This window comes from Pinus tabuliformis, chromosome 7 (assembly GCF_031772625.1).
Source record: "Pinus tabuliformis cultivar Carrire ecotype Pingquan chromosome 7, CPIR1, whole genome shotgun sequence".
Classification (NCBI taxonomy): Eukaryota; Viridiplantae; Streptophyta; class Pinopsida; order Pinales; family Pinaceae; genus Pinus; species Pinus tabuliformis.
In genome coordinates, this window is record NC_142293.1 from 1344905885 (window position 1) to 1345050063 (window position 144179).

Here is a 144179-nt window from a genome sequence, read left to right on the forward strand (position 1 = left end):
AGAGGACCAATCATTCATTAAAAAGCCACTTGATCTTTCATCTGCTTTTTCTGGAAATGCAGAGGGTGAACATCCTTTATTTTCATCCACCCCTCTGTGTGATTCATCAAATCATGAGTATGTCGAAGAACGTCCTTGATTTTCTGATCTTGGCTGTCATGATCTCCTTACCTCACCATACAATCACGATGTTGATTCAGTATTTGTTAATCCATCTAAGCCACTGGTCTAAAATGAGCCATATGTCAACGAAGTCAAAACCTTGTAGACAATTGAGGCACTTCAGCTCAAGTTGAGGGTTATGTCAGGCCCTCACTATCATGACGTTGGTTTCACTTTTAATTATGAAAATTTTCAAACATGCAAGGCTCCTCATCACTCATCTATATGGACTCAAGAACAATCCAACACTCAGATTTCACTTCCTCCACTGGAACTACACAATCCCGTCGCTCATGCATTGGAGGAATCTTACATAGCAAGTACACTTGTGCAATGTAAATGGTCTAACTTTCTCATGTTTTCTTGCATGTCATGTCAAGCCAATGCATACACTCAACATCTGCACACAATGTAGCACAACACCATGGCAAGACCACAAAGTGCACGTCATACGCTTTCACTCATTTTTGTTTTGTCCACGCTTGTAAGTTCAAAGTGTGTCTATTTTCATTTTTGTATCTTTCACATCTATTCATTCCCTCACCTGTGTTTCTCATGAACCATGCCTTTACCAACATGGGTCAACTAATGTGTCGGTCGCTGCATTGGAAGTATCACTTCATGTGAGACAACCCACGCACTGTTCTCTTAGGATTAGGAGTAGTGTTTATTTTTTGAGTTCTTTTGTTGCATGCATGTTTACTTCTTTCCTTGTCTATTTGTTTGCTTACTCACTTTGATTTTTCATTTTATTCCACTCCTTGCTTTGCTTTTTGGTTTATTTTCTTGTTTATATTCGTAGGTTAGTTTCACATGGACTGTGTGCGACTCTTGAAACACGTTGGGTAAAGTACAAGAGGACTTGTACAACTATAAACATTTGGTTATATGTTGTTCTCTATCTTATGTAAGAAATTGTTGTCTTCAATCCATGATGCATCAATGTAAAATATGTATTGTTCAAAGTGAACCTTTGTGAAAACACAATGCTTGCACGCTAACTAGTGTCACCTACTCTAGTTGGTTGTTTTTGGGTTAACCCTTGGCAACTCAGTCAAATAGAGTAAGGTGAAGGGGAAAACCTAACAAGCACATCAAAGGTATATAATAAAATAGTTCTCTAAAGGAACATCCTCTTCTATTCTTAATAAGTCGGGATCCCTCTTCTACCTCAGAAATGAATAAGTGTTATGCATAGTTATGAAAAATGAAAAGAATAAAAAGTGAAAAATTTTTAAAAATGAAAAATGAATAAGGTGAAAGAAGAGAAAGGATTCCTATGTAGAGAGGTGATGGAAGTAGCTCTGCTGGGGTACTAACCAGGCTCGCTGGTAGCAGAGCGATGCTAGTGTTCCTACATGACTCTGTCAGGGTACTGTCTAGGCCTGCTAGTAGCAGAGCAACACCAGAGATGAAACTTAGACTCTAGCAAGTATACTGCTTGTGCACCAATACACCCCTCAACCCAAATCATAACAACTAAGTTGAATTGGCTTGGAATGTGTGTCAATGGACCAAGAGCTTGGCAAATGCTACATCTTACAATCAAGCTAGTGTGGAAACCAAGGCGAACCGAGAATTGAACAATAATTCCGGAGGTGTTAGACTTTATTTTCACGAACAAGGTCCATTCAGAGGGCTGCAAGTTTTCGTCAAGTGTTGTAGCAGATAAAACCAACCTCCAAATTTTTTCCTTAGCTTCGTTTTGGAGCCTCCTTACCAAACTTTCACAATAGCATGTTTTTCCTTGTCAAGTACACAAGCTTTAGTGATTTTTTTATAGAATGACAGTGTGCCCATCAAACTTGTTGCATCCTGCTCACAAGTTGTTTCACCAAAATTTGTCCAGCTGCAAGCTAAGAAGCTCCCTCAAGAAATTACACAATTGTGGAGGGGAACCAACCTTCCCTCTAGAAATTACACAATTTTGTCTAACAGCATGTTGGGCTCTAGAATTGCATAAATTTGCCTGTCACTGTTCACTACAAAAATTGCGCAATTCCTCCGAGCATGACTGCTTAGCCCAGAAATTGTGCAACTTTGGGCAGCAGTCACCTGCTCTACCCAAAAATTGTGCAATCCCTCTGGGAAACTAGACCAGATCCTTCCTAGAAGTGTGCATTTTTCCCTCAGTTGAGCATACTGATGCATGTGCAATCAGGTTGACTGGTTCCTCCGGGACCAAGAAAAAATGATTTTCATGCATGGACTGCTTCTCCCAAGGTGGTATGCAAAGGCATCCCTTGATTCAGGGGTCTGTTTTTAGCATCTAGAGGTTACATACAAGAATCTTTCAGAAACATCCTACCAAGTGTCGCTTTTCCTATTTTTGTGCATGTGCATCACAACTTGGATTTTATCGAAACTCCTCAACCATACGCTGCAGGGCTCATTCCTCACATCAACCTTATAGCTCTGACATCCCACATTGCATCTAGGAGTCTTCAACATATTCAACTCAGTTGTTTTGGGGTAAGCCCACTTTTCATGTCTTGTGTTTCATTTCTGTCGCTTTTTGTGTATCACTTCATGTGAGTATTGTTTGCTTGATTTCAGTGAGCTCTTGCTATCATTTTCATGTATGTTAGCTTGTATAAGCATCATTTTAGTTTTCATTTGCATCTCACTGTTGTTGCATGCATAAAACTATTTTGCACAGATGGTCACCGTTTCGATGACTCACTTCACACACATGCATGCTTTCCTATTTTCTGAATCTTGCACTCGTTGTTTGCATGAACGATCATTAACTCTTGTTTGTACTCATCTCACCATGCATTTAGACTTCTCATGTTTTCAGTCGCCCATCGGCCGGACTAGGTTTCCTTTGCCCAGACAGTGCCTTCCCCAAGTAGCATTGCGCATTTCCAAAAGAAAAGGCTCTCGCTTACCTCAGAAATTGTGTAAGCCTAACCAAGCGTTGACCTCTAGACTTGCTTGTGCAATTCTTGGAGGGAGTGTCATGCTGGCCCCAGAAACTATGTAATGCAATTTGCTAGTTGCATGTCACTGCTGACTGAAATCATGCATTACACCATTTCAGTCCTTAGCAGGCAAGGCTAGACTATGCATTGCACATTTACATCAATTAGTAAGTGTCTTGACAGCCTAGACTGTGCCTTGCGTAGTTTTCACAGTTAGTCTCCCGATCTCTCAGCAGAAATTGTGCAACTTTCACTTTCAATCACACATGTATGTTGCAAGTTAGTGCATAACTTTTTTTGGTTTTTGACTGACATATTGCTTGCCATGAGTGTTGATATGTCTCCAGTCATCATAGGTGTTCATTTGTCTCTCAGCAACACAAGTACAACAGCTTCTAGGAGAACAGAGTCAAAGAAACTGTTAAGAGCGCAACTAGGGATGTAGTTGATTAAGTGTCTATGAACTTGCCTATCCATGAAGACATCAACTTGTTCATGGAAAATGATATCGAGATCAATGGAAACGACATCACAACAAGTAGCACTATCAATAATAGTAGAAGGAAGCGTACTTGCACATGACAAATGTAAGAGGAAGAATGTTGACATCATAGAGGCAGAAGAAAGCTGCAAGTTCAAAGCAGATCCACTCATGACGAGCGTAGCTTTGGAGATTGAGGATATGAAGTGACAGCGTGACATGAAGGTTACGCGAAGGTAGAATGAAACAAAGAAGTAGTTGCATGTGCTGAAGCAACAACTTAAGGAAGAACATGAGCTTCATAGATATAGAATGAGTTGCATGAGGAACAGGTTTGGTAGGGGCGCAACATGCACAAATGGATGAAACTATGCCCGTACGAGTTATAGATCAATCAGAATAGCTGTCACGGAGCAGAAAATGTGAGAAGTGTTGTTGATTTCATGCAATGGAATTCAGAAGCATGCATGTCATTATGCGAACACATGCGACCCCACCCATTTGGCACACTCACTGAGGTGAAGACAAGAAGCAAGTCCAACTGGAGTTGAACATGTATTTTGACAAGTTGATGTGCACAAACATGGACACATACTTAGAGATCAACGCAGACACTACGCATCAACATGTTATTGGTCCAGTCGCACCTAGGACAGTGATGCACATGCTATCAGACGAGTTGGACTGAGGAGCCATATTGGTGTACCCGGATGCAATGAAGGCAAGAATTCGCTTCAGAAATATGTCACCATTGAGCACACGAACACCATCATAGACGACCAAGCTTGGCATCAGTTTTCCACCATCGACCATGACAAGGATGTCAAAGAGTTGGTATCACAACAACGGTCCGAGTGTTAGTGATGTCTTGCATGGATTTATCAAGCCATTTTGTCTCACATGGGTACATGTGCATTGTAATGTAATTTCTTCTTAAGTGTAAGTTCATGTGTCGATAGTTGGGTCTGATAGTCATAGAGTAGATGAAGAGTCATGAGGGTAGAGGAACTATCATAAATGGGAATGTCAAGGGCAACCCCAACCTTTGCTATAAATAGTCCCTCATAACTCATTGTATAGGCTTTTGGTCAGCCAAGCTTCTTATAAGACTATCTTAGAGATAGCTTGGACAATATTGTAACGTGCCTTGACTTCTCCACTACTCAAAGCTAGTGTATCTCTTTAGAGGAGCAAGCAGTTGTGGTTGTAACATTCTGCTATCAAAACTATTGGTTAGACATGGATGTATTGTATGACTAGAACTGACACTTCTTAATATAATAGAGCTAGTGCATTTCGTACATATGTCATATTTTATTCCAGCTACCTTGTTTACTCTAAATGGTGTATGTATTTGTTTGCTTACGTATGCATGTCTGGACTATTTTGTATAAGTATGTATGAATCTTACTGAAATGTGTTAATTAGTTTAACCATCACATTGGATTACTAGCTAACTTTCCTTCCATGTTGTGATGCATCTTTTCTCATGTCTTCCCTTCTTATCTCAGTGCTATCACAGGTTTCCAATGGGCGCACTCACCTCACCCTCCGTATGTTAGAACCACTCATGCACCTTACCTGGCTTACTACAGTTGTCAAACCCTTGCTACCAAAAAGGACATCTTACTTCCCTCTATGCGAAACCATGGTCAAGGCATTATCATACAATCCATTGATGGGATTGCTTCACCAAACAATCTAAGGTCTAAGTGGGACTTCTTACCACAAAGATCCTCTCACATGTTGGTGAGTCCAGAACCGTCAACATTTCTGGTGCTACAAGGAGGGCTAGATGATAAGGTGTGTCCTCTCATCCTGTTTTCAACCTTTGCATATACATCATGGAGTCTTGCACTCTACTCCCTCCATAATGCTTTTCATATGCCAAATCTATCACCATCACGAGGGAATTCTTTGATCTCTTGTCCACATACACATATGGTGAAGGCAAAGTGACTTGGCCTGAGTTCTTACATGACTTCCTTGCCTTACTTCACGAGGATGATGGATGTTGTGATGAATAGGCCAATCTGCTGCTTGCATACAGACTTCGTGAATCTCCACATTAGTGGTTGTGCAACCTACTAGCTCACAACATGCACTCACTTCAACACTTCTGTGATCTCATTGATGATACTTTCTATCATTTCTATCAATAATATCTTGACCAAAAACTATTACAACAATGAAAGGCTCCGCATGAATCACCTATGGATTTTTGGCAATGCTTCTGTGATTTGCAAATTCAAGCTCCAAAGAGCCGGATGAAATTTCCATATCTTTGTGATAGATTTGAGTATTGTCTTAATAGGTCAATCCATCCCAAGAAGAAGTTCAAGCTCAAACCCCATTCAACATACTTCATTGACAAAGCTACGCAATCATAGACAGATACAATCGTTGTCACAAGTGATTGTCAACTTGGTTGTGAGTCCCATACCTTGTCACATGTATTTTGTAACTCAACTTTCGTCTTCATATTCTGATCATCCTCCGGATGACACTACATTTTTTTCTTCTATTCGGGACTCTACACATGATTCAAATGAGGATCGATCTATCGACGAAGTTGGTGTTGCACAACCAACATGCAGCGACATTCATGAAAAGCATGACAGGGAGCTTGAACATCTACACGCAGCAAGGGACATCGCTATCTATTCGTAACTCCTATGTTTTTTCCTGACATCCTTGATGATCTTGCCATCCTTGATTTTTCATGTGCATCTCGATCCATGGATGTACCCATTGTTGATCATTCGCAAGACACACGGATATCAGTTTGTCCTTTGACAATGGAGAGGACCAATCATTCATTGAAAATCCACTTGATCTTTCATCTGTTTTTACAGAAATGCAAAGGGTGAACACCCTTTCTTCTCATCCACCCCTCTGTGTCATTCAACAAATCATGAGGATGTCGACCAACATCCTAAGTTTTTCTATCTTGGTTGTCGTGATCTTTTTATCTCACCGTCTGATCACGATGTTGATTCACTCGTTGTTAATCTGTCTAAGACACTGGTCTACGATGATCCATCTGTCAACAAAGTTGAAACCTCGTAGACTGTCTAGGCACTTCAGCTCGAGCTGATAGTTATGTTAGGCTCCCGCTATCCTGAGGATGGTTTCACTTCTGATTAAGAAATTGTTCAAACATGCAAGGCTCCTCATCACACATCTGTATGCACTCAAGAACAATTCAACACTCATATTTCACTTCCTCCACTCGAACTACACGATCCCATTGCTCATGCATTGGAGGAATCTTACATAGCAAGCACACTTGCGCAACGTAAGTGGTCTACCTTTCTCACGTTTGCTTGCATGTCACGGTCATGCAGTTTCAGTCATTTTTGTTTTGTGGACACTTGTAAGCTCGGAGTGTGTCTGTTTTCATTGTTGTATCTTTCACATTTGTTGGTTCGCACCACTGTGTTGTTCATGAACCAGGCCTTCACCGAGATTGGTCAACCAATGTGCCAATGGTTGCATTGGAAGTGTCACTTCACGTGAGACGACTCATGGACTATTAGCTTTGGAGTATGAGTAGTGTTTGTTTTTTGAGTTTTTTTCTTGCATGCATGTTTGCTTCCTTCTTTGTGTGTTTGTTTGCTTGCTTGCTTGCTTTGCTTACTCAATTTTCTTTTGCATTTGCTTCCGCTTCTTCCTTTTCTTTTTGTTCATTTGCTTGTTTATATCCGTAGGTTAGCTTCTCATGAACTGTGTGTGACTCTTGAAACAAGCTGGGTAAAGTACAAGAGGCCTTGTAAAGCTATCAACATTTGGTTATATGTTGTCCTTTCACTTATGTAAGAACTTGTTGTCTTCAGTCCATGTTACATCAATGGAAAATACCTAATGTTCGAAGTGAACCTTCGTGAAAACACAACGCTTGGCGCTAACTACTGTCACCTACCCTAATTGCTTGTTTTTGGGTTAACACTTGTCTCCTCAGTCATTTAGAGTAAGGTGAGGAGGAAAACCTTAACAAACACATCAAAGTTATATAATAAACTACTTTTCTTAGGAACAACCTCTTATGCTCTGAATAAATGGATCCATCTTCCACCTCTAAAATGAATAAGTGTTGTGCACTTATGAAAAATAAAAATTAAAAGAAAAAAAATTAAAAATTAAAAAAATAATATAACCATAATAAAAAATAAAAAAATATGCTATGGTGTAAACCATAGTTGTAAATAGTTACATGAAAACCATATCTACAAATAAACCGTTAAAATTTATGATTTCGAGAACTAATTAAGATAAGCAAGAATAATTGTATTCGCCCACGATGTTCAACAATGTAACTATCTGAACCTCGAAGCATATATTATCTATTCATGTGCCTTAACTAACAGAGAATTTTCTAAACGGAAATAATTGTTAACTGTAAATCAAAAAAAAAAATGAAACCAGCAAGAGGAAAACCGTCTGAGTTTATATGTATAAATGTGCACGGCAATCACAAAAACGTTACAATGGTTATATGGCATAAATATTTTTACTCAAAAAATTGGTGAATTAAAGCACTCAGGGTCGAGTAAATGAATTCAGAAATAGATACATTCAAACAAGTCTTATAAATATTGGTTCGTTATAAATAGGTAATATAACCGTTGGGAAATAATATAAGTTTTCTAATTATGCGAATCATGCTACATGTCGAGGTGCCACAAATAATGTTAAACTTAACACCTGAGATGTGTCAGATTTCTAGCACACAAAAAATAACTACGACAATTTCATTTTCTATTTGGTGCTTGGAGTTCATTCACACCACCCCTTACAGAAACCTCATACCTCTGGTCTAGGTAGCTATAATGTATCTCTGTTGTTTATCTATCAAAAAATTCAACCCACCTACAGTCTTAATTCCTACTTGTCTGTGCAGGCGATGAACCTGGGTTTGAAAAAGATATAGCGGAGAAATTATAGTGGGCGCACCCTCCCTCAACTCTCGACATCTGGTGGTAAATGTCCATTTTGTGGTTATTTACTATTAACGAGCTCAGCCTAACATGCTGCTCTCTTCTATTATTAAAAACCCCTAACTTGTGTCTACTGATGCTCAAGTGTATTCACAATCCACCCCTTTCAGTTATACGCCCAGGTAATGTTGCATTTTCCTTATCGTTGAGACTATCTTCTTTTTTCCTTCTTCATAATATCGCTGGGTAGCGAGTGGTGACATTGTGACACTGCGAATTACCTAATCTATTTTTCGAATGTGAAGGTACAGGTAGCTCTACATTCAAATTCATTTAACGCCATATCAAAATGGATGATTTCCCAGCTAATTAGTGTGCGCCGCCTCTACAAGTTGGTTGTGTCTCTCCAATTTCCCTCCACTTGGGGTGCCATACTATGTTTACAACCTCGACGGTCAGGTTCTAGTTTACTTGTTTTGTTCGTTGTATGTTAAAGGGTCTTGTTGGTGACGGCTTTGTACAAGGTCGTGTTAAGGTTCTTGGAGTTAGTATGGTATATTAATTCCATATATTGCAGACTACTTCTATACTTGAGACCCCTCTTGCATTCATGGCAGTTGGTTCTTTGAATTTGCTTATACTAGCATTACGAATTTGCCAAGTTCTGCTACTTCTTGGCCATGGCCATTGTTTTTTTTTTGCCCACTACTAAAGGGATGTTTTGTTAAAGAAATTCCATGTTTGTAGAGGTCGAAGGGTGGCTTCGCCTCTATCGCATGAGTTCTGGCTTACGTCTCAGAGAACCTTCCTTCTGATTTTCATGAGTGCCTACTTTCTTTTGCACACAATTTGTGTTACAAACATTTTCCTAACATTTTTCAGCCAATGTATACCCGCGTGATACCAACTGGGGTCCTTTCCCCTTCTTATTTGTGTTTTAGGTATGTATAACTATAATTTGACTGCATGACTAGTTTGTTATTCGACCTGAGTAGTTATATTGGTTTAATATGTGGAATTGTACAAGCTTGGGAGATATCTTTCTATAGATTTCCCCTAAATTACATAAGAGGGTAACATGTAGATTCTCGGTTGTAGTTGTCAGTGAAATTTTCCTTCTCCCTTGTTTTCTATATGTGTTACTCTTGAGTTCAATTTCGGTGCAATTTATCTATTGTTTGCATATGGGAAACTTATCTAGTGCGTTTTATAACTTGACCATTTCCTTCTTTCGGTATCTACTGCCATTGTATATGTTTTTATGATAACCATGTATATTTCTCTTTTCATTTTCCATTCTAGTTTGTCAGCTAGTGTATCCCAGTCATAATTTCTGACGTATAGAAGGAAAAGCAAGTAGCTATAATTATAAATAATATATATATGTATCTACCATATATGCAAAGCATGGAGGTGTACAACTATTGTCCATCCTGAAACATATTCTCTGTAAAGAAAACAATGAATTATAAACAACTATTGACCATCAACAAAAAAAAATATTCTTATCTAACATTACATCAGAATGTTACGATTACTATAATGTATAAATCAACCGTTCAAATTCACGAGAGCAATAGTAACGATTACTATAATGTATAAATCAACAGTTCAAATTCACGAGAGCAATAGTAACCTCCGACCAGTAGTTTAAATCTAGAAAATTTGTGACTTGCAACACCAATCCACCCAACCTTGAATCGCCTCTATTCCCCTGAGCTATGATGATCTTGTAAGGCCTCAGCAACCTCTAATAAGACCCTGATAATGTTTATTTAACATTATATTGTCGCAAATTTTCCCTTGCTAGTGTCCTGCCTTCTCGGAATCTATGACCCTTTAATATAGGCTTTTAGTTTCTTACTTTCTTTCCTTTTTTCCTAAACAACTTTGTTCATGCTTTTATTGGTCTTTATCTCCCACCACGTATCGAATATATATCCATATATTTTATTTTAGGAAATTTAATTTAAATTTGATTGGCAAGCATCATTTACTCTAGTGTCTCTGCTTCCACAATTTCCAGCAAACTAAAACCATTTCTTTATTTATTACTTTGTGTTTCCAAACAGAAACCATACATCCTAATACATAGTCAATAATACTAATAATAATGGACCAAAAACAAACACAACTGCTTTTATCCTAGCATGGGTATTACATGATCTTCCCCCTCTCAAAGTGCACACTGTCCTTCATGTTCATTAATCCTACTGAAATAGTGCTAGATATGCTTCCTCCATAACGTCTTCTCTCTCCTAGGTTGCCTCCTCAGGCGTAAACTGCCTCCACTGCACCTTAACCTAAGAGATGGCTCAATTCCGAAGCATGATTTCCTTACATGTCAGGATGCGGAGTGGCTCTAGTAGGAAATCTCCTTTGGGTTCCACCTATAACAGATTCCAATCAAATACATGAGAATTGTCATGTACGAAAAAATTTAATAATGACACATGAAATAAATTATGCACTTTAACATGAGAGGGTAGAACCAATTGATATGCCATTGGACCCACTGGATCCAAAATCTCAAATGGCCCATGAAACCGTGGTTCTAATTTAGCAAAACTTCTTGTTCTAAGTGTAACCTTCCGAGGCTTGACCCTCAAATAAACATTCTCCCCAATCTGGAACTTTTTGTTAGTCCTTTTCTTGTCCACATAACTCTTTTGACGGTCTTAGGCTGCTTTAATGTTCTATTGTATTTTCTACACTATCTGCTCCATTTCCTACAAAATATCTGGTCTAAGAACCAACTTATCATCAAGTTGACTCTAACTAAGTGGGGTATGGAATTTTATGCCATAGAGAGCTTCAGAGGGACTCATCTTAATAAATGTTTGATAGTTGTTGTTGTAGGCAAACTCAGCTAGATGTAGAAAATATTCCCATTTTGTGGGTCTATCCATTACATACATCTAGAGTAGGTCTTCCAAAATCTGATTAATCCTTTCAGTTTTCCCATTCGTCTATGGATGGTATGCAGTACTGAAATTAAATTTAGTTTCAAAGCTTCCGAACAGGGCCTTCCAAAATTTGTAAGTAGATTTCACATCTCTATATGAAACTATCATTTCTCATACATCATGCACTCTGAAAATGTCTTTCATGAAAATATTCACAATTTGCGCAGTCCAAAAGGTAGACTGTACTAGGATAAAGTGTGATGTTTTCTTCAGGGTGTCTACTACTACCATAATCGAATTATGCTAATATTTAATTCTTAGCAGGTTGGTTATGAAATCCATGGAAATATCCTCCCACTTCCATTCTGGAATTGATATCAAATTTAATAATCCTTTCGAGTGTTGATGTTCCATTTTTACCTGTTGACATTCCAAAAATTTTGATAAATAATCGGCTACCTTCTTTTCCATGCCTCGCCAAAAGAATTTCTTCCTCAAGGATGTTATCATTTTTTGGTACCCTGGGTGACCAACATATGGTCCCTTTTGTTGTTCATCCAACATAATTTGTTTTAGTGGCTCCACATTGGTAATAAATAATTTGTCGTGATAGGTAATCAATCCTTCCTGGTTAAAACCATACCTCGGGTTTCCTCCTTGTGGTATTTTCCTTTTCACTTATTGATATTGGAAGTTTTGTTGCCTCGCTAATCTCACCTACTCTTCGAAATCCATCTTTATGCTCCTCAATTTTCACCTTCTACTAGCAAATAAGCATGCCTTCTTAGTGCATCACCAATCTTATTCTCTTTCCCTTTTATGTGTTTAATTCCAGAGTCAAATTCACTAAGGAAGTATGGCCATATGGTCTGCCTTGCATTTAGATCAAGTTAGATAAAGAAATACTTTAGTCTGATGTGGTTAGTCACTAAAACAAAATTCTTCCCTAACAAATAATGCCTCCACATTCTAAAGGTGTGTATTAGAAGCACTAATTCCAGGTCATAAACAACATAGTTTTGCTCATGTTTTTTCAATTTCCTCAACTCGTATGCTATGATAGCATTGTATTACAGTAGCACACCACCCAATCCATCTAAAAAAGCATCTGTGCACACCATAAACTCTTTATTTGGGTCCGTTATCCTTAAAATAGGATTTGTTGTTAGCATTTGCTTCAACTATTAAAGCTCTCTTGGTATTTTTTCGTCCATTCAAACTTCAATCCTTTCTTTTGTAAGGAGGTAATGGGATAAGCCGACTTTGAAAATCCCTCAACAAATCTTAGTAGTACACAACAATCACCATAAAAGAATGAACTAGAGATACATCTTTTCGTATTGGCCAAGTCATGATAGCTTTAAATTTCTCAGGATCTACTGCTAATACCCTTTTGGAAAAGATATGGCCTAAGTATTGAATTATCATCTTGTAAAAATCACACTTAATACCCTTTGCATACAATTGGTTCTCCCTTAGTGTTTGGAACAACAACCTAAGGTGTTCTTGGTGCTCTTCTTCACATTGGAGTATACAAGAATGTCATCAACGGAAACTAGTACAAGGTGGTCTAGATATTTATGAAGCACATTGTTCATGAGACACATGAAATTTGCAGGTGAATTGGTGTGTCCAAAAGGTAGCACCACAATTTCTAATGACCATACCACGTTCTAAAAGTTCTTTTATGAGTATCTTCCTCCTTTATGCGTAACTGATGATAACCAATCCGCAAATCAATCTTATAGAAATCTGTTGTCCCTCTCACTTGATCAAAAATATCATCAAACTCGGGAAGAGGGTATGCATTTTTAACGCTTAACTTTTTGGCGATAGCCAATACATTTTCTGAATGTACCATCCCTAATTTTTTACAAAAAACATGGGTGCTCGCCACGATGAAACATTGGGTCTGATATAACCTTTATGAAGTTCTTGCAAGTGCATTTTCAATTCGAGTAGCTCCAACGTACTCATACAATATGGAGCTCTAGACACAGGGACAACTCCACATATAAAATCAATAGTAAAATCTATATCCCTTTGAGGGGATAATCCCAGAATATCTTCTGGAAACACATCAGGAAACTCTTTAATAATGGCTAAAGTCTCCAAACCTTCTTTCTCAATCAACTGCTCATTCGTTTCCACCTATACTAAATACAATTGGAAACCTCTTTTGGCACTTCTTTTCAATTGCAACACTAAAATCTTCTTAACTGACACTAGTTTTGGGTTCCCCTAAATTATTCTAGTGACTCCATCAACACTAACACATGTAACTGGTTATTTTAAACATTTTACAACAACATCTTACCCTTCTAACCAATCCATGCCTATTAGCAGATCGTATGATCCTAAACGGAGGATATTTAAATCTACCACCGTGGAATACCCATTCAATTTTAGCATACATTACTTCACTTGACTGGTTAATTTCCTTTTTGTTCCCATTTCTAACTGAACCAGTGATGCACTTCTGAACCTTTATTTTTTTAAATTATAGTTCTACACAATTTTGGGGTTCATATAACTTAGGCTATCCCATGGGTTAATTAAAATAAACACGGGTTGGTTTAGACTATTACCTTCAATTTCCAACATAGTTGACTCGTGCTCCGCTTGTCCATTTTCGAGAGCTGTGCTGATTCTAGGAACATTCCATGCAACATCATTTATGGTAGTTGCCTCATGAACCGCCTCTATATTCTGAACATACTTGGGATTGTGTGGGCAATCCCTTAGCAAATGTGGCTCTTCGTAACCCCAACATTTCAATGACTCTCTTTCTTTCATATTGTTGTTTTTTTTTTTTTTTTTTTTTAGTGATTCTTGAGCCTGTGTATGATTGTGCAGGTGGAGGCGCGTCTCCTTTATTCAATTTCTTTCTTTGATGATCCTTAACAAAGTTCTTGAGATAATATGGTTATTTTCTTTGCATGCCACCCCGGCCCCCACACCCCCCCCCCCCCCAACCACCTTAGTGTTGTATTTATTTTTCCATTATTTACGACCTTAACTTTTAATCCTAAATTGTTGATAACATAAGCTAGCCTTCCTCACCACTTCATCCATGGTATTTGGATTCTCAAACTCGATTCTCTCCTTATATGAAGTTGGTAAACAATTTAAGTATCACTGTAATTTGAAATTCTCCTCCTCAAGGTACAGTACATACCTCAGTAGTTTCATGAACTTAGTAACAAATTCATCCATAGTTAGTTGTCCCAACCTCATTTTATGAAATCCTTAATCCTGGTCATCATAATATCATTCACTAAGGTAGCATGCCTTGAATTTATTATGGAATTCTTCCCAAAAAACTGTCTTTTCTTCTAATAGCTGAATACTTGTCACCTCTTTCCCCCATAGAGTAGTTTTTCCCTACAGTTGATAGATAGCCAGGCATGCCTTTAAATTACTTTCATATTCATATACATGAAATTACTTAATCATGTTTAGAAATCATGCTTCTGCATCTTCCTCTTAACGTACGAGGTTTGATCTTCATAAATTCCCCTTGTAGCACGATTTTCTTCTTTCTCCTATGTACTTTTGGGGAACTACAATGAGAGTCTTCTCCACTCTCAAACTTTTCGGATTCTGTCTCCTCCTTTTTCTTTCTAATTCCCTCCATCTCCACAATTTTATGGATGTACTTTTCAATCCAGTCCTTGGTTAACTTTTCCTACTCCTCATTGGCCTTCAGCAGTTGCTCGTTACTATTGGAGAGTTGTGTTATTTCTTATTGCAATGTCTTTACCATATCCATAAGGTCGAAGCTAGAGTAGTACTACCATCCCACAGCTCCACGTAAAAATCTTGCCCTTCTGGAATTCTCCATCTTTTCTCAGGACCCAATGTCATACAAAAATAATCCAGCAAATATCAGGAACTTTTCAAATTTTACTAATCCTGTGCGCATAGTCACTAATGATAACACCTATTTCCAAGCCCAGAGTAGAACTTAGACCTCTGGTACAATTTGTAATGAACCTATTTACACTAAATTTATTTTCTTCCCTTTTCATGTATAGTTTTAGTAAGTGAAACCAATGGTAGGATACATGGTAGATAAGTTCATGCTTTAATATCTTTTACCATTATTCCAATATCATTGCACACGGGGATTTATTTTCCATATGCACATAATCTTATTCTATTTTTCTAGATATGGCTAAAATGTATCATATATTCCAATGTTCTAACACTGATTTGAGGGGTGAAAGTCACCATGAGTTTTATAACCGTCTCTTCTAACTATGAATTGTTATAAGTTTTATTTGTGAGAATAATTGGTGCTATGTTACACTAGATAGCTCAAAAATTTATTAACATTTAAGTGTTATTTCATGTTGTTAGTCGTATGTGATTACCTCTTTGAAATTTAGGTTTAGTACCCCCTCATGACACCCTCTGCATTGGCAACCACTCCAACTGCAAAGCTATAACTCCCCATCCTCACCTCAGACCTCCCTCACATGACATTTTTCTTGTCGCCTTAGCTCTCCAAATTCACCATACTCCACATTGTCCATGCTGTAACGTCCTGAGGAAGTGCGACGCGTTTGGGCGACGGGCGGACCGGGTGCGCGCGCGGGTAGGCGACGAGTTGGAGTGCACGACGGAGGTACGACAGTAGTGCGACCCGGTTATGCGACGATACTTGCGATGAAACATGTGACAAATGAAATGCGATAGAGTTATATGTACACCTTGGAGCGTGGAGCGAGGCACTTGGAGGCCGACTCATGATGGAGGGCGGGCCGACTTGAAGTGTGGGCGCTTGAACGATGGTTAAGGGGTGTGAACAAAGGTTGGGTGGTCGGCTGGGCAGCCCCACCCACACACATTGCGATGGATATATATGTAATGCGTTTGGAGAGCATTTGGACATCAAGCATTCGATCAACACTTCGCACAACAAGAAGTGCGCAGATTCTAGTGCGCAGAAACAAGAGAGGAAAGGCGCATAGCTCATGCGCTAGTCTTGGTTTAGCCGCACGGTTTGGAGTCGCACTCGGAGTTGGGTGAAGGCGTTGGGCAAGGTGTGCCCGTTGGTTGGTTGAGTCATGCATGGTGAACGTGTAGCACCCATTTGTGCCAAGTCTTGGGGTGGGTTTTTTGGTGGCTTGGGTGAGCGCCCGCCCATCGTGCAAGTGTGCACGAAGGTGAATGAAGGTAGGAAACCAAGTTTTCCTTGATTGTAAAATTGGCTAAGTATGAAACTTGGACTTCCAAGTATACTTGTATAAGCTTGTAATATTGAAGATTGATTAATACATATATTTCAGGCAGACTCATTGTTCAGGGAGTTGCCCCTCCCTTTATACTATGCAATTGTGTTCTCGTTTATAATTGTTGTTGATAATGAATGTGTATGGGTGTTCATTGGTATAAAGGATAACATAATAATACTTGGTTGTGAAACACAAACTAAGTAGGAGTAAGTGGTTAGGCTTAGTCCACGAACATAAGTATTGGTGAAAAGAAAGTGTTCGGTGGTGCCGCACCTTGCTAAGAGCGGTTGAAAGACTACCATCGGCTTAGGGCATGATAGGTGGTATCAGAGCTAGTCAGAAGACTTGGAGGAGTCTTGCAGGAAGCTGGGGGAAGCAAGTGTGCATACACTTGGAAGTTGATGACAGGTACTTGCAGGTGAAGGAAGTTGGTTTCACATACAAGTGGAACAAGAGCTGGTTCATGCTTTGCAGGGAACTTGGAGATGGCTGAAAGGCAAAGATGGTGGATGAACCTACGACAGGTGAATCTAGCCATGACGTAGTTGAAGTCTTCCCATACAAAGTGTTGGAACAAATGGGTCGATGGAGTTCTAACTGGGTTTCAATGAAGGCTGAGAACATGAAGATTCAGGAAAGCTATTCGGAACTAAGGAAGGAACTTGAAGAACTCAAGAGCCAATGTGGAAGTATGACAGATGTGGAACTCAAGGAACTTGATGAGGAGATCTGACGAAGTGGTCTTGATCTTCAAGAGTTCTTTGATGAAAGGGCCAGATTGAGGAAGAAAAGTGCCATGGTGGAAGCTGAAATCAAGCAAGTTGAGGAAGAGATAAAGAAGAAGCTTCTTGGTAAGAAGATTATTGTGATTGAGCAAGAAGAGCTCGACTACATTGATAGGATGGGAACTCACTACCGAGACAATCTAGAGGATATTCGGAAGCTTAGTTCTATGAATTTAGTCAGTGGACACTTGGTTGGTGCACTTGAGCAGGATGCGATGAAGGACAAGCTTGAAGGAAGTCAAGCTAGACCAGGATCGAATTGCTTAGAAGAGCCAAGCAAGGAGGTGAAGTACCTTAGGAGGAATGTCAAGTTGGGGCACGAGCCAATTGACCCTTCTAAGGCTGAATTTTTTAAGAAGGTTGCTGATGCGAGACACAAGATAAAGCCGACAGAAGGAGGTGATTCCTTGAAGTTGAGTTTTGTTCAGGTGACCGTGAAGGGCAAGAGATTTGCAGCTTTGGTGGATACAGGGGCTACTCATAGCTTCTTAAGTAGGAAAGCAGCAAAGTCTTTTGGGAATAAAGCAAAAATGGATAGGGAATGGAGTGCTTTCAAAGTAGTCAACTCTACCATGAAAGCTGTTGATGGTGTGATTGAGAACACTTAGGTGAGAGTGGGATCGTGGTTTGGAAAGTTGGACTTGAGGATTGTGGACATGGATGATCATTCTATGGTGTTGGGGAAAGGTTTCATGAGGCTTGCACAAGCCATACCAATGATGGACCAGGACATTCTCTTGATCACAGCTGAAGGAAGAAACATGATGGTACTGATGAATAGGAGGAGTTGCTTGGGGTATAGACCAAGGATGACTTCTATGACTTTGTATCCCAAAGATCCGAATGTGAAGCATGAGGATGTGGAGCAAAGAGGACTTGGGAGTGTGACTCAAACAATGAAGGAAAGGAAGTTGATTGACTTCGTTGCAAGAGCTGGAAAGAAGGATGAAGGAAGTGAGAAGGCAATCTCACGAACATGAAGGCACTTGATAGGGACATCTTCTACTGATGATCTTCACAATGGAGTTGCAAGTGAAGGAAGTCTGAGTAGTACTTCAGAGACAGTTGTTGATGAGGATTATGGAGGTAGGGTTCCTGTTGGCATAATGGACTTTTGCAGGTATGCTATGGGCATATATGACTTTCAATTGACAAAGGACAAGCTAGGTGAGCTTGGGTGTACATGTGAGGAGATTGAGGCTGTGCACAGATACTTGAGGACACAACATCAATCTGATACATGGGTGGATGAGAGTCAGGGAGGAAACTTCCTGGCCCTCCTTTCTCTATAGAAAACCTTGGAGATGGGTTGGTGTAGGGACCTTGTTTGGGAGGGGCTACACCAACTTAACAAGGGGATTTGGGAGGAGGCTTCTTTATGACAGATTGCAGACTTGGATGCAGATGGCCAGATGTTGGGATGGAGTCTACATGGGTTGGACATCATGGACAACTAGAGTCATGGACATCAGGTTGGAGATATGGAGCATGACAATTATGCAGGGACATTATGCAGGGGCATGTATAGAGGTGTCATTCATGGACATTCTATGGGGAGCACCGAAGCAAAGAATGCTGTGTGGATGTTGTTGTTACATGGAGATGTATGAGCTAGTGGAGAGGTTGTACATTCTTGTGCAACAAGACCATGGCTTGAACATGTTGCAGATGGGATGGAGTTTCCATGGACCTGAACATGGATATTGGACAGATTCTTGAGGAGTCCGAGATGTAGCAGAAGTCAGGGGAAGACTTGTGGTGGCATAAGGATGTGCATTCTTATGATTTGGGCGTATGGTTGGACCGATCACCCGACTAGTTCGAGTCATGAGGGGTACCAATGTGCAGAGAGATGTTGCTGTTGGGTCGACATGGTGACACATGATACAAATGTGTTGGCATGGTGGAGCATCTGATGAAATACTACATGGAGGGATGACACATGATGAGGTCAACACGAGATGTTTCAGTAGGCATGTAACTTGGATGGAGGGGCCAGCCTTCCATGATGGAGAGCAACATGTGGAGTTTGTGACAGAGTGGTCGATGATCATGGATTGAGATGATATCTGATGTATGACATACCGATGAGGTGTATACCTTGGTATGGTGAGCTTGGTGACAGATGGTTGCCGAGGCGAGACATGGTGGAGATGGAGTTCTACATATGTTGCAAGGATGTTTGGAGTATGTGGAGGAGTTGACATCATGGATATTGATGATCTTGGTGGATGGCTACCAGGATGATATGTTTTCGAGGACGCCAATGATTTCAGGTGGAGGAGGATGTAACGTCCTGAAGAAGTGTGACACGTTTGGGCGGCGGGCAGACCGAGCACGCACGCGGGTAGGCAACGAGTTGGAGCGTACGACGAGGTGCGACGGTAGTGCGACCTAGTTATGCAACAATACTTGCGACGAAACATGTGACAAATGAAATGCGATAGAGTTATATATACACCTTGGATCATGGAGCGAGGCACTTGGAGGCCGACTCATGATGGAGGGTGGGCCGACATGGAGTGTGGGTGCTTAAACGATGGTTAAGGGGTGTGAACAAAGATTGGGTGGTCGGCTGGGCAGCCCCACCCACACACATTGCAATGGATATATATGTAATGTGTTTGGAGAGAAATTGGACATCAAGCATTCGATCAACACTTCACACAAGAAGAAGTGCACAGATTCTAGTGTGTAGAAACAAGAGAGGAAAGGCGCATAGCTCATGCACTAGTCTTGGCTTATCCGCACGGTTTGGAGTCACACTTGGAGTTGGGTGAAGGCGTTGGGCAAGGTGTGCCCGTTGGTCGGTTGAGGCGTGCACGGTGAACGTGTAGCGCCCATTTGTGCCAAGTCTTGTCGTGAGTGTCTTGGTGGCTCGGGTGAGCACCCGCCCATCGTGCAAGTGTGCATGAAGGTGAACGAAGGTAGGCAACCAAGTTTGCCATGATTGTAAAATTGGCTAAGTATGAAACTTGGACTTATTGGCTAAGTATGAAACTTGGACTTCCAAGTATACTTGTATAAGGTTGTAATATTGAAGATTGATTAATACATATATCTCGGGCATACTCACTGTTCAGGGAGTTGCCCCTCCCTTTATATTGTGCAATTGTGTTCTCGTTTATAATTGTTGTTGATAATGAATTTGTATGGGTGTTCATTGGTATAAAAGATAACATAATAATACTTGGTTGCGAAACACAAACTAAGTAGGAGTAAGTGGTTAGGCATAGTCCACGAACATAATTATTGGTGAAAAGAAAGTGTTCGGTGGTGCCGCACCTTGCTAAGAGCGGTTGAAAGACTACCGCCGACTTAGGGGCGTGACACATGCCCATGTGAAGGCATACTATGGTGTCCTATTCTATGTGGTTATACCTCTGAGGAGACGCCAACGGTGGATATTTGTTGGAGTTACATCAACGGTGATATCCCAAGCACCAAAACCCTATCCTCCTATGAGACCCTTCTGTATCCTCATGGCTTTCTATTCCTTCATCACTCAGTTGTTGACAGTGCAGAGTTATGGCTACTTTTCACCTATTCCCTACTCTGCACCAGAACCATGTCCTCCATTAGCAATACTCCCTCCTTTCACCACTCAGCCTTCTAAGATGGGGATTTGATGAGCACAGCTTCTATGGCTTTCCTTGAATCCTAGACTTCGAATTCCTCGAGTGGGCTTGACTTCAAGTATACAACCGTCATGTTCTTGTTTCATCTAGGGCCACATAGGGTGCTAGCTCAGTGTGGTTGTGTTGAAGATGCTCTGTATCACTTCTATTTGGTGCTTCATGTTCATCTGTAGCTCGCCCGCTATAAGAACCTCATACCTCCAGTCCAGGTAGCTATAATTTCTCTGTGATGTTTTATCCATCAACAAATTTGAGCCACCTATAGTGTTAGTTCCTACTTGTCTATGCAAGAGATGAACCTGGGTTTGAAAAAGGTACAGTGGAGGAATTACAGTGCGTGCAACCTCCCTGCACTCTCGACATCTAGTGGTAACTACCCATTTTGTGTTTATGTAATATTAACGAGCTCAACCTCACATCTTGCTATCTTCTATTGTTGAAAAACCCTTATTTATGCCTCTTGATGCTCAGGTGTATTTGCAACCCGCCCCTTTAAGTTATACACCTAGGTAATGGTGCATTCTCATTATCATTGAGACTATGTTTTTTTTTCCTATTCCACAATATTGCTGAGTAGTTAGTGGTGACATTGTGAAACTAAGAATTAGCTACTCTACATTTGGAATGTGCAGGTATAGGTAGCCCTACTTTCAAATTCGTTTAAGGCCATATGAAAATGGAAAATTTCCTGGCTAATTAGTGTGCAATGCATCTACAAGTTGGATATGTCTCTCCAATTTCCCTCCACTTGGGGTTGCATACTACATTTTCAACCTCAAGGGCCAGGTTCTAGCTTACTTGTTTAGTTCTTTGTATGTTAAAGGGTCTTGCTAGTGACGTCTCTATACATGATTGTGTTATGGTTCTTAGATTCACTATGGTATATTTCTTCCATAAATTTCAGTCTACTTCCATCCACTAGACCCCTCTTACATTCATGACAGTTGGTTATTTGAAATTGGTGATACCAACATTATGAATTTTCTAGATCTGCTACTCTTTGGCCATGGCCATTGTTTTTTTCTTTTCGCCCACTACTAAGGGGATGTTTTGAAAAATAAATTCCATGTTTCTACAAGTGGGAAGGTGACTTCTGCTTTGTCGCATGAGTTCTGGCTTAGGCCTCAGAGAGCCGTCCTTCTTATTTGCATGAGTGCCTACTGTCTTCTGCACACAATTTATGTTACAAACATTTTATTAACAATTTTGAACGTGTGTATACCCACCTAAGACCGATTGGGGCCCTTTCCACTTCTTATTTGTGTTTTAGATATGTATAGTTGTAATTTGATTGCTTGACTGACCTGTTATGCAACCTCTATTTTTATGTTGGTTTAATATTGTGAATTATACAAGCTTGGGAGATATGTTTCTCTATATTTCCCCTAAATTACATATGAGGGACACATATAGATTCCCGCTTGCGGTTGTCAACAAAATTCTCCTCCTCCATTATTTTATATATGTGTTATCGTCCAACTCAGTTTCAATAAAATTTATCTATTGTTTCCATATGGGAAAGTCCTCTAGTGCATTTTATAACATTACCGTTTCGTGATTTTGATATCTACTGCCAATGTATATGTTTTTATGATAAACATGTATGTTTTTATTTTCATTTCCCATTCTAGTTTGTCAACTAGGGTATCCCAGTCACAAGTTCAAACATATAGAAGTAAGAACAAGTAGTTATAATTATAAACAATATATATGCATCTATCATATACACACATGATGCAGGTGTATAACTATTGTCTATCCTAAAACAGATTCTCCAATAAAGAAAACAATGAATTATAAATATATGAAACATGTTTACACCCATCCTACCCACACAGAATACATGTGTACAGCTGTTGTCCATTAACAAAAAAATAGATTCTTATCTAATGTTATAACACCATTAATACCAGAATGTTACGATTACTGTAACATACAAATCAACAGTTCAAATTCACGAGAGCAACATTAACCTCATATCAGTAGTTTAAATCTAGAAAATTTGTGGCTCGTAAAACCAATCAACCCAACCTTGAATCATATCTAATTCCCCCTAAGCTATGATGATCTTGCTAGGCCTCAGTAACCTCTACTAATCCCCTAATAATGTCTATTTAGAATTATCTTCTCACATATTTTTCCTTGTCAGTGTCCTGGCTTCTAGGGATCTGTGTCCCCTTTACCTAGGCTTCTAGTTTTTTAGTTTGTTTCCTTTTTTTTTTTCTTAAAAAAGAAAGCCTACTTTCCTCCTTACAATGCTTTTCTTAGTCTTTATCTCCCACCGAGTATGGAATATATATCCATATATTTTATTTTAATAAATTTAATTTAAATTGATTCAGCTGAGATTTAGGCAAGCATCATTTACTTTGGTGTCTCTGCTTCCACAATTTCCAGTAAAGTGAAAACATTTATTTATTTATTAGTTCTTTGTTTCCAAAAAAAAACCACACATCCCAATCCATAGTCAAGAACACTAATAATAGTGAAATGAAAATAAACACAAATGGCTTTATCCTAGAAGGGGTATTACAAGGAACAACACAAATTCAATTATTGCACCCTTTCCTTCAGTCACGTTATCACCTTCATCATCCTACCCTCATATCACCATCATAGGTCCCTTCCATAATTGTTTCCTCCCCTACTAAAGGTCTTCCAAATACATCTCCTTGGCCTAAATGAGACTCTAAAGATGAAATCCAGCCAACTATGTGTCATATCAGCTTCCCTTTCAGTGTGCCCTTCCTTTCTTCTTTCCATGAGTCATGTTGAGAACTTAGCCAAATCTTCATTCGTCTAAGGATGACTCACCCATCACATAAGCTTATCATGTTCCACCCTTTCCTCGGGAATTCACACTTTCTTCCACGAGGTTGAATACTACCCAAACAAGTCCCGCAAACATCAAAATCATCCATCACAAAACTAAACACAAACTCAACTCAGCCTTCCAAGTGGAAGTCATCCATCACACGTTCCTCTTGTTCAGTATAAGGGGAATCATCATACAACTTACATCAACAACATCTATGTAGGGTCCCTCCAAGGGAGATACTTCAACTTCCTTCCATGGCTGCAATATGCACAAGTTTGGTCCAACTTTAGCAAGCTCCATCTCACCAGGTTCTTTCTCCCTCGTTAGAAAACTAGCAACACTTGTTCCTTCATACTTGTACCTAGAGTCAAATTATTCCTTCAATGGTTGCAACATGCCCGAGTTTTATTTATCAACGGTAGGCATCATCAAAGCAAACCCTTCCTCTTTTGGCTGAATGTTCACAACACTTAAATCACACTTCACCATCAGGCCATATTCCTTTTGATATGTCATAGCTTCCTCCTCAAAATGTTTAATAGCTATGACTTCTTTAGCCAAACACTTTTATTTAAAAGTGTCTTACTGATTACGCACACCTCCTTCATAACGAAGAGTCCCCTTGGTGGTTTCCTTCTCAAGTGCTTCACCCTCAGCTCTCTTCCTATGAACCATGCCATGTTCCTTTTTTAAATAATTCATTTATTTGTCTAAACACTTCAATTTTTCCACAAGTTACAAGAGTTCACTCTTATCCATGTTGGACATCCCTTTTCTAGCCAATGCACGAAGGGCTTTCTCTATCGCACAAGTCTCTTGCTGCAAGTCTACCAACCTTTGCTCAAGTCCTTGAACAACCCGCAAAATTCCCTTTAGTTCTTTCGACAAGTTAATAGTGGCTACCACGCCACCGTTGACTTCAAATTTTGTAAAATTCCCATCTTCACATTGTAGGATTTAATACCATCTGTCAAAACCCCTTGTTGTGGTTGCCTTTAGGACTATTGTGGTCAGTGTGCAATAATGGCGATATTTTTTTGGAGGTTCAACTATTTTAACTCAGACTACACCTGCTTCTTATCACTTCAATACTATGTCAATTTTTTAGTTTCAATCTTCTTCCTTAAGTTCTTCATTAATAATTCAACAAAATTTGTGATATCGTAAAGAAGAAAAAATAAAAATTCAATAGATAGAAGAATGTAAGACTAGAGGAGGAAATTTCGAATAACAATTATTCCCCTTTACTTCTTTCTATTGAGCTTCAAATACGCTACAATAATTACAAATGGCTAGCCATGGCTAAACCTATGTACTTCCCATATTCTTTCAAATTTACAATAGGTGGAAATTGTTGGCCCAACCCAACTCAACTTCACAAAACACCAAGTTCCATAGTGAGGTCATGCCCCACTTGAAGGCTAATACCTTTCCCAATAGAAACCGAAAACCCAATGTCCAATGCACTCAAAAAATGATCCCTCCAAAGCACCCAAAAATTTGGTTCACTTGGGTGAACCTGCCTCTTATGCAACCTGGTTGTTTGCTATGTTTCCCCTTCTTGTGTCATGCTCCCTTCACTTCTATGGTTCTGAGTTACATTTGTGTGAACATTCATTTCTACAATATTTCTTTATCATGTGCCATAACTAGGGAAAATTTTAAGGATGTGAGTGTATCTTAGAGTTTAAAAACTTTGGCGAATCATACTAGCCCCTAATATGAAAAATGGAAAATGTTTGATGATATTTTTATAAAAATATTTATATTTTTAATTATTTTTTATATTTTTGCATAAAATTTTGGTGATTTTCAAGGTAAAATTATTTTATACTATAAAATTTGGGGAATCATTTTTAGAAAAAATAGAAATTGGCAAATATTTTTTGTTGAAAAAGTGTCGAAAATTAGCCGACCTGATAATATTAGCTACTAAAGTTTCCCATGGCCATAACACACTTCGTTCAAGTCGACTTGTCATTTGTTTGTGTGGGTGCCTAGCCGACCTGTCGTTTGGTCATGCAATCACCCCAGTCATTCACGTGTGCCACCATACTTAGCATGCAAGACCCACATGAGCGCCCCGACGCCCCGTGTCATGTGAGTATAGCCAGGGTGTGGACGATTGCTTGTCATGTATCACATGCCATGTCTTCTCCCATTGTTTCCTTTGCTTGCACACCATCATTCACCCAATAATTCTTAATTCAAATACTAATATTCCAAATCGATGTGTTTCCCCGTTCACCCGTCGCCCATATCGCTTGATCCACGAGATGTTCCCAACTCGTTTTCCCATCATCGTGTTGTGCAAGTCGCCTTTGGGCACCCCGATGCCCCACATTCGTGTGATCGCGCCCAGGGCGTATGACCTTGCCATGGACATGACACCGCTAGTCCACTTTTCTTATTTTCCTCACCAACTCACTCGTGTTGCTTGGTCCACATGTATCATTTGGCTTTCCCATCATTTCATTCGTTGTGTCACTCACATTTTCCCATGGGAAGTCGGGAACCCTACCTTCATGTGTGTGCGCCCAAGGCACTTGCCTCTGTGTTATGCACACAATGCCCCCTTCGTCCCACTTCCATTTTTCACCACTTAAAGTGGGGATGTGAAGTCATGGCCACCTACTTGGTCTTGGTGCCAACTTGGGGACTTGACACTTTCCATTACATGACCATTTATAAGCAACAAAAGATTTGAACATTATATTCTATATTAACATTATTTTATATTTTCACTTGCCAAATGAGCTCTCTAACAAAATTTATAACTAAAGTTACTGAATACGTATATAAATGAATTTAAAAGAAAACCAATAAAGATTCATCTTAACTAGTGTCTAGCAAAAGTCAAGATAGATCAAATCTCTTGAGGTTAAAACCCTTTTGATAATTTTTCATATTTTAAATTCAATTTTTGATTCCATTAATAGATTAAAACCCCTTTAAAATACCTTGAATACTTCTTCCCTTTATACACCTAAATATTTTATTACAGTTCATATATATGTATAAATATGTTTATTCTTTTCCTAGAGTATATATATATATATATATATATATATATATATATATATATATATATATATAGAGAGAGAGAGAGAGAGAGAGAGAGAGAGAGAGAGAGAGAGAGAGAGACATACAAATATGGTGTTTCACGGACATTGGGTGGTCTCTACATTGACGAGAAAATCTACGCAGATCAATTCTGAAGGGAATGAAATCCTGTGGGCCAAACTAGTAGGGCCTAACCCCGAGGGTGTCTAAGAGAATTGACCTTGTGACCTCCCAATTGACGAGGCACTTAGAAACAAGAATGAGACCCGTGAGAGTTCTTAAAATAAATCACTTAAGATGGATATTAAAATGACTTATCTATATACACAATTGAAATATGAAAATATAAATAATATAAACTTTATTTGTTTTCTTTAATTAATTTAAAATAATTTTAAAAGTTTATATAAAAATATCTTATTACATGTGGACATGGAAATATTTTATTTATAAGTGAGAGTGAAATATTTTTACCATTACTCCTTTTAGTTGGATTGTAATATCAATAACAAACAATTAGAGTGGACCCTTTTTTTATAAAATTTTAAAGTAAAACAATCATATATGTATATTTGTTTTTTATTTTGATTATAGCAAAAATTATTTTTAATTTAAAGAATATTTTATTTTTATTTTTATGTTAAAAGGGATAGTGTTATCTATAAGTGGAGTACTGATGGAATGACATATCATCTTAATATTGAGAATAAAGCTCTTTGATTAATAAGTTTGTGGGTGAAATAAAAATAAAAAAAATTATTTCTGTAAAATGAAATATAAAAACAGTTATAATAATTATTATTAATAACATTCTTCTTTATAAAACAACCATATATGTATATTTGTTTTTTATTTTTATTATCGCAAAAAATATTTTTAATTTAAGAATATTTTATTTTTATTTTAAAAGAAATAGTGTTATCTATAAGTAAAGTATTGATGGAATGACATATCATCTTAATATTGAGTTCTGAAATAAACCTCTTGGATTAATAAGTTTGTGAGTGAAATAAAAATAAATAAAAAATTTCTGTAAGATGAAATATAAAACCAATTATAATATTTATTATTAATAACATTTTTCTTTACAAAATATTTAGAATAAGCATATTCATATAAAACATTAAAAATAATTTGTAATAATATATAATTGATTTATATAATTTAATTTCAATAATTCGTTTTTATTATTATTATTTTATATATATATATATATATATATGAGAGATTGATTTTCATAAAAAATAAATTTGAAAAAAAATAATAATAAAAAAATTATAACAATTATAACAATTTAATTAGCAATATTTAGTTTTATATATTTAATATATTATTTTATTATATAAAATCATACCACATACATATATATTAATAGAAATTAAATGTAAACAAACGTTTGCATTAAAAATTACTCCTATGTCTATAACGAGAGAAATAGAATAACTGAATTATTCTACTATGCAATACCTTTCGTATAACTAATATATATAATTATAATTTTGCAATCATGTTTTATAAAAATATTATATTATAATTGTTTTCTAAGAATTTACGTTTATAATAAACCATGCCATTAATTTATATTTTTCAAATATCATAAAGTTTAAAATCCTTAAAAATTTAAATGCATGAGATATATTTATACTTATTAGTCTTCTCTTAGCCAAGTTATATGGTAGTATTTTGGAAAAGAAGTTAAGCATATGGCTTGAAAGTGAAGGTAAGCGGGCTAAAGGCCAAGCAGGTTTCAGAAGGCATCACTCAACAATAGACCACCTCGTTACGCTTAGGATCATTGCGGAGGAATTTCGTAATGATAAATCTAATTTATTTTGTTGCTTTGTGGATTTTAGAAAGGCTTTCGATACGGTTCCTAGATACAACCTTTGGAATAGATTAGAAGAGCTAAAGGTTCCTGTCGAGTTGTGAGTTGCCGCTATAAGGTTATACGAGAATGTAATTGCCAAGCTAAAGAGCAATGAGGGGTGGTCGAAAGATATTAAGTGTAGCATTGGTGTTAAACAAGGTTGCCCCCTCTCCCCTACCCTATTTGGCATTTACATCGATAAGCTCGAAGGCTATTTAGAGGAAGCAGGATGTGATGGCACGATCTTAGCTAGGATAGTCATCATCCTTCTTCTCTATGCTGACGATATTGTTCTTTCGGCAAGGTGCCCATCTGATCTTGATAAGCAACTCAAGCTTCTTAAGGATTTCTACTCTACCATGGGTATGAGTGTAAACACTGATAAAACAAAAGTTATGATTATCAAATCCAAGAAGTACACTTACGCTAATTTTATGTATGACAATAATAACTTGGAGGAAGTGTATTCTTACAAGTACCTAGGAATTGATATTCATCACAAGCTCAACTGGAACCATAACATTGAGAAAAAGATTAATGGGGGGTGGAAAGCTTATTTTGGTCTTGAAAATAATTGTAAAACAACAAACCTTGTAATGTGGGATAAAAAGAAGTTTCCCTTTAAAACTTTAGTCACTCCTGTTATCTTATATGGCTGTGAGGTTTGGGGTTGCAGCATCTCTAGAGAATCATGGAGAAAGATTGAGCAAATCCAAAAGCGTTTTATAACTTATAAGCTGAAAATTAAAAGTAATACACCCTATCCTATTCTCCTTATAGAAGCAGGTATTTCCCCTATTGAGAGCCTAGCTATTATTAGGTTTCTATTGTACAAGCACAAACTCATTAACATAGAGGATCATAGACTTCCTAAGCTAGCGTTAAATTCCAGCCAAAACCACCTAAGGCTCAATCGGGGGTGGCATAAAGACACAAGGGCTTGGTTAAACTATCGGGAGATCAATGAGAATGATGCATTGCAAAACATAAATAACATTAAAGATATTGTTACTTCTAAGTTCAAAGAAAAAATGCGGTGTGAGAAAGATTTAGCGGCTAAAAGAAAATTAAGTGATTATAAGAAGGTCATCAACCCCACACTAGCAGATCAAAAGTATCTCTCTATTTTAACTAGCTCAAAGAAGAAAACTAATATAGCAAAGATTAGAACAAATTCTCATGAGCTCCATAGTGAAACAGGTCGTTGGGCAGTTCCTAAAACGCCATGGATGGAAAGGATTTGCCATATATGTGAGAATAGGAACATCGAGGATGAACACCACTTCCTCTTAGAGTGCCCCACATACAACCACATTAGATCTCAGTTTCACAATCTTTGTTACAATACCGACCTTCCTAGCCTCTTACAATGTCAAAATTATAGTGAGCTCGGGAGGCTTCTCTCTAAGCTTTTCGAGCATAGGAATAAAATCTTAAATCAAAATAAATAATTTGTTTCGTTAGGTCCGATAGACCAATGCTTGTTCTTAGCCGACGTTAATCATCATCACCATCATCATCATTACTTAATATCAATTTATCAAAATCCAAAATCCAAATTTATATATTTATCATTAATAAATAACATTGTGATCATATATATAAATGTATATAATATTTTGATCATATATGTAAATATATATTTATTTTATAGTATCAAATTAAATTAAATTTAAAATAAAATAATTTGATATCTAATTTTATATAATATTAGTTGGTGACATATGTTTGAGATTGTTTGGTTATCTAAATACAAAATCTCACTAATATTCTTTTTACCAATTATACTATCTCCCAAAACAATATATAATTTATTATTGTCTTTTTGAAACAGTTACAAAAGATATTGTTTTTCCTACTGTTATATTATTTAGATTTTAATGTGTTAAAAACCAATCATTCCTTACATAAAGTCATCAGTGAAAAATAATATACTTTTTAGCAATTATACTATCCCTATCCCCTGACAAAAAATTAAATATTACTTTAATATATAGTTTATTACTATCATTTTAAAAACGACTGCAAAAGATATAGGTCTTTTTCTACGGTTGGATTATTCAGATTTTAGTGTGTTAAAAACCAATCATTCCTTACATAAAGTCATGAGTGAAGAACAATAAATATTGTTTTCGAGTTGGAAGTAATTTTTTAATCGGTAAAAACTAATTTTCCAGATATGAGATAATATCTAAATAACCCCAGAATTTATATTGTAGCCATAAGAATTCAGGTGCTTAAATTATATCCCAGTGATAAATATAAAATGATTGGACTTGGAATTTATTGATATATTGGTATAATTACTCAATAATAACTTCAAGTATTTCTATGACTCCTTTGGACGGTTCTGCCGACGAAGTCGGATTTGTGTTGGTTGAGATTTCAATTGGAGTTACTAGTACAGCGACGCCTAGGTAAACCATAGCCCCGATTCATGGTGTACGTTATTCATAGTGGACTGTCTCGGTCGATGTGGGGAAATAAATAGAAAGGCGGAAACCTTTACTTGGACACATTACTTTATCTGATTCTCGTTGCATTCTGGCTACTGGTGTCGGGTGGTTGTCGAATGCGATTTCTCCATGTGATGGCGGAATCTTTTTCTCGTTTATATCACATCTCATTAACTTAAGAATTAAGTATTGGAGAAGATATCGTATAATCGCAATCATGAACAGCAAACTAGCATAATATGTCAATGTGGTAGGTCAAACAAAGAATATCTGTTTGCGGCCGCCATCGTCCGGATTGGATAGAATTGGAAACCAAGCTGGAAGATAAACGTTATCATCACAGAAGCGACATAATTCATGATGAACCTGGTTGCTTAAACACTGGCATGTTTTTCTTTGACTGGGGGGGAGATAATCCCAGGGATGAAATAAAACGTGTGACCCTCAAGTTTTCGCTCGATTCCAACCGCAGAGCACAGGACACTCATTTACAGAGGACAGCACCAATGTCCAAAAAGGGTCGTTGGTCACCTGATGAAGATAACAAACTCACCAACTATATTATTAAAAACGGTCTCCTGGGTGGCTGGAATTATATTGCCGAGAAGGCTGGTAAGTACGCACCTCACTTTCAATGCTTTTTTCTTTCCAGTCTTGGGAATCTATTCAATTCACTATATTTCTATGCATTGCACAGTTATTCATACAGGTCTGCAGATCTGTGGAAAGAGGTTTTTTTTTGGGTACTCTATTGAATTTAATACAATTCTAAGCAATGGTCTTACAGGTATTCAGAGAAGTGGAAAGAGCAGCAGGCTGAGATGGGTTAATTACTTACGCCCTGGGCTTAAACGGGGTGCATTTACATATCAAGAAGAACGGTTGATCATACACTTACAATCCATTTTGGGAAACAGGTTTCTGTTTTTCTCCCATACTTCTGCTTCATTAGGTCAATATTTTTAAAAGCTCATCGCCGATTATGTATTTTGATTATAAGTTAAAATAACTATTTTAGCCGTAAGACATAAAATAATTGGCATTTTATTGGGCAGTAAATGCATCGGGTTAACATATATAACGCATTAACTCCCCAATAGCAAGCTAATTGTTGAATGCGATGTCTGATTGGGTAGTAATACGGGGTAGTCAATAATGAACGATATTGTATTTGGCAGATGGTCTTTCATTGCGACACAGTTGCCTGGACGAACCGACAATGAACTAAAGAATTACTGGAATTCTTGCATCAAGAAGAAGCTCAAGTTAAAACACCACGTCTCCTCTGCTTCTATCACCACCACTACTACCCAATCTGATATGTCTCCCCAATCCGATCATATGTGTAATGGGAATTCATTTTCTCCTCATGGTCATTATGTTTTTAGGTCATCTCACTGCCCCGAGTCGAACTTCGACATTATGTCCGAAGGATACCGGCCATCGAATAAAACCTTTAATGTAATGACCACTGGGGAGCATAGGTTCTGTAATCAGAATGTCTCGGAATTAAGACATGAACAAATACAGCAGGAAAGTGATGAGTTTTCAATTGATCTAGACCCCACCAAGATCGAGCAGATTTGTTTTTCTCCCCTCTGCATTAGTCCTATTAATTCCATCCATACTGATCCATGTCTGCAAACTTATAGTACTGCAAAATCATCCACATACTATGAATTAGTAACAGAATCATGCAGGACTACACTGTCAAGTGACGAAGCGCTTCAACATCCTGACTACTCTCTTTGCTCGACTGGAATCACCGTCCCTGCTATTGTTGATAGCCTGTGCTGGGAAGAGAAAATAGAAAGTGCTGAAAATCATAAAGTGATCGATTCTTCAAATGCCTGCACTGCTAGTCATTCCTATTCAAATGCAATGGATTTCCCCCATGCTGTTTATCCAGGATCCTATAACACTCCTGAGGTGGGAGTTAGTATCGTGGAGGATTCCGAGGTCTTATATGAAAACATCTATGGAGAAGCAATCCGTGGACTTTCTTAGAGAGTCCTAGTGATGCGAATGGAAATCCGGTTGATATATTTAATTTTACTGTCTGTTAGGTGTTATATATTTGATCTTACTCTCTGCTAGGTGTTATTGTTGGGTGTTATATTCTATAGTGAGTTTTGATTCATTTAAGTTTAGTTAGAACTTTCTCTAGCTATTTATTATTATTTGTTTCATTATGTTTTATTTGAATAATGAAAAGAGCTGTTTCCTTGATCATAAAAAGAGCTGTTTCGGCCTTGTCTCTGATGTAATATTATTTAAACTGAATTTAAATAATAAAAAGAGCTGTTAGCTCCTTCCCATTTTTTAATCCAACCTCTGTGTATTTCAGCATCTGCACTCTTTATCAAATACAATTGCTACGATATTAGGACGAACGATAGTAAATGGACTGTTGGAGACTGAGTGCAAGGGTGTAGCCGACGAAGTTACACCCTTGGCACTTGATGACTTATACAATATGAATCCTGCAGCCCAGTCTGATTTCGATTAAATCTATTTTGGCGATTATACAATGCGGTGGTAATCTGTAAGCATTATATAGATAGGTGCTTGTTAACCTGAAGTAATATATATACAGTACTTCCAGTTCACTTTAGTATTTATAGAGAAACTAGGATCAATATAGGATTGAATAGTTTTAACCAGACTTAAGTATAGTAATATTATGTTCTTTCATCAAGATTTTATGTCCTCTCTACATGACTCCTAGTATGGAACACTTATGGTTGTTTATAGGCTGACATAAAGTTAAATAGAACAGTTAAGTTTGTCGATCTGTTGAGTTGCTTGATTCAGTTTTTAATCATAAACTACATTTAGAGGGGAAGGTAAAATCCTTTGATTTGTCCTCCTCTTTACTTGACATATCTTCCAAAAATTACACTTTATGAAGCAAGATCATTCGACAAAAAGTTAATGTTCAGAAGTTACTTTGAAACGGAGCAGTGGAGTTCCTTTATCTCATCGAATTGAGTGTTCTTTTTGAAAATGTACGTTTATGAATCAAATATATAAATAAACAAGGGGAGCTGCGACGCAGCGAGTCCCTGCGTGAAGTTAAGGCTGTCTATTACGCACTACAAAAAGTCTTTGTGTTTAAGTCTTTGGAAACACAAAACTTATGATAGATTGGGCAAATCAACAGTGAAGCACTGGGAATCTGGACCTAATTGCTGTTATGAAACAAGTGAACGAGGTAAAGGCCACTTTTGAGTTTATCCCATTTACTCATGTTTATTTTGAATTCAATACACGAGCAGATATGAAAAAAGCTATTATGCAAGAGGGTACTCTACTTGTACATGAGTACAGAGAAGGTTCTCTCATTTCAAAATCTGAGAAATCCTTGTACAAATGTTTTGATGATATTAGCACTATGGAGGACAAATTTATGAATGTATGTAAGGTACTGAAAGTTAGTATAAGCTTCCAGGATAAGCTGTAATGCTTTTTGACTTTTGGAGGAAGACTGTAATAAGTACATTTAGCATCTCTTTTGCTCATATATGAACAGGTGGTATGAACAGGTGGTCATGATAAGTAACCGATCCAAGAAGGAATGTTCAATGTATATTTGATTTCTATCTTGGAAACATTAATATAAAGATTTGTTTTTCTATGGAAATAAAAAAGGAGACTTAAGCATCGAAAGAAGCATTGATATCATAAAAAGATTATAACCCAAAGTGCTTTGCAACAATGAAGGGGAAAAATGTGCAGTAAGAATATTCAATGATCAATCTTATCATTAGTAATGGATGCATCAAATGAAGCTCAAAAGATAAATTAGCTCAATACAGAATTCACTCCAGCTTGTTAGAATTTCCATATCTCAATACTTGATTCAAGGCATGCAAGTAACAAAGCCGTAACAAATTTTGATCTGAAAAATTGAAGCATTGATAATCCACTAAGTCATGTAACCAGCAATGTGCATGAAGGGGAACCACCATTGTGGGATGTCAGGGTATTTGCGCATCAATTTAGTATGGATATCAGGCCGATTGTTTTTGGATGCTGCTACAGCACGCTGCCATATTTCCCTGCACCATAACAACGCATGTCATTTAAACTAGCCAATCTGCTGTGCTGTGACAGAGTGAGGCCAAATCCAGCACACCCACGATACACTGGTCAGGGTTGAGAATAGATAACCAGGGAACTTGCCATTACTACAAACTAATGCAATAGCTAGAGGTCAAATAGATGGATATTTTAAAATGTATATATAAATAATGTGATATAAAAATATAATTTACCCAAGCCTAAATCCATTTATACTCTTTCTAAATTGAAAAACATAACAACATAATAGAGATGGAATAATGTAACATAACTTCGAATCTGGCATCTAATAAACCGACATCCGAACAAAAATAAAAACAAGCAGAAGAGCAGAAGAGATTTTTTTTGTTACCAGCTCAATGAAGATAGCTCCCCTGATAAAATCAAGCAGTTTTCCGAACCCAGAGTTCGACTCCACTTGCATCAAAGAATGAGCAATAAGCGGGTCCACGCACGTAGAAAGGATCTTCATAAAACTGATGCTGCGTAGACTTTAAAATAAAATGACATTAATTTGCGCATTTGATAAGCATCCGGACTTTTATATATTTTAAATAAATCATCGTCTTGGATGATTGAGAGAGGGATGGTTTCGACGCCTGAGAAGCATGCTGGCTTTTACGTGTTTGAATGAAAATGATAAGAGTTTCACTTAAAATAAATAGTCTTGCATGATGGCGTTAGATGGCTTCTTGCTACGAAAGTGAAAGGCTCAATTATTCACATGTTTGTTAGAAAAACCCCATCCGTCAATTTAATATTACAAAGTGCTCTTAAATGTATAGTATTACTGCTAATAAGTTGTAATTTCCCTTATTTCAGAAGCAAAGCAATTTAATGGTTTGAAATTTTTCTTATTTCAGAACCAAAGCCATTTAATTATTTGAAGTTTATAAAACGCGGCATTCTTAACAATGGGGAAAATGAAAATGCAAACGGAAAATAAAGGCAGAATCATGTAATTGTATTATCATTGGCAGGTAAAGGCGCATGGAATAAAAAAAGGGAAAAAAAGTTAGTGGACTATGTGGGCCTTCGCATGAGAGCCACATGCCTTGCCACTCTATCCTCTATCACCATTACATAGCATGCAATCCGTAACAGCGCCACTTCCTCCCATGGCCTTCGATTCACCTGCTGTCTGGCTGTTCTGGTCTCTGTAATCTCCAACGTCTTCAATGCTCGTTAACCCAACTTACTCAACAGACTGCACATTGGAGGGTGAAGAAAATAAAAAGGCTATTCTTCTGCTGTACGTTGAGCATCTCGACCTCTGCTACCACAAGGGACCTGTACAGGCATGTGGGGTTCTTCGGCGGGCCTAAATGCACCCTCGCTGCTTCAGAATGGGGGTTCCCACTTTGCTGCTACAGGGAAGGGATCCCTCACTTCCTTGCTGTCTCAGTTCCACTATTCACTAACTCATGGAGGGAATTCCAGCCTACTGTCACCATTAATTCAATACCAGGTTGCTAGAAACCTCTCGCTGCCACAAACCAGGCCTAAGAAGTGCCTCAGATAGTACTCGCTGCCACAATCAGGGCTTGGGAAATAATTTGGTGCTACTACAGTGCCTCAGACATACCCTGCGGTTACAACAGCGTGCAGACATCTACAAAGCAAATTCAACGGATCATAAACCAGACTCGGAAAGCAGTTTGATTTAAGAACCTCTCACAATCAATAAAATCCTCGAAGAATCCAAACGCGTGGCTGTATTAAATCAGTAAGTAGTTTCAAATTATAATTATAATTAGCTTCATCCGTTCGGAAAAACAGTAAGTAGTTTTAAATTATAACTATAATTAGCTTATATTTTCGGAAAAGCAAGCGTGTCTAATTAATTCCAATACCGCTAAACTCTACTCCAAATTTAGTTTCAGCTGTTTTATGTTATTACGCTTACGATTTACACGCTGAAGGATTGGTTTACCGTCCTTTTATTAAATGAGAAACCTTCAATGGATTCATACATTTTTCTATAGTTTCTATCAAGAATCAAGTCAACTAAATAAAGAATCGGCCTATAGACACGATATCAAGCTTAAGCACCCTAACTTAGCATTTTTTTAACAGAAATGGGCCGCGGTCCGCGGGGTAAATCAGAAGCACCTGAGAAGGTCCCAGCAGCACTCGATCCCTTCCGGCAGAGGCGCGAATCCATCCTTGCTAATATATTTCGGTAAGCAGGGCCGACTGAAGGCTTGCCGTTCTGCTCTTCCTTTCCCTCTTCGATCTTCACCAAAAAATTCTCAATCATCTCCATACTTCAAGAAGCAATTCTTTCCCCGTTCCTTCGCGTCTATTGCCTGTTAAATTTTTGCACAAAAATTGCGGAGGCCAAGGAAATCTCGGCTACAGAACGCACTTCGTCATTCGGACATTGCGAACTAGCAAAATTTCAGTCGGAAGCATTGATTATTAAAGTTTTCCCCATCCATATGCAGAGACCACTCCTTTCGTTTTAATGAGCTGCATCTCACGCATTTAGTTACACCGGGACGAGAACATGCAGGAAGAGCACGGACAGCAGAACACCTGCCATGCACGAAGAGAACGGACAGCCAACACCTGCCAATATGCCAACACCTGCGAACAAGCGACACCTGCGAAAAACAAGCACGTTAGCAGCGAAAGAACAAGCAAGTTAGCAGACAACGAATTGAACACTTAACATTAAACGTTAAGGAATTAATGTCAGCATTAAAACTAAACCGCACACCGTCAAGGGCACATGATTGTGGTTAAATATCAGTTTAACATATGGTCCGGCCTCTTCCGCCTCGGGAAGAGGCCAAATAAGATGGCCAACAGAAAATCAATTGCAAACTTTAGAACATAAGTGATAATACCACTGAAAAACCCTGCGAATTAATGCTATCTCCCCGCGGAACGGTTACTATAGTCCCTGCCGGATGCCAGAAAATCAATTGCAAACTTTAGAACATAAGTGATAATACCACTGAAAAACCCTGCGAATTAATGCTATCTCCCCGCGGAACGGTTACTATAGTCCCTGCCGGATGCCAGATGACAGGGACTAATAAGTTGATTTCTTTTAGATTGTATTTAGGAAGGAAAAATATGGGGCAGTTTAACTTAAATAAACTTTTTTTTGTTTTCTTTGTATTATTTCAATTTCAAGTAAGATTTATGATTGGTATGTTATTCAAAATATATTTTTAATATATAAATGATTTCAATTTCTTAAAAAAAAATTAAACTTATGTTTTTAAATATATTTATTAAAATTTAATTAACTTTGACCAACAAAAAAATCATTTAATTTATTAATTAAAGTTCTAAACTCCATAAAACATTATCCTTATAACATTCTTGATGATATTTGCCACCTAGTTGCATCTTGACCTATTCATCTTATTAACACGTGAACAGAAATATTCAAAAAGTGATATTGATTGCAGCTCTTCTTTCTTTTCTTATTTTCTATTCAGAAAGTGATATTGATTCCCGCTCTTCTTTCGTTTACATATTTTTTTAAATATGTGTGAGACTGAAACTCCCATGTCTCCCCCAATAAACCAACGATTATAAATCCAATATAAATCCCAAATTACTTGAACATAGCACTAAATTTGATACACTCTATGAGGATCCATACGATTCTAGGTTGACTGGGCTCTCACCGAGAAGGCCGCATTATTGATTCCAGGTCTTCTTTCTTTTACTATTTTTTAAATATGAGTGAGACTCCCAGCTCCCATGTCTCTCCCAATAAACCCACGATCATAAATCCAACATAAATCCCAATACTTCAACATAGCACTAAATTTGATACGCTCTAAGACGATCCATACGATTGTAGGTTGACTGGGCTCACAACGAAATGGCAGCATAGCGATTGTAATTTGTCATCTGATGATATTGCTTTTTGGACTGTGGATATTTTTGGCTCGTGGAATATATAGTTGGAGGCGCGTTGCCTTGAGGACGGGTACAATTCGGTATATCATTTTGCATGATTGAAACAAAGGTTGTAGAGCGATACGTTATTTTCATTCCTTAGGTTGTAGAGCGATACGTTATTTTCATTCCTTCTACGTTTAAGAAGAATATTATTTTTTTTAAAGAAAATAAATATAATTTTTTATCCAGTCAGAAAGCCAGCTGTTTTACAGCAAAGCAGTGATATATATCGCCGAAGCGAGGAGTCCTCCGCAGGGATCCCTGAACACGGCTGGGGGGAGCGAAAGCCATCCACCCCAGCCGTCATATCATGCACGCCGGGTGCAAAGAAAATAAATATAATTTTAAGGAGCATGTTTTAGACATTAGATTTACTTAATAAATTAAGGTAACTTTCCAACTTTAACAATTTTTTCAAGTGCACGGATAAAATTCTAAAAAATGGAATTTTAAGAAATCTAAGTAAATTTTTATTTTCTTAAGATTTAATTTATCTCCATGAATGTGCACATGGAAGGTGATTGAGTATATTGGTAAGTTATTCAATAATGTGCAGGTTTTTTTGTTCTAAATTTTATGGGTAAAATTTAGTCATGTTATGATGTAACATCTTTTTGTTGTATCATATCTACTTTTATTTTTATCAAGTTTATGCAGAACTTAGAAACTTTTAAATTCATTTAACATGTTTGATGTTTGTTAAGAAGTTAAGGCTCGAAAAACTGAATACAAAATAGTTATATCAACTCCTTGAATAGTTACAAACGGTTGCCATCCCTTTTCTCCAAAAGGGAAAAGGAAAGGGCAGCAAGGGGGTTGTAGGGTGCTGCAGGAATTTTTTCCTTGAGCTAGGTAGTGATACCAGTGGGAAAATTTCAATTATGGCAAACAGTCGAATGGGTGTGCGACTTGAGGTTGGACAATAGTCCCAACACCCAAGACACCCAACTACTTTTATTCAAATTGTTAGGAGTAAGAAGCGACTTGAGGTTGGATAGTAGTCCCAACACCCAAGACACCCAACTACTTTTATTCAAATTGTTAGTAGTAGGAAGTGCTCAGTGGGCGACCATGGACGTGATTGCCAGGTCCATGGCTGGGTGGTGAGACCTTTCAGAAAGAGTATTGATTGCAGAGTGTAAATAAATCGGAATAGATAAGTACCAAAGGATTGTATTTAGTATTGACAGTTTAAAAGGTGTATAACTAGGAGTAATAATTCCGTTTTCTTCTGCCTTAAGCTAGGTACTGCTGATTTTGAATAACATAACATCTTGTATACTATGCTGTATTCATCATAGAGAAGGATTGATTCCATAATTTTTCTCTAGTTTTATATTATGATTGAATCTAAACCATACAGTGTTATAATTCTACAAACCTAAAGAATACATTGTTGTATTATAGACAAATGCAATGATAGTAGAGTTATAATAATTACTTAGACTGCTAATTGTACATATTTTGGAACGGAAGAATCTAAAATTATCTATACATTTAAGTACCGAATCACTAAGGCAGAAACAAACAGAATATTCACTACTTTCCTAACAGAGAAAGGCCAACAACCTAAATTTACAATTCCTTTAGATTGTAAAACATGAATGAAATCAGATTCAATATATACCTTGACTTAACATATCTTCGAGATTCAACATACATGCAAGACTCATTACAATTATGGGATTTTTCTTATTCACTAGGAGGTTATCGCTCATTAAAAAGAGAGTAAGAATAGTAATGTATAGATTGAAAATCTTTAAGAACTATAACCATTATTAAATATTCATCTGTTCATAATTCTCAGCATAAACCGTTTTCCATTCAATTGATAGGACAACCTAAACTATGAATATACTCATATGCAAATCTGTTCATATGCCCAACTTGTCCATGGCAAGGCCGAGTCTTCGCTAGGGTTATCCATAAAATTCCAACAAACCTTCAGTACAACCAAAAAAAAAAAACAAAGTAGCACTGTTGGGCAGCATATGCTATAAAGCAATATCTATAAAACATAGTTCGAAACCATTCGAAATATTACAGTAGGGTCTGAGCAGCCAAGCTGTGAATCCAAAATGGCCACAACCAAATGAATTTCTCAAAATCCCTTAAACAATTGCGAATTTTGGGTTATGGTGAGGGTTTGGCCGTGCCGAGAGCCAGCAGACCCTCCCACCCTCAAACGTGAAACTGAATCTAGCCTAACAGTCAAAGTATGTGGATGATTCATGAATTTTAACCAACCTATAAACTAGCACAGAACTCTCAAATTAGTTCTAGTGTAGATCCTTCTCGAAGGCTAATTGACTCCGAGAACAAGGTCGACCTATTGTCTGTAAGCCCAACAAAAACCCATCAGAGGTTAGTTGTTGGGAAGTTTAAACCCGTAGATAACACTTAAAGAACCTATGCTAATCATAATTGTACCTGAAAGGAACTGTGCCATTGTTGGAGCACTGCATACCTAAAAGCCAGTATCCGAATGTCAAACCATAACTTCTTAGAAGAAAAAAAAAAGGTGTTTGTATTAATTCCATAGTAGAGCAAACATGGGTCCTGCAGCATAAGGGTATCCATGTTTAGCCATCGGGGTCAAGAGAAGAATCGATACCATCCACCTGATTATGCCTCCAACAAGCATTTGTTGTTAGTATCATTGAGAAGGAACAAGGGTAACTACGAATACAACCAAATACTGCATCAATGGTTAGCTTACCTCATCGCCACAATTTGTCTGAAGGCAATAGCCATTATTTCATGAGCTGTAGGATGGCATGTAGATGCAGAGGTAGAAACCCTCATTTCCTTTCTTCACACACTGCTCATTACAAAGCTTCAACCCTTTTCACCACCGACAGAGCAAAAGGGAATAGGAAGGTAAGGTTAGGGTTTTACACCATAAATGGGTTAGACTTCCCATGTCTGAGCTACCCTGTATCTTCCGGACTCGGCATTCAAACCCTTTCGCCTTAGCATTAATCGAACCAGGCAGGAGAGTCATCGCCTCTACCGACGCCAGTATAGGTGGAATGCAACTATGACATCTGACAGATAAGCAGTGCAGATGGACCCAGATTATATTAAATCCAAATCTTTAATACCTGCTAGCTCATTTTTTTATTAATGATTCAATTAAAATCGAATAAGCAATGTACTCCGTAGGGTAAAGTTCAAATTTAACTATGGTGATTAAGGAACGATTTATTTTTTTAATTCGAGGTGTTACAAATTTCATTAGAGCCCAAATTTGTACACTGAGGCTTCTGGGTTAAATAATACACAACAAAACAAAAAATAAAAAATAAAAAATATTTTGTGTTATCGTGCTTAAAATATGCAATAAACAGTTGAGTTGTAAATGTGAACACAGAGAAATAGACAGAAGTCCACACTCAACATGCAGAGGAGCCCCAGGATCTCAAACCCACTAGAGGTGCCTTATGTAGAGACCAATCCAGATATATGGATACAGCTGGGAGAGGAGTCTCAATAGGCTAACGTTAAGCTCCTAGAAACAGTGCAGCAACTACTTACAAAAATGATAAATTTGAGGTCAAATAATGAACGCATGACACAGGAGCAAGAGAAGATTCTCAAGATCCTGTCCAACTGACAGAATCAGCGAGGGATAGACCTCAGTACTGAGGATAGAGAAAGAACACCAAAAACTCACCATGGTTAGCGTAATGTCAAGCCAATAGAAGGACATAATGAGGATGAAGAAGGGCATTCGGATAATGTGTCAGACCAAAGGAAAACCAAAAAACAAAAGATGGAATTACAGGGTGAGTTTAAGAAAATAAAACCATCATTGTTTGAAGGAGAATCTGAGGAGGCATCCGAAGCATGGCTGATTAGTATGGGGAAATATTTCCAAAGTTATGAATACACTGACAAGCTCAAAGCACATTTAGTAGTTTATCAGTTACTAGGAAAATCCACTCTCTCGTGGGAGGAAATTAAAACAGTGAGAAAGATTGATGAAGAATAGGTGACGTTGAAAGAATTCCAGAAACACTTTAAGGATAAATACTTGACTAAGCATTACTACAATGAAAAAGCGCAGGAGTTCCATGAGTTAATATTGGGAACCTTGACTATGGATGAATATGTGAAGAGGTTCACCTCCTTGTTACGATATGTTCCATACATGCAGGAGGAAAAAGCAAAAATTCAGCGATTTATCGATAGTGTGCCTAATTTCATTAAGGAGAAGTTGGAATTCGACTATCTAAGGTCAATGGATGATGCGGTCTGCAAGGCCCGTATCTGTTACCAGTAGATGAAACAGAAAAATGAGGCACCCAAAGGAAATTCAAGCAGAAAAATGAGGAATCTACCCCCAAATAGACAACAGAAGTTTGGAAATGGTCAGAATAGTTAGCAGAGAACCTTTGAAAAATTTACTAGAAATGTACCCAAGTTTCTAGCATACCCCGAAAGCAAACAGACAGAGGGAATTAATAAGCCTGTGACAGAACAACCACCTAAGCTAGCTCTGCAATGCTAGGGCTGTGGACAATCTCACTATTATAAGAACTGCCCACACAAGGCCCAAACTAAACAACTTTCCAACATGAAAGAAGCTTCTCCAATTAGAGATATAGCAATGAATATGCCCAAAATTTATGCCACTTTGGACGTGTAGAAATTTTGAATAATTTAACACATATTCAATGGAGATTATCCTGATCATGTACTATTGCGGAAAACATACACAATACATAAGCTCCTCTACGTTGATCATCAATATAGCAGCATCAATAATAATAAAACATCAAGAGCATTCACACATTAACACAGTATGTATCCCGGGGAAAGCATCTCGCTAAAAACCCCAACTATCTGTATATTAATGATTGAGTCATGTAACATTACACAGCATAATACTTCTCACAAGTATCTCCACCTCTGTTACACACAATACAGCTCAGATCTGATCTCCAAATCTCTTCCACTGCTTGCCTGCCTCCACTGCTCAATACCTGCTCAAGAACTGATGAGAATGGCTCACCAAACTCGTTTTTCACCTGCAAAATAGTCACTCACTCTTTGTTGGACGTGAGCACAAGCTATAATGTGGGGAAATACGTGAGCAAACTCATTGGCATACTCAATCCCTTGATTGTGCAAGATCTGGTGCACAACTATAGTCACAACTGATAGCAATCTGATTCTCTACCACCTGTCCCTGTTGAACTGAACATGCACTGACATGCAACTGAGTTAACTGATGTATTCATTAGTTATATTATGAGTCAATAACTTGTGAATTAATTAATAACTAATTCACCCAACTCATCTCTAGTCTATTTGCCAGTTAGACTAAATACAACCAGTTTAACAAAGCTAAACTGAACACAACTCCATCAACTCCACAATCAACTCCACCAAACTCAACTGATTGAGTTCTAACTGAAATCATGCATGCAAAAACTCAACTGACTCATAAGAAAAGCATATTTCCTTCTGACAGCTGCATGTGCCACCTCTGTAGCTCAAACTGAAGTGCTCCAAAAGAATAGGATTAAGTTTATAGTCTAAATATTATTGTGAGATAATAATATTTGACTTTTCTATTTTTGACAGCCAGTCTAAAAAAAGACTTTGATCACTCACACTGTGATCACTCACACTTTCATCAAAAATAGAAGTCCATCTATTTTTTCCCAACTTGATCAATCATCCATAAACAACAACCTGCAATCCATAGACATGATCCATATGTCTAAAAATAGACATAGTCTAAAAATAGACTTGCGTCAAAAATAGCCTGCGAGCCCACTTAGTGAAGGCGACTCTTTTCACTAAGCTCCATCATCTTGTTGCAATCTCAACACTCCCTCTCGACAAGATATGGATTATCAGCAACCCCTATCCTGCCTCGGTGGTACTCAAATTTGCTCCTGGTGAGAGCCTTCGTCAAATATCAGCATCCTGATCCTCCGTTGGAATGTACGAAAGTAACATGATCCTCCGCTGCACACAATCTCTGATATGATGGTACCTGATGTCAATAGGTTTAGATCTATCATGAAATACAGGATTAGCCGAGAGTTTAATGCAACTCTGGTTATCACAGTAGGATCCAAATGAGAACCGAACAAACCAACTAGGATCTTCCTCATCCATATAGCCTTGCATGCAGCCAAGATTGCTGCCATATACTCGGCCTCCGCTGAATTGAGTGCCACGGATCTCTGTTTCCTGTTGTACCAAGAAACTGCTGTCGATCCAATACTGAAGACCCCTCCTGATGTGCTCTTTCTGTCTGTTGCGCTCCCTGCCCAATCTGCATCTGTGAAGCCACATAGCTTCACCTGATCCTCCTGTCTGTACCACAAACCATATCCCGATGTGCCTCTCAAGTAGCGCAATACATGCTTGCCCGCCTTCCAGAAGAGCTTGGTAGGCTTAACCATAGCTTGTGAAAGCTGGTTAACTGCATAGCATATATCAGGTCGTGTATTGACCAAATACATCAGTGACCCCACCAACTGTCGATAAACAGTGGCATCCACTTCTTCTCCCGAAGTGGCATCCTCCTTCCTCCAACCTCCAGGAAGAGGCGTATCAACAAGCTTGCAGCCATGCATGTTGAACTTCTCCAGTATCTCCCGAGCATACTTGGCCTGAGAAACAAACAATCCACCACTGCGCTGCCATATTTCCAATCCCATGAAATAGTGAAGGAGGCCCAAATCCTTCATCTCAAACTCTGTAGCAAGATCCTTCTTGCATGACAGTATCAACAGCTCATCACCCGTTAGAATCAAATCATCAACATACAGTACAATGATAAGCAACTTACCCTCCACCACAATCTGGTATAGGTTCGGATCCGCCTCGCTCTTGGAGAATCCAAGTCCTGTGAAATAGTTGTCTATCCATGTGTACCAAGCACATGGTGCTTGCTTCAACCCATACAGCGCTCTCTTGAGCCTGCACATATGCGACTCGCTGCTGAAGACTTCAAAGCCTTCGGGTTGCTCAATGTACACCTCCTCCTCAATGACTCCATTGAGAAACGCAGTCTTCACATCCATCGGATGAATGTGCCATCCCATCTGCGCTCAGAGAGCAAGAATCGTCTGTATGGAAGAATACATTGCGACAGGTGCAAAGGTCTCCTCATAATCGATCCCCTCAATCTATGAAAAGCCTCGGGCAACAAATCTTTCCTTGTACTTCTCCACACTCCCATCAGCTGCCTGCTTAACTCTATAGATCCATCTCGAACCCACCACTGATTTCCCTTCCGGTCTACGAACAATCTCCCATGCACTGTTTCTGACAATAGAATCATACTCTTCCACCATGGCGTCTACCCATGCAAGATCCTCCACAGCTTCCTCGAAAGAGGATGGCTCAGTCACAACACACTTGCTCATAAGAGCCATGTATCCAGTGTACTGATCAGGTGACTGTCTCTGCCTACGTTGGGCTGTAGGTGGTCCTACAACTTTCTCTGCATCTTGAGCCAGTCGCTCAGCTTCTGTCAAGCGCTTTCGCCCTCTGATGGTTGGCGCTGCATGAGTGGTCTCCTCCACTCCATGAACCTCGTCCTGTGGCTGATCCACGTCCTGAAGCTCATCCTTAGGAACTAATAGCTCCTCATCTGCATGCAAGTGTAGCTCCCTCTCAAGCGAACACTTCATGGCTTTCTCCTCCTGAAATTTTATATCCTGTCGCACAACAGTTTTACCACTGTCTGGCAAATACACATGATAGTTTTGGGGCGTATCAGTGTACCCCACAAATATCCCAACCTCTGCGGTCGGCTCCAACTTCTTCCTGGCATCCTTCGTCATATGCATGTAACCGTTAGCACCAAAAATCCTCAAATGAGAAAGATCAGGCTTCTTACCAGAATAAGCCTCCTTCGGTGTACTCATCCAAGTATCCTATGAGGACAACAGTTCTGCACATAAACTGCTATATTGCATGCTTCCGCCCACAAGTGAAGGGGTAGGCCCTGATCATGCAACATTGCCCGTGCAGCACCCACAATCGTTCTGTTCTTTCGCTCAGCTACCCCATTCTGCTGTGGGTTATGGGGAGCTATGAGCTCTCTACGAATCCCTTCTGTCTTGCAGAAATCCTTGAACTCGTCCGAGATGTATTCACCACCATTGTCGCTCCTAAGAGCCTTCACCTTCTTCCCCGACTCCTTCTCGACCAGTGCTTTGAATTCACAGAACTTTGAATATGTCTCGCTCTTCTTCTGCATGAAGAAGATCCAGCACTTACGAGAGAAATCATCAACAAAAATCACATAATACCTGTGTTTTGCTGTCGAAGCAACTGAGAAAGGTCCACACACGTCTGTGTGAATTCTCTAAAGGATCGTCGTGGCGTGACTATCCTTCTCGTGAAAGGTGGCTTTCACAAACTTCCCCAAAGTACACCCCTTACACTGATCTGACTGCGCAAGTGTGCCTTTAGGAAGCCTTGTAGTGATCTGCTGCAGTATCTTCAAGGCTCCATGGTGAAGGTGACCCAATCTCCTGTGCCACAACTCGCCATCATCCCGGCTCACTAATCCTTCTGCCTTGCCTGCCATTGCTGCACATCCATCTACATGCAACTGATAAAGGTTCCTCACTCAAACCCATATCTTCCGAGTCTCACCAGTTGTCTTGCTGCGCAAGAAGGCCTTTCCCTCGCTGAAAACAACATCATACCCCTTGTCTTCTAACATCGCCACTGAGATGAGATTCTTCTTCAATCCTGGAACATGCATGACTTCCTTCAATACAAAGGGTTTACCAGACTCCCTCTCAAAGGAAATGGTACCGATACCGGTCGCACTGCATCTACCATCATCGCCCATCTCGATGTGCACTCCAAGACCTTTGTCCTCCAGATCAGAGAACAAATCTCTATCTCCCGTCATGTGAAAAGACGCACCACTGTCCAAGAACCACACTGATCCCATCACACTTGAAACCAAGCATGCGATCAATGAAAAATCAAGCTCAAACTGAGAAGCTAAGGCCTCTCCCCCTGTAGATCCAGCAGCTTGCTTGTTCTTCTTCTTCTGCGGACAATTTTTGGCATAGTGTCCGTGCTGGTGACAGTGAAAACACTTCACCTTGGACATATTCTGCTTCTTGCCTTTCGCACCGGAATGCGAAGCTTTCTTGTTCTTCCCCTTCTTTGCTTTGGCAGCCAAAGCACAATTCTCTTCATCAGATACCTTTGATGAAGATCCATTCTCACCTTTATTGTCATTGAGTTTATCCTTGAGCGCCAGGTCGCTCTTGCTTTGGAATAACATTCGCAATCCGTTGAAAGACATTTCAACAACACTGCTTCAAATTCGAATTCCACCAGCTACCAACTCAACTGCTTCCGATCTAGAATTCGTGAGAACAAAATATTTTTCATACAGAGATTGACTGTATGGGCTTTTACCGGATATTTCACCTTCCAAAAGAAGGATGAATCCAGAGGCTACCTGGCCCGATTACAGGCTCTGCCTAGAGAAATAGAATGTAAACACTTCCTAAATAGTAGATCTGATGATCAACAGCTCTGATACCATGTAGAAATTTTGAATAATTTAACACATATTCAATGGAGATTATCCTGATAATGTACTATTGCGGAAAACATACACAATACATAAGCTCCTCTACGTTGATCATCAATATAGCAGCATCAATAACAATAAAACATTAAGAGCATTCACACATTAACACAGTATGTATCCCGGGGAAAGCATCTCGCTAAAAACCCCAACTATCTGTATATTAATGATTGAGTCATGTAACATTACACAGCATAATACTTCTCACAAGTATCTCCACCTCTGTTACACACAATACAGCTCAGATCTGATCTCCAAATCTCTTCCACTGCTTGCCTGCCTCCACTGCTCAATACCTGCTCAAGAACTGATGGGAATGGCTCACCAAACTCATTTTTCACCTGCAAAATAGTCACTCACTCTTTGTTGGACGTGAGCACAAGCTATAATGTGGGCAAATACGTGAGCAAACTCATTGGCATACTCAATCCCTTGATTGTGCAAGATCTGGTGCACAACTATAGTCACAACTGATAGCAATCTGATTCTCTACCACGTGTCCCTGTTGAACTGAACATGCACTGACATGCAACTGAGTTAACTGATGTATTCATTAGTTGTATTATGAGTTAATAACTTGTGAATTAATTAATAACTAATTCACCCAACTCATCTCTAGTCTATTTGCCAGTTAGACTAAATACAACCAGTTTAACAAAGCTAAACTGAACACAACTCCATCAACTCCACAATCAACTCCACCAAACTCAACTGATTGAGTTCTAACTGAAGTCATGCATGCAACAACTCAACTGACTCATAAGAAAAGCGTATTTCCTTCTGAAAGCTGCATGTGCCACCTCTGTAGCTCAAACTGAAGTGCTCCAAGAGAATAAGATTAAGTTTATAGTCCAAATATTATTGTGAGATAATAATATTTGACTTTTCTATTTTTGACAGCCAGTCTAAAAATAGACTTTGATCACTCACACTGTGATCACTCACACTTTCATCAAAAATAGAAGTCCATCTATTTTTTCCCAACTTGATCAATCATCCATAAATAGCAACCTGCAATCCATAGACATGATCCATATGTCTGAAAATAGACATAGTCTAAAAATAGACTTGCGCCAAAAATAGCCTGCGGGCCCACTTAGTGAAGGCGACTCTTTTCACTAAGCTCCATCATCTTGTTGCAATCTCAACAGGACGACCATCAGGCAGAATACCAACACGCCACGATCGAGTGTGTAGGTATGATTGCTAATAAACGTATTTCGCTTTTATTTGATCCAAGTGATAGCCTGGTTTATATTATCCCCAAGGTGGTAGAAAAATGTTAGTTGCCTGGTAGCAAATTTAAGAAATCCTGGCTAGTACAACTAGCCACTGGAGCTAAAAGGAAGGTGTTTGCCATATCAGAAAATTGTCCTATCTTAGTTTTAGGGCAGCTCATTCATGCTGATCTAAATATATGAACCCTAGGTTCCTACAATTTATTGATAGGAACAGAATGGTTAGAAGGATGTTGGTCCTTTGTGGATTGTAAAAACAAAGCTCTCAACTACCTTACAGAATTGGGGCAAAGAAAAGAAATTCATGGAATCCAGAAAAGCATGAAGTTATGCCCCATCACTGCTAACTAGCAGGGGAAATGCATTAGAAAAGGCTACCATATTTACACTGTTCAGGTAGGATACTCTAATGACAAAAACAAAATGACTTCTTTAGAAAACATTCCTGTAATCCAAGAATTCATGGATGTATTTCCAAAAACTATTCCTGGGCTACCCCCTAGATGTGACATCGATTTTACTATCGAACTCATACCTGGAGCAACCTCGGTTTGAAAAGACCCTTACTGCATGAGCATCCCTGAGGTAATAGAACTCAAAATATAGTTGCAAGAGCTTTTAGAAAAAGGGTACATTCGTCCCAGCGTATCACCATGGGGAGCCCCAGTACTATTTGTTTGAAAGAAGGATGGGACTTTAAGGTTGTGCATTGACTACTGGCAGCTAAACAAACTCACTATCAAAAATAGATATCCTTTACCTGAGATTGATGACTTATTTGACCAAGTGCAAGGGGCCAGCGTATTCTCTAAGATTGATCTAAGATCCGGTTATCACCAAATCCAAATAAAGGACGAGGAAATCTGTAAGACTGCCTTCTGAACTCGCTACAGTCATTACGAGTTCGTTGTACTACCTTTTGGCCTTACAAACACCCCAACTACTTTTACGAGCCTGATGCACAATATATTTCAGCCTTTCCTAGATAAATTTGTGCCGACTTTTATTGATGATATATTAATTTATTCAAAAACTCAATAGGAACATGAACAACACTTAAGAATCATGTTACACATTTTGTGAGATAATCAGCTATATGCTAAGTATAGCAAGTGCAATTTTTACAAAGATAAAATTCAGTATTTTGGTCATGTTATATCAATTGAGGGCATAGCGATTAATCTAGAAAAGATCAAAATAATAATGGAATGGAAAACCCCAAAAAATGTTGCATATATCATATCCTTTTTGGGCCTGACCGATTATTACCATCGATTCAGTAATTTTTTTTCAAAAATAGCTTTTCCTATGACCTCCTTATAGAAAAAGAGGCATGTTTTCCTTTGGACATCAGAATGCCAGCAGAGTTTTGAGTAGTTGTAGTAGTTACGCACCACTTCACTAGTGTTGAATGTAGCAGATCCAGAAAAATCATTCACTGTTTGCACGGATGCGAGTAAGGAGGGAGTTGGTGGAGTATTAACTCAACAGGGAAAGGTCATCTCATATGAATCACATAAATTGAAAGAATATGAACAGTGGTACTCTTATTATGATCAAGAGTTAACAACAGTTGTACACGTGTGTAAAATGTGGCGGCATTACCGATCACAACAATTTAACAAATTTTTTTAATCAGTCATGTTTTAATGCTCGACAGGCCCAATGGATTGCATTTCTAAGCAAATTCGACTTCGATATGAAGCATCTTAAAGGAAACAAAAACCAGGTGGCTGATGCATTAAGAAGAAAAATGCATTGTGTTTATGAGATACAACTCAGTCAGGCACAATCTAACCTCCCTAAAATTATCAAGGAAGCATCCCTCAAGGATCCGGAATACGCTTTTCTATTGCAGCAAGTCGCAGAAGATTAGAAAAAGGGAAAACAATATGATTATGATATAACTTCTGGATAATTACTGACATTCAGAAACAAAATTTATGTTCCCAATCAAAATTCCATTAAGCAATTATTACTGGATGAATTTCACAGGAAGCCTTATGCCACCCATCCATGATAGCATAAAATTTGAAGAGCTATCCGGAAAAGTTACCTCTGGCCACGATTAAGAAAGGATGCTGCAGAGTACTTATCCAAGTGTCTGGAATGTCAGTTAGGAAAGGAAGAGCATCATCATCCTGCGCATCTCCTACAACCGTTACCCATTCCTGAATGGAAATGGGATATGATCACTTTGGATTTTATTACAGGATTAACTGGCAGCAGAAAGCAACATGATTCAATTATGGTGGTAGTGGATAAGCTGAGTAAAACAAGCCATTTTATACCTGTGAAGTCCACCTACAAGATAATAGAGATAGCAGATATATTCATGAAGGAAATCTTCCAATTACATGGGATACCCTTGGTTGTGATTTCTGACAGAGATGTAAAATTTACATCCGCTTTTTGGAAAACCATTTTTGCTGGGTTGGGTACTTGGATTCAATTCAGTACCACTTACCATCCACAAACGGATGGCCAAATGGAACAAGTAAACCAAGTCCTCAAAGGTATGTTAAGAATGTTCGATGTGCAACAACCCCACAAGTGGGAGGATTACCTACATTTAGTACAATTCACGTATAACAATGACCATCATGAGTCTTTGGGCATGAGCCCTTTTGAGGTACTGTATGGAAGGAAGTGTTAAGTACCCACAGACTTGAATAAACCGGTTAATAAGTTGGCATTGGGTTTGGATATGTTAGCTAAAATGGAGCCCACATTGAAAAAGGTTCGCTATAACTTAAAGGCCGCACAAGATAGGCAAAAGGATTATGCAGATAAAAAGAAGATTCATAAATAATTCTAGATAGGGGATCATGTATACTTAAAAGTTAAACCCTTGAAAAGCACTCTACAGTGGAAGGGCTATGCCAAACTGGCGCCACAGTATTGTGGACCGTTCCAAATCTTGGAATGAATTGGACCAGCGGCATATAAATTAGCACTTCCAGGCCACATCTAGGTTCGCAATGTCTTCCATGTATGCTTGCTAAAAAAAAATGTATACAACCCTTAGCATATAATTAACTTGCAAAATATACAGGTAATAGGAACAAATGAATATGTGATGTCAAAATTGCTGTTTGGCACAATTCTAACTATCAATTATGCTTTGTGTAGGTTGAGACTGAGGGAGAGTTACTAGCAGAGCCTCTCCATATTCTAGATCAGAGAGAAACCACCTTATGGAAGTGAACCATCCCCGAGGCTAAAGTGCAATTGAGGCACTTTGGCCAGGAGGAGGCCACTTGGGAAGAAGAGGAGATCATGCTGCAGGCCTATCCAGCATTATTTTCTTAGAAGAACACCAAGGATGGTGTTCCTCATAAGGGGGAGAGTTGTAACACCCTTTTGTTGCATCATATATACTTTTATTTTTACCAAGTTTATGCAGAACTTAGAAATTTTTAAATTCACTTAACATGTTTGTTAAGAAGTTAAGGCTAGAAAAGTCAACTATCATGACATTTTTTTTATTTAAATAAATTAAACAAGGTTAATTAAGGAAAAACTTAATACAAAACAATTATAACAACTCCTTGAACAATTACAAATAGTTTCCATCCCTTTTCTCCAAAAGGGAAAAGGAAAGGCCATCAAGGGGGCTGCAGGAATTTTTTCCTTGAGCTGGGTAGTGATACGAGTGGGAAGATTTCAATTATGGCAAACAGTCGAATGGGTGTGCGGCTTAGGTTGGATAATAGTCCTAACACCCAAGACACTTGATTACTTTTATTCAAACTATTAGGGGTAGGAAGTGCTCAGTGGGGGACCGTGGATGTGATTGCTAGGTCCATCGCTGAGTGGTGAGACCTTCCAGAAAGAGTATTGATTGCATAGTGTAAATAAATCGGAACAGATAAGTACCAAAGGATTATATTTAGTATTGACTGTTTAGATGGTGTATAATTAGGAGTAATGATTTTGTTTTCTTCTGTCTTAAGCTAGGTACTGTTGATTATGAATAACATCTTGTATACTATGTTTTATTCATCATAGAGAAGGATTGATTCCATAATTTTTCTCTAGTTTTATATTATGATTGAATCTAAACCATACAATATTATAATTCTACAAACCTGATGAATACACTGTTGTATTATAGACAAATGAAATGATAGTAGAGTTATAATCATTACTTAGACTCTGCTGATTATACATTTTTTTGGAACGGAAGAAACTAAAATTATCTATACATTTAAGTACTGAATCACCAAGGAAGAAACAAATAGAATATTCACTACTTTCCTAATAGAGAAAGGCCAACAGCCTAAATGTACAATTCCCTTAGATTGTAAAACATGAACAAAATCAAATTCAATATATACCTTGATTTAACATATATTCGAGATTCAACATACATGCAAGACTCATTAGAATTACAAAATTTTTCTTATTCACTAGCAAGTTATCGCCCATTAAAACAAAAAGTAAGAACAGTAATGTATAGATTGAAAATATTTAAGAACTATAACCATTACTAAATATTCCTTTGTTCAAAATTCTCAGCAGAAACCATTTTCCACTCAATTTACAGGACAACCCAAACTATGAATATACTCATATACATGAAAATTTGTTCATATACCCGACTTGTCCATGGCAAGGCCGAGTCTTGGCGAGGGTTATCCATAAAATTTCAACAAACCATCAGTACAACAAAATAAAAAATAAAACAAAGTAGCATTGTTGGGAAGTGTATGCCATAAAGCAATATCTATAAATTAACTCAGTTTTAAACCATTTGAAATATTACAGTAAGGTCCAAGTAGCCAAGTTGCAAATTTAAAATGGCCACAACCAAATGACTTTCTCAACATCGCTTAAAGGATTGTGAATTCCAGGTTACGGTGAGGGTTTGGCCGTGCTGAGAGTCAGCAACCCTCCCACCCTCAAATGTGAAACAGAATCTAGCCTAATAGTCAAAGTATGTAGATGATTTGTGAATTTTAACTAACCTCTAAAATAGAAAAGAACTGTCAAATTAGTTCTGGTGTAGATCCTTCTCAAAGGCTCATTGACTCTGGGAACAAGGTCTAGCTATTACCTGTAAACCCAACAAAAACCCATCATAGGTTAGTTGTTGGGAAGTTTAAACCTGTAGATAACACTTAAATAACCTATGATAATGATAACTGTACCTAGAAGGAATTGTGTCATCATTGGAGCACCGCATACCTGAAATCTAGTGTCCAAATGTCAAACCACAACTTCTCAGAAGAAAAAAAAAAAAAGCATTCGTACTAATTTCAGAGTAGATCACACCTGGGTTCCGTAGCAGAAGGGTGTCCCTATTCGGCCACCGGGGTCGAGAGAAGAATCAACACCATCTACTTAAATATGCCTGCAACAAGAATTTGTTGTGAGTATCATTAAGAAGGAACGAGGGTAACTACAAATACAACCAAATACTGTAGCAATGGTTAGCTTGCCTCGTCGCTGCAGTTTTTCTGAAGGCGATAGCCATTATTTCCTGAACCGTAGGATGGCACACAGATGTGGAGGTAGAAATCCTCATTTCCTTTCTTCACACACTACTCATTACAGAGCTTCAACCCTTCTCGCCACCGACAGAGCGAAATGGAATAGGAAGGTAAGGTTAGGGTTTTACATCATAAATGGGTTAGACTTCCCATTTCTGAGCTGCCCTATATCGACCCGACTCGACATTCAAACCCTTTTACCTTAGCATTAATTGAACCAGGCAGGAGAGTCATCGCCTCTACCGAGGCGAGGACAGGTGGAACCCAACTATGATATCTGACAGATAAGTCATGCAAATGGACCTGGATTATATTAAATCCAATATTTAATACCCACCAGCTCATTTTTTTATTAATGATTCAATTAAAATCGAATAAGCAATGTACTCCATAGGGTAAAGTTGAAAGTTAACTATGGTAATTAAGGAAAGGAAATATTTCTTTTAATTCGAAGAGTTACATATGAGTTTATGTGATCCAAACCTAATAGGACACCAAAACTGTTTCTAACAACTTACTATCAACTACCAAATTTTTTACATCAATTTAATAGTAAATATAACTTATAAAGTATATACCATTACAACTTTACAATTAAATGTAACTTCTTTTTATCTCTACCATCCTACGATCACCTATCATTATTTTTACATCAATTCAATTCAATATAGTACACAAATAAAAATATATACAATTAAAACATTACAGTTGAATACAATTAGTATTTTTAAATATAACCTTTAGTAAAAAAAAATATGTAATTGTAATTTTTTTTTACCGTATAATTCTCATTTATAATATAAAATAGTAAGTGTAAATAGAATATACAAAAGATAACATTCCGTTCCATGGCAATAAATTTTTAAAAATCGTAAAACGTTAAACAACTTTTATATTAATGTGAAATATTTCTGAAATTCTATGAAATACTGATATTTTTCTTTGATCTCATAAACATTTTTCCCTTACTGCAAATAATAATGCATACGTTCCCAAAAACCAAATAGCTATAGACATAAGAACCAAGTGGAAGAAAGACCCCTTGTGTTAATTGAGCATTTTTATCCAATTGCATAATACATGGATGCATTATCGTTCCGTTAGTTGGAATTTAAACCATATTACAAATCGATTTAAATACTTCGTAATAGGTTTGTGAAAAAAATTCAGAATACTTGAATTTTGATATAAACTATATATATAATATGAAAGTAATTATTTTAAAAGATAAAGTCTATGTTACATTCTGTATTTTTTTTAAATAAATATCGTATTTGAATTAAAAATTTCATTTATTAATTATAAAATATGATAAATACACTTTACACGAAATATAGAGGTGTCGTACAGAGGAGATTTATAAATACCTATAACTTAACTTAACTTTTGACAAAAATATGGTAATATAAATAGGATAATATAAAATAACCCCAAAAATAACATGAATTTTAGAGTCCTAAAAAACATCGCCATAGAGGAGATGTTATATGATGACAAGGGAAGAGGGAGTCAAAAGCATTTTAAAATAGTTTAATCTATATTTTGAAAGAAACAAGCCAAACACCAGTTTAATTTTATAAAAGTCATTTATATTATTTATTAGAGTAAACAATGGACTTTATAAAAGTCATTTATATTACTTATTAGAGTAAACAATGGACTTTATAAAAGTCATTTATATTACTTATTAGAGTAAACAATGGACTTTTAGCAAAATAAAAGCAAGAACAAATGATTGGTTTAATTTACGCTCTACAATGCGTAGAGTATGGATGTCGAATTGAACCAATGTACGAGAGTTCGAAATGATTATAAAAGTCTGGTTTACATTTATTGTATATCAACAAATAATTTGATATATGATCTGCAGTGCATAGAGAATAGATGCTGAATTGAACCAATGTATGATAGCTAGAAATAATTCTAAAAGCTTGAAAAATAAAATGAAAATATCAAAATAGACTAATTAATAATTTGTAATAAATATTAAAATAATAATAATTATATATCGATAATTATATAGATATAAATTAATTATTATTAGGAAATTTGAATTAAGAGTGATATGAAGGTGAGGAGTGCTTTATGGTGTTTAGAAAGTTTAAGTTAGAAGGGTTTTCATGGGGTTTAGAAGACTTGATAAACAACCCAGTTGAAGCTTATGCCTACTATTAAAAATTTTAGTTACTTTAAGTAAAACACTTAATTTCTCCCACTGTATTGGGATACTTCCTCTTTCTTATTAGCCATGGGGTGAGTGGCTCCTCTTAGATGGACAAAATATTAGAAATTCTTATTAAAATAAATAGGAAGGCAACAAAATGATTATCTTCAACCAAATGTTTCCATGTTTTTCATGATCTCAATAAAGATGTAGACTTATGCGTTAGATTAGAAGGTTTAAATTAAGATTGAGATATTTAAAAATTAATATCAAACCATGTTTTCTCATATATCTTAGAGATAAATAATTTGGTCATAGTTTTACTTCATAATAAAAATCATGATTTTTTTCCTTTTTCTAGAATATATATATATATATATATGTACTACCTAATATATTATATATAAATACAAAATTCCCAATCAAATTTAAAAAAAAAAAAAACCTATAAACTTAATATAGTAATAAAAAAAATTAAATAAATTATTAAAAGCTATAAATATTTTTTTTCCTACATGTTACAAATTATAACTCTCCATATTACTTTCATCAATTTCATTAATTTGGAAATGTTAATGGCAACCCCAATGGAGATAGAAGTTTTCACAAATATATTATAAAATATAAATTTCATTAATTTGAAAATATTAATTCTTACCCCAATGGAGATAAAAGTTTTTACAAATATATTATAAAATGTGAAAATGTGAAGACCAATCATTTTCATTTTCAAAAAAAAATTAGAGAACATCCAAAATCTTTATGCCACTCTCCATAGGATTGGAGATCTATTAATATTAATGTAAGATAACTATATTGTATTTTTGTTAGGTAGATATTTTTATTGTTATTGAAAATTAAATTAAAAATAAGGAAATTTATGTAATCAATTATATTTTTAAAATAGTGGGAAAAAGTATAGTAACTTTGTTGTTAAATTAAAATGGAGATATTTATCATTGGTTATTATGTGCGAATATGGATTGACACATCATTGTTATTAAAGGAAAACCACACCATGTAGAATTATCTATATGTAGTTCGTAAAGGGGCAAGCTTTATATCTTTCTACTTGCATCTAATGCTTCCATGTGTATTACAAGTTGTCATTGTGAGTCATGAGGTGTTAATCTAGAAGTTGTTGTTTCCTATGTGTTTGAGTTGTAGTTGTTTCATGTTAGAGTCATAGATCCACTTTCTTATTATCTAGATTTGTTGATATATATGTTATATATGTAATCATTATGATAAATAAAGTAATTAAGTGATTTATGTGTAACAAAATGTTCTGTATCTCATTTTCTATGTTAGTATCAAACCTAGTTCATCCCTCTCTCTCACCAGAGGGGATAATCTCATGGAATTTTAGCCATGATACTTCTATGTACATATTCTAGCCTAGGAAAGTGCAAAATATTTTTTATGTGTGTTTAGAACCCATTGTTTTTGTTTTATTTTGTTAGTGGGAAAAGTCTTTGAACACAGAGGGCATGTTGCTACCTGTGTGAAGGAGAGATAACCCATGCTTATATTTGTGTGGTAGTGACGAAGGAGAGACTATTATTGTGCAAATATTGCAAGGGAAAACCTTGATCCATGTGAACCTCTCTGGATATAATCTTATTGGAGAAGAAAGCCATGGAGAGAGACAGTGCAATTGAATTTTTTATCGTTGTTGATATGCATGTCCTTGACATGATTTCCAACACAACAATTATGATCTTTTGCACTAGATGTGTGAATATTATTTGATTTGTTATTGGGGCATACTAGAGCGTGTCCATGGGTCGTTTTATTCTAATATATCCGAATAATTTATAGTTTATGCTAAAACTTATGGTTACATTAGCCCCCGATCTACAATCAGATCTGTTATGATATGTGTGTAATGGAATGGAGCCTCCTTTGACAACGAATGGGCCAAGCTAGTATCAATATTGTTGTTGGCTACAATAAAGGAAGCATTCTAATCATTGGCATTTGATTTCTCTTCACTGTCGATATATTTTGAAATCCTATTCCTCTACTGAGATCTTGTTTTTCATTAATCACAATCCCTTCGATTCATCAATAATTTTCTGATATAAAGTGTGAATTTGTTTATGTAAATTTTTTTATTGTGTTGTAATGACACCGATACTAGTACTCCTTGTCCAAGGCATGCATGGAAGAAAGAAATTCGATTATTTAGTGTTATTGTTGTGGTGTTTGTGAACTTTTACAAATTAATAAGAACTATTCAATGGTCAAAGTAACATAATCAAGTCAATAATTTTGGAAGCCTCATGAACACAATGTTGATTTAAGTATGACTATAGTTTGTTATAAGCCAAAAGCCCTGATTAAAAGGTATTTTTTTGAGTATCTGTGAAAAAGGGCTCATGGTTCTTGATATAAGTTGGAAGCCACAATTTCAGTAACATCAGTTCTTATAATTGTGTTTTTAAGAGGTGAAGTTGTATGGTTTATTTTTTAATACTTCTAGTATCCAATTTTCCTTCCTAGAAACTTACATGTAGCTAAAATATAAGTATCCAACAGATGGAGGTATATCCATACAATTATTTAGTTACCTGAAAACTTTCTTGTTGAAGCCTTAGAGTATGTCAATATTTTCAATCAATTATGAGAAAGATGGTCCTACGAAGTTATATTTAAAATGGAATTCAAGTCATAGCTTGAAGTTTTTCTTCTAAAGAAAGAACAGTTTCTACGAGATTCCATCCTTGATGTAATTGTTGATGAAGGCTAACAAAACAAAAAATCGGTGTTGTAATTTGTGATTTGATGTGCATTACATGTTGTCATCGTGAGTTGTGAGGTGTTAATCTAAAAATCGTTGTTTCCTATATATATGAGTTGCAGTCATTGTGAATCGTGAAGTGTTAATCTAAAAATCATTGTTTCCTATATGTATGAGTTGTAGTTGTGTCATATTTGAGTTATAGATCTACTTTCTTAGCATCCACATTTGTTGAAATCAATAACTTATGTGTTATATATGTAACCATTATACTCAATAAAAAATTAAAAATAAAATAAATAAATAAATTATATTAACATATTTTTTTTTATTATTATAAAAAATTGAAAAAAATCATTTTCCAAAATAAAATTATACTTTTCCTTTTACCAAATTAAACCTATACCAAAACTATTATATTTATTAAATCCAATATTATATTCGTTAAAGTCTAGATTAAAAAAAAAATATTAGAGCAATATCAAACTGCAATTGTCTCGTTTCATTAGAACAGAAAGATAATTGTCATACAACATTTCATGAATCTTTCAACAAACATTTGCTTTTGTTCTCCAATATCAATTCCATTGTGTTTTTTCTAGTGTTACCCATATTATTTAAAGGAAAAACAATATTGGTAGCATATGTATGAAGAACATTCAACATAAAATAAAACCAAGAAAAAAATATGAGATAAATTAAAATGTTATTTGTATACAGAGTGTATTAAGTTAAGGGGGGATTACTTTATAAAATTAGTGTAAATACACGACACATACGAGTTCAGCTAGAAAACCAACTGAATAACCCTATTGCTGTTTTTGAATTTATTATATTTCTTACAGTCGATACTACGAACATAGATAATAGCTGCTAACTAAATCCGAAAGATTACTGTCATTCTGTTTTTGGTGGCATTCTGTTTTTGACTTCACTATATTTCTTAGAGACGATATTATGAACATAGATAATAGCCACATAACTCAATCCGAAACATTACTGTCGTTATGTTTTTAGTGAGTCTTTCACGGACAGAGACACTAACTTTTTCCTTCCCATGTCAATTACATGATCTAATTATAGTAATATTATATAAATGGTTGTAAAAGATTATTTGGGGGGTGAGAGGCTCATTTTAAGTGGAGTACGAGGAATATTTGATTTATCTATTCTTAATATAAAGTTGACACATAATCCAAATAAAATAAAAATAAAATATTTTTTTAATAAAAAACAATGTTAATCATATATATATTAATTTTTAAAATATTATATAATATTAATATTTAATTGGTATATTTGATTCTTTATATTACAACTCATATGAAAGATATTTTCTTATAAGATTCATACTTATAAGAAGTAACATAATTTTTTCATAAAATTATTTTAACATAACTTTCATATATATTGAAATAAAATTAAAAAAAATAACTATTTTAATGTTTAGCATAATAAAATATTTCAATTATTATATAGTAAAAAAATCAATAGTATTTCACAAATATTACTCATTAAAAGAAAAAAATCGAAAATAATATAGTTTAATATGAAAGATTATATAATATTTATGTGTATTTAAAAATATATTAATAAAAAAATATTTTAATATTGAAAATGTAGTGTATACATTACATTAAGCAATTGAAACACAATGTAATATAAACAACACAAGTTCCAAGTAAATTATGTACACATGGAATTTTCAAGAAATGAGAAACCATTTATACATTCAAAACTACAATTTAAACAATGAAAAATTACATTGTGTGCATGTATATATATAGAACCAATATAGATATAATCATAAACCATTTATACATTCAAAACTACAATTTAAACAATGAAAAATTACATTATGTGTGTGTATATATATAGAACCAATATAGATATATTTTAATCATAGATCTCACAAGCTTCGAGAATGATTAAATATGTCGAAGTGCTTACTTTATATTCAGGTTTTGCACTCTAAAAGAGTTTGCACCTCAAAATATTTGATCTGTGTGGGCTCATGGTTGATATGTGGTTAAGGTGGATCTATATTGGTATGTATGCATTTTAATTGAATTTAATTTAGGTGCTTGAATGGAATAGTTGTTATTATCCCTACCAAGGTTCAAGTTTGGTAAGTTCATATGTTTAAGAATGCTGATTTTATATATATATATATATATATATATATATATATATATATATATATAGATATATATATAACTGAGTATAAAATTTAAAGAAATATTTGTACCTCTAATAATTTGATTCTTCTCAATCACTCGATAAAATTAAAGTTAAAATAAACCTATACTAACTCTCAATAATATTATTTATATTTATTTAAGTTTCTTTTTTTATATATAGAAATATTTTTACATGATTATTTTTTTTAACTATTATATTTTGATATTTTATTATTTAAATATAAATATAAAGCTTTTAAGCTAAAATAATTATTATTAATATGAATCACTATTTTCATTTATAATAAAATAGATGTTAATTTAAAATGTATATATATATATATATATATATATAAATAAATAAAACTAATCACTATTTTAATGTATCACTAATTGATAACTATCCATATGACTAAATCTATTTTAATGTAAATTAAATTAATAAAGAAAAACAAATTATAATTAAAGTCATTTATTATTTTTATATTTTTAATTGAATTTATATTATCTTTTATTATCGTGTTTTATTATCTGAACCATCATTTTAGGTCATTTTACAATTATACATCTTAATATATATACAAAAGTATCCCAGTGAATAAGATAGAAGTTGATATTTAGAGTACATCGTTTTATTATTTCAAATACATAGTTTGAAAGTATAGAAAGACTTGTGTGCTTGAGGGGAATGGGGAATGTTCACCCACTCTAAGTTGTCGTTTAAGCGAATTACACATCAAGAAAATCTATATTCCCTTTCGACCGGAACAAAAGAATTGAAAAAGTGACTAGTATTGTTTCACATTCTAACGACGCAACAACTAAAAAATAAGATGTATTTTAAAGTGGTGAAGACATTCTAACGACGCAAAAATAAAAAATAAAATGTATTTTAAAGTGATGAAGTCAAGGTTTAAAGTGATGAAGATAAGGTTGAAAATGGTAAACATTGTAAAATGGATAAATACTCTAAAAGACGGGTTATATCTATCTCTATATATATTATATTTAAAATTTAATAGCGAATATGGTATATTATTAAATTATTTTTTTAGGAAATTAAATACGGATACAATTCTATATATTTTTGTGAATATATATATATATTTTTAATAATAATATTATATAAATTATTCTTAGATTGAATGGTTATTTAAGTCAATAATAATAATACTATATGGATTATTTTTAGATTATTATTGGATTGAATGGTTATTTAAGCTGAAATGAGATTTATGTGATAGTGTAAATATTTAATTATTATTTAAATTAATAAATAAATTGTTTAGAAATATTCAGAAAAAAGCATTTGAGTTTTAAAATATATATTTCAAGATTGTTAAAAATATTAATATTATGAGAGAAATATTATGTTAATTACTTATAAAAAATAAACTATAATTAAAAATACTATAGAAAAAAGAAGACAATAAATTATATACCAAAAAAAACACAATAAAAAACGCAAAAGAAAGTTTTTTTTAAAACTTAATAAAAAATGATACAAACCTTTTGAGACTACTAAAAATATGATAAAAATAAATCTATAAAATAAACCACTTACTAATTAAAAAATATAAATCTATAAAATAAACCATAAACCACTTAAGAATCAAATAACTTATTATTTCCTTATAGAAATAAAGTCTTAGCTCGAGAAGAATTATTAGAGGGGAACTATTCAAGATAGTTTAAGCTTGGGTGATAGTTCAAGGTTGGGTCGAAAGTTAGGTGATCTTGAATATTCCCCAAACGCGCTTATACGGTTAGAAATGTATTCTATTCTATCCCATATGTATAAGTGAATTCGATTGACGTTAAAAAGGGTTTACTGAAGATTGATTGCATAGATTCAAATGCCATAAGTATTCATCAGTGTTTATAAGTGTTCATCAATGTCTATAAAATACGGTTAAAAGTATTTTAATGGGTAAGACTCTCGACATTAATGGGTAAGACTCTCGACAATAGTGTGCCTGTAGTTTATATGAGCATATAGCTTTGACATTGAAAGTTTAATTTCAAATTCTTCTTACATCCATGAATTAAAATTGCATGTGTTACTTTCAAATTATATAGAATATTAATAAGAAAGTATTGTAAGATATATTAATAAGAAAGTATCGTAAGTTATGTGGATAAGGACTAATTATATAAAGTAAGAAATTAGTTTGGGAAGAAAATAGTGCATGAATAAAATAAGAATTATTAATTTTATAGTAATTAACCAGGGATGGAATTGACATCTAATTTGTATAGATATGAATAATATACAATATGTATAAATATAAATAATATATTTAAAATATTAATGAGTAGTAATTCTTATTTTCCATTGAAAATAATGAAATAGTACTCGAAATAGATATTAATTGGTAGTAATTCTTATTTTCCATTAAAAATAATGAAATGGTACTCGAAAGGTTTAGATATATAAGACTTTCTAAGTATTAATTATCTTTTCTAGAATCTGAGTTGATGTAAAATTATGAGATAGTTAACAAAATAATTTTATTTGAACATTCTTTAAACCTATATTTTGTATATTTTCATTCCTAGAGAAGGTTTGCAATAGATTAGAAGAAAGGAACTCTAGTAGAATGGCACGTTAATGGATTAATGTATATGCAAGATTGATGAGGAAATTAGAGATATATAGAGTTACCCTATTCTTATAAGGAATAAAAGGGAAATTGGTGGTTACTACCTCTAAATTAATTACATGTTTTGTTCTATTTGTGAGTGTGTCTACAAGAGTAAAAGAAGATTCATATTTGTGAGTGTGTCTAGGAGAGTAAACGGAAATAAAATCTTCTTAGAATTACGATATCAATTATCAATTTTGTAACAGGATGAACAAGTCGAAAAATGTGACAACAATTATTGTACAAAAGGAATAAAAATAAAAAGTAGGTTGTAAGTGATCAAAATAATTGTTATGAACATATAAACTATACTAATATATAAAACAAAAACAACTAAATATTCTAAAAGATGTAGACATTCCTTAACGTACTAAGAACAAATTATTCACTAAGGTAGTAATAAATATTTTTATAAATACCAAGATCTTCTAGATAATTTCAAAATCAAATTCACATTAAAGAGTTCATAGCTTTTGTACTCCAATTATTCCAAAGACATGTAATTTTCTAAAGTAAATACACAACAATAATGTAATTAATTGAGCGAACATATATATAAAAAATTAAAACACTGAATAGAGAAAAATATCAATCAAGTTGACATATTAATACATTGTAATAACAATCGACTTCTCTATCATCTATAAAGCATAATGCAAATTCTAGTAATAGTGGAAATTATTTAAATAACTTCATATACTTCCATAAACAATACGAAGAGAATAAGAACCATGGCATATGAAAATTATAACCATCATTCTCATCAAAATAGTAATAATATATATATGATCTTACAAAGCATAGTATTCTTGTAATGAGAAGTCACTGGAAAAATCCATGCTATTATAATTAAGGCCCAACGTCATAGTTCAAAATAGTTAAAAATCACAACCATGAGGTGGCATTCCAAACCCTCTTAGGATAAAAATTAATGAATTCTCAATAACTTAAGGAGCCCTATATAGGGTTTCGAAATAGTAAATCGACATTCACCATGCCTTAGCCTAGGCATATAGAGGGTTTCGTTTTCTGAAAAAAAAGTCGACTTGTAGGACAAATGGAGTCAGAATTAAGTGTTGAAAAAGAAGCCAAATATTTAATTCAGGCAAGAAACCCTCCTTTCATCACGTCTAGTTGCATACATTTAGATAACAAAGACATATGGGGTTAGAGCCTCAAGTTAAAAGAATAAAAAATGACGATATGATAATTATAAAATATCACCCGCATTATACCTGTCTTAACTAGCTCCACGCCTTCACTACAATCTTGTGTGTGCACACATGACATCTAAAGGTCAATCGAAACAAAAGTAATGGAACTATTTCCAGTAAGAAAAGACAATTGAAAGCAGAGACCATTGAAAGAAAAACTAAGGTGTTGAATGTCTAGGTGAAAAGCATAAGGGAAAAACAAAAAACGAACAAAATATACATATGTCAAAGGAAATTTAACTAGCTTGGCATGATGACTCCCACATACATTAAACCAAAAATCTTATGTTTCTAGAAAAACTAATTGCAAGAAGAAGACTTCTCGGGTCTCAGTTAAGATGTCTGAATTCAAATAACATGTAGGAAAATAAATGGGAGGGTAAAGCAAACCCTCACTCTATATTCCATTACGTAAAATCACCAAATACAAATGAGGTTTGATAAAAAATGCAATGTTGTATATTAAATGAAATGAAACCCACTGGTCAACTCTACGAAAGAGAGTTTGAACCAAGAAGTCTGGCTTTGTAGAACGCTCTACATTGCTCATGTACATTACACAATATATAGTAATCACAGATTTAGGGAAGTTAGAACCATAACCTAAAAAATAGAAACTAATTCCTATCCTTAGGTCTTGTGAACCAACTCACTATTATAAGATATTCTCCATTATCTCTAACACTCCCCCTTAATGGAGAATGGGTTCACAAATATGGCTAACATCTCCCTAAACATTTCAAACTTAATCCTGCCAAGAGGCTTAGTGAAAATATCTGCAACATTATCACATGTATTACATTATACCAAATGGTTTTCTTTTGATTGCAGTTTCTCCCAGACAAAGTGGAATTGTGTATCAATATGTTTAGTGTTTTTGTGGAACACCGGATTATTAACAAGTTTGATTGAACTATGATTGTTGCGTCTGATTGTTGTCGCATCTATCTGTTCTTCCCCGACATCCTGGAGAAGTCTCTGCAACCAAACTACCTCACACGTTGCTGCACACATGGCTTGATACTCTACTTCTGCTAATGACAAGGAGACTGTGTTCTGCTTCTTGCTGCTCCATGTGATCACCCTAGATCCAATGCTAAATTCATAAGCTGTTATGGATCTGTGATCACCTACATTTCCAGCCCAATCTGAATTTGCAAATCCTATCAATCCTAAATCTCTCTAACAGGCCTTTGACATATTTTCCCTGGGACAAAAATGTTTTTCCTAAATCTCTCCATATTTCAAGACCCAAACGGTGTCTTAATTCACCAAGGTATTTCATTTCGAATACCTATGACATTTGTTGCTTGATTTCTTTGATAAGATATGTAGCATCACCTGTAATGGTCAAATCGTCTACATACAAGGAAATCATCACTATGCACTCTTGCTCATCTTGCATGGTGTAAAGATTAGGGTGATTTTTGCTTCTGTTGTAGCTAAATTGTAGAAAAAATGAATTAATTTTTTCATACCAAGACCTAGGTGCTTGCCTTAGTCCATAAGGTGCTTTCTTCAATCTACAGACTAAATGTTCTTTCCCTTTCTAGACAAACCCTTCAGGTTGCTCTAAATAAACCTCCTCTTTTAGTTGTCCATTTAAAAATGCAGACTTTAGATCTAGTTGGTGTATCATCCATTGTTTCTTCATAGCTAAAGCAATTAACATTATGATAGTGTTTAGTTTAGCTACAAGGGCAAAGGTTTCTTCATAGTCTATACCTTCTTTTTGTGAATACCCCTTTTCTACCAATCTAGCTTTTAATTTTTCTATGGTTCCATCTGCATTAATATTTGGTTTGTATAACCATTTACAGCCTATTGTTTGTTTTCCTTTAGGAAGTTCAACTAGTTCCCAAGTGTTCTTCCTGATTATTGATTCATATTCCTGTTCCATTTCCTTTTCCCATTTTCTACATTCACTTACTTCTTTATAACTAAAAGGTTCAACCACATTCATCATAGTAGTTATAAAAGCATTTTCCCGATATCTTACAAGCAATTGAGCTTTCCTACCTAATCTCCTGAGAGGTGGGGTTGCCTCAAACCTTGTCTGATCATCACTCTCTTTTTCTTCCTGCTACTATTGTTGCTATTATATTTGCTGCTACTGCTACTGCTGTTGTATCTGCTACTGCTACTGTTGCTCATCTTCTGCCTTTGTCTGCTGCTGATCCTGATTGTTTTATGTTTCTTCACTTTCGTCTTCCACCAAGTACGAAATATCCCATTCCTCATTGTGCTCATCAGATTCTTCATGATCTTGTTCATGGAATATGATCTCTCTACTAACAAAAATTTTGTGAGTAGAGGGATTACATAACCTATAAGCTTTATATTGTAAACAATACCCTATAAAGGTACATCTGATGGCTTTTGAATCTAGTTTTCTTCTGTCTTCCTTTGGAATATGGGAAAATGCTTTAGACCCAAATACTCTTAAATGTTTTACTGTAGGCTTAAATCAATATAGTGCTTCATAAGGAGTTTTAAACTCAAGACTCTTTGTAGGACTCCTATTTTTTAAGTAAACTGCAGTATTCAATGCTTCATCCCAAAAACCATTCGAAAGATTCTTACCTTTCAAGATGCTCCTAGCACATTCCACTAGTGTTCTGTTCTTTCTTTCAGTTACTCCATTTTATTGTGGAGTATGGGGTACTGTGAACTGCTGCAATATTCCATGGTCTTTACAATACCTAATAAACTCATCTTTCTTGTATTCTCCCCCTTGATCGGACCGGAGAACTTTTTTTATGTTTCCTTGTTGGCCTTTCAATCAAGTTTTTGAACTGGTTAAAGTATTAAAATGTGTGACTCTTCTTTCTCAAGAGATATACCCAAGAAAACTTTGTGCAATCAACAATAAACACTAAAAAATATAGTGCACCTCCTAATGATTTTGTTTTCATGGGTCCACATAGGCCTTTATGCACTAATTCAAGTATATCCCTCTTTTTCTTTTCTACTCGAACATGGAATTCTTCTCTATGCATTTTTCCTAATGTACGTGCATCAAAATCATTATGTACTTGCTTTAGCATAGGAAGATCTCTTACCATTTCCTTCTTCTGTAGTAACAACAAATCATTGTAGTTGATATGACCAAATATCTGATGCCATAGCCCTTCTGTAGTCAAACTTGTAGCTGTCAAGGCTCGAACTGGTGTAGGTCTTACATCCAACTTGTACAGACCTCTTGTTCAGATTCCTGTAGCAATTGCCTTCATGCCATCTAGTAGATCATTAATATAGCAGTTAGATTTAAAAAGATCAACTTTAAGATCTTGATCTGTAATCATGGATACAGAAATCAAGTTCTTTGTTATACCAGGAACATACATAACATTATAAATTTTTCTTATATTACCATTAAGTAAAATGACAGAAATTTTCCCACATCGTTTGATTTGATGACTTCTATCATCACCTAGGTAGATTTGTGCTCTATCGTTGATTTCTTTAAAATCTTCAAACCATTTCTTATTCCCTGTCATATGTGTTGACGCTCCCAAATCTACATACTAGATGTCTGCATCAACATTCTCATCACGATCCGCCATGAACAATCTGAAATTTCACTCATGATTATCATTTGCAAGATCACCTACATGTCTTTTTTGCTTCTACTATTCCTCATGATATTTCTTCTTCCTGCAGTCTCTAGCTGTATGACCCAGTTTTCCGTAATAAAAACACTTAATTAAGGAGTTGTTCCTATTTGGATTCATACCTTGGGTCAGATTTGGTCTTTTCTGTGAACTTCATCTATTTTGCTATTGCGGATTTCCTTTTCCTTTCTAGAAGTTCTTTCTCGCCATCAATGCAAGATCGACACTCTGGGGCTTCAGTGTCAATCTTCTTTCTTCTTCTTGCATTAGTATTCCTGTCAGTTCTTCAAACTTTGGGATTTTCTCTCTCGCATGTATCCTAGTGATGAACATTTGGTAGTCATCGGTGACACCATTCATGGTAATTGGTACAAGATCTGTATCGTCAACTGTATGACCAATGTTTCCCAATTTATTCTTTAGATTTTTGATCCGTGCTATGAAGGCAGCAACTGTTTCATTCTCCTCCATCATCAGGGATTAGATCTTGCTCTTCAGAAATAGAAGAATTTGTATTCCTGATCTCATACAGATCCTTCAAAATTCCCCGAATTTCGCTTGCTAATTTACATTCTCTGATATGTGGTATGACGTAGGCTTTCACTGACATCTTTAGCAACGTCCTTGCTTTACCCTCATGCTTCTCCCAATCTGGGACTATTGTAGAGCTGGCTGTCGGCTTCTGTTCATCCCCATTTGCAATCGTCCAAGAACTCTGCACTTCTAGCAGAGTCTGCATCTTGAATTTCCAATTCGCATAATTGGAGCCATCTAGTTTGTTATGCTCATTCAAGCATGCTTCAAATATCTGATAATTCATCTTGGTGATTAAAACAAATTTGATAGGTAAAAAAAATGTTATATTTACCCCAAATATGTGACAAAGACAGATCACTGATCTTCAATGTTGTTTGATCTTGCAGCACACCCGCAAATCATCGTGGCTTCCTTCATAGCCTCCAGACAACCTTCTGTTGTCAGCCTCTACAGCCTTCTCCAGATGTAGCCTTCTCTCGACCTCCACAAAACCTCTTTGTTGCTTACATGATTGTCGCAGATGTACACCACCTATCTGAGATGTCGTCGTAGATGTACACCACTTATCTGTGACATCGTCGCATCTATACACCTAATATCTGAGATGGTGATGTTAAGTATGTTTTCGCAATTGTCACGTTTATTCTCGTGAAACCAGCGACGATTTCAATTTATTCGCACCCTCCTCTCAACGTACAGGTTCCTCAGCCTTGATGCTCTGATACCATGATAAAAAATGCAATGTTGTATATTAAATGAAATGAAACCCACTAGTCAGTTCTATGAAAGAGAGTCTGAACCAGGAGAGTCTGTGTAAGGACCTGCAGTCCTTGGCACACCCACCGGCATGAAGTACAATGGCTGTTGGTGAATGAACGGCTTGAATGAAGGAAAGTGCGAGCTCAGACTTAAAGTGCGTGGACAACAAGTTATAATACACATGAAGAAGGGAGAGCGACTTTTTTTGATAGCGTGGGAGCATGGTTAGATTGCCCACGGGCTGACCCAAACTTGGAGCAAGGATGACATATGTTTTGAGGGAATTTGCGATGAGTAGGGGGTGCTCATAACGTGGAGGACGAGTCGGCTTGGGTAGGCTAACACGCCCTGCCACCCATATAAGTAAACTGCCCGTGGAGCTCATTTGGGCATCGAACAACTTCGCTCATCTAATGAAGAGGAGGGCACAAGAAAAGGTGTGAGGTGCAGATTGAGAAGGAAAGGAACAGTTTGGTAATGTGCCCATTCTTGGGCAAGGCACACAGCAACACAAGTTTAGTTATTGATTGAAGGCGTGCACAGGTGAAGGCGTGGGCGCCGGTTGAGCAAAGGCATGCACGGGTGAAGGCGTGGGCGCCCGATTGTGTGAAGACTTGACACGGGTATCTTGGGTAGCTCAGATGAGCGCCCGCCGGTCATGCAAGGGTAAATGGTGTAGACTTGGTGGAGTCTCTTGTCGGTACGAAATTGGTGAACAGTGAAGCCGGTTGTGCGAAGGAGGTGTCTTGGTGACTTGGTGGAGTCACCTGCCCGTCGTGCACGAAAACAAGGTTCGGTTGTGAAGTGTGGAACGCAGCTTGTGTGAGGGTGCACCCGCCCGCCTTGGGCAAGGAAATCTTGGCTATCACATGGAGGTGTGATGTTGATGTAAAATTGGCTAAGTATGAAACTTGGTGTTTCCAAGTATACTTGTAAAGCATTGTAACTTTGTAAAGTTGTACAATATATTATTCGGGCAGACTCATTGTTTAGGGAGTTTCCCCTCCCTTTATACTATGCAATTGTGTTCTTCATGTATAATTGTTGTTGATAATGAATGCGTATGGGTGTTCATTGGTATAAAGGAAACATTAATAATACTTGGTTGTGAAACACAAACTAAGTAGGATAAGTGGTTAGGCGTAGTCCACGAACATAAGTATTGGTAAAAAGAAAGTGTTCGGTGGTGCTGCACCTCGCCAAGCATGGTTGAAAGACTACTGCCGACCTGGGGGCGTGACAATTGGTATCAGAGCAAGGTTTCTCGTGACGAAGTGATAGGTGATATGCACTTGATAGTCGGTGACAGTGAAGCAGGTACTTGTAGGTGAAGGAAGCTGTTTCACATACAAGTGGAGCAAGGGCTAGTTCATGGTTGCAGGCAACTTGGTGAAGCTGTTGGATGGTTGAAACTAAATTGCAAAGAAGGAAACTATTATCAATGGCAGGTGAATCTCAGGTTGGGTCTAGTCATGGTGCGAAGGATGCTACTATGGCATTCATTGAAAAAGTGTTGGAAAAGATGAAGGACTTAGAGACTTACTGGACTAAGAAGATGGACTTGGTTGAGAAAGATCAAGAGGCCAATTCGAAGATGAGAGAAGAGCTCGAGGAACTCTGGTCTCAACACGAGTACACTGATCTTATGTGTACACAACTTGAAGTAAGGGTCAAGGAGATTGAAAAGGTAAGAGATCGAGGCTTGCTAGAGATCGTGGACTTGCAGAAATCTCTTGATGAAGTGAGAGATGACATCGTGGTGTTGAAGAAGGCCGTGAGGCATAAATCAGGTGGAGGAGTGCCTCATGTGAAAGTCAAGGAACCAGAATCTTATGATTGTACAAGGAGTGCAAAAACTCTTGGAAACTTTCTCTGGGATATGGAGCAATACTTGGAACACTTGGGTCTATCCGATGATGAGACAAAGGTCGAGGTAGCTGCTCAATTCTTGACAAAGGATGCTAAGATGTGGTGGAGAAGGAGGATGGATCAGATTGCCAATGGCAGTGTTGGTGACATTACTTCGTGGGATGAGATGAAGAAGGCTTTGCAGACCCATTTCAGTCCTCAAGATGAAATGTGGGAAGAAATGATGAAGATTAAGTTCATAAAGCAGAGGGGGAACCTACAGACATATCAGTGGGAGTTTTCAAGTGCAGTTCTCGAACTTCCTAGCATGGCGGAGAGGGACAAGGTGTTCAAATTCATTATTGGGCTGAAGCCTTGGGCACACAATGAAGTGAAGAGGCAGAAGATTAAAACACTTGAGAAAGCTTTTGCTGCTGTGGACAGGTTGGTGGAGCATTATGATGAGACTTTGGTTGATAGGAAGAAGAAGTCTGATAAACCGAAAGAGAAGAAGAAAGACAATGCTTCGAAATCAGATGATAAGTCAAAGACAAAGAAAGCCTTGAAGTGCTGGATATGTGTTGAACCACATATGGTGAAGAATTGTCCTTCCAGACCAAAAGTGGCTGTTATTGCCCAATCTAATATGAAGAATGAAGAAGCTTCTATGGGGATGATGCAGATACTTGGTGCTGCTGCTGCTACAGAGGTGGTCTCTCAGAGGGATCCTGAGAGGAACAGTTTGGAGTATGTTCATATGAAGATTGGGAGTGCTGATATACTCACTATGGTGGATAGTGGGGCTACTCACAACTTCATGAGTGAAGATACTGCGAGAAGGATTGGGCTGAAATTTGTACTGGTGAACGCACAGATGAAGATAGTGCATTCTCCTCCTGATTGTGTTCTTGGTGTAGCTGAAAAAGTGGACACAACACTAGGTGAGTGGACAGGGAAAATCAACTTCACTATAGTGCAAATTGATGACTATGAAGCTGTGCTGGGGATGGAATTCTTGAAACAATTTGATGCTATGATTGTTCCACATTTGAAGAAGCTGTACATTTACAATGGAAGGGAAGATGTACCCATTGGTGTTCCAACCATTGGCGTGACAAGGCCTAATTGTAAGTTGGCAGTGATGCAAATGGAGGATGAGAAGCGAATGGAAGATATGAGTAAGCGGTTGTCTATGGTTGAGACAAAGTTTATTGAGCAGTCATTGGTCATCAAGACACATTTTGATAGTATCTTGGATTTTTCAAGAAGGCTAGAAGTGGTTGAGGATGATGATGATGATGATGAGGCTTATGTGAGGCCAAATGTTGGAGATGAGGATCGGGTCACTTATCTGCAGAGGATGGAGATAGAGAATCCTGATAGATGGATTGAGATGATTAGTGAGGGTGAGCCTTCAGGCTCTACTCCCTCCACATCTTCTTAGATGACATAGAAGATGGGGCTCATTGTTAGCTGCTCATGGCAGTGAGTCCTTAAAACAGGTTGAGCAGGCATGACAGATGGTGCAGGGATGGTTCGACATCAAGCATCATGACATGTTGCAGATGGGATGAAGTTTCCATGGACTTGAGCATGGGTGAGATTCTTGGTGAGTCCAGGATGTGGCAGAATCCAAGATAGACCGGTAAAGGAATAAGGATGTTCACTCTCATGGCTTGAGCGTGACCGTTGGATTAGCTACACAACTAGTTCAAACATGGGGTCCGGAAGTGCAAGGAGAGATGTTGGCATTAGGTAGAAAGGAGGACAGTTCACAGGATGGGACGACACATGATAAAGATGGCAGTTCTACATATGTTGCAGGGACGTTTGCAGTATGTGGAGGAGTTGATATCATGGACCAAGGATGAGACAATTGTTGATGTTGATCTTGGTGGATCGCTACCAAGATGGTATGTTGTGGAGGACAACAACAACTTTAGGTGGAGGAGGATGTAAGGACCTGCAGTCCTTGGCACGTCCACCGGCATGAAGTGCGATGGCCGTTGGTGAACGAATGGCTTGAACGAAGGAAAGTGTGAGCTCAGACTTAAAGTGCGTGGATAACAAGTTATAATACGCATGAAGAAGGCAGAGTGACTTGGTTTTATAGCGTGGGAACATGGTTAGATTGCCCACGTGCTAACCCACACTTGGAGCAAGGCCGACATATGTTTTGAAGGCGTTTGCAATGAGTAGGGGGTGCTCATAACGTGGAGGATGATTCGGCTTAAGTAGCCTAACTCGCCCTACCACCCATATAAGTAAACTAAGCGTGGAGTTCATTTGGGCATCGAACAACTTTGCTCATCTAATGAAGAGGAGGGCGCAACAAAAGGTGTGAGGTGCAGATTGAGATGGAAAGGCGCAGTTTGGTAATGTGTCCGTTCTTGGGCAACGCACACGGCAGCACAAGTTCGGTTATTGATTGAACGCATGCACGGGTGAAGGCGTGGGCGCCCGGTTGTGTGAATACTTGACACGGGTATCTCGAGTAGCTCGGGTGAGCGCCCGCCCATCGTGCAAGGGTAAACAGTCGAGACTTGGTGGAGTCGCTCGCCGGTGCAAAATTGGTGAATGGCGAAGCCAGTTGTGCGAAGGAGGTGTCTTGTTGACTTGGTGGAGTCACTCGCCCGTTGTGCATGAAAATAAGGTTCGGTTGTGAAGTGCAGAAGGCAGCTCATGTGAGGGCGCGCCTGCCCGCCTTGGGTAAGGAAATCTTGGCTATCACAGAGAGGTGTGATGTTGATGTAAAATTGGCTAAGTATGAAACTTGGTGTTTCCAAGTATACTTGTAAAGCATTGTAACTTTGTAAAGTTGTACAATATATTATTCAGGCAGACTCATTGTTTAGGTAGTTGCGCCTCCCTTTATACCGTGCGATTGTGTTCTCCATGTATAATTGATGTCGATAATGAGTGTGTATGAGTGTTCATTGGTATAAAGGAAACATTAATAATACTTGGTTGCGAAACACAAACTAAGTAGGATAAGTGGTTAGGCGTAGTCCACGAACATAAGTATTGGTAAAAGGAAAGTGTTCGGTTGTGCCGCACCTCACAAAGCGCGGTTGAAAGGCTACCGCCAACCTAGGGGCGTGACAGTCTGGCTCTGCAGAATGCTCTACATTGCTCATGTACATTACACAATATATAGTAATCACAGATTTAGGGAAGTTAGAACCATAACCTAAAAGATAGAAACTAATTCCTATCCTTAGTTCTTGTGAACCAACTCACTATTCTAAGATATTCTCCATTATCTCTAGCAAGGTTATAGTTGAATAACTTGTTGTAGCCTATGCAATGATGAAATCCATGAAGAAATTGAATCTGCCATTTCCAAAGAGGTTCAAATAAAACATGGGTTTTATTAAGTATTTAAGAGACTCTGGAAAGATACAAATCGTTACAAGTAATTCAAAACCCTTATGCTAGACTGTATAAGTTTCAGAAATTACCTTTGTAGCGTAAGCCTAAACAAAATCCCAGATTCGGGTTTGAAACTCATCGCTCACTCCAAAACTTGTATTCTCACCTAGAGTAAAAAATGTAAAACCCAATACTATACAAAACCTACAACACATAGAAATAGCGAGAGCACGGTTGCAGATAATAAACAAGAATGCAAAGAAATAAATAAAATTGAGCGAATAACCAAAACTACACTTGTGTGAGTTACCTAAATCCATTACTTGAATTTACAGGCATCGGAGAGAATGATAAGTCTAATGAGGTCAAAGAATCCATAAAACTCATCCAAGGCTTTGGCCACCTCAAAACCCTTTGAGTGGCACTGTAGTGAAACTCAAGAGCCAAATGAAAATTTTACGAAAGTTGGAGTACTAGGGTATTACATTTAAGTTTCCCCGAAGGAATATCGACCCTCGACCCTCTGATTCAACAAGTCAATCCTGACCGTTGAAGTAGCCTAGTACACAGGTTACATGGAGTTCACGTGGCCGGAGATCACGTATTCCACGATTGCGGTGACAAGTGTGAAAAGCATGGGCCATAAAAGTAGAAGTTCATTCATATATCTCGCATGAGCGCTATATAAAAAAACCATCACATTTTAAATCGAATGAAAACTGACACATAAATACAATGTAAAGGGTTATACCCGTAATGGCAATATAGCATTACTCTCAAACTTTAATATGGATTTATGTGGCAATCTGAAAGTGTATTTACTTTAAAAAATCAAAGGGCATATAGCTGTAATACGGAATTAAGTTATAGGTATAAGAAGAAGAATTGTGATGCCAAATAGTATAGTATGAATTATGAGGAAGGTCAAATGAAGTTGGGATAAAGAAAGTTTAATAATTCGTATAGATATCCAAATATATTTAAGTAAGTTAAATATTTATCCAAATATATTTCACTAAGTTAACTATTGTAAGCATATGAAAATTAAAAATGGAATAGTAAATTATTGTAATGCCATTGTAATATAAGTGGAAAGAATTTTTTTTGTATGGAAATTATGTAGATATAGGTTCAAAGCTAGGCTCAAGAGAAAATCACAGTGAAAAAGAAAATTACGGGATTTATTATATGCTGTAAAAACTAATGTGGTGTCTTGTGTGATAGGGTACTAAAGCAAGCAACATATAAGTGTAAAATGGCACAATCCTCAAATTAACCTCATGCTAAAGCAGAAGAAATTTATGTTTATGTCGAGTTGGGAGGGGAAGATATGCCTCCAACAACTCAATTCTTGGACGTAGTAAGAGATTTATGACACGAATTGGCCAATGTTAGAGATGACCATGAGCGCATGTTGAAAGCAAGTGAAGAACAAGAGAAGCTGATAAAGGATTTAAATGAAAAGTTAATTAACAAAACTCTTGATGCAAAGGTTTATGGGGATAAGGAAAATCCCTTGAAGAGGAAAAGTGATGACCATGGAACTTATAATATGAAAGTGAAAATGAATCTAATAGAACATACTCAAAATCAAGTAAACCTAGAAACAATCAAAAGATCGAACTCAAGGGAGGGTTCAAAAAAATAAGGCCACCCACCTTTGATGGCAAGAAAGAGGAGGATTCCCAAGCTTGGATGTTGAACATTACTAATTATTTACAAGCCTATGAATATAACAATGACTTCAAATCCATATTAGGAATTTACGAGTTGTAAGGGAAAGTGGCTTTATGGTGAGAAGAAGCAAAAATATGTGCATAATCTTGACGAGAAAAGAATTTTGTCAGAGGACTTTTAGAGAGAATTAAAAGGCAAGTATTTAACTAAAGGATATTATGATGATTGTGCTTAGGAATTCAATGATTTAAGATTAAGATAACTTAGTATGGATGGACTTGTTGCAATGTTAACAATCTATTGTGATATGTTACCTACAATAAAGAGGAGAATGCAAAAGTACACTGATTTTTAAATGTCTTAGCACTCTTGTATAACGAAAGGATTGAATTTGAGAATCCCAGGACTATGGAAGAAGTAGTAAAAAAAACAAGATTGTGTTATCAATAGTTTAAAAGAAAGAATGAATGTCCAAAATCATGGTAATATAGAGGCAAAAGTAAATTTCAAGTGGAGTAAAGAAAACAAAATCCTACGTCTCGAAGGATTTTGGGAGATATCATCAGAAAAAAAAGAATCAACTTGAATAATCAGCCCCAACTTGCACAGTCCCAAATTGGGCCAAAGCAAATGGATCTCAATACTAAGGGTACTAGTTTACAGAAAATTGTGATTTGGATAAATGATGAATGAATTAAATAACTCATAAAAGGCATATCCAAGACTATTTCTATAATGACCTTGGTCATTCTTCTTATATGAAATTATGATGTTGTTTTTTTCAGTTACTTTAGGCTCGTGTGGTTATGCGAACATTCTCATGTTATGGTTTCGTTATGTGGCATGCTTTATGGTCATATGAACATAGTGGTCCTTCTTTAAGGTGGCCAATTATAATTGATTGCACATTTTTCTATAACACAGGGCCTTAATTATGAGAGAGGAATTTAAATAAATTAGGTAACAATTTATTCTACTAATGAGGGAAGTTAGGGGAACCTCAACAACATCTAAGTGATGCTAACAATGTAAAGTTTAATTCATATTAAATAGCCAATGTAATAAATAATCATAAGTACTTGTGTATGGTGAATGATCGCATGGGCATACAACCAATTTTGGGTGTGATTCATATTGTTTATTGTGCATATAGTCCAAATCTAAGACCAAATAAGACAAAAGTTCTCACAAGAATGGGGTTCAAATGACATGGGGTTATTAAAATAGCTAAGAATAATGCAAACCTTCATAAATATTTTACAAGATAATAACACATGGTGGAGAAACAATTTCTTGACACCTTGTAGATTCTAGAACTAGCCCCGGGAGGAGGGAAAATGAAAGGCAAGGAGAGGAAGAGAGGCCAAATGCTAGGGATCTAATTGGCCAAAGAAAAAGGAGCAATAGTGATAGGCCCAAGACAAACAAATGGACACCTATGGATTATCAATATGGGATGTACATTAACTAACTAGAGGAATTGTTAGGAAAGTATAAAGGAGAGGGAATTCATACCAAAGTCGGGAAGGAAGAACATAGAAACCAAGAAGAATAGATAGTAGAAGCGTAGTGAGGGAGAAAATAGGAACCATTAGAAGACAAAACTAGGAGAGAGGGTTGGTATTATGAATTAATCACCTAAGGTATTTGCTACAAAGGAAGGAGGTAGAAGTGTTGTTCTTGTGGCCAACATCATAAGGCTAGCAGAGGAACCTGCAACATTCGAGGATTTTTCAAGAACTTCACAACCTTATCTATAGTTATTAATCTACACCTATTTAATGTTTAAACCTTCAACTTACTAGGGATACAGTGTTATACGTTCACTATTTTTCACTCATGTGATGCTTAAATATTAAAGCGTAGTTCAATAATGGAGACTCGTTTGTAACTATGATTTTCATGGCTCAAAGCCATTACTGTGAATTCAACCTTCATATATTACTTGAGATGCATGGGTTGGGGAAGTAGTAATATCTACTATACATATATTAGGTAGGAGAACACTATGATGAGGCAACTAAATGGTTAACCTTACCCTTTCGTGTGTAAAAACCCTGCAATTTTTCCCTTACTACATGTAGACTAGTAGTAATGTCTTGCTTGGTTGTCATTACTACAAAGAGAATAAACTTCCTGTGAGGATATTGTTAGTAATGTCATTGTTGGATTTTCATCACTATTTAGAGAACATTAACATGGAGTCATGTCAGTTTCACTAAACTAGTTCTATCTGGCATGGTGAAGAACACCAGATTCAATCCGTAAACCTCACACTATTGTTGTAATAGTAAATTCTTTATTTCCATGGATGAAATTAGCATTTAAATTATTTGGGGTGGCTAAATTAACTGACAGTGTAAACCCACATCTCTGGAGTCCCTCATTGGTTGGGTGGGGGGGGGGGGGGGGGGATTTTGGCTTACCTATGCTAGTTCCTTGCTCAGACTTAGCACACTCTAGATTCCCAGTATTGGTTGGAGTTGTTGAGAAACCTCGGGGTGGAGGAAGAATCCCTAAAATATCTAAAATAATCAAGGCTATGGATTTTCATTTCTGGAACCCCTTATTGACTGAGGGGTGTGGATGTATTTCCTTTAGAATCCCTATACAAACCTATAACTAAACACATAAATTTAGGGTGGAGGAGGGACAAGACTTCTAAAATCCCTAGAAAAGTCATTGGGATAGGTTCCTAATTGCAGGGTGGAGGTGGGAAAAGAGCCTTGGAATCCCTAGATAGGACAGTGGGATAGGCTCCTAAATGCAGGGTGGAGGTGGGACGTGACCTTTGGACTCCCTGGACAAGATATTAGGACAAGTTCCTAAATGCAAGGTGGATATGGGAAATGACCTCTGGAATTCCTCAATAGGACATTTTGATAGGCTCCTAAAGGTAGGTTGGTGGTGGGACAATATCTCCAAAATCCCCAGTCTAGACATTGGGATAACTTGCTCAAGCTAGGAGGTGACAACTACATTGTTGACAACTACCAATCGTTGGGAGGAAAATTATAAACATTATCACAATGCCCTTTGTAAGGTATTCCATTAATTATGATGGCCATAGTCATCTAGACAGTCCACCACATATGAGGTATTTCATAAATTAAATGGTATTTTGTAGCCACTTGTAGTCATAAACATTGTTCTACAATTGGCCATTGTAGCTTACTTTATAGACATGGACAATGTTGAACATTTAAGTAGAGAGGCTACCCAGTATGCCAAATGTACTTCCCACATTCGATAATTTACACGAACTCTAAAAAATATTGATCTTAGGGAGTATTAAACCTAAGGTAAAGTTTTAGACCTTCTTAAGACTGGGACACTAGACACCATAATTTGGCACTTAAAACAAAAGTGATGAAATTGGGATAGATGGTCTCCTATTAGCTCCATTACAACTTGCAAGGAAAAACAACCAGTGTTGCGCCCTGGAATTTTGGAGAGATGTTACTTAATTTATGCATAAATTGGGTATGCTAATTCTAGCCTCCTAGGACTTCATCGCTCGTGCATACTATGTTAGCATATTCATATGATCGTTAAGTCACTTGTGCATCCTTTACCGACCTTATTACTAGTATCGCATTTCCTATAATGTATTTGTATTTACCCTCTCTAATGAAAACAAAAATGTGGGCTTTCTCATACATACATAGACATTCAAGAATATAAGGTCATGCTAATAGTTGTTGTAATTTTACTAGAAATTTTCTTACCACCTACTAGAGAAACTTGTAACTATATATTATTACAATGGCTTCTAATTACAATGTTAAAACCTATGAGTAACCACCTCAAATTTTAGCATGTATATTTTGGTAATAATTGTGTGTTTCATCAAGGAGGATGTATATAAACAAAATATTGGTAAACCCATTATGCTTGCCAATATCTGGACCTAATGTAGGTGTAATAGGATAATAAAACTAGATGTGATGCCATTAATTATTAGTCGTGGTGTTAATATTTACATTACGATAATGAATGAGGTAATGTTACCAAATTTGTAGGTCGGTTTCATTGTGAAACCAAATTCTCCTCTACAACAACAAATAATGTAATCAATGTTGATCTTCTCAATAACTATCACTCAGTTATTACTAGCTAACAATCAAGACCATGGTCAACCCAAACCTCAAGTTGTTCATGTTAATGCATTCAAATTTAAACTTGGAAAAAGACAACTGAGGTTACTTCGATTTCATAGGACCCATCCTGAAGGACCTTTAAGTGGTTCTTCAACAACTATTGTAGCCAAGCAATGTATGGTTTAATTAGGAAGTATACTAGGGATAGTATAAAACACCCTACTTCACTTGGTGAGTTTGTGTTCCTAAAGCCACATATGGACGTGTTTCGTGGTTTGGTAAGATAAAATATGCCTCATCCTTGGACGTGGTGTGATGCCTTGGTTCATAAGTTAAGGATACTTTTATTCTTCTTGAAGAAATGGATAGTAATGACATGTAGATTCAACTAGTAGTAAGAATGTAAGTATCTATATCTGATATGTAATGTATTTTTGTGAATGTGGACTCAAAATTAAAAGTAGCCTACTACAATCTGTCCCCATGCAGTAACATAAGTAGTTTGGGCATCTTAGACAATGAGCCAGTTCCTCCAATGTGGTTAGAAAACCAGTTTCGAATATAGGAGCAACTATAGACTAGTTATATATGATATGGTGCATGCTATCCAAAATTAATATCAGTTGAAGTTAACCATATATTTACTTTTGAGTAGTCTTCAACAAATTTAATTATGTACTTAGAGTAGACTCTAAATTAGTGTACGTTTTGAGAAATAATTAAATACAACACATTCTTCATTTTTTTTCAACTGTTAGTTATTCATTTAAATATAGTGATCAAGTTGTACCACATGAGAAACATCTAGCACCTCAAGATAATGACCATTCATCCTTCATATTTCATTCAATATGATTTCCTTGGGTGAATACTAGCATAAGAAAATTGAAGTGCTTATGGTATCTCCTTTATATTTAAAGGTTATCCCTTAAAGAATTGTGTTTCTTCTATTATGGATAGTACATGCACAATGTATTAAATGACTACAAATACAACATTGTAGAGTGGCCTTACATTGAGGCATAAAATAGGTTTTCTCTAGGGGTAGCAGTCATATTGAGCGAAATGACAAGTTGTAGAGTACACTACCCTCCTGAGAGTCCTCTTGTGTTGACTCAATATTGTAACCATCAGTTCGAAACCTCCATGAAAGATCCAACAACTTAGTACAGAATATGACTATAACTACGAGAGGGACATATGAGAAATTTTCCAATAATTGAGCTATAGAGAAAGAAAAAAATTAAAATAATAATAGTAGAGGTGTGCGTCGTATCAGATCCCAGGTTACAACATTTGGCCTCGTGGAAAAAAATAAATTTATGACTTTATTTTTTTCGGTGCTAAAGCCACATTATCAAATGATGAACTCTCTCCATTTTGAAATTAGTCACATCTTCGAGAGATAGGTCCCACCAGTTTTGCATTAGATACACATTTCATGGCTCCCTGATATGGTCAATTTCAATGATCTATCTAGACATCTACATATGTAATAAATATGAAAGGAACAAATCTACTCCATTCCTATAAGGCAAATGTATGAATATATAATATCCTGAAAATAGTGTTGATGCCATATGTTGGGAAAGTCGTAGGAGGCATTGTTTTGGATGATTTTTTAGGGAAAATAGCATACTAATTGCTTGCTAAGGTCTAGAACCTTGCAGCTGAGCATATTGAAAGAAACTTAGTATGTTTTTAATGCCTCACAACCAAGAAGAGGCTTGAAGCTTAATAATTGTATCTTATATTGAAGTTTAAGAAGTATATTTTAGATTTAAGCACGAGATTCCATTAAAATTTATTAAGCAAATCGAAATTATGTCTCATGAGAAATTGCTTCAATGTAGTTGTTATGTGCAAAATTCACTTATGCGTACAAAAATGAGATCCCTCAATATAGTGGCCTGATATAGAAATAATAGGGGAAAAAATATCTATGTTTTCCTTAGAGAGATTGGAATATGGAAAAAAGGCCTAACTGGAATCTGTAGTAAGCCCTCCTCCTCTCTGTGATTCTAAGCTCTAACTCTACCTCTAAGTTCTATAAATGGAACCAAAAAAATGAATGGAACAAGCAACAAAACTACAATATTGGCATAGGATAAACTATTTTTTCTAATCAGTGAGTCAAATTGCATTGAAATACATAAGCATCATAATGACACAAGTATAGGAAAACAAAGTTCCTTTTATATTAATAAATAAAGGAGAGAATTACAACCATTTATACATGCTTGACTTTGTAGATGTCTCCCCAATTTTCTTGTACCTCTTTACCACAAATAAAACCTTCAAACTCAAACCTAATGCATTAATGGAGGATGATTTGTTAAGCTCAAAGTGGCAACATGAGGGAACTAGTAATCTCCAATATCTAACCTAGACTCTATGGGAGGCAGTGAATTTATAGGGTAAAAGTGGTAATTTAGGATTCACGAATCTAGGCATGAGATCCACATATGAAGGAGGATAAGCTTTAAGGATAAGAGAAAAGACCTCTAGGGTAAGAATTCAAGATCTTTATGCATTGTAAATGGTTAAAACAACCTTAGAAGCTTCTAGAGGATAAGATTCAATTTTTTATTTATTTTTAACCATCAGATTGATATGTAGAGTAAACATTTGTAGTTAGTGCATGTGCTCAGTTATGAAACTTGCAACCATTGCAAGTGGTTTGAAGTGCAAGGTGAATTGATGCCAAAAGCATGGTTTTTGAGCTAATTGACCTGTACACGCAAACTTTTTAGACAAATAATTCTTAGGGTTTTGCAAAGGGAGTGTTAAGGATGTTGATTGATTGGATTTTCAGGCCATTTTATTGGATGCAAAAAAATGATTTGTAAGAGTAGTATTATGGTGGTGAGTTCTATGCAATGATATTGTCTAACACAAAACCCATTTTATAGGCATTAAATGAAGCCCTAATAAATCTGGATTTCCAGATTAAAGAGGTACATAATGAGGTAACCTCTATTAAGAGATCATGTTTCAAATGTTGCCAGCTGTAATTTATTTGGTTAATTCCTCCAATAAGCATAACCCTTATGATTCATTGCTATCATTGAGTTTGGAACCCTCGATGGATTGTTGGTGATAAACCAAAGCCGCTTGAGCATAACATCAATTAATCATGCTTTATACACCTTATAGAAAACATGTGCTATATAGTCCAATACAAAATATCATGGCCTTGTAACTATAAGGATTATGGAGGAAATGACACTGACCCTGTTTCAATTTTTCTTTTTAAATATCTTTTTCTCCATCACTTTTTCTGAAAGAGTACATAGAAATAAAATAATAGAAACTCATGCGATAAGACCCCTAGGAGACACTCAAAAACCATAAATGGAGGATAAGGTCATGAGTTTTCACATTTCATATCGTCCTAGAATACATTCTATTGGTCTTCACTTCACCTTTTTCGATCAAGTTTTATATCCTAGGAGGAGCTCTCTAGCCTCACATACAATTACATGAATTTTTGGAATTCCTTAGAGCACCAAGTTTGTAATAATATCCACCATGTTTTCAAAACTAAGGATTTATTCTTACTAAAGTATTCTAGGTGCGTTGCCATTTGTTGAAGGTTCTTATTGGTTCTCTATAGGGTTTGAACAAGATACATCTTGGCTTTCTTCCCTGTGAAGAAGGTGCTTCTTTGAAGTTCTTAAAGGAAAATAGTGATCACTAATTTATTAAATAAGATAGCATATCAAATTTGATTTGATATGGTATATTAAAGAGGGGAATTTTTCCTATAGATGTTAAAGTTTCTTGACCAATTAGGATTTTTCCTTTGAAAATTTTCAATGCTTTTATATTTACAAATATATTAAAGAGCCGAAATTTATACTATGGTGTGGAAGGTCTTATGTTCTATGAAGTATGAAAACTAAATTACCTGGGTTTAGACTTTGTGTCATTAATACCTTCCTTGGAGTAGGATTAGCTTTCACATTACACTGTAGATGCACCAAGAGTGCTAGAAATGTTGAAATTTTGTTGCAAGTTTACACCTTCTTGCTGATGGATATTCAATGAAAACTCTTTGTGTAGGTCAGATAGCTTGCTAGTATGCATGATGGCTTAGAAAAAATTAATTTTTAGGTCGCCTTTCCTGTCTAATATAACACACATACAAAAAATTTCAAATGAATTTGGATGCTTGTTATACGCTGAAATATGGGCCTCATTCATTCCTTAATTCTATATTGAAATCAAGGAAATAAAAGCCTCTATCCAATCCTTGATGCCATTTGTATTTTGATAAACGAATAGAGTGGCTATCCAATTATATATTGAAGGCCATAGTTCTACCCTTCAAATTCATCAAACCCCTCTTCAATGATTGCAACTCTTGAAATTAATTCTAGGCAATGTTAAATTTGGTATAGAGACTTGTGTAATGATTATGTTGTGTCAAGATATGGCTTATTGAATATAGTTTCAATGAGCTTGGAGCTGGTAGATGCACATAAACGTACCATTATTGAGTTTGAACTATTTGTATTAAGGAGTTAAAAAACAAATATATTGATTCATTAATCAAGAAACTAAACTCTACTCACTTTAATGTACTTATTTTGGGTTTCCCATAATTGGAAGCTAGAGCTTGAGGTAGATTATGTCCTGAATGACCAAAATTTTAGAAGAGATCTAGAAGGGTCAATGTAATGGTTGACTAAACTCAATGAAAAGGGGCATGAGTTCATTGTGTAAGGATAAGTATTTTGACAACACCTCAGTTATGGTCAACCATAGAATTTCATAAAATAGTTATTTTGTTTGTATTATACATCCATTTATCTTAAATTTGTATTTGAAGATTTAGTATTTTGCAAGACAACAAGAAATGCTAAAAATATCCTTTATGGCCATTTGTGAGGTGTGTGGTAGTGAGAAGTGCTAAAACAGATTACTCGATCAAATAAATTCTTCAGGGCTCATAACCATACTAATATTTAAATGATTGTCACTTGACTTTTGAGAAGAATTTGAAGATCCAAATAAGATATTTAACCATCTGAGACAAATGATTATGTGGAAAATTATTGAATTTTGGCTTTTGTGATCCATAACAAGTTTATAGAGAAGGTTTTAGTCTATAATCACTTCAAAATTCATTTTTTGACACATTTTGAACCATCAAGTGTGGTTCATCATCAGGACAAGATGAAGAACCGGATCCGGAAACAAGTTAAATAGAGAGGTATATCATTCAACGACTAGAAATAAATGGCTACAACTGACCAAGGAAAGGACTGGGCAATGGTTGCATTTGAATGGGACAAGGGATAGGAAAATATAATATTAATAGTTTTTTATTTATTTATTTTTTAAATGATTCATTATTATTCTAAATAAATATTATTTTTAACTAATTTGTATGAACTTAAATTAAGATTAGAATCTTAAATAAGTGTTTATCCTCTTTATTATTTATGATTGTAATCTTAATTTAAGTTCATAGAAATTAGTTAAAAATAAGATTTATCTAGAATAATAATGAATAATTAAAAAAAAAATAACTCAAATAATTAATTATTAATTAACTAATATTATATTTCCCTATCCCTTGTCCCAGTCAAATGCAGTCGTTGCCCAGTCCTTTCCTTGGTCAAATGTAGTTGTTTATTTCTAGCTGTTGAATGATAGATTTCTCTATTTAACTTGTTTTCGGATCTAGATCTTCATCTTGTCCCGACGATGAACCATACTTGCTGGTTCGAAACACATTGAAAAATGAATTTTGATGTGATTATAGCCAAAAAGCTTCTCTCTAAATATGTGGAAAATATTGAAGATAGTCTCATCACCAATAACTCGGATTTTATGAATGTTATGTTCACGCTGATTTGTTCCAAAAAAAATTTGGTGCATTTCTTCACTTATTTTTTTGGATAAAATCATATGTATAGTCACAAGCATGACGTGATAACATTTCGCCTAAATATTTTAGTTTTGGATGTCCAAATTTGCAATGATATTGATTACTGCACATTTGTTATGTCAATTTTGAACATGCATGTGTTGTGTTCTTTCTTTAATAGTCTAATTTGAGACATTTTGCCATTTTCACAATAAGAAATTAGTCACTTCAATAGTTTTGGTTTTTTTTTTGTGAGTTTTACAATAGCTTGGGACAATTTGTAAGGAAAATATTAAGCACTATGCAATATGATTAGCTTACATTAGCTTACAGTTTCTTCATCTAATTTGTTGGATGAGAATAAAGCGACATTAAATAAATAATATTTAAGGGTGGTAAACAAATGATTGACTTATTCCGTGATGCTTAATATTTACACAATTTATAATTTCTATGAGGTGATATTTTCCAATGAAATTATTACCAACAAATATCTACCATAAGCGTTTCTCTCACACAAAACATTGATTATACCACATGAGAACTCTAATTTTGAGGATCTCATGACTAAAATGGATCTTGAATTGAATTCGAATACAATAATTTGGCTTACTCATATTCTTTGTTACCAAGAATGGTAGAGTTGTATATTATTCACTCCAAAATTTGTATCCATTACATATTTTTATTTCTATAGAAAAATGAACACTTTCTCTTTGATAATTTTGAATGGGTGAAAATCCTTTACATAAATTAATTCTATTCTATCCTATTGACCAAATATATCACTAACAAATCATTTATTTCATTACAAATTTATCAAATTTCTAAGCCCATTACAAAATTTCATGGTTGGATAAATCCTTGACAAAAAAAAAAAAACTTCACATAAATATCCACCCATGCAAAATTAAAATAAGGCTATCCCTTGTTAGCTGATAAAAGGTTGTTGGTTTGATACTTTTTAATGACATGAAGGATATATTTGTTTGGTAAAGACTCACTGACTAAACTAATGTTGTCTAGTAAGAGAGTACAGATAAACATGGATGAATGGAAACATTGTTTCTTTTATTAATCTTTTTTTATGGGCTGCCTTGTATTTTGTTAGATGTTGGTTCGAAATCTTCCTTGAATCTTGTAGCATCATGTTTCAAAGGTGGCCAAAGGGATTTCTATTCTCATTGGTCATGGATGTTATAAAATTATATTAATCATTTCATTGCTGACATAGATTCACCATATAGTCCTAAAGAATAAATGCAAGTATTGATAAGATTATCATTGTTTGAGTATCATTCGAGTCTAATAAGGAAATTGGGATAATATGCATTGAATGTTCAATGGAAAGTGTACCTTAGTTCTTTAATTTCATCGTAGTTCTGAGTTTCATATCCTAAACATTCATATTCATGGATTAGATAACATAATAGAAATATTTGTCACATGCCATAACTTGGTCCACATGGGATGCTCTCACTTGCAGGTGACCTTCTTGTCTCATTGAGCATTGTTTATACTTAGATTGAACAACTTTACATGACACGATTTCATCCATGTTTCAGCTCCTTACACATGGTCCATAATACGAATTAACTTGTAGTAATATTGCTCAAAGGTTGATTAGTATTTACTCTTGATATAACACTGCTCGTTGTTGCAAATGACATTGATGAAAAGAATTTTGAAGTTGGTGTCGTTTAAGCCTTTTAATGATGCATCAATAGATTGATGTCAAATGGTATAATATATGAGTTATTGTTGTATAATATATAATATTTTGAGCTTATCACCATCACAACAGTAAATATATTGTTGAACCCTTCTCATTACTGCATCTTGGGAATCTGACCTAATTTATAATTATCTCACTATTGGTACAAGGAAGAGTTATGTTACAATATTTATAACACCAAGGACGGCGTTCCCTTTTATGGGGGAGGGTTGGAATGACCTTGGTCATTCTACTTATGTGTAATTATGGTTCTAATTGTTTTTATAACATTACACTAGTGTGGTTATGCGAAAATGGTCATGTTTTATGATTCTGTTATGATCATGTTTTATGGTCATATGAACATAATGGTCCTTCTTTAACGTGGTTATTTATAATTGATTACAGATTTTTCTAATTCATGGAGCCTTAATTATCAGACATGAGTTTAAATACATTACGTAACAATGTCTTCTACTAAATAAGGGTGTTTGGTGGAACCTTAACAACATCTAAGTGATGCTAAAAATGTAATGTTTGACTCATATGGTTCATGATCAGAAGGAAATAAAACCAAATTTTGGTGTGCCTCAGAATGGATATGGTGTATATAGTCTAACTTTGAGAGAAAATAAGGTAAATGTACTCATAAGAATGGGATTCAAATGACAAGGGAATATGAACACAACTAATAACCATACAACCCTTCAGATATTTTCTACAAGATAATGACATGTGGTGAAAAACATTTTTCTTGAAACCGTACATATTCTAGAACAAACCCCATGCGAAGGGAAAATGATAGGCAAGGATGGGAAGAGAGGCCAAATGGAAAGAATCTGATTGGCCAAAGAAAAGAAACTAGCAATAATAGAGCCAATACGAAGATGGGGACATCTCTAGTTGGTCCTTAGTGGTTGGAACTTAACTAACCAGAGGAAATGCTAGGAAAATATAAAGGAAAGGGGAACTGAACTAGGGCGAGGAGGAATAACACAAAAATGAGGAAGAAGAGATACTATAATCATAGTGAGGGAGAAAAATAGGAACCAATAGAATTCAAAACTAGGTGAGAGGAATGGTAATGTGAATTAATGACCTAAGGTATTTATTGCAAAGGAAAGGTATGGTCGGCATCACACGTGTAGGAGAGGAACCTAAAACATTAGATGTTATTTCAAGGATCTACATAACATTATATACACTTATTACTTTACACCTACTTAATGTCTAAAACTTCAACTTACCAATGATACAATGTTATACTATCATTGTTTTGTACTCATGCAATACTTAAATGCTAGGGTGTAGTTCAATAATGGTGTCTGGTTTGAAACTAGGAGCTGCATGGCTCAAATCTATTACTATGAATTCAACCCTGCTATATTACTTGAGATACATGGGGTGGAGGAGTAGTAATACCTACTATACGCAAATTAGCTAAGATACCACTATTATGAGGAAATTGAATGGTTAACCTTACCCTCTAAAGGGTAAAAACCCTACAATTATGGCCTTCCTGCATGTACACTAGTAGTGTTCCCTATTCAGGTATCATTACTACTCAAAGAATAAACTTCATGCATGGAGACTGATACTAATGCCATTGTTGGACTGCCATCACAATCGAGAGGAAAAAAAATTGAATTCATGCTAGTTTATCCAAACTGCTTTCATCTGGCATAGTGATTAACACTTGGGTCAATCCTTATGCCTCACACTATCATTGTAATAATAAATTTGTTATCACCACTGATATAAATCATGTTTAACTTTTCTTGGATAACTAAATTCACTAATGGTGGAGATCCCCATCTTTGGAGTACCTCATTAGTTAAGTGGGGAGGCTTCTAGCTTTGCAAGGATAGTTCCTTGCTCAGGCTTGGCACACTCTAGATTCCCAGTATTGGGTGGAGTTCCTAAGAAACCACTAGGTGGACGAAAAAATCCTTGAAATCCATAAAATAAGAAATGGTGGGGATCTTCATCTCTAGAAACCCTCATTAACTGAGGGGTGGAGAATTCTTTCCTCTATAAGCCTTGTACAAACCTATAAATGAACACCTAAATGTAGGGTGGAGGTGGGATAGGTTCTCTAGAGTCCATGGAAAAGACATTAGTACATGTTTCTAAATGGAGGGTGGAGGTGGGATAGGACCTCTGGAATTCCTAGAAAAGACATTGGGATAGGTTCCTAATGTTGGGTGGAGGTGGGACAGGACCTCTAGAATGCCTTGATAGGAAATTGGGACAAGTTCCTAAAAGCAGGTTGGAGGTGGGTCAGGACTTCTAGAATCCCTCAATAGAACATCGTGATACATTCCTAAATGTGGGGTGGAGGTGGTACAAGATCTATGGAATCCTTGGTCTAGACATTAGGAGAGGTTGGAGAAGATAGGGGTGGCATCTATATTGTTGACAACTTCCAGTGGTTGGGAGTAAAATTATAAACATTATCACAATGCCCGTTGTGAGGTATTATATTACTTATGATTCCCAAAATCCTCTAGACAGTCCAACAAATATTAGGTACTTCCTAAATTGCATTGTATTTTGTAGCCACTTCTAGTCATTGAATTTGTTGTATAATTAGGCACTCTGGATAACTTTATAGTGATGGAAAATGTTGAAAATTTAGGCACAATGGCTACCTCATATGCTAAATGTTCTTCCCAATTTGTATAGTTTACATGATCTAAGGAAAATATTGATGTTAGGGAGCATTAAACTGAAGGCAAGGTTTTGGACCTCCTTAATACTATGTTACCATACACCAGAGGTCTAGAATTTAAGACAAACTTTTTCAAAGCATGATAGAGCATCTCCTACTACCTCCATTCAAACCTATGAGGAGAAACAACCAATGTTGTGACCTGAGGTATTTGCAGTGACACTTTCTTTTTGTTATAGGCTATTTTGTCACATCTGGTCAATAGGCCTTCAAACAAGATCATTCACATCCTTTGAACACTTTTCCATCCTCCCTACACAAATCCCTAATTATGTCTCTCTCATATCCTTGAGTTTCTATATAAAATTGCCTTATTTCCGTCATTTTTAGGATCAACGTACCCTGGCCTCTCATTGGCTAATGTTGACTACTAGGTTGTCCTACTTCGGGAGTCCGTTGATCACCTACAAGTTGCTTAGTCTTGGGGGTGCACTGATTCTAGAAATTCAGGAAAACAAAAAACAATCTCGAATCTTCCTCTTCCAAAAACTTCCAAGATCTGTTGTAACTATTTACCTTGGATAAAGTATCGAATCCCATCATATCCTACCTTGGAGTCTTCATCCCTTATCCCTTTAGTTCGTCCTCCCATCAAGAGTGGATATCAAGCCTAGATTGGTAAAGGGATAAAAATTCATGAACTACTTCTCTCATATATATATTTATGATCATCCATAGGCACGGGGTTGGATTTTGGAGATTGATTCTACCCTTATGTTGCTGATGTGAGAGATATTATTTCATGGATTAGGGTAATTAGACGTGCAATTTATGGAAAGGAAATGACAAGTCAACTTGGAGGAGATCTTCTACAAGATCAACACCTATTTTTTGTTGTAACTCACTCCATTTATATTAATGCAAAGAGTTATTTATTTTCCTATATATAATGTTATACATTTCATGTATTTCATGTATTTCAATACAATGTTGATCTATTGAAAAATGTGACTAGATGATGCTACATAGATCCTGTAGATCATTGGCTCGTGTTGTATGATTGTGCAACGTCTAATTATAGCGATCAAAGCTAGGATTGGAGCGTATAAGATAAGGAAGGAGCAAAGCATACGACGTATTATAGGTAGACTTCATAGGATTATATATTTCCTTTAAGTAATACATCAATTATTTCTCTTTCTATTGTTCCAGGGCAGTCCAGTGGGCCTAGAGAAGATACTTTTGTCCCCATTCGAAGATTTTGTATAACAAATTGGAATCTCCACTAGGGAATGATCTATTATCTCAGTGGTTTCTTTGTCCATTGTCCTTGTATTACCTCTTCTTCAAACCTTTACTATCTCATTCAGTCAATAATGGACCTAGGAAGACCCTTCACTGAGTTTCAATTGCAATTTTTGCATTGGAACCTTGAACCCCTTGACCAACACACCATCTAGTCTAGAGACAGAGCTTGCATTCTAGCTGATCAATCTTTGTGCCTGCATTGCAAGGAACTGGTGCCTCCTTTGCACTTGCAATGGCCTTTGTTCATGCACGCATTTTATTTTTTCTTGATTTTCTCTCTGATCAACTTTTGCCCTATTGATCTTCCTTGAGTCTTTGAGTGTCTTGTGGCCTCTTTGAAGCCTCCATTTGTTTTGATTTCAAATTTTAGCACCTGTGATAAGGATTTGTTTATATTTTCCTTTTTTCTTATCATTAGGTTGTTTAAAAACTTATTTTGTTTGATCACTGAGTTCTTAGATGAATTGATGTTTTAGTCATTGTTCTGAAAAGTATGTTCGAATCAGTGATTAAGAAAATATGTTAGTTTTCATATGAAAATTAATTAGAATCGAAAATAAAAATATCATGCATCATGCATTGAATATAGGGTGTATGAGTGTTAAAGACCTATTAGTTTCATCACCTTTCTAACAATAATTTGTTTTTTTCTTTCTTCTTCTTGCCAAATTAAGGTTGTATGCATAGATTAATTGTCGAATTTGAAAAGTCACTTTTACATTATAGTTAAATTCTATGTGGTTTCTTTTCGTGAGCAATCAGGATGCATTCATATGTTTCTTTTCATTTGAAACATTAAAATAAAATAAAATAAAAATAATTATTTGCATTGCATTGCATATAGGCTTTGATTTTGATTGGAATGTTGAAGTTGAGAAGATCAATTCTTGCATCACTTGTTTGTTGCAATGTTTATTGATTTCTTCTTTCCCTACCTAGTTAGGCATTTCATTGTTAAAAGGAAAACGACAAGAGTTTTCTTTGTCATATTAGTTGCATCATAGGTGTGTTTAGGTGACAATGATTTTTGATCCTTCAAAATAAAACATAATTCAAGATCAACTCTAAAATGCACTCAAGTAACATAAGGATAATTTTAAATTTAACAACACTTAGAAGTCTAGGCTAGAGATATGTTTCGACATTGTTAAGCATAGGAGATTTCATTTTTTTTCTAGCATTGCATTCCGGGGGTGATATCCTATTCCACGCACATAAGTGTATATGATTGTTCTTCAGGTATATCGGATGGTGCTCCACGCATGATAAGTATATGGGAATACTATCATTGAACGGTTATGCATTAGAAAACAATACTACATACTACACTTCCACGTATCATTGAGTATATTTTGGAAACCCACCATAGGTTTCTATCCTCACCATAGGTAACCGAGTTGACCACCTTGTATACTGTGATACACTGAGCACAATAGTCGGGGAAATTTCCTACACGTATGTTAAATCCTTAGTTTTCCAAGGTGTATATTGTAGTTCATGTCTACTTGGTAAACCCTTTTTTCCTACTTACCCTTGCTTGTTTTTTGTGTCTTTAATTTCTAAAATCAATTAATTGACAGCAAAACAACATCCTCCCCTTGGTACATCTCCATAGTGGATCTTAAGTTGAGATTAATGGCAACAATTCTTGAGTCTAACAATCAAGGAAACTTCTCTCACGGGAGTCCTATTTCTTTTCGTCTTTGAAATATTGGTATTCCTTATATGGCAATGATGACCCTTCCTGAATTTACCATTTATTTTCGATTTTGGTTATTTTCGACCACTATGGTTCTGAATGTCCAAAATCATCCTAAAACAAGTTCTCCTCCACCTGAAAAACATCAACTTGAAGTTGATCTAAGTTTGACCCTCTACTTCTTCACCTATTCAGTCTTCTTCCTCTTCATCTGGTGAAAGCCTCCACATTAGTAACCAAGCAAACATTGCTATGAATGAAAATAGTGTGAAAAAAGCTTCCAATCAGTCCCGCAAAGTTAAATTCCCTTGAAATTTATGTAAGGATGATCACATTCTTAGATATTGTGTTGGTATTCCTATGATATTAGAAGAGTAGTCTACAGGCTCACATTAGTATTTGTTGTGAGCTTCTTGAGATCATGTTGGTGACAAACCTTCAACTAGTGATAGTAAGTATCACAGGGTAATGGGTAAAGTCAAGATTTTCTGTAGGTCATGTGAAGGGATTCATCCTATTCACCTTTTTCCTTATATGGATGAAGCCTCAAAAGTGCTAGAAAACCTTACCACTCCCCAACCTTGTCTTTTGTCTAGTTATCAAAATATTTCTCCTGATCCTCCACTACATGATGAAGTGATTGATGAGAATATTAATCCAATCAATCCCACTCTCTTTGTACATGGATCCCATGAGGGCATTCCCTACTGACCATTACTTCATAAAATGGTTGACACAATTCCACCTTTGGTCGATCGTACTTTTCCCGTAGAGAGTGAAGATCATACCTCCCAGGTTCTTCTTCTTTCTTCCAAATCTATGAGACAAGGTGGAATTTGTCTCATTCCTATGAAACACCATCCAAGAAAACATGCCATTGCCTTTGATTGGATTTGATTGACAGAACCTCGTATGGTTTCTTACATGGCTTTTAGGATCATGGTAAAGGCTTATGATAATAATATCCATCACACTGTTAAATATGAGGGAGGTTCTGTTAGTATTTTATCCTCCACTATGTAGGAAGCTTTGGGTTCCCCTAGCTCGTGTCCACCGCTTTGAATCTATTAGATTTTAATAGATGAACTAGTCAACCCTTAGGGATCCTTGCTTAGTTTCTTGTTACCTTGGGAGGAAAAATTGTATGTGTTGATGTTATGGTTGTCATAAACCCTTAGGACTTCAATTTTCTCTTGGGCGAGACTATGTTTATGTTATGAACATTGTTATTTTCACACTTTTTCGAGTGACGTCCTTCCCACATGATGGAAGGATTGTGACTATTAATCAACTTTCATTTGTTGGTCTTTATTTGACTACCGATCATCCCACTTCCCTAAGTTTTTCAAATGTGCAAGTGGTATCTTCCCCACCACAGGTTAATTATGAGGCAACCTATTCCATGCCCAAATCTATTGATAATCTTCTAAGTGATGTACTATATCATTTACCAGAGGCATTGTAGTGTGATATTTCCATTGGATCCCTTGATATGTATCCCTTCTGGACCATTTTTCTCCCATCTAATAAGAACCCCTTGGAAGCCATGTTCTCTTCAAAGCCATGGCCTCTTCGAAGCCACGATATGATGTTTTAGTAGAGTGCCTTGACTTGTGTCAAGTTCATTAAACAATGAAACAAGGGAGAATAGTTCCTTTTCTTGTGTCAAGCTCTTTAAGAAATGAAACAAGGCCTTGGAGTATAGTTCCTTTTCTTGTGTCGAGCTCGTTGAAAAATGATACAAGGTCCCTTGTGCATATTTATTTTCTTGTGTCAAGCTAATTAAAAAATGAAACAAATCCCCTTCCTATTCGATTCTTTTATTAGATCTCATAAATTTCCGGTTGAGTCTTTCACGTGATCTCATAAATGAACCTTCATTCCATCCACCTGTCAGTAAATAGTAGTCTACTTCGGCGAATTAAATGAATCTTGTGGGGCATGTACCTCAAATTGAGTCATTATATAGAGGGCATACAAACTTATTTAAAGCATTTTTTTCTTCATTTCAAGCTTGTGTAAAAATGAAACCAATTTCAGGCATAGTTTCCCATGTTTTAATCTTGTGTAAAAAATGAAATCTTTCTCATCCTTTCTCTCATGATTGCCATTTTTATGGGCTATTTTTTTTCCAGATGAGCCTTGGTTTTCTCTTTCCATCGTCACCATATGTTTGGCACATACACTTTCACTTGGTTTTTACCCTTTCCTGGGGAACCGATGTGATGATTGGTATTATTAGCCAACCTATTGACCTTTTCATGTTTTGAGAAGTTACATGATGACCAGAACTAGTTTCTACCCTTTATAACACTCATTCTTGTGGGACGAGTTATATTTCAACATGGTTTCTTACATGGCTTTTAGGATCATGGTAAAGGCTTATGATAAGAATATCCATCACACTGTTAAGTATGAGGGAGGTTCTGTTAGTATTTTATCCTCCACTACGTAGGAAGCTTTGGGTTCCCCTAGCTCGTGTCCGCCGCTTTGAATCTATTAGATTTTAATAGATGAACTAGTCAACCCTTAGGGACCCTTCCTTAGTTTCCTGTTACCTTGGGAGGAAAAATTGTATGTATTGATGTTATGGTTGTCATAAACCCTTATAACTTCAATTTTCTCCTGGGCAAGACTATGTTTATGTTATGAACATTGTTGTTTTCACACTTTTTCGAGTGACGTCCTTCCCACATGATGGAAGGATTTTGACTATTAATCAACTTTCATTTGTTGGTATTTATTTGACTACCGATCATCCCACTTCCCTAAGTTTTTCAAATGTGCAAGTGGTATCTTCCCCACCACAGGTTAATTATGAGGCAACCTATTCCATGCCCACATCTGCTGATAATCTTCTAGGTGATGTACTATATCATTTACTAGAGGCATTGTAGTGTGATATTTCCATTGGATCCCATGATATGTATCCCTTCTGGACCATTTTTCTCCCATCTAATAAGAACCCCTTGGAAGCCATGTTCTCTTCAAAGCCATGGCCTCTTCGAAGCCACGATATGATGTTTTAGCAGAGTTCCTTGACTTGTGTCAAGCTCATTAAACAATGAAACAAGGGAGAATAGTTCTTTTTCTTGTGTCAAGCTGTTTAAAAAATGAAACAAGGCCTTGGAGTATAGTTCCTTTTCTTGTGTCGAGCTCGTTGAAAAATGATACAAGGTCCCTTGTGCATATTTATTTTCTTGTGTCAAGCTAATTAAAAAATGAAACAAATCCCCTTCCAATTCGATTCTTTGATTAGATCTCATAAATTTCCGGTTGAGTCTTTCACGTGATCTCATAAATGAACCTTCATTCCATCCACCTGTCAGTAAATAGTAGTCTACTTCGGCGAATTAAATGAAGCTTGTGGGGCATGTACCTCAAATTGAGTCATTATATAGAGGGCATACAAACTTATTTAAAGCATATTTTTTCTTCATTTCAAGCTTGTGTAAAAATGAAACCAATTTCAGGCATAGTTTCCCATGTTTTAATCTTGTGTAAAAAATGAAATCTTTCTCATCCTTTCTCTCGTGATTGCCATTTTTATGGGCTATTTTTTTCTAGATGAGCCTTGGTTTTCTCTTTCCATCGTCACCATATGTTTGGCCAATCATACACTTTCACTTGGTTTTTACCCTTTCCTGGGGAACCGATGCGATGATTGGTATTATTAGCCAACCTATTGACCTTTTCATGTTTTGAGAAGTTACATCATGACCAGAACTAGTTTCTACCCTTTATAACACTCATTCCTATGGGACGAGTTAGATTTCAACTCTATTCGGACTCCAAAAATATGAAAATATTATTGAGCACTTGTCTTTCGAACTCATTAATGTAAATGTAAAAACATCTACTCAGTAAAAGATTAACCCTTTTGCGGACTGAGATAGAATACTTATGAAAAAGGGATACCTTAGGAAAATAGGGCTAAGATGTTATCTTAGGTATTATTTTCTACCTTTTCAGACCTAAGGGTCTATCTAAGAAAATTAACAGATCTTGAGTTTCCTTTTTCGCCTCTTTTTCAATTGCTCTAAACATGAAAATGATGTTGAGTTATACCTTCATTGGACACATAAAAACATCAAACAATAGTGGACTTTCCATTCATGATGGAACTAAACCACTCCTTCTAATGGTTTGTTAAATATTCTCAGAGGGATTCTTTCAAAGGATGAACTTACACATCAAGCTTATGTTAGGCTCCTCAAGCTTCTTAGAAAATAAAGAGTTACTGGCCAGTATGGTTGGGGAAATTAGGAAAACAAGGTTTTCCATTTGTTAATGGCAAGAATGTCTCTCTTGAACATGACACTGTTACACTTAATTTCCATGGTTCTTGGGTTAGGAATATGCTTATGTTTTGGTTTATCATACCATTTCAAATCCTTTGTTTTCATTTCTGGGTAAATGATCCCAACTCCATTTAGTATCACTTTAATGTTCAAGAGAAGTAATTTAGTCAATATCTGCTACAATACTCTTAAGCCTTTATTCCATGTTTCCCTTTCTTGATCCAGTTCCATATCAACATCATTTTGATAATTTTGTCCGAAATCATGATTCTTGTTTCAAGTTGTTGATGGGGGATATATCGAGGCCCTCCTGCAACGGGTCATGTCTTGTCGACGTCAACTCATTATCAAGGAAGTTGACATGGAAACACCCCTTGGTACCTTGGTTCCTACATACATCAATGGAAAGTTTCCTCGCTCTCGACCATAGGTTTTTATCATTGGCCATCGACTGAAAGATTTTGTGTTGTGTTAGAAATCAACTCATTTATTCACACCATATGGATTGTACTGCAGTACCTTGAGAGCCATTATCATCGTCCATGGTTTCTCTTGCATATGTTAATGACTTACATCATTGGTTGGTAATTAGATGGTGTTTACCATGTTCGACTTCAGCTCTTTGATTCACATGGTTAGATTTATACATTGCTTTGTCATGTGAATGAGATAGAAGACCCCAAATCTAGTTTCATCCATCGGAGCTATGATTTCAAGATTAATACAAGATCATAATGTATGATGGCTATGATTATACAGACAGTCATCCAGTCATGGTTCCACCATTACTCATATGTGGACATCTATTTTGATCATTGTACATGTAATGTTAGCTTATGTGGTGAGTATGGGTATGCCACCTTGAGCAAATATATCATGATGTAAATGTATTGTAACAAATGATGACATAACCCATTGTTCTTAATCTTGACTTGTCACAAGGTAAAGAACTTCAATATCTTTTATCATTTTTGACTTTTTGCTTTAGGGTAAAACTATTATATCCTATTTTGTCACATATGGTCAAGAAGCCTTCAAACAGGATCATTCACATCCTTTTAACACTTTGTCATCCTCCCTACACAAATCCTTAATTCTGTTTCTCTCATATCCATGAGTTTCTGCCTGATAACTACATTATTTTAGTATTTTTTAGGATCAATGCACTTGGCCCCTTATTGGCCAACATTGACTATCAGATTTTCTTGCTCCAGGACTCTCTTGATCACCTACAAGTTTATCAGTCTTAGGGTTGTGTTGATTCTAGAAATTTGTGAAAACAAAAAACAATCCCGAAGCTTCCTCTTCAAGAAGATTACTGGATATGTTCTAACCATTTACTTTGGATAAAAGTCTTGAATCCTATCCTTTCCCACCTTGGAGTTTTCGTCCATTATCCCTTGATCTCATCCTCCCATCAAGAGTGGATATCAAGCCTAGATTGTTAAAAGGATAATAATTCATGAACTACCTCTCTCATCAATGTTGGCATTATGATACAAGTGTTGTCCTTGATGGCAACTCACTCAGAGACAGGTACAAGTGATGGCAACTTGATCAGAGGATAGATCTCAGTACAACAGGACAAGAAAGCGATATACGCAGGTTCAGTAAGGAAAATCAGCGTGTACACGCAGGTTGGCTTCAGGAAAAGCGCGTACATGTGAAAACGTACCTTTGGTCCATGGCAGTTAGTCCTTGGAAGTTGTGCCTATGGTTTCGGACCATGGTGTCTCGACGGACGTGTCGATCCCTAGCATTGAGTTGATGGTATTGGATCTCTATGGTTTTGGCCCTTGGTATTGAGCAAGGCCTAAAGCTATATAAGGAGAAAGATCATTAGGCCAATATGCAAGAGTGAGTGAGTAATGAAGATCTGAGGAAGAGTGAGATCCAAGTGCTGGTTATGGGTTGGTGATCTGAACCAAGGTTTCACTCATGTGGAGGATGATGAATGATGGAACGAGATCTCAAGGCTTGGAATGATTATCTTCTTATGGTTTTACTGTGGATAGACTAGATCTACTGACGCATGTTTATTATTATGATCTGGGTATGTTTTGATGTCTGATATTGCTGCAGAGTTATAAGTTAGAATTTGCAGATCTGTACGCGGGTTGGTTTTAGTAAAAGAGCGTATACACGCAGGTTGGGTTCATCCAAGTAGAGTATACAATGTGAAGTATGATATTTGAAGATGGAGTTGGATCTGGTAGTTGTTATGTTGTCTGGTTCTTGTTGACAGGGTTACAGTGATTCAGCATTGGGTGTTTCAGTGATTGATGATGTAGGTTGTACTACAATGGTGATTGACTTATGGATCCAGTATGAAAATGTATGAAACGTGGTCCCTGAAGGTTGTAGGGTCAGCACCTACATACTAGTAAATGGATCAGCTAGTACAAGAGCTGAGGGGGTTGTAGCTCCCTTACAGGAGCAGCTAGAAAACGAGTGAAGGTTGTAGACTTCTGTAGGGTTGGCACCTACGTACTATTAAATGGATCGGCTAGTACAAGAGCTATGAGGGTTGTAGCCCTCTGCAGGTTGCAGCCTGCGTGCTGGTAAAGGACTGCACCAGTACATTGTAAAAGAAGTTTCTTATTAAAGAGAAAGAGACGAATTGCAGCAGGTGGTTTTCACCCACATTGGGTTTCCACCTTATATCATGGTGTTTATGTGTGTGGCTCTTGTGTGATGTTCTGTTCTGTTATTCTGCACCTGTTTACTGTTAATATGCTTAATAATGATCTGATGCATTTACTGAAGATTAAGCTAACTGAATTATAAGATCTCTGGATATACGCGAGTTTCATTAGACACAGTAGCGTGTACACGCGGGTTAACTTAATTGAAGTAGCGTATATGATTCTGAGCATGAAATTGAAAAGGTTTGATTGATCTGATAATACTGATTCACCCCCCCCCCCCCCCCCCCGCTCTCAGTATTATTTCCAACAATTGGTAATAGAGCAGGTCCTTCAGAGAAGCTTGATCGCTTGAAGGAGATTCGTAGAACAATGGGGAAGAAAGCACGTCAGAAGAAGAAGACAACTCAAAGGAACAATGACAACCTGCCGTTGAGTGGAAGTAAGAATTCAGATCCTGAATCACCTCAGAATGAAGATGGACAAACAAATGAAGCATCAAATCAAACCATAGATCAGCAAGATCTACCTAGGAAAAAGGAGAATGCCCTCAAAGAAGAAATCATCAAATTAGAAGATCTGTTGGAATGTGCCTCCAGAACTCGACAAATGATGCTAGCACTGAATAAAGAGCAAGAAAACGAGATCCTCAAACTAAGGCATCAGTTGGATGAAGGAAGGAAAGCTGAAGAGACCTTGAAGAAGCAATGTCTAGACAAAGAAGAACAACATCAAGTTGAGGTAAATATCTTGAAAAGTAAATTAGAAGAAAAGGATAAACTATTACGATTTCAAGATAGTACTAAGATCTTGGATGATATTCTTAGTAGTCAAAGGTCCCCTGCTATCAAAACTGGTCTTGGTTTTCATGAGTCTATTGAAGGTGAATCTGGTTCACAAAGTAAGACAAGAATCTCTAATGCAAAATCTGAAAGGCTCTACAAGGAAATGAAAGGTCAACCTCATCAACAATCAAGGAAAGAGACTCCTCAAAGAAAATCTTTTACTCCTCCCATGAATAATGTTGAATGTTATGTATGTCATAATCTTGGACATATTGCAGCCATATGTAGAAGAAGAAGGTTTCAAGACCATCATGCAGAAAGATCATCACAATCAAGGTACTTTAATGGATATTGCTTTTCTTGCAATATATTTGGCCACAAAGCTGCTGATTGCTATAAGAGGAATATGAAACATGTAAGATGCTATGCATGTAACAAGTTTGGACATAAAGCAAGAGATTGCAGGATCAAAGCTCATGATAAGAAGAAATCATCAATATGCTTGAAGATATGGAAGAAGAAGGAAGTTCAGCTAGAAAGATGTGGCACAGCACAGGGTACTCAGCACAGCACAGACATAACAGACTCAGGGGGAGCTGAAGATGTAAAACTTCAGTGTTCTAATTCTCATATGCAAGTTTCATGAAGTAAAGCCGCGTATATACGCGAGTTTCACACTGCAAAGTCGCGTATATGTCAGTTTGTGAAAAAGCAGTAGGGACAGACTCAGAAAAGGGGTCTGATATGATCCAGTCCAGTATATGCTCTATTGGTTAACAGTTACAGTCTGCTGAGGATGGTTGGAAATGTTTTGATACTTGTAAGATGTTAGAAGTGTTTAATCCTAACTTGATGATGATGAGATCTTGATGCTTATTACTGATGTATGCATGATCAGATCTAACTATAGATGGCACAGGCTCAGGGGGAGCATATACTTCAAATAATGCATTGTTGGCATTATGGTTAGAAGTTGTTGATAAAGTCTATGAAGCTAAATGATACATCTTGTTGTTTGATCAAAGGAATGGCATTGCAGGCTGATGGTACAGATCATATATGATGAATGATAGTCATGGTCTTGAATGAATTGCTAGTCCTAGAACTTGCATCTACTCAGGGGGAGCATGGATGGATTGATACAACTTGGAGCCCATTCAGAAACTTCAGCATGTATCTCTTTTGTGATATCTCTTTTATGGTGTCAAGGTCATGTAACGGCCTATATTGGTATATCCCCACTAGTTTGGGTGATGAATGTATGTATTGAGTCTTTTGGTGATAGGAAGGTCTTCTATGGTGTATAAGTCTTTGTTCTTCTTGAAGAACATCCTTTGCAGATCTTGCCTACAGTCAAGGGGAGCATGAACAGCACAATTCAGCAAGAGCAAGATGGATAGATTGGTACACTTTGGCATACACAAAGGGGAAGCACATTTGGAGATTGCAGCAGGTACTCAGGGGGAGTATGGACAGCAGAAGGTATACCAAAGAAGAGAATATCTTGGTTCGCCCTTTGCCCTTGAAGTCAAAGGGGGAGAGTGACTTGGTGTGGTGGTTGCCATCAAGTCCAAAGGGGGAGATTGTTGGCATTATGATACAAGTGTTGTCCTTGATGGCAACTCACTCAGAGATAGGTACAAGTGATGGCAACTTGATCAGAGGACAGATCTCAGTACAGCAGGGCAAGAAAGCGATATACGCAGGTTCAGTAAGGAAAATCAGCGTGTACACGCAGGTTGGCTTCAGGAAAAGTGCGTACATGTGAAAACGTACCTTTGGTCCATGGCGGTTAGTCCTTGGAAGTTGTGCCTATGGTTTCGGACCATGGTGTCTCGACGGACGTGTCGATCCCTAGCATTGAGTTGATGGTATTGGATCTCTATGGTTTTGGCCCTTGGTATTGAGCAAGGCCTAAAGCTATATAAGGAGAAAGATCATTAGGCCAATATGCAAGAGTGAGTGAGTAATGAAGATCTTAGGAAGAGTGAGATCCAAGTGCTGGTTATGGGTTGGTGATCTGAACCAAGGTTTCACTCATGTGGAGGATGATGAATGATGGAACGAGATCTCAAGGCTTGGAATGATTATATTCTTATGGTTTTACTGTGGATAGACTAGATCTACTGACGCATGTTTATTATTATGATCTGGGTATGTTTTGATGTCTGATATTGCTGCAGAGTTATAAGTTAGAATTTGCAGATCTGTACGCGGGTTGGTTTTAGTAAAAGAGCGTATACACGCATGTTGGGTTCATCCAAGTAGCGTATACAATGTGAAGTATGATATTTGTAGATGGAGTTGGATCTGGTAGTTGTTATGTTGTCTGGTTGTTGTTGACAGGGTTACAGTGATTCAGCATTGGGTGTTTCAGTGATTGATGATGCAGGTTGTACTACAATGGTGATTGACTTATGGATCCAATATGAAAATGTATGAAACGTCATCCCTGAAGGTTGTAGGGTCAGCACCTACATACTAGTAAATGGATCAGCTAGTACAAGAGCTGAGGGGGTTGTAGCTCCCTTCCAGGAGCAGCTGGAAAACGAGTGAAGGTTGTAGCCTTCTGTAGGGTTGGCACCTATGTACTAGTAAATGGATCGGCTAGTACAAGAGCTATGAGGGTTGTAGCCCTCTGCAGGTTGCAGCCTGCGTGCTGGTAAAGGACTGCACCAGTACATTGTAAAAGAAGTTTCTTATTAAAGAGAAAGAGACGAATTGCAGCAGGTGGTTTTCACCCACATTGGGTTTCCACCTTATATCATGGTGTTTATGTGTGTGGCTCTTGTGTGATGTTCTGTTCTGTTATTCTGCACCTGTTTACTGTTAATATGCTTAATAATGATTTGATGCATTTACTGAAGATTAAGCTAACTGAATTATAAGATCTCTGGATATACGCGAGTTTCATTAGACACAGTAGCGTGTACACGCGGGTTAACTTAATTGAAGTAGCTTATATGATTCTGAGCATGAAATTGAAAAAGTTTGATTGATCTGATAATACTGATTCACCCCCCCCTCTCAGTATTATTTCCAACAATCAATATATCTACAACCATCCATAGGAAAGGGCTTGGATTTTTGAGATTGATTATACCCTTATGTTTCTGATGTGAGAGATATGTTTTCATGTATTAGGGTGATTAAAGGTGCACTTTGTGGCAAGGAAAGGATAAGTCAACTTGGAGGAGTTATGCTACAAAATCAACACCTTTTTTTGGTTGTAACTCAATCCATTTAACTCACTCCATTTCTATTAATGCAAAGAGTTATTTGTTTTCCTATATATGATGTTATGATTTCATGTATTTCATTACCATGTTGATCTATTGAATAAAGTGATTAGATGATTCTACATAGATCCCATAGATCATTGGCTCGTTTTGTATGATTGTGTAGGTTCTAGTTATAGTTATGATGCTAGGATTGGAGCACACAATCCAAGGATGGATCAAAGCATATTGAAGATTCAAGGTAGCATTCATTCTATTATTAATTTTATTTAAGCAAAGCGTCACCTTCTTTGTCTTTATGTTATTCTAGGCTAGTCCACAAGGCCTAGGGAAGATACTTTTGTTCGCAGTCATAGATTTTGTAAAACACTTAGCCATCCTCCTCACTAAGAAAAATGGTAAACTTAGCCACTAAGTCTTTAGAAAATAAACTCATACTGATAAATAAATTCACTGTAATTCCCACCAGCATCCAAAATAAAAAGTAGGTTTCATCAAAACCATGACTACAAGAGCATTTAGAAATTTTGATCCAGAACATTTAGTCCATGAACTTAACCCTCTCTACAAAGTTTTTGAAAATAATGGATATCATAACAATATTATCCATAAAGCCATTCAACAATCCACAATCAAAAATAAAAAAGGAAAGTCTATAAATAACCCAAAAATCATCTTGCCCTATATAAAAGGAATCACTAACAAAATTGCAAAAATTATCATCAAACATAACATCAAATTTGCGTTAACTCCCCCAAAATCCATTAGGAAGATTACTAACTTGGTCAAAGACTTAATAGACACAAAACAACACAAAGGAGTATACTTTGTTCCTTCATAATGGGGAAAAGTATATATAGGTGAAATACGAAGATATGTAGGAATAAGATTAAAAGAGCACATAACAAGGGATAGGAAAAAAAATTGTCGTTGCGGAACACGCTTGCTCCCCGTTAGACTACATTTTCATGTAAAATGCTAAACTAATTTAAGGAGAAGGCCCTTATTGAAAAAGAACAGTAAATTAAGCCATTGAAATAAAAAAACATCCAACACAATGAATAGAGATGATGGTTTAAAATTAAGTAACTCTTGAAAACTTGTATTAAACAATATTAATACGAGTCCTTTATTTAAATAAATTAATAATAAACCAAAATCAAATTAATAATTTCCAAAATTATATAACAATAAACAAAAATTAAATAATTGTCAACCAAATTTAAATTAATCATCATTATGAGCTAGCATAGACCATAATTTACCTAAAATGACTATTTATTGCTCAAATTATTCATGTTCATGCTTCTCAATTATCGACTATAATTCCCTGATGATGGACTCAGTTGGAAAGTCTGAAATGTTCCTTAGAAAACAATAAAAAATATTTTCCAAAAATATTTAAAGAGTGATGTTACTTATTTTATGCATAACGTAGGTTTTATCACTTAGAGAAAACCCTGGCTATGGGAAAAAATCTAAGCTAACTCAAACCACTTTCAGGTTGAAAAGTTTGCCTTTTGAACCTAGAGAGGGATCTCTGCCTAAAACTCAACTAAGCATGGTCACAATGGTAGAGAATTTGCAATAAGCCATATAGCCATATTTATTTAATAAAAAAAATTTGGTTGGACTGTAGGAAAATTTCAAAATTGGGCATCGAATTTGACCCAATCCGGCTTATATAATCACAAGTTCGGTGTGTAAACATTACAAAAGCGGGATAGTAACAATTCCCTTCACAAATTTCAAGAAATTTGGAGGATAAAGGACGAAAACTATATGTGTGAAAAAAAGCTATTTAAATATCCGAAACATAAGAAAATGGAGCAGAGAAATATGAATTCCAAATTAAACCACTTAGAATTGAGACATTGAGGAAACTATTTTACCAAGAGATAGACAAGGAATTGCAACACAAGAATTTTTGCAAACTACTCACGTAAATTGTTTTATTATAATCTGATCACATAGTAAATAAAAAAGGTTATATTTCAAAAGTTATAACCATTTATTCTTATTCATATATTGTTTATATAGAGAGTACAACAGATAAAACACATTTCTAGCTTATCCTTAATTACAATATGCTAAAAATAAAAGAGATACAGTGTATCTCTAAAATACATGCATATAGAAAACTTCCTAATCATATCTGCATGTAAAGATCATGATTTTAGTGGAGTCATGGCTCGAGATAAGGATAAACAAGTTGAATTTGATGAGGCGACATCCAAGTCAACAACTAGCCATGAAGTTTTTCCTCACGAATTCCTAAAAAATAGGGTCCAATGATCCCCTCAAAACTAAAAAATGTGATAGATGCTAGAAATATTAGAGAGGTTTCTTTAAATGGTTCCATTATGTACAAAAACCTATTTCATTTTTGAAAAATTTCCTTCTCATTGGTTTGGAATTTTCACCCGAAATTTCTGTGTTGTACAAGAAAAATAGCCTAAAAACAATTTTTTTGTCAAGTAGAAACAGATATTCTTTGACAACTTTTCCCATTGACTATTGATCTTGTGTTATAACTTCCACTGTCCAGGAACATAGACAACAAATATGGGAGTGGGATTCGATTACAAGAATGTGAGATAACAATTTTTTTTACTTCGGCGGATAAAACAATACAATTGATTAACTCTACACAAATTTTAACTCATGGTAATATAAGTACTTCTACCATGAGGAAACACTTGAGATTAAGAATTCTATTCCATCGATGCATTTCTTTGGTGATAAAAAATTTTGAATTTTTCATTTGGTGTTGATTTTCTAACTATCGAAGTTTAATTGATTGTCTTCATAAATTCACGCCGCTACTATGGTTGTCAACACAACTTTGAATTTTTAAAACTACAATAATGTTGATACTGCCATTGTTATATCTTTAAACCTGTTTATTAGAAATTCACGTTGACACTCCCATTGTCGGTGCTTTTAAAAAAGTTAAGAATAAACAATGTGATAACATTAGGTATGCTAATTGTAGCTTACTAGGAGTCTATGGCTCATGCATTCTCTATTAGCATGTGCATATGATAATTTAGTCCCTCGCACTTCCTTATACCACCTATATTTCAATTATCACATTTCCTAGAACTTATTTATATTTTCCTTCTCCAATGCCTACAAAATTGTGGGTTTTCTCTTAGGTACGTACCCAGTAGGGAATAGAAGTTCATGCTAAACTAGTTGTTGTAAATTTGGTGGAAATTTTCTTACAACCTACAAGAGAAACTCGTGACTTTCTATTATTTTAGTGGTTTGTAATTGAAATGCTAAAATATATGTGTAACTATCTAAGATTTGAACATGTAGGTTTTGGTAATATTTTTTTGTTCCAACAAGGAGTGCAGTTCCTGTGGTCTGCATCACACGGGTAGCTGAGGAACCCGCAACATTGGAGGCCAGTTCAAGAATCTACATAAACTTATCTATAACTATTACTCTACACTACTTAATGTCTAAACCTTCAACTTACTAGTGATATAGTGTTATAGTTTCATTATTTTTCACTCATGTGATGCTTACATCTTAAAGCTTAGTTTAATAATGGTGCTTGATTTGTAGCTAGGAGTTGCATGGCTTAAAGCCATTATCATGAATTTAATCTTAATATATTTTAGTTAGCTACGAGAAAACTACGATTAGGAAATTGACTTGTTAACCTTACGCTATGGAGTGTAAAAACCCCGCAATTATGTCCTTCCTTCATGTAGACTATTAGTAATTCCAGGCCTTGCTATCATTACTACTCAGAGAAAACAATTCCTACATGGAGACTAGTACTAATGCCATGACTGGACTATCCTTACCATTTAGAGAAAAAATACTTCTAGTGATGTAATTTTGACTGGACTACTTCCATCTAGACTTGTGAGGAAAACACGGGTCAATCATTATTCCTCACACTATTGTTGTAGCAATAAATTCCTTATTTTCATGGATGAAATTAGTGTTTAACTTCCTTGGGGTAGCTAAATTAACTAAGTGTGGAGATATGAATCTCTAGAGTCCCTCAGTGTTTAATAGGTGAGGCTTATAGCTTCCCTAGTCTAGCTCCTTTCTTAGGATTAGCATAGTCTAGATTACTAGTATTGGTTGGAGTTGCTAAGAAAACTCAAGGTGGAGATAAAATTCTTGGAATCCATAAAATAAGCAAGGTTGGGGATTTTCATCTCGAGAACCCCTTATTGACTGAAGGGTGAAGAATTATTTCCTTTGGAATCCCTATACAAGACATTGACAGAGGCTATTAAATGCAGGGTGGAGGTAGGATAGGACCTATGGAAATGGGGCATGACCTATGGAATCCCTAGACAAGACCTTGACAGAGGTTATTAAATGCAGGGTGGAGGTGGGATAGGAGCTATGGAATCCCTAAAAAAGACATTATAATAGGATCCTAAATGCAAGGTGGAGGTCGGAAATGACCTATAGAATCCCTAAATAGGACATTGGGTTAGGTTCCTAAATGCAAGGTGGAGGTGGGACAAGACCTTTGGAATCCTTGGTCTGGACCTTGGGACATATTTCACAAGCTAAGGGGTGGGAGCTGCATTGTTGGAAACTGCCAATTGTTGGGAGGAAAATTATAAGCACTATCCCAGTTCCCATTGTGAGGTATTCTAATAATTCTAATGGTAAAAATAATCTAGATAGTCCACAGCATATCCAGTACTTCCTAAATTTCATGCTATTTCGTAGCCACTTTTAGTCAAATACTTTGTTGTACAATTGGGTTGTGGCTAACATTATAGTAATGGATAATGTTGAAAATTTAAGGATAAGGGCTACCACATATGCCAAATGTTCTTTCCATGTTGGATATTTTACACCACCTTTGGACAATATCAACCTCACAGAGTGTTAAACATGAGGCAGGGTTTTAGAACTCCTTAAGACTGGGTCACTAGATGCCACAATCTGGTACTTAAAATATACCTTATGAAATCAAGATAGAGAATATATTATTACCTCCATTACAACCTCTGAGGAAAAATAGCTGGTGTTGTGCACTGAGGACTTTTGGAATGATGTTAGTTATTTTAGTAGCTTAGTAGGACTCTGTGGCTCATGCATGTTATGTTATCATATGCATATGATAATTCAATCCCTAAAACTTCCTTGTACCACCTCTGTTGTTATTATCACATTTCCTAGAACTTATTTGTATTTACCCTCTTTAATGAAAACAAATTTCCAGGTTTTCTCATACATACATACACAAGAGGGAATATAATTTCATGTTGAACTAGTTGTTGTAACTTGGCTTGAAATTTTGTCACCACCTACATGAGAAGCTCATGACTATAAATTATTTATGTGGTTTCTAATTACAATGCTAAAACCTATGCGTAACTGCCTAAGATTCAAACATGTATATTTTGGTAATTTTGATGGTTTCCATCAAGGATCATGGCTATAAAATAATTACAAGTAAACCCATTATGTATGTGCATATCTAGACCTAATGTAGGTGTAATAGGATAACAACACTAGATGTGATGTCATTCACGCTTGGTCAATGTGTTACTATTTTCCATAACATAGGGAATGAGATAATGTTAACAAATATTTATCCTAGTTTCACTCATGGAAAAAATGACTTGCTACAACAACAAAGGACGTAATGGTCATTGAGCTGCTCAATAATTGTCACCCATTTATTACTAGCTAGTAATCATGATCATGGTCCATCGAAACCTCAAGGTGTTTGATTTAATGCATTGAAATTTAATCTTTGAAAATTATAGCTAAGTTTACTTCAAGTTCATCAGAACCATCCTCAAGGACATTTAAGTGGTTCTTTAGGGCTCGTTGTAGCCAAGAAATCTACAGTTTCATTAGGAAGTATACTAGCGATAGTATAAAACAAACTAGTTGATTGTCTGAGGTTATGAGTCCTAAAGCCATATATGGTCGTGTGTTGTCACCTGGTTTGATAGAATATGCCTCCTGCTTGAATGTAATTGGATTCCTTGGTTCATCAATTCTAGATACTTTTATTCTTCTTAGGGTAATTGCTGGTAATGACAAGTACATGCATCTAGTAGTAAGATTGTAAGACTATATAGATGATATGTAATCTATTTTTCTGAATTTCAACTTGAAATTAAAATTATCTTGCTACAACATGTCGCCATGCAGTGACATGAGTAGTCTATGTGTATGAGTCAGTATGAAAATTTCTCCAATGTGGTTAGTAAACTAGTTGCAAATATAGGAGCAAGTATAGACTAGCTATATGTGATATAAGTTATGATATCCAAAATCGACATCACATGAATTTAAGCATATAGTTACTATGGAGTAGTCTTCAACAAACTAAATTATGTACTTAAAATAGACTCTAAATTAGTGTCCATTTATAAGGATAATCAAATATAACACATTCTCAGCTTCAGTGGAAGTGTTAATTATTCATTTAAAGTTATGGATCAAGTTGTATCATATGATAAATATCTAACAACTCAAGATAGTGATCCTTCATCCTTCATATTTAATTTAGTATGATTTCCTTGGGTGAATAATTTCATAAGGAAATTGAAACGGTTATGATATCTCCTTCATATTTAAAGCTTATCTATTAAATAATAGTGTTTGTTTTTTTATTTATATTACATGAAAAAGTATTAAACAACTGCAAGTACAACAACATAAATTGGCCTTCCTTTAGGGCATGAAATATGATTTCTGTAGGGGTAGCAATAATATGGAGCAAAATGACAAATTGTAGAGTACACTAAACTTCTAAGAGTCCTCTTGGATTCACTCAATATTGTAACCATCACTTAGAAACCTCCACCAAAGATCCATAAACTCACTCAAAAATCTGACTCTAGTTACAAGAGGAACATTTGAGAAATATTTCCAAGGATTGAACTCTAGAGAGGAAATAAAAAATACAAGAAAAAGAAAAGAGGTGTTGTTAGGGTCCCACCCTAACCACCCTATTTATGTAATGGGATCCCGTCATAGTCAAGAGTCAATAAAGCCCATATTAATAATTGTAAGTGGTTAACCCGCAATTAATGACGGAACCACAGTTAGTTGCAAATGGGCCGTAGTATTAGATAGATGGTATTAATAAAACCCACGGTATTGCATGTATGAGTCATATATAAAGGATAGAGACTCCCTGCGAGGAGCATCGTGTCTTATTTTGTAATCGAGATCTCCTGATTCTGATGGGCTAGATCTCCTGAGTCGGAGATCTTTCGGGGCGCTTATTGGTGATCTAGCCCATCAGAATTAGGACGATGAGCTGAGCATGATGGTACCATTCACTTCTTAGTGGAATTTTTTTTTAGGCGGTCCCAATTTTCAAAAAATCAGGTTGGTGTATGGTAGAAACTAGAGCTGAAGCGATGGCCAATGAAAGGATGGACAAACTTGAAGAATTAGTGCAAACCCTCCACATTCAGCTTAGCGGACTATGTAGCATGGTTGAGAAAATAATCCCGAAGGGCAAGGAGCAAGCCCACGAGGAGGAGTATAATGGAAATGGACACAATGAGGGGTGAGTCTAGGTGCTCTTCTCACGTCTGGCACACCCACCAACAACCCAGTCAACGACCTCCCAAGTTGGATATGCATAAATTTGACGGTTCTCACCCGTTGGCATGGATAACACAAATGGAGCAGTATTTCAAACTGAATCACATCTTAGATGATGAGACTCAGCTTATGTTGGGGAGCATGTACTTGGACAATGAAAGGTGGCAATGGTGGGAATGGCATCAACGTTGCACTGGACCTTTTAGGACTTGGACCAAATTCACCAAAGCTCTTCAAGACCGCTTTGACCAGGAATCATCTTTTTTGGGTCGTCTTACTAAGCTCTGACAGACTGGTACAGTGGATGAATATATTACAGCTTTTAAAGCCTTAGCCTTCTGCACTTGGGGTCTCTCAAATGTGTTCTACATGGAATGTTTTATCAGCGGTCTTAAAGAAGCCATCAAAGCTCAAGTCCTACTGCACCACCCTCCCACATGGATGGAGGCTTGCAAGGTAGCTCGTAACGTGGAACATGCATTAACAGCCCAATACAGTAGCCCAAATTTCTCCGCTAAAGGTCGCCCCCCACAGGCTCACAACACGACTCAAACACTTAAGGTCCAAAAGGTGTCCCCTGCGGAAATGGCCGACAAAAGAAAGCAAGGACTATGTTACTACTATGATGAAAAATACTCCCTAGGTCATAAATGCAAGGAGCCCAAATTTTTTCAAATTGATGCCACTGACTACAGCTCAACAGAGGAAGATCCACCACTTGAGGAACATGAGCCGCTAGAAGAAGACAACCAAAAGGACAATGTCTCTGATGAACCAGTTATTTCGTTGCATGCTTTTGCAGGGATTTCTTCCCCTCAAACTCTCAAAATCAGAGGTTTTATTAAACATCACCCAGTAGTAGTCTTGATTGATAGTGGAAGTACACATAATTTCATCCATCAAAAAGTTGCAGAAGTAGTGCATTGTTTTGTACGAGCAGTTTCTAACTTCCAAGTTCAAATTGCGGATGGAGGCACAATGAAATGTGAAGGCCGCTGTGAAAATGTCAAACTTCAAATGGGGGATTATCAGTTGAAAACCCACATGTTTGCCATACACATGGGGGGTTGCGACATTGTCCTCGGTCCTGAATGGCTCCGCACTCTTTGGCCAATCACAATGGATTTCCAGGAGTTATATATGAGTTTTAAGCAGAACAACTACACACATACCCTTCGTGGACTCCAGGCGGGAGCCCCCTCTATCATCAGCTCGCATAGGATGGAAAAATTGTTAAAAAAGGGCAATCATGGAGTTGTAGCTCAATTTAATGCCATCCAGGCAGTCGAAACCAAGCCTCTGCCAATTCATCCTGAGATGCAACAGATTTTAAATAACCATCTGCCAGTCTTTGACAAGCCTCATGAGCTTCCACCCTCACGAGGGGAACATGATCATAGCATCACCTTGGTTCTAGGGGCCCAACCCCCAAATGTGCACCCATACAGATATCCGTTCACCCAAAAGAATGAAATAGAAAAAATCATCATGGAACTTTTGGAAGCAAGTGTCATTCGTCCCAGCATTAGTCCTTATTCATCCCCAGTGGTCATGGTGCTCAAGAAAGATGGGGAGTGGCGGATGTGTCTCGACTTCAGGGCCCTCAATAAGTTGACAGTCAAAGATAAATTTCCCATCCCGGTGGATGATGATTTGCTAGATGAACTCAATGGGGCTCAATTCTTCACTAAGCTGGATCTTCGCTCAGGCTACCACCAAATTTGCATGATGGAAGTCGACATTCCCAAGACTGCTTTCAGAACTCATGAAGGCCATTATGAATTCCTGGTCATGCCATTTGGTCTTTGTAATGTCCCCTCTACTTTTTAGAGCCTTATGAACCACATTCTCAAACCATATCTTAAGAAATTTGTCCTTTTCTTCTTCGATGACATCCTCATCTATAGTTGCACTTGGGCCGCACATCTTCAGCATGTAGATCTACTCTTGCAACTGCTCCGCAAGCATAAATTATTTGTCAAGATGTCCAAGTGTTCGTTTGGCATGGCAGAAGTAGAGTATTTGGGCCACATTGTGGGGCGTGATGGTGTCAAGGTGGACCCCAAAAAGATCCAGGCAATGCAGGAATGGCCTCAACCTAAGACCTTGAAGAGATTGAGAGGATTTTTGGGTCTCATAGGCTATTATCGTAAATTTTTCCGCAACTATGGTCGCATAGCGAAGCCCCTCACCCAACTCCTAAAGAAAAATTCATTCTTCTGGAATGAGGAAGCACAACGGGCCTTTATAGCTCTAAAAAATGCCATGTGTTCCACTCCAGTCTTAGCACTACCTGACCTCACCAAATCTTTTGTCATTGAATGTGATGCTTCGGGTACAGGTATTGGGGCGGTCTTAATGTAGGAAGGGAGACCGTTGGCCTTCACAAGCCAACAACTAAGTGGGAGGGATCTGGGCCAATCTACCTACGAGAAGGAAATGATGGTCATCTTACATGTAGTTGAGACCTGGCGACCTTACTTATTGGGGCGACGTTTCCAAATCCGCACAGATCATCACAGTCTTAAATATTTTTTGGAGCAATGCCTATCCTCCCCACAACAAAATAAATGGCTCGCCAAAATGCTGGGATATGATTATGAGATCATTTATAGGAAAGGGAAAGACAATAGTGTAGCAGATGCATTATCTCGCCAATTTGAGGAGGAAAGTACTCTGCTAGCAATTTCCCTCCCCATTCCAGAATGGATTGAAGAGGCTCACAGGGAATGGTTTTCACACCCCGGGCTCTCCCAACTCATTTCTCAATTGCAGGTAGATCCAAATTCCACCAAGGGCTACTCGTGGCAGGATGATATTCTTCGCTACAAGGACCAAGTCATAATATCACCAACATCCACCCTCAAAAGTCGTATTTTGGCAGAATTTCACTCATCTCCCATTGTAGGACATTCGGGCTTTCAGAAGACGTATGCTCGCACTAGAAGATCATTTTTTTGGACAGGCATGAAAAAGGACATCCTTACTTTCGTAGCAGAATGCGATGTCTATCAACGCCACAAAGGGGAAACCGTCAACACACCAGGCACATTACAACCATTGCCCATTCCGGCATCAATTTGGACGGAGGTTTCTATGGATTTCATTATAGGTCTTCCAAAGTCAGGGAACAAGTCAGTCATCATGGTGGTTGTGGACCGACTATCGAAGTATGCTCATTTTTGCGCCCTACCCCACCCGTTTACACCAACTTTGGTCGCTCAATCTTTCATGGATCAGATCTTCAAATTGCATGGCATGCCCACTTCTATTATGTCCGACCGCGACCCGATCTTCACCAGTAATTTTTGGCACGAACTCTTCAGGATACAAGGCACTCAACTAAAACTCAGTACTTCCTATCATCCGCAAATAGATGGTCAAACCGAAGCCGTCAATAAATGTCTAGAAACCTACCTTAGGTGTTTCACTTCATAAAAGCAACACCTTTGGGTACAGTGGTTACCTCTGGCTGAATGGTGGTATAACACCAACTATCATGCCACCACAAAAATGACTCCCTATGAAGCAGTATATGGTCAACTCCCGCCTTCACCTACTTCGTATCTCAAGGGGTGCTCAAAAGTACAAGCAGTGGATCAACTCCTACAACACCGCGCAACCATGCTCGCCCATCTTCGAGAGAATCTTCATCAAGCTCAGAACCGCATGAAGCAACAAGTAGACCAGCATTGCTCTAAGCGCCAATTTCAAGAAGGGGATCAAGTCTTTTTACGGCTACAACCATATAAGAAAACATCACTCAAAGACAAGGGGTGTCAGAAACTATCTCCCAAATTCTATGGACCATATCAAGTACTTCAGCGCATTGGAGAAGTGGCTTACAAGTTGGCCTTGCCACCTACTACAAAAATCCATCCAGTTTTCCATGTCTCATGCCTCAAGAAAGTGATTGGGAACAATTGCAGAATTCAGACCAGTCTACCTGAATTGGACGAAGAAGGGTCCATCTGGCTTCAACCTAAATAGGTCCTAGACACACGAGACAAGCAACAGCACGGCCGCGTGATTAAGGAAGTCCTCGTCAAATGGAAAGACACCTCTCCGGAAGATGCAACTTGGGAACCAGCCACTATTCTTCAGCAGTTTCCGCAGCTTTAGCCTTGAGGACAAGGCTAGTCTTAAGGGGGAGGGCATGTTAGGGTCCCACCCTAACCCCCTTATTTATGTAATGGGATCACATCATAGTCAAGAGTCAATAAAGCCCATATTAATAATTGTAAGTGGTTAACCCGAAATTAATGACGGAACCATAGTTAGTTGCAAATGGGTCGTAGTATTAGATAGATGGTATTAATAAAACCCACGATATTGGTCCATGGTATTGCATGTATGAGTCATATATAAAGGATAGAGACTCCCTGCGAGGAGCATTGTGTCTTATTTTGTAATCGAGCTCTGCTCTATTGGAGGTTGCCCCCTCGAAGAGGCAAGTGAACATTACTCTCTGAATAATAAAATCATTGCTATTCTGTGTTATGGTTATCTTTTCTTCGCATATTCTGTATTTAGGTATCATTTTGCAGGTTAAGAGCATAACAGGTGTGTTACAGTTTCTATCAGAGAAATTTCATCCTTATAGTTGAAAAGATGTTCCTGGAAGTGTTGTAAATGTTTTTTTGTTCAAATAGAAGAAAATAGTAAGAAAATAGAAGTTCCAGGTATAGATGAGTTAGTTGTGATCAGAGAATTCAAATACATATTCTCGGAAGCAATTCCATGTTTACCACCAAGAAGGGACATATACTTTTCAATTTGTTTGGTACTAGGAGCCATCTTGATACCAAAAGAACCTTATAGAATGAGCATCCCTGAATTATTAGAACTAAAAATGCAATTATAGGAAATTACATAAAGGTTATATTGTTCCAAGCATTTCCCCCTTGGGAGCCATAATGTTGTTTGTGAAAAAGAAGGATGACACATTTAGAATATGCATAGAGTAGTGACATTTGAACAAACTAACTATCTAGAACAAATATTTGTTTCCCCACAATGATGATATGTTTGATCCAGTTAGAGCAGAAACATCATTCTCAAAGATTGATTTGAGATCAGGATATCATCAATTAAGGATAAAGGACAAATACATACATAAAACAACATTCAGAACAAGATATGGACATTACGAATTAGTTGTACTATCTTTCGGTCTTACAAATGGACTCGTAAACTTTATGTATTTAATGAACAACATGTTTATTAATTCACTACATATATTTGTATTGGTATTCATAGATGATATTTTAGTGTATTAAAAAGATCAAGAAGAACACGAAGAAAATTTAGTAATAGTGTGACAAAATTGAAGGGAACTCCAATTGTATGCAAAATTCAACAAATGTGATCTCTGTAAGGAAGAAATTCAGTATTTAATTCATGTTATTTCAAAGGAGGACATGTCTGTTGGTCTTGAAGAGGTTAACACCATTTTAAACTAGTCAATATCTAAGGACGTGTCAGATGTTAGGTCCTTCATAGGCATCACTAGGTATTGTAGAAGGTCCATTGAAGGATTTCCAAATTGTCTTATCCCATCACTTCCTTACAAAAGAAAGGAGTGATATTTTAGTAGAAGACAAAGTTTCAAGAATGTTTTGATGAATTAAAACACCTGTTAACAATAGTGCACATTTTGAATATTGCAGATCTAGAAAAATAGTTTGTAGTATGTACTAATGTTTGTCTTAAGAGGCTCGATCAAGTATTAATGTCAGAAAATTATGTGGTCAAACATGATTCAAGAAAACTAAAACTGCATGAAAAAAACTATGTTGTTTATGAATTATAATTAGTTGTTTCTATTCATGCTTTAAAAATGTGAAGGAACTACTTACTGGAAAAAATAAATTATACTTGTTACTGACCACATTTGCCTAAAGTATTTTTTTTAGTTAATCTAATTTCAATGTTGGACATACTAGGTGGATGACATTTTTAAGTGAATTTGAATTTTACAGAAAGCAAATAAAAGACCAGGAAAACAAAGTACCATATACCTTAAGTAGAAATGTAAATAACCTAATGGAAATTTCTATCAGTAGTGCTAAGACAATTTTAAATAGAAAATTAGAAATTCAACACAAAAAGTATATCATACACTACAACAAATAGCAGTACCTTATTATGCAAAAAATTTAGAGAAATTGCTAATGTACAAAAATATAAATTATTTTGTAATGAAGTTGCACTACAAAAACTTGTCTTCAGTGAAAATCATTGAACTCCTTTTCGCGTACATTTGGGATGTCGAAAAATGATTTCAGCCTTGAGAAAAGAATTTTATTGGCCCAACATGATGAAAGAAGTGGTATATTATTTTTCCAAATATTTAGAGTGACAACAATTGAAGGTAGAGAACCAACACCCAATTGGACCACTAAACCCATTACCCATTCCATAATGGAGTGGGATGTTATTTATTTAAATTTTATCAATGGTATTCTGATAACCAGATGATAATATGACTATATTGTGGTCGTTCTAGATTAATTGAGTAAAGTAGCACATTTCATACAAGCTAACTCTACACATGGAACAAAACATATTGCAAACATACTTATGAAGGAAATATTTCAGTTACATTGCATACCGAAAGTCATAATATCAGAAAGAGATGATAAATTCATTCCTAACTTCTAGAAGTCAGCGTTTAGAGGGATGGGCACACAAATAAACATTAGTACCACCTACCATCTCCAAACATATGGCCAAATAGAGAGGAAAAACCAGATTTTAGAAGACATGCTAAGGATGTATGTTATGGAAAGACCCACTAAGTGGGAGGATTTCTTACACTTAGCAGGATTTTCATATAATAACATCTATCAGGCATCTATAAAAATGAGCCCATTTTAAGCCATGTATGGAGGAAGTTCTACACTCCTTTAAGTCGAAGTTAGCGCAAATACATATTGATAATGAGACCTAATGTTATTTAGGAAATTGAATAGGTAGTGTTATGCACTTGACCTGCAAAAATAACAGAATGTTATAAATATGAAATAATATTTGAAAAAACACAAAGATATCACATGAATTGTGACGAGATGAAAATATATTTTATTATTTTGAAGTATATTGCAATGTTGACTTGCCTCTTCAAGGGGGAATCCTCCCACAGAGAAGAGCTCAATTAATATAAGACTCGCTAATCCTTCCATTGTTGTCTATGATGCTTTATATCTTTATGACATTAAAAACCCTAACTACTAGTGGTCCCTTGCATAATACAGGATAGCCACTTTATTTATTAACTATGACCCATTTATAACTAATTGTGTTCCTTTTTCTATAATGCAAGTCAACCACTCACAATTATTATTAATGCAGATAATCCTTATAGGGTTTATTGACACAACTAACAAACTATGACTCTGACTAGGAACCTTCGGCTTATTACATAAATAAAGGGGTTAGGGTTGGACCCTAACATGCCCTGACACACCAAAAGAAGCCTTGTCCTCAAGGCTGTAGCTACGGAAAAAATTTAAGAATAGTTATTGGTTCCCATGTCTCATCATCCGGAGTGATGTCTTTCAATTTGATGAGGACTTCCTTGATCATGCAGTCACAAAGATGTCTTTCATGAGTATTGATGACCTCTTTTGGTAGGAGCCAAAGTGAGACTTCCTCATCCATTTTTGGCATACTTGTTTGAAGATGGAGAATTTTCCCAATAGCTTCCTTGAGGCAAGATACATGGAAGACTGCTTGGACTTTTGAAGTAGTAGGCAGGGCCAGTTTGTAAGTTACTATTCCTATATGCAAAGGTACCCGATAAGGTCCATATTTGTTTGGACCTATATAAGGTTGGACTTGCAGGAACACTTGGTCACCTACTTGAAATGACTGCTCAGAATGATGTTGGTCAACCTATTGCTTCATTATATTATGAGCTTGATGCAGATTATCTTTTAGATGAGTGACCATGGTGGCATGGTTTTGCAAGAGATGATCAACTTCTAGTACTTTAGAACATCTGAGGATATAAGAAGCTGATCAAGGTGGGAGTTGGTTATACAATGCCTCATATGGCATCATTTTGGTGGCTACACAATAGATAGTATTATACCACCATTCAGCTAAAGGAAACGACTTACCCATTAATGCTACTTTTCTAAAGTGAAGCACCACAGATTGACCTCCAAATATATGCTGACTACTTCTGTTTGACCATAAATTTGGGGATGATAAGTTGTACCCAATTGGAGTTGCATGCCCTGAAGATTTAAAACTTCTTCTGGAATTTTCTGGTGAAATTCAGGTCTCTATCAGACACAATGGAAGTTGGCATGCCATGCAATTAAAAGATTTAGTCCATGAAAACTTAAGCCACTAATGTTGGGGTAAATGGGTGTGTTAGCGTGCAAAAATAAGCATATTTGGAAAGTTTATCAACAACCACCATGATAACTAATTTGTTGTCTGACTTTATGAGACCTCTAATGAAATTGATGGAAGCATCAATACATATGGAAGTAGGAAGTGGTAATGGTTGTAAGGTTCCCAGTAGCTTGGTGGTTTCCCATTGCTTTTGTTGAAATACATCACATTCAACTACAAAAGTAAGAATCTCATTGTTCATGCTGGTCCGAAAGAAAGGGAAACATGCTTGTGCATAAGTCCTCTGAAAGCCTAAATTTCTTACGACCGGAGAGGATTGTAGCTCTTACAAGATGTAGATTTTGGGGGTGGAGTTCACCGATGAAACTACCTGATCCTTGTAGCAAAGAACCTAATCCCTCCAAGAGTGATCCACTGAGGAATTAGGATGTTCTCTTAATCTATTAATGAGCTAGGACACAGAGGGGTGGGAGAACCATTCATGGCAGGCCTCTTCAATCCAATATGGTATGGGTAGAGAAAGAGATAAAAGGGTTCCCTCATCCTCAAATTTTCCTGATAAGGTATCAACCACTATATCGTCACACCCTTTCTTGTAAATGATCTCATAATCATATCCCAACATTTTTGCAAGGCATCTATTTTGTTGAGGTGATGATAGAGATTGCTTGAGAAAATATTTTAGATTATTACGGTTAGTGTGGATTTGGAAATGATGCCACAATAAGTATGGTCACTAACCGTTTACTACATGTAAGATGGCCATCATTTATTTCTCATATGTAGGTTGACCTAGGTGCTTTCCACTGTGTTGTTGACTCGCGAAAGCCAATGGTATACCTTCTTATATTAATAAAGCACCACTGCCTGTACTTGAAGCATCACATTCAATCACAAAAGGTTTTGTAAAGTCTAGTAGTGCTAATACTGGAGTGTAGCACATGGCATGTTTGAGAGCAAAAAAGGCCTACTCATCCCCATCAGTGCAATGAAATTAATTTTTCTTCATAATATTAGTGAGGGTGCATGAAATGAGTCCATAATTGTGAAAAAAAATGCTATAGTAGCCTGTGAGACCCAAAAATTGCCTCAAAGTCTTCAAGGTTTTTGTTTGGGGGTAGTCCTGCATTGAATGAATCCTTTATAGATCAAGCCTCACTCCTTCACAACCCATAATATGTTCGAAATACTATACTTCTTCCATGCCAAAGGAACACTTGGATAATTTCGCAAATATTTTATGATCTTGGAGCAGTTGTAATACCTGGTCAGCATGTTGAAGGTGAGTCTCAGATGTAATGTTGTAGATGCGAATGTCATAAAAAAAGACTAGGATAAATTTTCTGAGATACGATTTAGAGGTCGCTCATGAGGCTCTGAAAAGTGGATAGGGAATTATATAGAATAAAGGGCATGACCAGGAATTAATAATGGCCTTCATGAGTTGATAAGGTTGTCTTGGGAATGTCAACTTCCTTCATTTGTATTTGGTGATAGCCTGAGCGAAGGTCCAGCTTGGTAAAACATTTGGCACCATCTAGTTCATCAAGCAGATCATCAACTAGTGGGATAGGAAATTTTTCCTTGATTGTGAGCTTGTTAAGGGTACTAAAGTCTAGACACATGTGCCATTGACCACATTTCATTAGAACATTGACCACCAAAGATGAATAAGGGCTAGGGTTGGGATGAATAACAACGAGTTCGGGGATCTCCTTGATTATTTTTCAATTTAATTATTTTGGGTAAAAGGACTTGGATAGGGGAAGACATTTGGTGGTTGGGTACAGAAGATAAAAGTGATGATATGATCATGTTCACCCCTAGAGGGTTGGAGCTCCTTAGGTTTGTCGAGGACCTGTTGGTGGCAATCTAATAACTATTGCATATCGAGATGAATGGAAGGAGGAGTGGACTCAATGGAATGAATGGCATTAAATTATGTTATTATCACATGATGGTCATTTTTTAAAAACTTCTCCATTTGAGGTGAGCTGATGATAGTAGAAACAACTGCCTGGAGTCCCTGCAATGTGTGAGGGTGGTTGTTCTAATTAAGCTCATATATAACTCTTGGAAGTCCATTATGATAGGGCCTAGTGTGAGGAACCATTAAAAACCAGGGAGAATGTGACAACTTCCCATTTAAATGGAAAACATGTGGGTTTTGAGGTGATAATCCACCATTTGAAGCTTAATATTTTCACAACATCCATAACATTTCATAGTCCCCCCATCAGCGATAAGGACTTTGAAATTAGATATTTCCCTGATAAAACAATGAACTACTTCTGCTACTCCCTTATGGAGAAAGAAATGTGTGATGACATTATCAATCAACACCACTACTGGCCGATGTTTAATAAAACCTCAAATTTTGAGAGTCTTAGGAGAATAAGTGTCAGCCAGGGCATGGAGTGAGATAAATGGCTCATCTAGCATAGCTAGAGTATTAGTTTCTTGGTCTATTAGGGGTTAACCCTATTCTTCCATTGTCAATTTACCAGATGGAGCTTCATCGTGAGAGTTGTTTTCAGTAGCGCCAATTTAAAAGAAATTTGGTTCCTTTCATTTATGTCCCAGGAACTGTTTGTCATCACAATAGTAGCATAGTCCTTTTTTACTTCTTTCAACCATTTCTTCCAGTGACACTTTTCGAAACTTAAGTGTTTTGTTGGGGCACACAATCGAGGTGGGACATGCTCGTGCGATGAAATTTGGATGACTGGATTGGGAATTTAAAGGGACTTCCACCTCTAAGGCCTCGTTGTGTGCTTTCAACCCAGTAACTCGGTGATGCATTCTGACATGGACTTGGATAACTTCCTTTAAGTCATTGACGAAACATTTGGAGTAAAAGGAATCTCCTAGTCCTTTAGTCTATATGGCCAATTTTTGAAGGGCTACAACGTAGTCCCACATTGTACTTGTCTGTGTGAGCTTAGTGAGATGACCCAAAATGTGATATTCTTGATCAAAGCAATCACAAATGGTTTTTGAGACCATGTTCCAGGTTGGCCTCCCTAGATAGCATGTATGATGCCATTGCCACCACTACCATCGCTCTTAGTCCAAATAAAGAGACCCAACATGTAGTTTAGTTTCATCTTCCCAAATATTGTTAAGGAAAAAATATTGTTCCATTTGTGCCACCCAGACCAACGGGTTAGAGCCACCAAATTTGTACATATCCATCTTGGTTGTATGGTGGCTTGAATATTGGTGACTTCCATGGAAATTAATGAGATGAATGGATTCTCCTTATACATGTTCATCAACACTACGTTCTTCCCTTATGGATCTGCAAGGCATATACGAGGAAGTCAATGATTCTGTGAGTTTGTTAATGGGTGTATGGAAGCCATCAATTTTTTTCTCGAGGGCTTAAAAATTCTAATTTTCCTTCTTTGCAACCATAAATTAAGAGTTGGTATCATACATAAACTAGCCCTGGTCAAATTTTGAGCTTACTTATGAGTAGTATAGTTAGAAAGAGGGAAAACTCATGACTCTAGCGATGTGGGTCACTTGTGTTGGGTGTGGAGTCTGATTATCTTCCTCATTCAGAGGTATTTTTTTCAATTGGATGTATACCCCAGGAATAATGTACACCCCTCCATGCAATAGGGTGTGGGGGTGCCCAACCCCTCAGCTGAGGGGTCCAGTGGCCAATAGGGGTTCGGGGGAAGTGCCACCGAAGATTAAAAAATAGATATAAAAATTCCTTGTAAAATATTGCAATTTCGTAGTCAATTTGGGTCATGCATTAGGTATATGATTTGACAGTATAACTTATGTTTAATTTAGGGTTCTTTTCCCTAGAATGAAACCCCTCCATTTATATAAGGGAATTGTATTGCATCGGTGTATATGTGTATTCTAAGAAAGAAAGATAGAGGAGACTGTGTGAGAGTGAATAGGAAATTACAACGGATTTTTTGTAGGTTGAATCTCTTCATTTTGCCAGATAATATAAAAGGAAGCATTGGTTATTTCTCCATGGACGTAGCCTAAACTAGGTGACCCACATATATATGTGTCTCTCTTGTTTTATGTGTGGTATGTGTTTTCTGTGTTTGTGTTTCTACAATATTTTATGTCTTCCATTCCTTTGTAGTATATAATTTTCTAACAATTGGTATTAGAGCTGAAGGTCTATTTGGCTGAGAAAATCACATGAAAGAAGGGTTCCTAGTTCAAGTGGGAGCAATGGTGGAAGATGGTATGTTTAGGGTTGATAAATTTAATGACCAAAAATATTAATTGTGGATTATGTAGATGGAAAATTATTTGTATTAGAAAGATATGTACCTACCAATGCACGAAAAAACAAAGAATCCTATGAGAATGACAAACACAAAATGAAATATTCTCGATAGAAAGGCACTTGGAACAATATGATTGTGGCTAGCGATGTCGATAGAATTTAATATTTCAAAGGAAATGAAAAAAAAGGGTTTAATGTGAGCACTAGAAAAACTATATGAAAAACCCTCCACCTCAATTATGATTTTTCTTGTGAAACATTTATTTAATATGAAGATGTTAGAAGGCATATTTATTTCTAATCATTAAAATGAATTTAATATTGTTACCAAATGGTTAAATTCCATAGGGGTAAATTTTTATGATGAAGTTAAGGCTTTGTTATTTCTATGTTCATTACCTGAAAGTTTGAATGGCTTATTTATGGCCATTACTAACTATGTCATTAGATCTAATACTTTAAAGTTTGATGATGTCATTGGTTCTATCCTTGGCAAGGAAATGTGATAGAAAATCTCTAGTCAGACGTTAGGTAATGCTTTGATTGCAGAGACTAGAGGAAGAAAAATGGAAAGAAGAAATAGCCTAAGAAATTGAAATAAGTAAAGGAAAGGTAGGTCCAAGTCGAGATAAGGGACAGTGTGCTAGAAATGTGGGAAGAAAGGACACCTGAAGAAACACTGTAAGTATTGGACGGGAAAAGAAGGAGCTATATAGTAAGAAAACAATCATGAAGTGAATGTGATAGGTGACGTGTTGAAAAATTCTTTTATTTCATTAGAAAATATTATTGATGCCTAGGTGGTAGACTCAGGGGTCTGATTCCATTCGACACCTGATAGGAAACATTTTCATGATTATGTTCCAGGATATTTTGAATAGGTTCAATTGGGTGATGATAAACCCTGTAAAATCATTGGAGTGGGTAAATTTTTCATAAAATAGCAGAATGGAAACAAATGGATATTGAAGGAGGTAAGGAATATCCTAGATCTGCAAAAAAATCTAATTCCAATAGGGAAGTTGGAGGTGAAGGTTGTGTAACTACTTTTACAGATAAAACCTGAAAGGTCACTAAAGAAGCCCTGTTAATAGAAAAAGGGGAAAAGGTTGGTACATTGTAGTTTATGCAACGATATTTCGAATTTTGTTAATGCTTTAACCTCCAAAGGAGCAAATACAATATTGTGGCATCATAGGATGAGACACATGATTGAGAAGGGGATGTAGATTTTTCACTCAAGAAATTTGTTGCCAGGTTTGAAGCATGTTGATTTGTATTTCTGTGAGAATTATCTTTATGGAAAACAAAATAGAGTCAAATTTCTCAGAGTTGGGAAAGAAGATAAGAGTGAAAAATTACAGCTTGTGCATACAACTATATGAGGACTTGCGTAGGTATCATCTCTCGATGGCTCTCATTATTATATTACTTTTATTGATGATGCAACCAGAAAAACATGGAATTATTATGTTTGAAATAAATCCGATGTATTTGATACTTTTGTTTTGGAGAAAATCCTTTTTGCGGACATAAATGATCCCTCTAGTCCTGTGGGAATATCTAGTAACTACAAAAGATGACTACATGAAATATTTCTTATTTCATACTAGAAAATACAAAGGAGGATAGATCTCCTACCTCTCTTTGATGTTAATACTCTTGATGTCGACCTTGGCTCTTTGGCTTCCAAGCTCACGATCACCTCTTTACTGTATAGATAAGTGCCTGCAAAAAAGATCAAGTGGAGACAACAAAACTATACAAAGCATAACATTTTATAATACAAATTATGTCACAAATCAAGGAGCATCACAATAAATGGAAAATAATTGAAAAATTTATGGAAAGAAACACATACTGTATTATTAATAGATGAAAAGCGGAGCATTATAACCAATGAAGCCTTGACATTGGAAGCCTCCTTCAAGTGAAATTCCAATTCCAAGCCTTAGCCTTCAAACACCTTTTCGTCTTTGTAAATGGGTAGCATTTTTGCACAGTTCAACAATAGGATGGAAACCCACAAATAGACAACAATTAGTGGATGGTGGGAAATTCATTTATGGGGAAGGAGAGGGAGTTGAGTTTCCATGAAAAGAGGGAGGAGTTTCAAATCTCAAGGGGGAGATCCATGGAAATAGGATCAAGATCTATGAATTGGACGTCTCATTCCAATCTTCATTTACCTAAAGCCACATTGTTGTTCTCAAGCTTTCTAGTAAGGGAATCTTCTCGTCCATTTTGGGAAAAACTTCATGAAGAGGACCAACATAGATTTTCCTGATAAAAGTGATGCTAGTAGAGCTAGTCCTGTATAATGCGAGAGGTTACCAGCAAAAGTAATGTTAGGCTTGCAAACAAGGTTTTTTGACAAGTTCTTGAGAATTCTTCCAAGGCAAGTTTTATTCCTTTTCTTTAGGGATATTCTTTTGATTACCACAAACATGTTTCATGGTGAATACATTGCTTGTGACAAATTTTATCACTTTTCCACACTTGCAACATTGACGAGACAAAGTGCGACACTTTAGGATATGAGATTAGGAGTTTGACAAAATACTATATAACAACTTTCAAGAAATTTAAATCTTTGGTTGAGAATGAGATAGCAAAGAAGTTGAAGTGTCTCAGATCAGAAAATGGAGGAGAATATTGCAAAAAAGAGTTTGCTAAGTATTTTTCAGAGCATGGAATTCACAAAAATAAGGTAGTTCCAGGAACACAATAGGAAAATTGTGTGTCATTAAATGATGAATAGGACAATCATGGAGCATGTAAGGTGCATGAGATTGCATAGAGGTTTTCCTTAAAAATTTTGGGTAGATTTTGTATATACTATTGTTTATATAATAAACAGAGGGCCTTCAAGTTACTTGGATGGTGGTATTCTAGAGGCATGGACAGGTAAAAAGGTAAACTACTCATTTTTAAAGACTTTCAGTTGTGAAGCCTTTATCCACATTAATAAATAAATTAGAACAAAGCTTGAGAAAAAATCAAGTAAATGTATCTTTATTGGATATGGTGTTAATGATTTTTATTATCGCTTAAATGTTTATGAAAATCACAAAATCATTAGGAGTAGAGATGTAATAGTTAATGAAAAGGTCTTGTATAAGGATCAAATGCAGGAAAAGGATCAGGAAAAAGAAAACAAAGAATACATAGTGATTGATGAGAGCAAAAAAAGCAAAGCTGCCTAGAAATCATAATGATAAAAAACCACAACAACAACAACAACAACAACAACAAAACAATGATAGGCTAACATAAAACTCTTGAAAGTTGTGTTAGAAGATCTACCAAGAAACATAGACCCCATAAACAATACTCTCCTTCGCTATATTATGTATTTTTTACTGATTCTGGTGAAATAGAATGTTATGAAGAAGCAATGCAAATAGAAACCAAGAAGAAGTGGGAGCTAGGCATGAAAGAAGAGATGGAATCCTTGGTACATATCCAGACTTGGGACTTAGTGTGGCTACCTACAGGTAAGACGACATTACAGAATAAATGGGTTTACAGGTTGAAGGAAGAAGATGGAGGTAGAAAAAGGTATAAAGCTAGACTTATGGTGAAGGGGTTTGCAGATAAGAAAAGGTACAAACTTTGGTGAAATATTTTCTCTTGTTCTTAAAATGACTTCAATCAAAACTATTTTAAGTCTAGTAGCAACAAAAGATTTGTATCTGGAACAACTAGATGTAAAGACGAACTCTCTCCATGGTGATTTAAAGGAAGAGATATATATGGAGCATCCACAAGGGTATGAGGTAAAAGGGAAGTAGAAACTAGTGTGCAGGTTGAAGAAGAGCTTGTATGGACTAAATCAGACTCCAAGGTAGTGGTATCTAAAATTTGACAGGTTTATGTATAAACAAGGTTATACTAGATGTCACTCTTATTATTGTGTTTATCTCAAAATGAAAAATGATGGTGGATATATTGTATTGTTATTATATGTAGATGACATGCTTGTTGCAAGGTCTAACATGCAAGAAATAAATGTGCTCAAAGGAAAATTGGAAAATTCATTTGCAATGAAGGATTTAGGTGCTGCAAAACAAATCCTTGGTATGAGAATAACTAGACACAAGAAAAATCGCAAATTAACATTGTGTAAGGGTGAGTACATACAAAAGGTGTTGGAAAGATTTAATATGCAGAATGAAAAACCAGTTACTACACCTTTGGCTATCCATTTCAAACTAAGTAAGGAGATGTGTCCCAAGACTTAGGAAGAGATGGAATATATGTCTAAAGTTCCATATGCATCAAAATATGGAAGCTTAATGTAAGCAATGGTCTGCACAAGGCCTAATATTACACATGTAGTGGGAGTTGTAAGCAAGTAGATGAACAATCCAGGAAAAGAACATTGGATGGGAGTGAAATGGATTTTCAGATATTTGAGAGGTACCACAAATCCATGTGGACTTCACTCAATTAACCTCTGACATATCACATGCGTTCATGGAATATTAAAAAATACCCTTATTTTGATTACATATTGTAAAATTCCTCTAAAACTCACATTATTTAACTCCCTCCCAATATGACTACAATGCACCTTCCCAATTTCAAAAACCCCTAATTTCACTAGATATTGTAGGTATCCATTATTTCATTAACATTTTTTTTACCCCTTTATAATTGTTCATTGATTTTGAGTTCCATTTTTGTACCTGCCAATATAGAAACACTTTACCCCCTTTATATCCCCCAATATATTATTTCATTTTTTCCTCAATATATATCCCCCAGTATGAACCCACATTGTATGGTATTGCTTCCCTAGTGAAACCCCCATGCACAGATCAAGAATTAGGCTTTGGTGCTTCAAAGATTGCTCTACAGGGATATGTTCATGGTGTATGGTGGGTCATAGAGATAATAGGAGGAGTACCACATGGTATGTGTTTACTATACATGGAAAAATCTCAGTTGGATTTAAAAAATGTATTTTTTTTTTCAATTTCAATGATGAAAGCGGAGTACGTTGCTGCTACAAAGGCTAGTAAAGAAATGATTTGGTTACAAAGGTTTATGGGTGAATCGGGTAAGAAGAAAGAGAAAGGCAGGATATACAATGATATCTAGAGTGTCATTCATATTGAAAAGAACTCAAAATTTCACTCCATAACTAAACATATATAGATCAAGTACCATTTCATAAGGTCAATGTTAGAAGATGGAAAGTTGAAGCTGGAAATGATACACACTAGCCAGAATCCTGCAGATATGTTAACAAAATTTGTAACCATGGAGAAACTAAGATTATTCTAAGTTTCAATTGGTCTTCATGTATGATGATGAAGATGAGAAATAGTCAGGTCCAAACTCGAGTCACTATCTAGCAGATGAAGCTGTGGTGGAGTTTTTATAATTAGTATGTAAGTTGGAGATTATTGGGTGTGGTTCCTAACTATATTCCTGATTCAAAGGTCCTTTTTTTAGGTGGATATATACCCCAAGAAGACTATACACCCCTCCATTTGACGACATACATGTGGAACATCCCCCTTGTAGGAGTCTAGGGGGGTACATCCCCCATGGTCAAGGGGTGCAAGAGCTAGTGGGGGTTCAGGTGCAACGCCCTCGAAGCTAGAAAAATAGATATAAAATTTCCTTGCAAAATATTGTAATTTCATAGTCAATGTGGGCCGTTCATTACGCGAATGATATAACTGTAGAAGTTATGTTGAATTTAGGGTTTTGTTCCCTAGAGGGAAAACCCTCCATTTATATGAGGGAATTGTATTGCGGTTGTGTATTTGGGTATTTTGAGTGAGGAAGAGATGAGATTGTGTGAGAGAGAAGAGGAAATTACAACAGATTTGTTGTATTTTGTATCTCTTCATTTTGTTGGATAATATAAAAGGAAGGACTGATTATTTCTCTGTGGATGTAGACGAAATTGGATGAGCCATGTATATCTATGCCTCCATTATTTTTTGTGTTTTGTGTGTTTTTGTTTATTTAATTTTTTATGTGTTCCATTTCTCTATAATATATGTTTTTCTAACTTGAAGCAGAATCAGGAAAAATTTGATACCACATGAAAATTGGGTTCTTACGGGTGAATGGTACCACTATGATCATTTTTTCATCTTGAATCTTATGGGATAGGTCTCTTGAAAGCATCCTGTGATGGCTCAACCTTTTTCTTTTCTTTTTTTTTTTACTTTAAAAGGATTTTTACTCCGAGCTAATCAATACTGCCAAATATCCTATGAAAAATTGGCCAGGACTATTGTTAAAATTGGCAACCAGGGAAAAACTTCATGTGGGTCATCTTATTCATGGCTGATAATATTTTTATTAGATTCCTCTCGTCGAGAGGTGTAAGATTGATATAAATATCATCCGATTCCGATAAGTATTCATGGAGATATGAATTTATCTTGATTATGGAATTATTATCAAGCCGACCTACAACTCATGTAGGCTCAGAAGCCCAACAGTCACATCTATTCACCCACCAACATTGTGTATAAATATAACAGGACTTTTCCTTATTTGGACTCACTCATCTCATCACATCTCTCTCTCTCTCTACTGTGCAGATATGAGTCTCTTCTCTACTGCGCTGAAATGGGTCTCTCTCTCTCACAGATGTGAAGCCAGAAGCTGTTGAATTTGAAGCTGCAACTGCAGAAGTAAAGATTGACTTGCGTGACCTAGAAGATCTCCTCTTTGGAACTGTGCTGTAGGTTCATCTTGACCTCCTTTGAAAGCCGCAACTTTTGGTGGTGGAATGAAGTCAATCTGACGAACGGTTTGCAAGATATCGACTGCCCTAGTTTGAAGCCGGAAACTGCTGAAACTGAAGCTACAACTGCAGAAGTAAAGATTGACTTGCGTGGCCTAGAAGATCTCCTCATCTGAACTGTGTTGTAGGTTCATCTGAACCTCCTCTGGAAGCCGAAACTTTTGGTGGTGGAATGAAGTCAATCCGACGGTCGGTTTGTGAGATATGGTCTGCCCTAGTTTGATAATGAAGTCGCTAATGCTGATGCTGCTGATCTAGGGTTTGTTACTGCTGATATGAATCAGATTTATTGTACTATTTCTCTCTGCTGAATTATTGAAGATAAAAGAAGATTTGATCAAAGGGTTTCCCCACACATTGTGGGGTTTGTCCCTGGCTAGCTGCCACATCTTGTGTCTCTTGTCTTGGCTTGTTTTCTCTCGATCGTTTAATGTTCTATCTGCACTTTACTTTATGTACATGTGATTGCTAATCGATGGAATATAATAAGAAAAAAAGTAATCTGTTATAAGAATAGAACATACCATAACTTAACATGGTATCGGAGCTGAGGTGAAGACAAAGCCCGAGCAAGAGCAAGAGCAATCATTGAAGAGAAGATTGGCAAGGCTATCCTAAAAGAACTATGGGGTCCTCAACACTCTTTCCTGCCGAAGACAAGCTCCGTGAGAAAGCTGACTATCACAGATGGAAGATGCCTATCGATCTAACCCTTGAAGATCAAGGAGTGCTGGACCATGTAAGAGGCAATATTGTTGAGCCTTCATCAAATGCATCTGCTGCTACCTGGAACAAATGGAAAAATGGAGAAGTCAAAACAAAGAAGATCATCCGGGACTCTATCGACAAGCGCTTGGTGGCCTACATCTCTGATCTAGACACCTCCAAGGAAATCTACGACAGACTGGTGAGTTTATTTAAAGTTAATGATGCAAATCAAGTTTTGTTTCTTAGAAATAAGTTGAGGGAAATCAAGAAGGGTAAAGATGAAAGTATGCAAGCATACTTCTTGAGAATCACCGAGATCAAGAACGATCTCCTATCTATTGGGGAAACCATTACTGACAGAGAAATGACACTCACAACTCTCGGAGGATTACCATCTGAATGGTATGTGTTCAGGACTACTCTTCTGAACAATAATGTAATTCCTAGTTTCGAGGAATTAATGGCTAGATGCATTCAAGAACAAACAAGGTGCAAGAAATGCCCATGCCTAAAGGTCCTCCTGCTACCTTTTCTTCTCATGCAAAGAGAAGGAGGGACTCACACCGGGACGATGATCAAAATCCCTCTGATGGCAAATCAAAGGAATGACAAATTCAACAAGCAAAGGTAAGAGGAGAGCTGGAGATCAAGGAAGAGGACAACCATTCAGGAAGGCTAGAAAGTCCAGGATGTACTAAATGCACCTGACCTCAAAAGGAACCTAGTGTCCATCTTGGCAATGGAAGACAGAGGCTACAAGGTAACCTTCAACAATGACAAGGTATGGATATGGAAAAATAATGATAAAGATTCCTTTACTCTTGGGTTTAGTGTTGATTCATTATATCAGGTCGATGGAAGTCCGCTAGGTGTCATGTCTTGTGACACAACTCTTTAGTCCGAAATTTGGCATCGGAGGTTTTCCCACCTTCATCACAAAGCTCTACCTGATGTAAGACAGATGGTAACAGGGATGCCCGAATTCCAAGTAGAGAAAGAAGGTGTATGTCCGGGATGTGCCGAAGGAAAGCTCAAAAGGGGACCGAAAGAAAAGGATGATGAATCAATGCCTGATGTAGAAGAACCCATGGATCTGATTGATCCTCCTCCATATGAGCCTTCCTCTTCTAGGAAGAGGCCTTCATGGCTTAAGGGGTTACTTGATGATGCTGAAGGACATGCTGCACCTCGAGGAACTTTTCGTGAAATTAAGAAACTTAACAAGTATCAGGGATACCTGACCATCATGAGCACGATCATACAAAATGAGCCTTCATCATTCTCAGATGCCATCAAGCATCAAGTATGGAAGGATGCTATGACCGAAGAACATGAGTCTATCATAAAGAATGATGTTTGGGAAGTAGTTCCCAGACCCCAGGACAAGACTGTTGTTACTTCCAAATGGCTTTACAAGATAAAGCATGTAGCAGATGGAAGCATGGAAAAGTATAAGGCTCGTTTTGTTGCTCGAGGTTTCTCCCAAAAGGAAGGTATAGACTATGATGAGATATTTGCACCTGTTGCCAGATATACGACCATCCGCTCGATCATAGCCCTTGCCGCTTCACAAGGATGGAACCTACATCAGATGGATGTCAAGACTGCATTCTTGCATGGCTCGATCAAAGAAGAGGTCTACGTGGAGCAACCCGAAGGATTTGAGATTTATGATCGAAAATATCATGTATGCAGGTTGAAGAAAGCTCTCTATGGGCTGAAGCAAGCACCTCGAGCATGGTATGAGAGGATCGATAGCTACTTGATGAAGCTGGGATTCACTAGGAGTGAAGCTGATCCTAACCTTTACTTTAAGGTTGAAGATGACAAGCCTCTCATACTGGTGTTGTATGTGGATGACCTCTTTCTAACAGGTGCAAACCCTCTCATTCACAAATGTAAGAGGGAGATGGCTTCTGAATTTGAAATGAAGGACCAAGGACTTGAAGTGTGGCAGAAGCCAAGGGAAATTTTCCTATCTCAAATATGTGGTAAATATATTGGAAAGATTCGGTATGATGGACTGCAAGCCTGTGACTACCTCGAGGATCTTAACTTTTAGAAGTTATATGGTAGTGATGTCGGACTAGACTTGGGAAATGCCTCTGAGTTTCAAAAACTCATTCGCATTGATGTTCTTGGTGAACCTCTGTCCGAACATATGTTTTGCAATTAGCATTGTGAGCTCATATTTGGTTGAGCCTCACTGGATTGATGCCAGGAATCTTCTGTGATGTCTTCAGGACATAATCTCTCATGGATTAAGATACACTGTCGGAGATGTGAGACTACTTGGATATACTGATGTTGATTGGGCAGGCAGTGTGGTGGACCGTAAGAGCACTTTCGGGTACTATTTCACCTTGGGATTTGCTTCGATATCCTGGATGAGCAGGAAGCAGAAGTCGGTGGCTTTGAGCACCACCGAAGCAGGATATATTACTGCTAGCATAACCTCATGTGAGGCAATCTGGTTGCGAAAGCTCTTCAGTGAGCTATTTGGATTTACATTGGATACCACTGTGATTCTCTGTAAGAACCAGAGGTGGGATTCGATTATTGAGGAATCCCATATTCGTCAATTGCTCCAGCAGATAGACATCATCTGGGATATGGTAGGTCGATGAGCAAGGAAGCTCCATCACATTAAGATGATGTACAGGTTGATACACCTTGTCAAAGCCCTGAGGAAAGATCTAATCTGTGATTTTCCCAAACGACTTGGAGTCGGCAAGAAACCCTTGTACAAGGGTCCTGCATGTTGCATACATTGAGCTCTGGGAGCTCTGAGGGCTTGCGGTTCCTACTGGAGCAACATATGACCACAGGGTGACTCACCCTCCCCTAGTGGTGCACACTGGAACAAGATGATTCGCTCTCTTGTGGGACAAGATGATTCGCTCTCTTGTGGAACAGGATGATTTGCTCTCCTGTGTAGCAGGATGATTAGTTCTCCTGTGAGGCCTAGATTGATGTGTTCTCCATGGCAGCCTGGATTGATGTGTTCTCCACGGCGATTGTAGCATGATTGATGTGTTCTCCTGTGAGGCCTGGATTGATGTGTTCTTCATGGCAATTGTAGTAGGATTGATGTGTTCTCCTGTGAGGACAGGATTGATTAGTTCTCCTGTCAAGGCATCCTACCCATGTAGTCTGGGACTCATGGGAAGTACCTCTCATCTGATCAATGAGCAGGGAAATGAAGTTAGGGACCATAGTAGTACCAATGGACGCATCGTTGTAACTACCGTACTCCCTACGCTAGGATGACCTCCATTAATCTAGGATCAATGATACTAGTATGGGACCAGTGGTAGGAGTTGTACCATACTATGACGTTGACTTCGGGTCGGTTGAGACTGGTCTAGGATCAGTGGTACATACTCTGAGACTGACTTTGAGTCAGTGGAGGATGATATTGGTCTGGGACCATTGGAGTTGTACTCACTATGACGCTGACTTTGGGTTAGTTGAGATTGGTTTGGGACCAGTGGTACATACTCTGAGACTGACTTTGAGTCAGTATGATACATCCTCGATCATTTCTTCTTCTTCATAATTCGGACAAAAGCAGAGCAGAACAGAACAATGCAAGAGCAGAGCAGAACAGAGCAAAACAGTACAGATCAGTGCAGGGCAGAACAAGACAAAGCAGAACAGGCAGAATAGAGCAGAGCAGGGCAAGGGTCAGGCTGTACAGGGCAGTGCATTTGATGGATGAATAGTAACGACTGATAGACAGATTGCAGATGAAGTTCTCCATGGTTGAGAGGGAGTGTTAAAATTGGCAACCAGGGCAAAACTTCATGTGGGCCATCTTATTCATGGCTGATAATATTTTTATTAGATTCCTCTCGTCGAGAGGTGTAAGATTGATATAAATATCATCCGATTCCGATAAGTATTCATGGAGATATGAATTTATTTTGATTATGGAATTATTATCAAGCCGACCTACAACTCATGTAGGCTCAGAAGCCCAACAGTCGCATCTATTCACCCACCAACATTGTGTATAAATATAAGAGGACTTTTCCTCATTTGGACCACTCACCTCATCACATCTCTCTCTCTCTACTCACAGATATGAGTCTCTTCTCTACTGTGCTGAAATGGGTCTCTCTCTCTCACACATGTGAAGCCGAAAGCTGTTGAATTTGAAGCCGCAACTGCAGAAGTAAAGATTGACTTGTGTGGCCTAGAATATCTCCTCTTTGGAACTGTGCTGTAGGTTCATCTGAACCTCCTTTGAAAGCTGCAACTTTTGGTGGTGGAATGAAGTCAATCCGACGAACGATTTGCAAGATATCGACTGCCCTAGTTTGAAGCCGGAAACTGCTGAAACTGAAGCTGCAACTGCAGAAGTAAAGATTGAATTGTGTGGCCTAGAATATCTCCTCATCTGAACTATGCTGTAGGTTCATCTGAACCTCCTCTGGAAGCCGAAACTTTTGGTGGTGGAATGAAGTCAATCCGATGGTCGGTTTGTGAGATATGGTCTGCCCTAGTTTGATAATGAAGTCGCTAATGCTGATGCTGCTGATCTAGGGTTTGCTACTATTGATATGAATCAGATTTATTGTACTATTTATCTCTGCTGAATTATTGAAGATAAAAGAAGATTTGATCAAAGGGTTTCCCCACACATTGTGGGGTTTGTCCCTGGCTAGCTGCGACATCTTGTGTCTCTTGTCTTGGCTTGTTTTCTGTCGATCGTTTAATGTTCTATCTGCACTTTACTTTATGTACATGTGATTGCTAATCAGTGGAATATAATAAGAAAAAGAAGTAAACTGTTATAAGCATAGAACATACCATAACTTAACAACTATAGTAGCCAAAACCCATAATTCTTGGCACTGCAAAATGTACTGCAAATATATGATATAGACTATGGATTCCAAAACCCTCACTACACAAAGAGTCTTATCTACACTATGAAAACCCCAACTGCTAACTCTGGTATTTAATGTGGCAGAAGAACCACAAATGCTGGATATGAGTTGGACAATGGCGGTTGAACCCCATTTGTTGCATCTGACTTGGAGGAATAGGTAGGGGCAATCCTCAGATATATGAGGGAAGTAGGGTCACAAAGGAGTGTCAGGTGCTATAGATTGAGATATACTAATAGGGATATACTATACCCTTAGCTAGACTACCTGACTACCCTATTATACATGGGATTAATATCCCCAAGTGCTCTTCTCGGTGTACTATAGAAACAAGATGGCCAATGAATTATCTAAGGCTAGGTTTCAAGTTGCCCTATGGGGGCTTCTTCTATACCCAAGGGTAGATGGAAGTGTAGTTTGTGCACTGTTATTTCTAATGTGCTACTACTCGAAGGGCTACCCACAGCATTAGAAGGGATTCCAACAAGAATGACCACCTTTTATAGTTCTAGCATGCATGCCTCCCCAAATTTGCAAGTTTATGCTCCCAATGACAGATCCAATGGTTTAAAGACGTCAGAACACGTCTCTAGTCTAAAAACAAAATCTACAAAAATTAGAGGTACAACCAGCCCTAGAAAGTTCTATAATATCACTTTTTATGCACTTGACCTACGAAAATAACAAAATTCCAGAAGTCAAAAACAATATTTCCAAAAACATAGAGATATCACATGAATTACAACAAGCTACAAGGATATTTTATTATTTTGAAGAAGATTACAATGTTCACTTACCTCTTCGAGGGAAAAAATATCCCATAGAGAAGAGCTCAATTACAATAAGACTCAATGATACTTCCCTTGATGTATGTGGATATTTATAGCTTTATTACATCCAAAACCCTAGATACTAGTGGCCCCTTGAATAATATAGGTTAACCACTTGATCTATTAACTATGGACCATTTATACCTAATCCTAGTCCCTTTTCTATAATCGAGGTCAACCACTTAGAATTATTATTAATGTGGATAAATGCTTATGAGATTTATTGACTCAACTAACTAAATATGACTTTGACTAGGGCCCTTGGGCTTCTACATAAATAAAGGGGTTAGGTTTGGACCCTATCAGGTAGTAAAAAAAAGGACAAAATCTAAAAATACACAAGACCGACAGAAAAGCTACGCAGCGCAAAATGCACAAGGAATTCAAGGTTGGAAAACAAGTGTATGTCAAAGTAAAACAAGGAAGAGCAGTATGAGACCAGGCACTTGTGCTAAACTATCACCAATGCTTTGTTGTCCCTTTGAGATACTAGCTAGAGTGGGGCCAGTGGCCTATCGAAAACATTTTCTAGTCATACAAATTTACATAATGGTTTTCATGTCTCTTTACTAAAGAGTTATGTTCCTGATACATATGACATGATTAATTAGGATGTTGTACAGGTGGAACTGAAAATATATTTCCAGGTAGAACCACTACAAATCTTAGATCAGAGGGAAACCATGCTCTGGATTTGAGGCATCACTAAGGTTAAATTGCAATGGAAGCTCTTTACACCAAAGGATGCCACCTTGGAGATGGAGGAAAAAATGTGTGAGGCATTTCAAAAATTGTTCGAAGAAATTTGGAATTGAAATGAAAAGCTAAGGATGGTGTTTATATTTAGCGGGGGAAGATGTAACACCCCTATGTTTTTCTTTTTAGACATCGACTATTTTTATACTATTACTAGATTGAATGTTTATGGAAGCTGAAATGGTACTAATGTGGTGATGTGAATATTTTATTATTATTTGAATTACTATATATATATATATATATATATATTGGAAATATTAATGAAATAGAACTAAAATTTTAGAAGACTTCTTTCTTGCTAGGAAAAACTGTTAGTGTTTAAATTCCACATGTTGGATCTTCCTCAAAAGTCTCCTAAAAATATCTAGGAGAAAATAGTTAAAAATATTAACATAATGGGAGAGAAAGGTGCACTTTAAAGAAAAACAAAAAGAAATTTTTTTTGAAAACTAAACCCAAATGTCCTAGGAAAAGGTTAGAAGACCTTGAAGAAGGACATAGGAGGAAATATATAAAATAAATCACATAGGAATCGTACAGGTTGATGATTCCAGATGCAAAGAAGGTCTTAGCCCAAGGACTGATATTTCACGGTTGGGTCGAACACACTCAGTTCTTCAATCTTCCCCAAGCATGTTGTTATAGTTAGAAATTTTCTATTCTAATCACATGTGTATTCTTGAATTCCATAGAGGTCAAAAAGGATCTATTGAAGATGGATTGCATAGATTCGAAAGGCATAGTATTCATCGTTTTCCTATAGAATATTGTTAAAAATATTTTAGTCAATAAGAGACTTGACTATAGTGTGACAATAATTTATATGAGCATATAGCTTTGACATTGAAAGTATAATATTGAATTCTTCTTGCATGCACGAATTATAATTGCATGTGGTACATTCAAATTAAATAGAAAATAAATAAAAACTAATAAGGACAAATGCTTATTACGTAAAGAAGGAAATTATTTCTGGAAGAATATAGTGGATGCATAGAATATTAATTATTAATTATATAGTAATTAGTGATGGAATTGGCATCAGATTTGTATACATATGAATAAGACACGATGGATATTAATGTGTAGTAATTCTTATTTGCACTACAAACCTAAAATAGTACCTGAAAAGGTTAGATATATGAGGCTTTATGAGTATTAATTATATTTTCATGAATCTTTGTTGATGTGGAATTATGAGATTGTTAACAAAAGGATTTATTTGAATGTTATTTAAACCTGTGTTCTGTATATTCTCATCACTACCAGAATATGTGCAATGGATTGGAAGACAGGAATCGTTCTAGAGTAGAACATTAATTGATCAAAGAATATGAAATATTGATGAGAAAATTAGAGACGTACAGAGTTACCCTATTTCTGTAAGGAATGAAAGGGAAACTGGTGGTTACTACATGTTCTCTTCTATTTGCGAGTGTAGCTACGAGAGTAAAAATAAATAAATCTTCCTGTAATTATGAATATCAAGTATGAATTCTGTAACAGGCACAAAAAGTCAAAAAATGCAACAACAATAACTGTATAGGAGGAATAAAATTGAAAGTTGTAAGTGATAAAAATAAGGGTTATCAGTATATAAATAATATTAATATTAAAACGATGAAACAAATAGACGCTCCAAATTAAGTACATATATATTAATGGAGAAAAAATTATTCACTAAGGTAAAAATGATTTTTACAAATACCAAGCTAGTCTAATATCATGATAATGTCACCATCGAATTCACATTAAAGAGCTCGTATTCACATTAAAGAGCTCGTAGCTCTTGTACTTTGATGATTCCAGAGAGCTATATTTTTGTAAAGTGAATAGACAACAAAGTGTTATCAGTATATAAATAATATCAATATTAAAATGATGAAACAAATAGACACTCCAAATTAAGTACACATCCCTTAATATATATGAAGAAAAAATTATTCACTAAGGTATTAAAAATGATTTTTACCAATACCATGCTAGTCTAATATCATGATAATGTCACCATCGAATTCACATTAAAGAGCTCGTAGCTCTTGTACTTTGATGATTCCAGAAAACTATATTTTTGTAAAGTGAATAGACAACAATAATGTAATTCATAGAGTCGACATTATTTATATATATATAGATATACATACATCCATACATATATATAAGCGAATGAAGAAAAATATCAATGAGGTTGACATATCAATAGAGTGTAATAGCAATCGAGTTTTCTATGAGATATAAAGAAAAATTAAAATTATAGCAAGAGTAACTTTGTTACGGTGGATTTTTTTTATAACAAATTCATCTACTTCCAGAAGCAATAGGAAGACCATAAGAACGACGACATGTGAAAATTATGGTAATTAATCGAAAGAGTATAACTATCATTCTTATAAAAAACTATATATATATATATAAGATCATACACAGCATAGTATTCTTGTAATGAGAAATCACTGGGAAAATCCATTTCACTATAAGTAAGGCCCCATGCCATAGATTGAAAAAAATAAAAAATTACACCCGTGAACTGCTATTCCAAACCGTCGTAGGGCATAAGCTAATGAATTCCCAATAACTTTAGGAACCTTTTATAGGGCTTCAAAACAGTATACTAAAATTCAACATGCTGTACCCTAGGCATACAAAGGGTTGCAATTTATGAAAGGAAACCAACTTGTAGGACAAATGAAGTCAAAATCAAGTGCTGAAAAATAATCCAAAGATTTAATCCAAGAAAGAAACCATTTTTCCATCATGTCGAGTGTCATACTTGTAAATAATAATGAAATCTAGGGTTTGCGCCGCAGGTTAAAAAAAATGTTGATATGATAAATAGAAACTATCACCTACACTGTACCTATCTTATCTAGATCCACACCTTCACTCCAATATTGTGTACGCCAAGACATTAAATGGTTAATCAAAATGGAAGTAATGGAACTCTTTCATGTAACAAAATAGAATAGAAATTAAAACTAAAGGTGTTGAAGGTTTGGGTAAAAACCCTAAGAGAAAAACCCAAAACAAAAAAATATACAATTGCTAAAGAAACTTTAACTTGCTTGGCATGATGGTTTCCACATACATTAAACTAGAAATCGTTTGGTTGTAAAACAAACTAATTGTAAGATGAAGACTTCTTGGTTGTCACTCAGAAAGGATGAACCCAAATAACATGTAAAAAAAGGAATGGGAGGTTTTTGGTGAGAGGTTTCCAACAGTTTTGATGGTTTGTCAAACTGAGCTACATCTAGTCGCAATGGGCAATAGAAAAATTGGGGATTTATCTATGAATGTACGT

The 144179-nt window shown here is 36.6% G+C and overlaps 1 protein-coding gene across 1 annotated transcript; it reads left to right on the forward strand.

The window, feature by feature from the left end:
• Positions 1-31689: 31689 nt before the first annotated feature.
• On the forward strand, positions 31690-33380 carry LOC149252546 (uncharacterized). The gene is made up of 3 exons (XM_089456686.1): positions 31690-31889; positions 32065-32194; positions 32456-33380. Exons 1-3 carry the CDS (start codon positions 31784-31786, stop codon positions 33282-33284), a joined length of 1065 nt encoding a protein of 354 aa, XP_089312812.1. The 5' UTR covers positions 31690-31783; the 3' UTR covers positions 33285-33380.
• Positions 33381-144179: the final 110799 nt, after the last annotated feature.

Excerpts from the sequence above, each read along its gene's own strand:
- LOC149252546 (XM_089456686.1), top strand. The coding sequence starts at position 31,784 with ATGTCCAAAAAGGGTCGTTGGTCACCTGATGAAGATAACAAACTCACC. Across the intron at positions 31,890-32,064 it reads TTATATTGCCGAGAAGGCTG|GTATTCAGAGAAGTGGAAAG; the intron begins GTAAGTACGCAC and ends ATGGTCTTACAG. Across the intron at positions 32,195-32,455 it reads CAATCCATTTTGGGAAACAG|ATGGTCTTTCATTGCGACAC; the intron begins GTTTCTGTTTTT and ends TGTATTTGGCAG.